The 144,179-nt window shown below is 41.4% G+C and overlaps 3 protein-coding genes and 3 long non-coding RNA genes across 7 annotated transcripts; 2 read left to right on the top strand and 4 right to left on the bottom strand.

Annotated features, from left to right (window-relative positions):
* Nucleotides 1-3,352: 3,352 nt before the first annotated feature.
* LOC120915387 (bone sialoprotein 2-like) lies at nt 3,353-58,674 on the bottom strand. 2 transcript variants are annotated; one of them, XM_040325854.1, is made up of 7 exons: nt 58,569-58,674; nt 52,627-52,687; nt 46,148-46,195; nt 32,032-32,109; nt 28,755-28,793; nt 25,160-25,300; nt 3,353-5,564 (listed from the first exon to the last, which is right to left on the bottom strand). In XM_040325854.1, exons 2-7 carry the CDS (start codon nt 52,678-52,680, stop codon nt 5,226-5,228), a joined length of 699 nt encoding a protein of 232 aa, XP_040181788.1. In that variant the 5' UTR covers nt 52,681-52,687; nt 58,569-58,674; the 3' UTR covers nt 3,353-5,225. The 2 variants fall into 2 exon arrangements, with proteins under 2 accessions (XP_040181788.1, XP_040181778.1); XM_040325844.1 differs by lacking the exon at nt 3,353-5,564 and adding an exon at nt 15,605-16,422.
* Nucleotides 32,621-34,187, bottom strand: LOC120915395. The gene is made up of 4 exons (XR_005743868.1): nt 34,005-34,187; nt 33,758-33,915; nt 33,531-33,667; nt 32,621-33,077 (listed from the first exon to the last, which is right to left on the bottom strand). It is a non-coding gene; the product is annotated as an uncharacterized LOC120915395 (long non-coding RNA).
* On the top strand, nt 35,936-37,305 carry LOC120915406. Its single transcript, XR_005743870.1, has 3 exons — nt 35,936-36,056; nt 36,147-36,283; nt 36,736-37,305. It is a non-coding gene; the product is annotated as an uncharacterized LOC120915406 (long non-coding RNA).
* On the top strand, nt 41,904-43,410 carry LOC120915399. Its single transcript, XR_005743869.1, has 4 exons — nt 41,904-42,099; nt 42,190-42,347; nt 42,438-42,574; nt 43,026-43,410. It is a non-coding gene; the product is annotated as an uncharacterized LOC120915399 (long non-coding RNA).
* A 6,836-nt stretch (nt 58,675-65,510) lies between the features above and the next one.
* Nucleotides 65,511-71,937, bottom strand: LOC120924961 (suppressor protein SRP40-like). The gene is made up of 3 exons (XM_040335896.1): nt 71,852-71,937; nt 69,293-69,361; nt 65,511-66,637 (listed from the first exon to the last, which is right to left on the bottom strand). Exons 2-3 carry the CDS (start codon nt 69,344-69,346, stop codon nt 65,768-65,770), a joined length of 924 nt encoding a protein of 307 aa, XP_040191830.1. The 5' UTR covers nt 69,347-69,361; nt 71,852-71,937; the 3' UTR covers nt 65,511-65,767.
* Nucleotides 71,938-83,493: 11,556 nt separating this feature from the next.
* LOC120915411 (dentin sialophosphoprotein) lies at nt 83,494-98,087 on the bottom strand. Its single transcript, XM_040325892.1, has 6 exons — nt 97,832-98,087; nt 91,448-91,516; nt 91,322-91,360; nt 89,543-89,590; nt 86,747-87,055; nt 83,494-85,351 (listed from the first exon to the last, which is right to left on the bottom strand). The coding sequence occupies exons 1-6, from the start codon at nt 97,838-97,840 to the stop codon at nt 83,531-83,533; spliced, it is 2,295 nt and encodes a 764-aa protein (XP_040181826.1). The 5' UTR covers nt 97,841-98,087; the 3' UTR covers nt 83,494-83,530.
* Nucleotides 98,088-144,179: the final 46,092 nt, after the last annotated feature.

The following is a 144,179-nucleotide window of genomic DNA, read 5'->3' on the forward strand; positions in this document are numbered from 1 at the left end:
GTAACTTCGCAGGCAAGTACATTGTGAATCATGTACTTGCCTCGCTAACTTACGGCGGTGTAGCCTAAATGCCTTAAGCTACGCCGACGCAAAGTTGTGGCAACGTACCTGAATCTAGGCAATTGAGCACAAACCTCCCTGTTCCCTGATCGTTCACTTTTTTGGGAGATTTCAATCCTAACTTGGACCCCTTGCTTTGCAGAATGTGTCCCGTTCTCTTCAATCCTAAGTTTGAAGATGGCACACTGTATCCACTTACTCGGTGGATGATGGGATAGGAATAATAGCACTGAAATATATGAATGTTTGTGGCATGTGCTGAAATAATGCCAATATTCATTATACACTACAGCAAATTGAAAAATAGTGCACAAATATGGGGCTAACAGTGGAAAAATAAAAATGTCCCTGCATAGGTGGTGCCACTGGAAGGAAACATATTCCTGCGTAGGTATTGTCACCAGGAGGAAAAATATCCCTGTGTCAGCGGTATTAGCAAAAGGAAAACTGTCCCTGTTGAGGTGATGTCGCCAGAAAGAAATAATGTCCCTTCATTGTTGGTGTCACTGGAAGAAAAAAATGTACCTACATCAGTGGTGTCACTTGAAGGAAAAATTTCCCTGTGTCAGTGGTGTTGGTAAGAGGAAAAATGATGCTGTATCAGTTTCAGTTGGGAAATAAATGCCCCTGCATTGGTGGTGTCAGTCTGAGTCTGCTTTGGATGAAGGCGGGTAGGAGAGCTGGGAGGTAGGCTTTGCCAGGAAAGGGGGGCAGTGAGCATTTGCCCCCCTCTTTAACCATGCCAGTCCATATATTCTCAATGTGAACTTGTCAAAGGTGTGTGATGTCTATATTTACTTTACATTTTTTTTTTTTAATACATAACCAAGGGTAATAAGTAATGGGTACCTCTTATTTATTTTCATGTGGGATGGTACATGGGAACCCCCCTTATTTTTATTTTCAGATTCTGTTAAGCCCACCACCAGTAGACTCCCGCAACCAACGGGTTGTACAGAAGAGACCTCTTCAACATGATTGAAGGAATGTGGTGGACTTCAAGTTGCAACTGATAGCTCCCAGATAAATATTAACAAAAAACCTAGAAGCTGTGTGACATCATTAACCCAATATGGCCTAACCAATGTGTTATCCACTCAGACTACACTAAAGCAAGTTGTACTCACACAGGAACCATGTGAGGTAACAATACATCGCAGCCTTGGAACCCCCCCCCCCCCCCCAAACTCCCTTGTTTTTTGTTTCTTTTTTTTCCTTATGTATCAATGTGGAAGACATTTTGGAATAACAAGAATAGGAAAGGAGACTAAAAGCATACCTTGACTGTGATATAATATGACCTCCCAATAAGTTATCAGCAGGCCTCTACACATAGAACAGACTTGGTAGGTAATAGGTAATCTGGATCTGTAGAATGCAAAAGATTGGCTCCACCATATACTAACTTTGAGAATATTCCTATGTAATAGAACAATTATCTATTCCTATAGTTAAAATGAATTCTGACTTTATCTTATAGTTTCACAGAACCTGAAAAAAGTGGGAATGGATACCCACAAAATACATCATAATCATTGTATTACTCCCCCCCCCGAGTGGAGCCAAATATCCATTTGGGAGCCTCAGGCCGCGGACCGTTTTCATCGGTTCACCGCTGAAGCAGACTGATGGTCTGATGTGCGTACACACCATCAGTTCAAAAACCGATCGGGTCAGAACGCGGTGACGTAAAACACACGACGTGCTGAAAAAAACGAGGTTCAATGCTTCCAAGCATGCGTCGACTTGATTCTGAGCATGCGCGGGTTATGAACTGATGCTTTTGTGTACTAACCATCGGTTTTGACCGATGGTCAGCCGTCCATCGGTTCGATTTTAAAGCTCTAAAACTTTGGTCTGAAGGACCAAAGTCTGATGGGCCGTGTGTACGCGGCCTCACTGTCGGATGAAGGGGAATATATTAAAAATTACTGTAAAACACTTGGAAATTGTGTTTTGTATTTATATTGTAATATACATGTAAATTGTATGGTTCTAAGTGCAAATTACATTTGTTTCAATTGTTTTATAATAAAAGCAGAATTTTAACAACTGAGCACATTTTTGTACCTTTAATGTGTTATAATTGGAAGAAACTGTGTTTGTATCTATTGCTCCAAAGCATAGTGGGATGGAGTAATGACAATAACTCTTGACTTGTGCAGTATTTAGGAATCTGAATGCTATTGTCAGTTTAAGTTGGACTAAAAAAGTGAATGAAGTAGTTTAAAGGAAAAGTATAGCTAAAGTTATTTTGGCTATACTCCTCCTGGGGATCACAGGAGTGCAGTTTGTTCTGCATTCCTGTGACCTGTTTTCAGCTGACAGTGGGCTTAGGCCTCGTACACACGACCCTTTTTTTTCCTCGACAGAATCAATCGAGAAACTTGGTGGCAGAGCTTTTTTGCCGAGGAAAACGGTCGTGTGTATGTTTTTCATCGAGAAAACTGTCGAGGAACTCGACGAGAAAAAAAGAGAACAAGTTCTCTTTTTCCTCGACAGGAGTCTCAATTTCCTTGTCGTGTTCCTCGTCGGGCTGGGTTTCGACAAGAGGAACACGTTTGTGTGTATGCTTATAAACCCGCGCATGCTCGGAATAAAGTATGAGACAGGAGCGCACCTTCGGTAAAAGTAGCGTTTGTAATAGAGATAGCACATTTGTCACGCTATAACAGACTGAAAAGTGCAAATCGTCTCTTACCAAACTTTTACATAACACGCAGTAACATGGGTTGTGCCAGTGCAATCGAACTTCCCCTGCCGTCGTACGTGTTGACTGTCACCGCGTTTGAGAATGACGAGATTTGGTCTTGACAGTGTGTACGCAAAGAAAGCTTGTCAAGATTCTCGACAAGCCTAACAAGGAACTCGTCGAGGAAAACAATGTTTCATTTACGACAAGTTCCTCGGTCATGTGTACGAGGCCTAAGGCTATGAAAAGATCTGGACCATATGGTTAAGATCCATCCAGAAGCCTGGATCAGCATCTTGCTCAGCCTTTCAGTGATCCACTAAGAGCTACCCCCTCCACAACCCAACTCTCCAGTGAACACTGGAGGGGCAGAGCAGAGAGACGGTGACTGACAGTCAGGGCTCTCTGCTCAAAGCGGAGGGGAGAACTGAGCAATCAGCAGTGATTGACCGATCAGTGCAGAGGCAATGGGGGGAAAGATGAAGTGATGGATCCATGCTGCATCCACTTAGGTAAGTAAAAACATTTTTTTTTTCCAAAGGTCATAGTTCTCTTTTAATAAATCCATAAAAGTATTGATGAAAACACCAGACACTTAAGTATACAGCAGATAGTTTATTCTATATTTGAATACCATTTTTTGAAAAGCAACAATAATTAAACATTAAAAATTCAAACTGGCTGCAAAGAATTCAAGGCTGTCAATTTAGGCTCTTTTAGTAGAAACCTGCTTACATCAATTGTAATTTTAGTTTAAAAAAATTGATTCATTGTAGGCCCAAAAGTATTGCTGGTAGAATATCTCCGCCAAATTAATTACATAAAATATGATGCAAGATAAATAGATAATATACCATTTTGTAATTGAAAATCTAACTCTGGGTAAAGATCGTTTATATGCTGTAATCTGTCACTTTCATAAACACAGCAGTTCTTGTTCTTCTGAGCATGCCCATAACAACACTGCAACTAATCGTGTAATTGTAGCAAACAAACCTTCCCATTTTTCCAATTCTCCTAAACAAACAGTATAACAGTATAACTGCTCTATACCATTTGCCCTTGTTTAGACCCTCCCATTTAGAAGATAGCCGGCATTCACAGGGCAGGAAGAGGTAAAAGTCTGCAATGATTTTGACTAAAATCCTTGCAGCAAATGTGGACTTTTCACATTCAATTTTTCACTTTCAGTGGTATGTATGCCCATTCTATAAATGCACTATATGAAGTCTGCCTATGCAATACTAACATATATCCTTTTAAAATTGTGATGGTTTTCAACATTTGCAACAAAAAAGTTAAATATGTATAAACAATTGTGAAAACTGGCACTTGCCCGAATTTACTATTTATTTGTCATTTGCTTCTGTAGGCTTTTCTACTAATATATAAATGTAGAGTAAAAGTAAAACAAGAAATTATGTAAAGAGCAGAGAAAGTGCAGCAGCAAAAAAAAAAAAAAAAGAGCATTATTTAACATATTAAAAAAAAGTCAAAAACTGCCCCAAAACATTAAAAAACACAATTATGCTATCCTGAGAAAGTTGCATCTTTGTCATCCTTCCTTTGTAAATAATACATTTTGCCCTGTGAAGCTTGACTCAGAAACACTAAACATTTCAGAAATAAAACAAATGTTTTTAAAGACAATATATTAACATAAAGCAGCAAAATGGTAAATAGAGGATGTAGCATTGGCCTTTTTTCAGGGAAAATTGAAAAAGACAACCTCAAAAAAGTAAAGTTTTTTTCCGACCTTTAAAAAATACTGTAAGTTCCTCATAAGGCAGCAAACTGTAGTAATATTTTCCTTTTGCATTGATCAATACCTGATGTGTGCGTTCATTAATCGTTATTATACCAAATGTGATTTTTATTGTAACCAGCCAAATGACCATGCTGTTTATGTGCCTCTGTATCTTGAAGTTTTAAGGTTCCAATGAACATACTGAACAAGAAAAAATTATAATGTATGCCCAGTGGGAAATGTTTTTATGTTATGTGTTACCATACATTACTTTAGCCAGTTATCTACAATAGTGAATAACGTTGTTTTTCTGTTTCTATAGTTCCCAATGAACATTTCAACATCTTCTACTGGACACAATGTACACTTCAAAAGCCTAGGTAAGAAAAAGTAAAGATAGAATTTTTAAAAGTAACTTACAAGAACTTAAGTGAAAAAAATGGGAGATTTATTTGAACTAATTACAGGTTCCTTCATTAGGTTTTGTTGTGAAGGAGTAGTAAAATACCTGAGCTGGTTCAATAAATGTATAGGGTAGTATAGGGCAGTTATGGAACCTTTTCTTATATAGATACTTAAAATGTAGTTCCTGGGAATTCAGGAATGGATTATTGTAATTCCATTGGCATTCTCAGGATTGTAATATCCAGAGTGAATGTTAAATAATCTATAAATTATGGCTTAACCTTTAACATTTCTTGTTTTTCTCTTGGTCTAGTGGTATTGTTATTGATAGTATTGATAGTGGTGAGCATAGAGTTGTTGTCTGTAGTATTCTTCATATCTTCTGTAATAGTCACCTTTATCATTTCCATAAGGGTCATGAGGGTTATAATGCTCATTGTACCTGTTATCAGGATAATATGGAGCAGCAGCATTTTCAGCACCCCCATTGCTTCCCTCCTCATTACCTAAGATTTCATTGGTTCCACCATTATTATAAGGTGCCTCAGTGGTAGAAGCAATGGTGGCAGCTTGTGTTGGCTGAATTTCAGTGCTGCTCTGGCTGACTGTGCTTGGCTGCTCAGTATCTGTCTCATTCTGACTTGCAGTGCTGTCTTCAACCTAATGATGTTGAAAAATACAAATAAGATGAACTAATTATACTTACAGAATTTCAATCACCCCATGGCTACGCATTGTACATATATTTACCATAGTAGATCTCAAATTAAAAGCATTTTTTTATATACATTATCTGTTATCAGACTGTGTAAAGAAGAACTATGTCCATAACTATTTTTTTCAATTAGTATCTTGCCAATTTCATGCACCCAAATGTAATACTTAATTTATAGGTCTCGTAGGCTCAATACCCAGCTAGCCTTGAAGATACTGGTGGTGGCAAAACCTGTCTGCCTTAGTTCCTAGCTCTGTTCCTGCTCATCATGAAGTCTTCGCCGTTCATGTCCATCTTGGGAGTCCCCACTTATCCTGCTGCATTAGCCATAATATAATTAAAACAAATCAGCAGGAAGGTGAGGACCCCCTTAAGCTGACCATGGTCCTTGTGCAGACCCAGATCCATTCACTTGAATTTCCAAAAAATATACAATACTGTTAGGTAGTGGAACTTTTCACTATCCACTAAACAGTTTTGGATGGACTAGTTTGCTAGCAAATTAGAATATCTTGCATTTCAATATTTGTTAACATAATTTACAAAGTTGTTTATAGGGAAGCAACATTGTAAAATTCATGAAATGCAATAAGCCGCTGTTATTGTCCTTATAAATGTATACAACATGGAAAAAGCATAGATCCTGGAAAAGCAAAATGCAGGGAAGGATTGGCTGCTCAATGACCAGAGCATTTTTTGTGATTCTGCACTGCGTCGCTTTAATTGACAATTGTGCGTTCGTTCAACGTTGTACCCCAAAAATGTTTTCTTGCTTAAGTTTTCGCTTTTTTTAATAGATTGTGTTTATTGAAACTTTGCAGAAAAATACAATAAGGGAGTTTGCTAGTAAAAATCATTAAAAAACATACTTTGATGTATTTCCCAGTTATCCAAGCATTACGTTTGGCGATAGCTATGAAGGGCCAGAATATTTTTTATCTTAGTAAAGCTGCTGTTTTAATAAATCTATTAATACATATTTTTTTTATATTTTCTATTTATTTTAAGTAGGATAGCATGATACCTGCTTTGAGGTACAACCTTCTGATTTATAAAAGTGGGTTCATACAAAATGACACAAACAAAATTAAAGCTAAACTTCTCCCTCTCAATCAAGATTGATCATTTTTTATCCATATGCTGCTTACAAATAAATCTATAGATCTATATCTATAAATAGATGGGAAAGTATATCATATTTACATGTTTTTAACTTTTTTTTTAATTACACTTATAGGTAGATTCAGGTACAAGGGATTATCTTTAGGGCGGCGTAGCCTAGCCTGTTTAGGCTACACCGCCGTAAATTAGCTAGGCTAGTAGTGATTCTCAATCTACTTACCTGCTAATATACGGCGGCGTAGCCTAAAGCGGGCGGGCGTAAGGGCGCCTAATTCAAATTGGTTGGAGGGGCGCGTGTTGTATGGAAATGAGGCTTGACCTCGCGTTTTTTGACGTTTTTTGCTACTGCGCATGCGCCGGGCGCCTACATTTCCCAGTTCGCATTGCGGATAAGTACGCCGTACGTGCCTATTGATTTAGACGTGGACGTAAACGACGTAAATCCCGATTCGCGGACGACTTACGCAAACGACATAAAAATTTCGAATTTCGCGGCGAGAACGGCGGCCATACTTAACATTACTATTCCACTAGAGCCTAGCACTAACTTTATGCGGCCTATCTCTTACGTAAACGGCGTAAAGGTACTGCGTCGGCCTGGTGTTCGTTCGTGAATCGGCGTATCCCCTCATTTACATAATCTACGCCGGCCGCAATGGAAGCGCCATCTAGCGGCCATCAGAAACATTGCAATCTAAGATAGGACGGCGCAAGCCGTCGTATCTTAGATATGTTTAAGTGTATCTCTGTTAGAGAATACACTTAAACATAGGTCGGTGCAGATTCAGTTAGGTCGGCTTATCTGTAGATAAGCCGGCCTAACTCTTTCTGAATCTACCTATAAGTTACTTCCTGGTTCTTTGCATAGGCAAATTATGTCATACATGCCAGTATAGTTCAGGAGGGGAGGAGGAGTTTTCTCAGCTAATCACACCCTCCTGCCAGCATGCCTGAGCTAAATGCTACATAAATCATCTGCCCTTACTCAAGATCGCCATGGCCAGAAATGCTAGGGGAGTGTTTGCTTTGAATATTAAAAATGAATTTAATAGCGTTTCTGTATTGCTCAGATGCAATGAAGTTCCACTTTATGCTGTTGCCTATACAAACACAACAGATTTTAATCTGAGTACAGAATCCACAACTTGCAATGGGAATTTTTCTTAGCTTTTAATTACTTTAACTGTTAGGTATGCAGAAAAATGTCAGACATTAGATTAATTTGAAAATATTTTGGGAATTATTTGAACTCAGATTTGGCTTGGTAGGACAATCTATCTCCGCTATTCTGTGTTGTGTCCTGGGGGGGAGTTAAAAAAAACCTGTTACTTTCCAGAATCAGTTGACAATTAGAAAGAATGTTTTCAAACCTAGGGCTTAAAGTGGTTGTTGACCCAATTTCCCCCAATTAATCAGGGAAAAATTACATGGTTTCCTAAGTAGTGCAGCTTTTTTTTTTTTTTTTGTGTAAATACATTTTTGTGCCTTTTTTTGCTCCATCATGTGTCCTACATCACCACTTGTCCTGAGCCGAGGGAGCAGAGTAGGAGAGACACAGATTCCTTCTGACGTGTGCAAGATATGTCAGAAGAGGAATTTGTGATCTTCCACCCTGTGGCCGTGCAGGGCCTATTGGGTCCACGCTGGTCACATGACTGGGACAAAAATGAATTATTAAAAACAAAACAATAAATCAAAATGTTTAAATGCACCAGAAACATTGCAGATAGTGCACAAATGATATCTGTTTTGTAAAAACAATAATTTGATTCCTGTAAAACAAATTTTGTGGGTGGAGTGGAGTTACTGGTAATTGACAGTCATCAGTGAAGTGTGTACGGAGTGGGGGGGGGAGGGGAAGAGGGGAGGAGAGGAGAGGGGCGTGTGAGGCGGGAGTGTAGGAGATCCTTTTTCTAGCTCATGACTTTGTGTTGACAGGAAGAGGGAGGGGGAGATGAATACGGGCACAGAGGAGGACAGGAGAGCTGCAGATGATGCATACGCGCTGACAACGCTCTCTCGGCTCAGAGGATATGATAATCGGAGTCTGCACTCAGGGGGGAAGTCAGGACCTGGCATTATCAAATGGGTAGTGTAGGAGATACAGAGTGATAATTTAAAAAGCAAAAGCACCATGCTGCTAATTGCACATTAAAGCGACAGGAGCAGCATTTTTTTTGGGGGGGTTATCAAACTTTTTATCGCCTAATTTCGGATTGGTACATATTATACGAATGGGAATGCTTCTAGAATTCATGGGGCCATGTACAGCTTTTCTGAGAGGGCAACCCAGAAAATATCAAAATCATATTTTCAGTAAAAATACAAGTGACTATTAGCAGAAACCAACAAAACATTACTTACTTACTCTCTGTGTAAATGAGGTCTAGAGTTCCTGTACAGTGTAAATGTTTATTATTATAATTTTTTTTATGTGACTATTGCTGTGTGCAGGCAGCCTATGTTACGCTATGGGGATGCAACAGCTGTACTAAGACAGACAGAGGCTCCTGTTTCTTCATAAACTGAAGCATTGTAACACACAGTTTGCGTTGCTTTAGTTATGAATAGACACATGAGTGATTGGTACAGATCACCTACTGTGGCCATTAAGAAAAGGAAGGGGCCGGTAAATGACATATTTACCCACCCCCTCCCTTGCTCTTCATCTCCCTGCAGCAGCCAGAAGGTGGGAAGCATGCAAAGAAGGGGACGTGACTTGCTTATGAATCCCAGCAAGTTTCAAAAACCGACCTAATTTACATACAAATTCCATAGCGATTGACATATAAATAGTGAATGATTTGCATACGAATGCTGACCCTGTTTATATATAAATGTCGGCGCGATTTGTACATGAGCTATCGTACAGACAGTATACACAGTACACACAGTACACACAGCAGTTGAAAGCCGGAGAGAGAGATGGAGAAACAATTTTTCATCTGATGCAGAGAACCGCACAGGGCATTGTTCTGTAATTACCCCCTTCCTGTCCTGGCCCTCCTGTGTCGGGCCCTCTACAAGAGGACCGGTGGTAACCCCCTGTCGGTGTACCTGTATACAAATATTGTTTTCCAGGTCCATAAAAAAAGGCCTCTCTCTGCATTTCTCTCTTTTACTGTCACCTGCAAACTTGCCTTTCTGCTATCCAGTGCTGGTTCTCTCCTGGGTTGAATGACACTCAGCTTCATTTAACTCGTTTCCTGACAGCACAGGGTGTCAAGGACCTAAACTCTGGAGCATGTCATTAAGTCACCCTGAAATCACAAGAGAATTCTGCAGAGAACAATAGCACTCTTTTCTGCAGCATTTAGGAACTCCCCACTGCTAGAGAAAGAGGACCCATGATGTCAAGTGACCAGACCATAGACTGCATGATTTGAGGTATGTAATGTATATAGTATTTTTTTTCCAGGTAACTAGGGGGTTCAGAGAGAAAGGGGAGGAGGAAAGGGACGACAAAAACTGAAATTGTGCCGTACCTATAGAAAGAAAGTGAATTTTTTGCGCTATGGCCGATGTGATCTTAAAAAAAACTGCTAGCACAATATTTAGTTATAAAGTATATCAGTGTGGAATAACAAAAGTGTGCAGCGTTGCAAATTGTATCACAGTGAAAATAAAAATTGATTCCGAAGATGGGCATGTGTAAAAATGAACCTCAGGCCTCGTACACACGACAGGTTTCCTCAGCAGAATCCATCAAGAAACTTGCTGGGAGATATTTTTTTGCCGAGGAAACCGGTCGTGTGTACATTTTCGTCGAGGAAACTGTCGAGAAACTCGACGAGCCAAAAAGAGAGCACGTTCTCTATTTCCTCGACGGGAGTCTCAAATTGTCTCATCGAGTTCCTGGTCGGGCTGGTTTCCGATGAGAAACTCGAGCGTGTGTATGCTAAGAAACCCGCGCTTGCTCAGAATAAAGTATGAGACGGGAGTAAAAGTAGCATTTGTAATGGAGATAACACATTTTTCAAGCTGTAACAGACTGAAAAGTGCAAATCGTCTCTTAACAAACTTTTACTTAACACGCAAACACATGAGATTAGCAAAACCAGCCCCAAGAGTTGTGCCAGTGGAATCGAACTTCCCCTGCCGTTGTATGTGTTGTATGTCACAGCGTTTGAGAATGAGGAGATTTTTTCTTGACAGTGTGTACGCAAAGCTAGCTTGTCGAGTTCCTTGACAAGCCTAACAAGGAACTCGACAAGGAAAACTATGTGTTTTCGCCCGACGAGTAACTCGGTCGTGTGTACGACGCTTCATACAAAAACACCAAATTATGTGCAATAAACCCAAAATATTATATACATATAAGTGGTTAAATTATACTACATAAAAACTTAAAACCAAAGTAAATGGCAAAGTTCAAGGAACAGTTTAAAATGAAGTATTAAATAGAGAATGGAAATGGTTCACAGTAAAAAAGGAGGAGTCCTTCTAAAGTTAAGTGCAGGGGGGTCAACAGAAGACCTTTTTTCCAAGAATCCAAGAAGGATCGCACCATTCGGGTGTAAAAAGCAGGAGGCTATGTGACTGCTAATGAATAGTGGTCAACACACGTTTTCCATTTATAATGCAATCCTCCAGACCCTTCCGCTATATACTCCAAACATAAGTCATACAGCCTTATGATGGAGCTCCTGGAAATATGTGAAATATGGAAATATGTGACTGCTAATGAATAGTGGTCAACACACGTTTGTGATTGATAATACAATCCTCCAGATCCATATACTCCAAACATCAGTCACACAGCCTTAAGATGCTTGACTAAACAGGGCAGCTGTTCCCAGCCAAGCTTATTCATTTGCGCAGGTGCAGGAACCTATTTAGGTTCTATATTTATTGCAATTATCAGACATGGAAATGGAACAAAAACGCGAATAATAGTGAAGTCCCATTTGTACAATAACGCTTACAAATATCCAGCAAATATGAAGCATTTTCAGTGTACTAGAGGAAAGCTCTGATCGCCAGTCTCCAAAATGGCCACAAGTATATTGCGCATGGACATTTTAACTTATTATTTAATATATATATATACTGTATGAGCCAGATTCACAGACAGCGGCGTATGTTTGAGCGGGCGTAGCGCAGCTCATATGCGCTACGCCGACGTAACATAGAGAGGCAAGACCAGTATTCACAAAGCACTTGGGGCCAAATCCTCAAAAGAGATACGACGGAGTAACTGCTGTTACTCCGTCGTATCCCTGGTCCTAACTATGGAACTGATCCACAGAATCAGTTTCCCATAGTTAGGACGAAGATCCGACATGTGTAATTGAATTACACTGTCGGATCTTAGGATGCAGTACCGCATCCGCCGCTGGGGGCATTTCGCGTCGAAATGCCACCTCGGGTATGCAAATTAGGACTTACGGAGATCCACGAAGCTTTTCAGCTTCGTTTTTTCTCCGTAAGTTTTATTTTGCAAACGCAAAATTAGGGCTGCTTTTACAAGGTGTAAACTGTTTACACCTTGTAAAAACAGACCGTTTTTTGGCGCCGTATCTTTTTTTTTACCCGACGCAACTTTATTGTCCCGTCGCGATCCACAAAGCCCGGCGTAACGTAATTTTGCGCTATGCACATCGGGAAAATGACGTCACGAGCATGCGCAGTACGGCCGGTGCGGGAGCGCGCCTCATTTAAATGGGAATCGCCCCCTGGAGAAGAGGAACGCCTTGCGCCAGACGGATTTAAGTTACACCGCTCAAAATTTCTAGGTAAGTGCTTTGTGGATCGGGCACTTAGGTAGAAATTTTGCGGCGGTGTAACTTAAATAGGAAAAATTACGTTGCGCCGCTTCTTTGTGGATTACCCCCTTGCTCCCTAAGTTACGGCGGCGTAGCGTAAATGGGCCGGCGTAAGCCCACCTAATTCAAATTAGGAAGGTAGTGGGCGTGTTGTATTAAAATTAGCCGTGAGCCCATGTAAATGAATTCCCGAACAAATGGCGCATGCGCGCGCATGCTCAGAATCACGTCGAATTTACGCCCTAAAATACGACAACTCAATGGCAACGACGTGAACGTAACCTACCCCCAGCCCCATTCACGTACGACTTACGTAAACAACGTAAAATCCGACGGCTGTTCCATCGTCCATACCTATAGAGGTGTTTTGTCTTTACGCCAGACGTACGCCTTACGTAAACGGTGTAGCTTACTGCAACGGGCGCAAGTACGTTCGTGAATTGGCGTATCTCGCTCATTTACATATTCAACGTGTAAATCAATGGAAGCGCCCCCAGCGGCCAGCGTAAATATGCACCCAAGATACGACGGCGTAGGAGACTTACGTCGGTCATAGGAAGCCAAAATTCAGGCGTATCTTATTACAAGATTAAGGCGCATAGATATGACGGCGCATCCATGGACTTACACGGCGTATATAAAGATACGTCGGCGTAAGTCTTTGTGAATCCAGCTATATATGTATATATACTGTATATGTATATGGCTGTTTGTTTTTTGGGCACTAAATGGTGCTATAATGGTGATAATGGTGATAACACATTATGGCTGCGTACAGGGTCCACCTAGTTTACATGAGTTGTCTTATGATCTTCGGATCCTCTCTGTGGGTTGCCCTATTTAAACAGTGTTGTGGAGCCGTACTTCCATAGCCCCATGATGACATCATAAATGATAAAATGCTTAGGGCGGAGCTAGGACATACGCTGCACCATGCAGGCGCGATATATTCATGGCCATTTTTAAAACTGCCCGATCAGAGCTTTCCTCCAGTGCATTGTAAATGCTTCATATCTGCTGGATATTTGTAAGTGCAATACTTTTAATAAAAGTTTTATTGTACAAATGGGAATTCACTATGGATAGCGTTTTTGTTCCATTTCCATGCCTGATGTTCGAAGAGACCAATTAGCCTGGCTGGGAACCGCTGCCCTGTTTTTATAAACAGATGTCTAGGAGATACATCCTAAGGCTGTATGACTGATGTTTGGAGTATATGGCGGAAAGGTCTGGAGGATTACATTATAAATGAAAAATGTGTGTTGACCACTATTCATTAGCGGTCACATATTTCTGGTAGGCTTGTGGCACCCAAGTGGCGTGATTCTCTCTTGGATTCTTGGACAATTTTTCTTCTGTTGACACCCCTGCACTGAACTTTAGAAGGACTCCCCCTTTGTTCATCTGTTGTTTGCTAGAAGGCTGTGGGAATTAGGGAGTCTTCCATGACCTATGAAGCCTCGTACACACGACCGAGGAACTCGACGGGCAAAACACATCGTTTTCCTCGTCGAGTTCCTTGTTAGGCTGTCGAGGAACTCGACAAGGCAAGTTTCTCCATTCCTGTCGAGGAAAAAGAAGACATGCTCTCTTTTTGGCTCGACGGGATTCTCGACAGTTTCCTCGTCGAAAAATGTACACACGACCGGTTTCCTCTGCAAAAAAAAAATCCCAGCAAGTTTCTTGCTGGTTTTTGCCGAGAAACTCGGTCGTGTGTACGAGGCCTGAGAGTTCAAAATCTAACAACAAATGTTCAAGTTTTTTTTTTATAAATCCCCTGTAACAAACACAACCCAATACATATTTATCCTGCAACAAATTAGTCTGTATAGATTGATGGACAAGACTCTTAGAATATAGCAAACATTTTGTTTTTTATTTTACATTTTAACACGTTTTGTGACAAAGAACATAAAGCAGTTTATATAGTTATTTGTAGAGAACTGAAAACTATGCAATTGCTACTTCACATGTCAGACAAAGTTATATTTCCATGTATAAAAAAGTTGATTTGCCTTATTTCAGAGCTATCTTAGAGGATATTTCTTTCATTACAGATGCTGAAAATGCCAATATTGAGCTGTAAACTGTGTGAAATGTCAGTGCCAGATTTTTTTCATAAATATTGATACATTAAAAAAGCACCTCGGATAAGTATATACTGTAATTGTAAGACAGTGTAAGAGAAATATTTAAAGCGCATACTGAGTACCCATGCTGAAAATATTCATTTTCAAAAGTATTGATATCATGGGCCATACAAGACATTGTTATGTCTGCTGCTTTGGATCATCCTGGGCAAAATGTCTAAATCTGTTGTTGTCAAATGGAGAGAAGAACATGATGACTATCATTGTTTCCTTTTCATTTTGCAAATGCTTTTGCCTCACAGTTATGCTGACCCTTTGGCTTCAATACATTGAGTCACTAACCTAAAACAATTATGTATTTAAAGCAGAACTAAACTTAATCTGAGCATCACAAACTGAAAACACTATTAATTCCGTTTTAATATGCAAAGCAAACTCACTCATCCATCCATGCCTCCATGTTTTATTTTGTTGGAAAATCACTTTGAAAAACATCCCTGGTAGCGGCAACCATCTTGAGTAAGGGCAGATGATTCATGTAGCATTTACTTACTGGAATCCATCTACCCTTAGCTCAGGCAGGAGAGGGTGCTTAGCTGAAAAAAAAACTCCTCCCTCCAGAAAGAAAAAAAAAAGACCAAGAAGACTCCTGGGATGTATGACATAATTTTGGCCAAGGCCAGAAGCCAAGAAATGTAAAAAAAAAAAATGAAAACAAGTAAATATAATATAACTTTCTCTCTTTTTACTAATGTTAGGAGCATAAGGATTAAAAATAGTTAATGTTGATTGAAATAGTTCTGCTTTAAGTACATCTGACTTTACCCTGATTTCCCCGATATGCTTACTTCAGTCAATGAGAAAGCATTTAAACCAAAAGGTCAGAATGAAGCTATAGAGATTGCAGTTTCAGGATGACATCTGCAATAAAAAGCCTCCATATTTCTCTTAAGAAATTACACAAATTTCAGCATGTTCTTTCAGTGCTATAATAACTTGCAGTATTTGTTAAAAGACCTTTCCACTTTTTAGAAATGAACTGCCTTGGTTTGCATTAAGAACGCCATCTTGTGTCTGATATCTGCTATAATCCAAACTTGGCATGGCAGACATTCTATATTATTAAAATTACACTAGTACAATGGTATGAGCAAATTTGGTCAGTCGTACCATAGAAATCATTAGCAGGAATATCATGGAGGTTGTGAACAAGTCCCTCTGTTACTTTAGGCACCATAAATCCAGGGGCAAACTCTAAAAAGTGGAAAACTCCTTTAAATTTTGTGAATACCTGAGTTAACTTAGATTAGAGGAGTGTGTAGAGGATGTGCATATTTTCACTTTTGAATCTCTGACAAAAGCTTTAATCCTATACCAATTTAAATAAAAAGTAGTACAGAGTAACATAATACATTAAAATATATGCGCAACCTTTCAGATTTTTTTCTTTATTGATAATGTTAATACTGGTGTGCATAAGGATCATACTCATCCTCGTATCTAACATAATTATCACCTCTCACTCTCCTAGGGTCAACTTCATTTTCATGGTCATAGTAACCATTTTCATATTGGTACTCATTATACTCTGGATCATATGGAGCAGTGGTGCTTGCAACACCTCCATTGCTTCCTTCTTCAGTGCCTACGTGTTCATAGTCACTGCTCCTAGGAAGCTCAGTGGGCACACCAGCATTCTCCTCAAGTTGTGTAGTGGCAGGCTCTATGGTGCCGACTTGTGTAGGCTGCACGTCTGTGCTGCTCTCGCTCGCAGAACTCGTCTGTTCAGTGCCTGTCTCATTCATGCTTGCAGTGCTTTCTTCAACCTAATCACATGGTAAGGTGTGTAAGTGAGATGAACTGAAAGCTCTTCTATATAGTACAGTTAAAATACTCTAGTAATTAGTGCACTGTACATTTTACAGTTTGGAGTGTTAGAGGGAAACTGTACTACATGTTCAATGAACTGTATTTACATTAGGGTAATTTCCTATTACTTTCACAATTGTACGTGCTTGCTCTTCTATATTCTTATCACCATTTTAACCAGATAAAGCTGAGATCTGGGCTTTAATAAATATTGTTTAAATACAAGAGGCAGGTGAATTATTTACTTAAATCTTAGTGCCCTTTTTGCATTTCTTCCAGACCCTTCCCTTCTCTATTCTGCTACTGACCACCTCTATGACAAAATCTCACCCTTGTCCTGTCCCAAGCTAGCCACTTCTGTCTACAACAGCTCATCCTCCCTAGACATATCTGCCCCCCTCACTACACACAAAACCAGGCTATGAACCCTACAAACAAATGACCCCAGAAGTCTCAAAACTAGCCACGCACTTGAGCATCTGTGGCGTAAGACTAATGCCGCGTACACACGATCAGAATTTCTGATGGAAAAAGTCAGACGGACTTTTTCCATAGGAAAGTACGACCGTATGAATGCCCCATTGGAGAAATTCCATCGGAATTCCGAGTTTAAATATAGAACATGTTCTATTTTACTCCGATGGAATTCCGTCGGAATTCTGATGTGCTTTTGGTTGGGCAAAAGCCGATCGTGTGTACGTGGCATAAGTCTCAGAAAGACTTCAACTAATATACAATCCCTGCCTCCACTTTGAAAATCAGACTTATTTTATCATTCTCATTAACACCCTCTCATCTAGTTTCTGTCAGCTCTTCTCCACCTTTGACACTCTACTTCTTCCTCCACTGCCTCCACCTACTAACTCACTCACTGCCCAGGAGATTGCCAATCACTTAGATTGATCTAAAATAGATTGATATAATTTGCGATGAGATCTCCACTGTACAGAAATCTCCCCCACTTAACACTACATGTCCACAGGTACACCCAATACTTACCTCATTCAACTCCATTACTATAGATAAGGTTGCTACACTTTTGTTTGTTAGCCTACCTGGACCCTGTTTATTCACAAATACTAAAGTCACCCTCCGGCTTCATCCTACATGCTCTAACTCACATTTTGAATCTCTCACACCCTTTTGGCATCTTTCCCAACTCTCTAAAATATGCACTAGTCACCCCCATACTTAAAAAGCCCTTACTGGATCCCACCAATCGTAACAACCTAAGTACAGCTTCCCTGTTCCTCCAAGCTGTTTGAATGCCTGGTCTACAACTGACTGAGCTACCATCTCACTGAGAATAACCATCTTGATTCCCTTCAGTCTTGATTTTTTCCTCAACACTCAACAGAATTTGTTCTCCTAAAATTCACAATGATTTACTAACCTCTAACACCAATGGTCACTATTCTGTACTCCTACTCCTGGACCTCTTTTCTGCTTTTGATAAGGCTGACTACCTTATCTCCTGAAAAAACTCCACTCATTTGGTCTTCATGACTGTACTCTTTGTTAGTTAACATTCTACCTATCCCACCAAACCTCCAGTGACACTTACAACTCTATCTCCTCCTTTCGTCTTTTTTTTCCATCACGGACCCTCAAAGTTCTGTTCTTGCATCTCTCCTATTCTCAAACTACACTTCCTCCCTTGCTCATCCCCATTTCTGCCATCAGCTACTTCACTTACCTAGTCCCAAAATACCAACCAAACCTTTTTCTTTGTTCCTTCCAAGACTCCTGCTCTCCAGCTCATTTGTTACCTCCTTCCATACTCACCCCAGGACCTCCCCCAAGCCTCTCCCATCCTCTGGAAATTCCTACCCCAGTTTGACTATCTCCTACTCAGTCCAACTGAAAATCCATATCTTCAGAGAAAACTACCCTGACTGCACCTAACAACTGTACGTTTATCTTCTCCATAAGCCCACCCCCACAGTTAATACTTTTTTTTTCACTTGACCCTCCCTTTTATAGTGTAAGCTCTAATGAACATGGGCCCTCCAATTCCCCCTGTACTGAATTGTATTGTAACTGTACTGTCTGTCTTAATGCTGTAAAGCACTGCAATAATATGAATACAAATAATAATAATGTTGTGTAAGCATGAAACAACTCTTTCACTTTGCCTCTGTTCAGGAGTTTCCTATAAAAAGACCAGTCACTATTGCTCTCTTTCTCTGTGCAGGGTGACTGGTCCTGTAGTTTTCTGCAGACAGCCTGTACTGGAAAGACCTGCTGGGTCCAACCCACAGGTGTGATCTGAGTACATTTTTAAGAATAGATATTGTTAGGCTTTTCTTCAGCTTTAAGCTTTAAAGCCATTTTAGAATTTCAGCTATGGACCTGTAACGTGAAGCATATGTAGTTCTTTCAGGAAACGTGGCAGTCTTTTGCTGGTATTGAATTTCAAGGGTTATTTAACTTTCTCTATATTTTAAAAACAAAAAGTATTAAAAAATAGAGAATTATCTTTTCCAGTTGGACACATACTCAATTTAAAACAATAAGTGTTATTATATATAAAGATGTATACTGATTTCTGCATATCGTTCCATTCCATTTTAATGGGACAACATTTTTGTTTCTGCAACAAAAGGTGGTAAAATGTTTTTCACAAATTAAGCATTTATTAAAATATTTTGTGGATGTGTTTTTTTCTTAATGCTTCTGCTACAACACTTTCTTTTCATTTAATTTAAAATTAGCTAAAAGCTAAGGAGGGCAGGAATAGAAGGAGTTCATTATGGCTTGTTAGGGTTAACAAGGGGTTATCTAGGAATTAATAAAAAAAGAAAATACGTTTTGTTATAAAGAAGCATTTTTTCTGTTCTGAAACATCTGTTAGTGCTGAGCAGTTCTGAAATTGCTGCTTATAGCAGCTCTATAAAGATTTGTAGATTGAACACTAGAGAGAGCTCTGTACTACTCTGTAAGCCAAACAGGCAGTAGATGGAAACCGTAGCTGAATGACATTTTGTTTGCTATTTCACCTTTTTTCAAAAACAACTGCTGCCTGTATGCATAAATGAGATGGCCAAGTGGACCTTAATGCCGAGCTGACACATATACTGTACGTGTCCACTAGGATTGGCTTTTCTATCCTGTGTCCCAGCAGAGTAACTAGGTTGTCACAGACCGCTCATGATCATTGTTTTTGATTGGAAGCTTCCGAATATGTAACCGCTGTGATAGTCAGATGATAAGGAAGCCCGCCTCTCAGCATTCAGATCCTCCTAAAGGGCCTGGCTGTATTTTTAGAAAAAGAAGTTAAAAATAAAATGCTGATTTGACTATCTATAATATAATATCAGCATAATATCAGCATTGCTGATTTCCTGCAGCTTCTTTGCAGCCACTTTGGGGTTGACTTACTAAAACTGGAGAGTGCAAAATTTGGTGCAGCTGTGCATGGTAGCCAATCAGCTTCTAACTTCAGCTTGTTCAATTAACACCTTCCTGCCTGGCCTATAGTGGAATGGCAGCCAGGCGGTGGCTTTACCATTCTTAGTGGACGTCAATCACAGCTAATCACAACAAATCAAACTGAATGAATCTGTTTCATCCAGTAAAATGCTTATGGCAATGTAATTCACTGCTATAAGCAAACATAATGTGCAAAAAAAAAACTCCTGATCACTTCCCTAGAGTTACTATGGTAACATCTGATCACAGTGCTTTAAAAAAAAAAAGTTGTCAAAAAAAGGAAAAAATTAAATATATATTTTTTTGAATTATTTATTTATATATATATATATATATATATATATATATATATATATATATATATATATATATATATATATATATATATATATATATATATTTGTACTGTCACCAGTCAGTGTCCCTGATCTCCGCCACACCAGTTATATGAAGACGCTGCACTGCACTGATGACAGTATGTAAAAATTCAATTGATTTAAAAAAAAATAATGTATTTCTTAATTTGGACAAAAAATTACAACTTCAAAAAATCTTCCATGCCTCTTACTAAATACCTTGGACTGTCCTCTTTCCAAAAAGGGATAATTTGGGGAGAATTTTTCCTAACCTGGCATTTTAGGGCCTCACTAAATGACATCAGGCTGTCGGTACATCAGGATTGATACATTTTCTGATGTATACCATAGTTTGTTGACTCTATAACTTTCCTACAGACTAAATAATATACACCGATTTGAGTTATTTTCACCAAAGAAATGTAGCAGAATACATTTTTGACTACATTTATGAAAAACAATTATTTATTTGCAAAACTGTATAACTTAAATTAAGAAAAACTCCCCCCCCCCCAATTTTCAGTCTTTTTTCGTTTATTTGTCAAAAAATAAAAAAACACAGTGGTGATTAAATACCACCAAAAGAAAGCTCTAGTTGTGTGAACAAAATTATAAAAATGTTGTTTCAATACAGTGTTGAATGACCACGCAGTTGTCATTCAATGTGGGACAGCAGTGAATGCTGAAAATTGTCCAGGGCAGAAAGGGGGTAAAAGTTCTTGGTATTGAAGTGGTTAAACTTTGACAATAAAACCTGGAAGCTGATTGATCTCTATGCAGAGCTGCACTAGATTTTACACTCTCCAGTTTTAGCAGTAGTGGAACTACAAGGGTTCGCAAAGGTTGCACTTGTGACTGGGCCTGGAGTTCCACCACTGTGGGGGCCCAAGGCTGCAGGAGCAGAGCGTTTGTATGAGACTTGTAAACTGAATCCCCCACTTCACCAGCCATCGCTGCTTGTGTGTGGCTCCCTCCCCACTTTATACTCCTGACTGGGCTCTCCCTCCTCATATATTGTAAATACAAAGGCCACGTTCCAGGATTGACTCATGTGACCAAGGGCAGCTTTATTGCTGCTCTTCTGCCACCTCTGTCAGCTTCCAGGATTTGCAGACAACAGTGAGGCACCTGCCACCTGTGGCTCGGCTGTAGGATTGTAGTCTGGGCTGGGAAGTCTGTGCGTGTGTGGCGGAAATTAGGCAGGGCCAGAAATGAGGGGGGGGGGGCAAAGTGGGAACCTGCCAGGGTGCGTTTTAAGGCAGGGGCATGTTGGTGACTAAGCTGCTTGTGCCTCTCCTCACTGACAGAAGTGATTTACTCCTGTCACAAGGAGAGCTGTCAGCTTCTCCTTAGAAGAGAATTTCGTCTTTTTTTCTCTCCCTCCAGCAGAGGGCACAATGCTCTTCCTATTCCCTTGTCATGTGACGTGTCATATGACTGGAGAGGGGAAGAAAAAGTTGACAGTGTGTTAACTTTGAGTACAAAAGGGAAAGGGGGAGACAAATATGTCTTAGACCTTCCCTCTTTTCCTCAACCCCCCCCACACATACTCCTCTCCTCAAGCCAGCCACACCTCCCTTCTCATCCTCAGACCACCCCACACCTCCCTTCTCCTCCTCAGTCCCCCCCCACACCTCTCATCAGACCCCCCACACTTCTCTTCTCCTTCTCAGATTACCCCATACCTCCCACTCTTCCAAAGACCCCCCCCCCCATGCACACCTTATGTCTCCTCCTAAGACCACCCCACAACTCCCCTCTCCTCCTCAGACCACCTTACACCTCTCTTTTCTCCTGAGACCACCCCACGCCTCCCCTCTCCTCCTCAGACCACCCCATACCTCCTTTTTCTCCTCAGACCACCCCACAGCTCCCCTCTCCTCCTCAGACCACCCCATACCTCCCTTTTTCTCCTCAGACCACCCCACACCTCCCCTCTCCTCTTTAGACCACCCCACACCTTCCCTTTCTCCTCAGACCACCTCACACCTCACCTCTCCTCCTCAGACCACCCCACACCTCCCCTTTACTTCTCAGACCACCCCACAGCTCCCCTCTCCTCCTCAGACCACCCCACTTTTTCCTTGTCCTCCTTTTAGTAAATAAACCCCAGTATGTCTATGCTCACTCCTGCAACTTCTGCACAGAGTTTCATTTTAGTGACTACAGTGCAATGTGTTTGAGCAAGGCCACTCTGTTTGGGAGAATGGGAGACAAAGTATGAGAACAACTAGGACTGAGGCCTCGTACACACGACCGTTTTCCTCGACAGAATCCATCAAGAAACTTGGTGGCAGAGCTTTTTTGCCGAGGAAAACGGTCGTGTGTGTGTTTTTCGTCGAGAAAACTGCCGTGGAACTCGAAGAGAAAAAAAGAGAACAAGTTCTCTTTTTCCTCGCTGGGAGTCTCAATTTCCTTGTCGTGTTTCTCGTCAGGCTGGTTTACGATGAGAAACACGTTCGTGTGTATGCTTAGAAACCCGCACATGCTCAGAATAATGTATGAGACGGGAGCGCTCCTTCGGTAAAAGTAGCGTTCGTAATGGAGATAGCACATTTGTCACGCTTTAATAGACTGAAAAGCGCAAATCGTCTCTTACCAAAGTTTTACTTAAAGCGGTTGTATACCCTGTAAATGTTTTAATTTTTTTACACCTGTAAAGGAAAGAGCCATAATGAGCTAGTATGCACTGCATACTAGCTCATTATGAAATACTTACCTTAAAACGAGGTGAAGAGAACTTACCTGGTCCACGCCGAGCGAGATGTCATCCTGTTTCGGCGTGTCTTCCAGGTATCGCCGCTCCAGCGCTGTGATTGGCTGGAGCGGCGATGACGTCACTCCCGTGCATGCGCATGGGAGACTTCAATTCGGCAAGGTCCGGCGGCTGCCGGTCCTTTAGCCGAGGATCCCCGCTGCGCATGCGCCGCTGCAATCAGCGGTGCATTGCGGGGGGAATATCTCCTAAACCGTACAGATTTAGGAGATATTCTTTATACCTACAGGTAAGCCTTATTATAGGCTTACCTGTAGGTAAAAGTCAAAAAGTGGGGTTTACAACCACTTTAACACGCAGTAACATGAGATTAGCAAAAGCAGCCCCAAGGGTTGTGCCAGTGGAATCGAACTTCCCCTTCATAGTGCCGTCGTACGTGTTGAACGTCACCCCGTTTGAGAACGACGAGATTTGGTCTTGACAGTGTGTACGCAAAGAAAGCTTGTCAAGATTCTCGACAAGCCTGACAAGGATCTCGTCGAGGAAAACGATGTTTCAGTTACGACGAGTTCCTCGGTCATGTGTACGAGGCCTCAAAAACACAATGTTGTCACCCTAAAGCAGGAAGTTTCTGAACAAGGCACCAGATATTTTTTAATAACAGCTGCCAATTAAAAAATATTAAAACTTGCCTGCCTAACCTACCTAACCCCTATCTCTTTTTCTACCTCCAATTGCAACACATATTTATCTCCCAACTTAGCTCCACCAGAATGGAAATTAGGTTCTCAAGTTTGAAGAATACCCCCTTGGTAACCAGGTGTAGGGAGCACTGAGTTGAGGAGGTTCTGGATTAAGGAGGAGAAGACTGGGATGATATGTGGGGCTTCCATTTCACTCACTTACTATCAGCAAGGGACCAATTAATTCCCTTTACATTCCTACATAGGATATATTATACTCCAACAAGTTATCTAAACTTTACCTGGGTACCTCAGCAGAGTGTTGGCACTGCTCACATTCTCTGGTCACCTTTGGTCATGTCTTTTGGCATTGCCTGGTGGTTCAGGAGTATTCATCTGCCATTGTGCACTGTATTACGGAGATTACCTCTGTGCCTATGACAGTGGCGGCCTGCTTACTTAGCCTAGTGGAGGGTCTGGTGCCTCCTAGGGCTCAGCGCACTTTGCTCAGCCTGCTACTATATAATGCTTGCAAAGTGCTGATCCTCTATTGGAAAACCCATGACTTACTGTAAAAAGTCTGTGAATAAAGTGATTCCGGTCTATAAAACTACATACTTGAGTAAGGGCTGCCCTAAGAGGTTTGACAAAGTCTGGAAGATCTGGTTAGACAGTGCTGTTTCTGTCGCCTAAAGATTACCAGAGTATTAATGCTCAGGCAGAGGCTGGTTGGGGGTGGAGAATATGAGATGAGTACACCTTGCTCTGGAATTCTTGTCTCAACAGTGGGATTTGATTCAGGCCTGATTACTAACAGATACATGAAGATGTGATTAATTTCCGTATTGCCTCAAGAACTGCAATAATTACTGTATTTCCCTGTATAATTTGATATTGTTACTTTTACGTTAAGATGGAGTTGTCTGTAGGGTGGTAAACCTGGATTGGGGGGGGGGGTTTGGATGACTTTTCTATTGGTAAATCCCACCCTGCGCTGCGAGGCATTTTGTTACTTGTTCTTTTTTGTGTTATGTATAAAACAATAAAAAGATATTTGCCAAAAAAAATATGGCGGCTTCAGCATACGTATATAAGTTGCATATGATGCATAGAAAGAAGCATTTTAAAGCATTAGTCCACATTCATAAGATTATCAAGCTGTACTCTTTTATATTTATTTTTAAGGGGCAGTTAACACCAGAACGTGGTGTGGAAAACCCAGTTTCTTTGCATGTTTCCCGCACAGTGCTCAAAAGGCATGATGTTCGATGTTGCAATCTGCAGCAAGTGGCAATATTAAAGCTAAACCAGATATATATATATATATATATATATATATATATATATATATATATATATATATATATATATAAATGAACTTTGATATTTGTCATTGAACCTTTGCATGGGTAGAACATATAAAGAGGTGGGAAACATATTGTAATCTGCTCTGCTTAGGTTAATTTTCATTGATGATTTGTTAGTTTTCATGTTAGTACATTCTCACCTCTGGAGCAGAAGTTCCTCCATTTTCTTCCTCGCCACCTTCAGAATCTGCCTCTTCCTCCTCCGCTCCTTTCCCCTCTCCTCCTGCTTCTTCTGATGCAGCATTCTTTCCATTTTTACCAGCGTCCACTGAATCCTCTTGCTGTACACATACAATCTAATTAGTCCTCATTTGTATAATGTACTAAACAGTACAATCATAAATACTAAATCACATAAATTACAAATAATATTTCAAAAACCACAACTTTAAAGTCAAATTCCAGGTGTAGATATTATTTGCTCCAGCTTGCACCAATGTAACTTTGCAGACACCATACATGCCTGATACCCCTGGAAGCTGAAAATTACTGAAGTAGACACCGCTACTCCAGTGATCTTCACTTGCTTTCAGGTTCCATTCTGAGTAGCTACCCTTCTGCCCCTAAGCAATGGCGTCATTCAGAGAAGGCTTTGTGGTTTCAGAATGAATGCAAAGTGTCCTCTGACTGGACAAGGTGGAGAGAGCGACATTACATATTTCATATTCATTATTATTAGGCATGTGCATGACAAAAAAATGTGTTTCATTTAGTTTCGAATTGTTAATCTAGTTATTTTGTTTTGTTAAATTCAGTTGATTTGTTCAATTCATATTCGGGATTCGTATTCTGAATTCATATTTAGAATTTTTCAAATTTTCTTAGAATTTGACAATTTTTTTAGATTCAAAATGTTCAAAACAAAACATTTTTATTTGGTTGAAACAAAAATGTTATATTTTTTTTCAATTCAAATGCGGCAAAGTGAACAAACAAAAGAAAAATCTTCATCAAATGATTGCAATGGCTCTTTAACTACTTACCCCCCGGACCATATTGCTGGTCAAAGACCAGAGCACTTTTTGCGATTCGGGACTGCGACGCTTTAACTGACAATTGCGCGGTCGTGCGACGTGGCTCCCAAACAAAATTGGCGTCCTTTTTTTCCCACAAATAGAGCTTTCTTTTGGTGGTATTTGATCACCTCTGCGGTTTTTATTTTTTGCGCCATAAACAAAAATAGAGCGACAATTTTGAAAAAAAATAATATTTTTTACATTTTGCTGTAATAAATATCCCCCAAAAATATATAAAATTTTTTTTTTTTCCTTAGTTAAGGCCGATACGTATTCTTCTACATATTTTTCGTAAAAAAAATCGCAATAAGCGTTTATTGATTGGTTTGCGCAAAAGTTATAGCGTTTACAAAATAGGGGGTATTTTTATGGCATTTTTATTAATATATTTTTTTTACTAGTAATGGCGGTGATCAGCGATTTTTTTTCGTTACTGCGACATTATGGCGGACACTTCGGACACTTTTGACAAATTTTTGGGGCCATTGGCATTTTTATAGCGATCAGTGCTATAAAAATGCATTAGATTACTATAAAAATGCCACTGGCAGTGAAGGGGTTAACACTAGGGGGCGGGGAAGGGGTTAAGTATGTCCCTTGTGTGTTCTTACTGTGGGGGGGGGGTGGCCTCACTAGGGGAAACACTGATCTTCTGTTCATACATTGTATGAACAGAAAATCAGCATTTCCCCCGCTGACATGACAGAGTGCTGTGTGTTTACACACACAGCTCCTGGTCCCCGCTCTGTATCGAGCGATCGCGTGTGCCCGGCGGCGATCGCGCCCGCCGGGCACACGCACGGGAGTCGGGGGCGAGCGGGGAGCGCGCGCGCGCCTCCGGCGGCGCGCACGCGCCCCCTAGTGGCGGCTATACGATAGGACGTATAGCTACGGGCTCTCGCCCAGGAGAGCCGACCTGCCGCCGTATAATGACGGTGCGCGGTCGGCTAGTGGTTAAATCACCTTTGACTCTTAACAAAAACAGCTTTATTTCGAAATGGTACACTAATAATACACACAGTCTTTGATTTCAGAAATATGTTTACAGTTCGAATCCAATTGGAATTCAACGTAAAATTCTATTTGATTTGAATTTCCAAAATTCTGACAAATTTTATTTAGTTATTTCGAGCATTCGGTAAACTTTGTTTATACTGTAAAATCTGAATCTCAGAATAACGAAAAATTTGTCTGAATATTAATTTGAAACGAACCGCACATGTCTACTTATTAAAGGGGTTGTAAAGGTAAAGAAAAAATTCCCCTAAATAGCTTCCTTTACCTTAGTGCAATCCTCCTTCACTTACCTCATCCTTCGATTTTGCTTTTAAATGTCTTTATTTCTTCTGAAAAATCCTAATTTCCTGTTCTTCTGTCTGTAACTCCACACAGTAATGCAAGGCTTTCTCCCTGGTGTGGAGAAAGCCTCTTGAGGGGGGTGGGGGCGAGCAGGCAAGTCAGGACACTCTCTACTTTGCAGATATAGAAAGGAGCTGTGTGTTAGTGGGCATCCTGACACTCCTGCTCGTCCCCTCCCCCCTCAAGAGGCTTTCTCCACACCAGGGAGAAAGCCTTGCATTACTGTGTGTAGTTACAGACAGAAGAACAGGAAGTGAGGATTTCTCCGAAGAAATAAGGACATTTAAAAGCAAAATCGAAGGATGAGGTAAGTGAAGCAGGACTGTACTAAGGTAAAGGAAGCTATTTAGGCAAAAAATAAATTACCTTTACAACCCCTTTAAGGTTGACCTCACAAATGTCTAATATCCTTGTTTTTCTGGTTAACTTTGATGACTCATATTATTGGAATGTGAACTGCCTATATTGACAAGCCCCCCCCTCTCTTTCAGGAATTTGCCATTTTCCTTAGAAGATCATTTTTCTCTGAAGGTGGGCTTGACCATTTCCTAAATACGAGACCTATATACCTTGGTTAAAACTTGTAGGGTTAGACTCGCACAAGAGCTTGCAAATATTGTAAGCGTCTGATCTGATCACTTGGCCATGCTGCATGTCCAGAGGGGCTCAATGGTGAAACAGCATTAATTAAGTATTCTTGTCATATTTTCTTTATCTTTATCTGTATCTGTCATTATCTTTAATAAATGTTATACTTGTAAATATTTGTGTGATTTCTCTTTGCTTATATCGAACACAACCCAAACAAGACAGGTTTTAACCATTACCTGTATCACCTGTCTGTAGATACACTATAAAGCCCCATACACACTATCAGTTTTCCTGCTGGTTTTCTCTTCAGGTTTACCAAAACCATGTAGTAAAAGGACCTGCCTGATTGCATTGAAATTGAAATGCTTAAGGTTTGACCTCATATTAGATGGTTTTGGTAAACCTGAAGAGAAAACCATCAGGAAAACTGATAGTGTGTATGGGGCTTAAGACTTAACTAAAATAATTGACATATTTTGCAAGGTAATGTATCAGAGGTGAATTGTAGTGGAAATGATATTTGATGTTTTATGATCTACCATTAATATTATCTGGAATCTGTATACATATGATGTTGTATTGTTGTCTGTTAAATCTGAGGTTATCCTCCATTGTGGTTTTGAAGAAGTAATCATTGGAGAATAAAGCAATATAATGAGTCAAGAAACCACATGATTTAAAATCAGGATATATGATTACACATGGTAATTTATATCTGGGAACTACATTTAAAAAATAAATAAAATGATGTTCTCAATCTTTTGAGTACCTCATCAGAGCTATCTTCTTCTTCTGAAGAACCTCCAGCCTACATAATGAAAAAAATAAACAATTAGGACATTTTAGCACAAATGTTCATTGACATCTAGCTGGCTGCAAAAAATCATCTCTAATAAATTAAATTCCCACTTTTAGTTGCTAAAATAATGCAGTCTTTTGATCTGTGGATTTTGCTCTCTGAGATTACTGTGTTTCCCCCAAAATAAGACTGGGTCTTATATTAATTTCTGCTACAAAAAACACACTAGGGCTTATTTTCGGGGGAAGTCTTATCTATATCCTCTGTCTTCTCTCCCCCTCTACCCCTGTCAGTTCAGGAATCATCATTATGACATCTTTTATTCCAAAAATATGTAATTAATTTCTTAAAAATATTATATAATGTGGAGTGAGTCTCCCTTTTTAATTTTATTGTCGAAAATACCTTATTTAAAGCGCTGCTGGGTGTTAACGTGATACGCCGGAGCTCTTCTTTCCCGCTCCGAGCACTACCAAGGGAAGGCCGAGATGTCTGCTGACGACATTTTATTCCTCCCTCTCCAAGCACTGCAGAGGAAAGGGCCGAGATGCCTGCTGATGTCAGTCCCGCTCCAAGCACTGCCGAGGGCAGGGCCGCTGACATCAGCCAGGAGGAGAAGAGAAAATCTCCAGAAGGTCACGTGAGCACCCAGCAGCGCTGTAAATAAGGTATTTTTGACAATAAAGTTCCTCCTTTTATGAACAAATATGTCAGGCTGAGTATGAGGTTATAAAGCAATTCTGTCTCCTGTGTTCAGTGCTAATAACAGTCAAACAACTGTCATATAACAAAGGCTCTATCAGGATAACAAAAAGATTTGTTAAACTGATCATAGATGGTTTGAATCTCAGGCCCCGTACACACGACTGAGTTTCTCGGCAGAATTCAGCCAGAAACTCGATCGGAGCTGAATTCTGCCGAGAAACCCGGCCGTGTGTACACTTTCGACCGAGGAAGCCGACGAGTTCCTCGTCGAGCCAAATAGAGAACATGTTCTCTATTTCCTCGTTGTTCAATGAGGAAAGTTGGCTCGCCGAGATGCTCGGCGGCTTCACACAGAACTCGACGAGCAAAACGATGAGTTTTGCCCGTCGAGTTCCTCGGACGTGTGTACGGGGCCTCAGAGTTTCGAACCATGTATGGGTCAACTGAATGTACTCAAATACATTAAAAACAGGAGTTTGAAGGACATGTTTTCTGGCCTCCCGAACCCTCCCACCCCTTTAAGCTGCAAGGCCAGCTGGACTGGGTGTATACTTGCTGTAGTGCAGCAAGAATTATACTGAAGTGAAAAGGGCGGAGTCACAGCAAGCCTTTTAGGTGTTAAAACAGTAGAAAACATCTCAGAGATCAATGTGACCCAAAGGCAGAATAATTTGGTGTTGCCCCTGAGCTTGGTTTGGGTACTGTAACAACTGTTTTTGATAATGGATATATTTGTATTTGCAACAAATTAGAATTATTAAAAAATTACAAATCTCACCCTTCCAAGTACACACAGATATAGCTGAAATTATATGGTATGTTTATGTTTTCTATGATATCAAAAAATATTAATAAATCCATTGTGGGTTACCAAGTTTAATATGCATGACACATTTGCTAGAACAGAAGTGAGAATTTACAGTAAAATTATAATTTTTCTTTAGAGTAAAAAAGGTGCATTTGGCACACTCTGTTCCGCAAACAGGAAACAGCTCCTAAAAGTAGTAAAGCAAACCTCTATATTTATCTTGAAATGTCAACAGGCCATTATAACAGGTGATTATATACTTAATTCATGCTGACTTGGTCATGCTTATCATGAATATTTGCAGTGCATGGCTTATTCTAAATTCAAAACACAAAATGCAGTTCTCCATGTGAATATGGTTATTATATTTTTCATTCTGTTTAGGAATATGCTATTTTTCCCGAAAAAGTACTATCCCATCACTAGTGTAGCCTATAAAAAGCCTAGTATATCTCTCTCACAACTTGTATGTGTCAGTTGGAATTCAACTACTTATTTTTTATACTGTTTGTATACTGATTGTCCTAGGATTTATTATATCAGTAGCATTTTAACCATACATTTAAACTTCCTCATAAAACTGTAACAAACTATAACATATGCTAAAAAAAGTTTAAATAAAACATTCTATTGGTGCAAACTATGAAAAAATTGGATAATCTAAAATGTATTTAAAAAAAGGGGGGGGGTAGGGTTGGGACTTTACATGAGGCATATGATAGAACTACCACATGCCTCCATCCCTGTAGGGGGAGGTATTTTAAAATAATATTAGCGGACATGTCAGGTGCACACAATACAATATACATGCTTTTTAGTGATACGTTTTTGGGTACAGTTTTCCTTAAAAGGCATTTGATGCAATGGAAGAAAACACTTATGCCGCGTACACACGATCGGTCAAACCGATGAGAACGGTCTGATGGACCGTTTTCATCGGACCAAACCGATCGTGTGTGGGCCCCATCGGTTATTTATCCATAGGTTAAAAAAAAGCAATCTTGTTTTAAATTTAACCGATGGATACCTAACCGATAGAAAAAAAATGATTATTTGTAGGCATGTCCATTGGTTAAAAATCCACGCATGCTCAGAATCAAGTCGACGCATGCTTGGAAGCATTGAACTTCGTTATTTTCAGCACGTCGTTGTGTTTTACGTCACCGCGTTCTGACACGATCGTTTTTTTAACCGATGGTGTGTAGGCACGACTGACCATCAGTCAGCTTCATCGGTTAACCGATGAAAACAGTCCATCAGACCGTTTTCATCGGATGGACCGATCGTGTGTACAGGGCTTTAGATGAAATTTCATATTTCAATCAACCATTTAACACTCAAATAGTTTTGAAAACTTTTAATACTATATCAACGAATCTGGGGCAGCACAGTGGCTACGTTTTTAGCACTTCTGCCCAGCAGCACTGGGGTTGTCAGTTCAAATCCCAACCCCAGCGCTACCTGCCTTAAGTTTGCATGTTCTCCCTGCACCTGCATGGGTTTCCTTCAGGTACTCTGGTTTCCTCCTACACTTCAAAGCCACACTGATTAATGGTTAATTGGCTCTACTATTTGTATGTATGAAAGGACCATAGATTGTTAGCTCCTTGACGGCAGGGACTGATATGAATGTACAATATATTTGTGTAAAGCCCTGTCTAAATTGTCAACTCTATATAAGAACCTATAATAAATATATCTGTATCTATTCAAATATACTGTACAGTTACTTACTCTGGCATAAGTTATGTATTTAGGAGGTGCCTGGACATGTACGCGTCTGAAAAAATAGCCATATCTATTCCTCGATGCCTAGAAGTGGGGAAGAAAAATAAGAGTAAAAACAAGAACACATTTGTTGATGTAAACAAAATATAATATAATGCAATACATGGACAATATAATAGAGAAGGGTTAGAACATCTGTGTTGTTGACTGTAAGTGCTGTAAAAATGTGCCATAGTCTATTCTTCCTAAAAAACAGCTTCTTCCGTTTTTTTATGATGTTTGAATAATATTTATAAGAAGAAACATTGTATAATCCTAATCCAAGAAGATATCTGTTTTTCTTTGGAGTTCAGTTTTTTCTTTTTATGTGTCTTCTTGATCAACTGAGGGTTTAGACTTCTAAGGAGCCTTTTTTTGGTTGAGCTTAATGGACATGTGTAGTACTGTCACTTGTAAGTACAGTATGTATGCTGTATTATCCAGTCATGTAATACATGTACAGCTTGTATAACAGTGTAAATTTGAAAAGAAAAGAGGTAACAATATCCTCACATGTAGTGTGCATGTGGATATTATAAAGTAAAAAGAGGGTGCCGCGTCCTAGTATAAATGATAAAGGAGGGAACTAGGGGCTAGTTTTTGGACTTTTTAGGCACGATTTGGTTGGTCAGAATATATATACAAGAAAAGAATTTTTTCTAAAAAGTAGATTTGTTTATTTAGATATAAAATATCATAATGTGTAGAAAAATACAGAAGAAAGAGTATTGCCGTTTCCAGCACAAAAAACCATCTAACAGGCTAATCTAGGCAAGCCTATCCATGAACATTGACAGGAATATATACATAAATTATAACAAAATATCAACAATAAAATTGAACACTTCCAAAAGTATTTGGAATAAGGTGCATGAATGTAATTAGTGGTCCTGTCACGTTGTGGAAATGCAGGCAGAGAAATGTCTGCGGTGGTTTGGCTTGCTGCGTAGGTGGACTCGACCGGTTTCGCGCTTTAGCAGCGCTTCCTCACGGAGTCAGCAATGTAGTTTTAACTATAGAACAACATTAAACAATAACACACAAAAAAAGAAAAAGTAAGAACAGTATATCAATTTGGATAATAGCGCTAGTGAAGCAATAAAATAAATAGATATACATATAAATATATATACGGGCAAATGAAAGTAGGAAAGAAAAAGGAGGATAAGGAAGATTGAGAGAAAGGGGGGGGGGGGGGGGGGGAAGGGGAAAAAGGGGGAGGGAAGGTAGAAAGTGAGGGGAGAATGAGGGAAAAAAGAGGGGGGGAGGGGGGAGAAGAAGGAGGACATGGGGGGGTGAAAACAGGGAAGGAAAGGGAGCATAAAGTCCTGATAGGTGAACGCAACCCCAGAGCATTTCCTCAATGATACAGTGGGAGCGAGGATAGGTATGTATATATATAGAATATAGAGTAATTATGGGAAGGAGAGGATACTAGAATAAAAATAGCTGGTATAGGTACTTACAGATAGTGTTGGTTGGTAGGGGGATCAATATATAAATTTTCTGTCAATAAAATAAGATAAGAAATAGACTGTGTCCGGGCTGCTGGACGTTGTAAAAAGTGTAGGGAAATGACCCGCATAAACTAAATAATAACAGTCTGAAAGGTAAAAAATAGAAGATAGTGCAATGAATAGAATATCGAGCTGGTATTGGATAATAACAAAAATAATAAAGGGGGACATCCTACCTTCAATGAAGGAGGACAGGGCTTGAGGAGAAGGGAGAAGGCAGAGAGCGATCACTACCCTCTAACAATCCTCAATACATGTAACATTTCCTGGTAGTAGAAATGAGAAACCAGAGCTGGATGCCGGCTGGTAGCCAAGGATTAAGGCAATGATAAGCCTAGTATGATAAAGAGAAATATGTAACCTATTAGTTACAAAAAGCAGCCTAGAGGTAAAAGAAAGGGGGGGTGATAGGAAGGGGCATACCTGGTTCAGTATGTGCGATGGCACTCTCCTCCATGAGTCTCCCGAGAGACTGCAGCAATTCTGGCTTGTGTACGGGGGTTTATATAGGGACTCGCTCAGTGCGGAGAGGACGTAGTGCACGAAGGTGCGTGTGACGTCATCCGCAGCAGCCGCGCATCTCCTCATCATGTGTGCGCGCCGCAGATACAAACAACGCGGCGCCACACATGAGAGGCATCGCTCCAGGATGGAGAGCTCCATCTAGTGGTGCGAATACAGATCTATGTATAGTGATCTGTGATGCGCGGTCAGCCACTGCATCGAAGTAAGGGGAGAAAAATATCTCAAAGGGTAGAGTGAACCGTGGCAGGACTAAAAGGGATAGATAGATAATGAAACAAATAAAAAACTGACATAGTGTGAGAAGAGCAGGGGAAAAGAACATGGATAATTGCCCGTGTATATATAATGCTAAGTACTGGTTGCGATATAAATGATTATTAAGAGGTGACGCATAGAATTCATTAATAGTTGGAAATTCCCTGAATAGATAGAATGATAAGGAAGGGGAAAGAGAAAAAAGGGGGGGAGGGGGAAGGGAAAAGACAAAAAAGGGGGAAGAAAAGAAGGAGCAGAGAAGGGGGCTCCAGAGAACAAAAAAGCAGAAATAATAAAATTTATTAGGCCACAAAAACAGTCATATCCCAATGATAGCATGCCAACGGGGTTACACAAAATTCTGCACAGTGGTCTCAATATGCATATGATTAAACGCGACACATGAGCCATACATAGATGTACATATATTAATATATTTATACATATATAAATAGATGGAGCTTGTGGAGACATTTGGTATTACATATCATCCCATAAAGATTTATATTGAAAAAATAATGATTAAGGTATATATCTCTGGGAGTTAACCCCGAAGTGTCCATAGCTAGTATATAAAATTGCAAAAACATTTAGTATTACATATAAAGATTTAAATTAACAAAATAGTAGTTAAAATATATATCTCTGGGAATTTGCCCCGAAGTGTCCATTGCTAATCTATAAGATTAGGTGGTATTTGTGATGTCAAAAAATAAAAGACTGAAATGCCAATTTTAGGATAGAAAATTAAGTAAGGAAATTTATAAAAAAGGTTTGTACGATTGTGCCTCGTTGAGGCCGGGGGCATAGAGGGCGTTGAGGCGTTCTATCCACAGGGTTTCTCTTTGCAATACCAATTTGTCCCAGTTACCTCCTCGATCATTTTTAGGGATCACAGCGAGAGCAATAAAGGAAACTACCTTATTGCTGAAGCTGTGATATAAGTCTAGGTGTCGACTCACAGACGTCACCATTTTTCCTTGGTCGGAATAATAAACGTGATCACGAATCCTGGCTTTGAATTTTCTGATGGTTTTACCCACATAGAAGGCCTGACACTGACATGTCATCAAATAGATAACTCCCTCTGTATTGCAATCAGCATGGAAGTTGGGTTTAAATGTTTCCCCATTGGGCAAGATAAAACTGGTGCCTTCAGTGATCCATGAGCAAAATGAGCAGTGTCCACACCGTGTAATGCCATTAATAGATGTTCCCCTATTCCGGTTTGATATATAGTGGCTTGATGTGAGTTCATCACGCAGTGATCTGGATCTCCTAAAGGTTACATCAGGCTTGGGGCCTATGTATTTTTTTAGGATGGGGTCACTGGTGAGTAAGGTCCAATTTTTCATTAAAATGGTACGCAATTCTTTGTGGTGACCAGAGAACTGCGTGATAAATCTCACTGGTTGGGGGGAGGGATTCTCTTTAATTTTGTATAGTAGGCTTGAACGGGTTCTACGAAAGGCCTTATTGAAGGCCTTGCGTAAAAGAGTTCTACTGTAGCCACGATCAAGCAAACGTTTTTTTAAAAGGTTTGCCTGTTCCAAATCCTTGGCTACCAGCCGGCATCCAGCTCTGGTTTCTCATTTCTACTACCAGGAAATGTTACATGTATTGAGGATTGTTAGAGGGTAGTGATCGCTCTCTGCCTTCTCCCTTCTCCTCAAGCCCTGTCCTCCTTCATTGAAGGTAGGATGTCCCCCTTTATTATTTTTGTTATTATCCAATACCAGCTCGATATTCTATTCATTGCACTATCTTCTATTTTTTACCTTTCAGACTGTTATTATTTAGTTTATGCGGGTCATTTCCCTACACTTTTTACAACGTCCAGCAGCCCGGACACAGTCTATTTCTTATCTTATTTTATTGACAGAAAATTTATATATTGATCCCCCTACCAACCAACACTATCTGTAAGTACCTATACCAGCTATTTTTATTCTAGTATCCTCTCCTTCCCATAATTACTCTATATTCTATATATATACATACCTATCCTCGCTCCCACTGTATCATTGAGGAAATGCTCTGGGGTTGCGTTCACCTATCAGGACTTTATGCTCCCTTTCCTTCCCTGTTTTCACCCCCCCATGTCCTCCTTCTTCTCCCCCCCCCCCCCCCTCTTTTTTCCCTCATTCTCCCCTCACTTTCTACCTTCCCTCCCCCTTTTTCCCCTTCCCCTCCCCCCCCCCCCTTTCTCTCAATCTTCCTTATCCTCCTTTTTCTTTCCTACTTTCATTTGCCCGTATATATATTTATATGTATATCTATTTATTTTATTGCTTCACTAGCGCTATTATCCAAATTGATATACTGTTCTTACTTTTTCTTTTTTTGTGTGTTATTGTTTAATGTTGTTCTATAGTTAAAACTACATTGCTGACTCCGTGAGGAAGCGCTGCTAAAGCGCGAAACCGGTCGAGTCCACCTACGCAGCAAGCCAAACCACCGCAGACATTTCTCTGCCTGCATTTCCACAACGTGACAGGACCACTAATTACATTCATGCACCTTATTCCAAATACTTTTGGAAGTGTTCAATTTTATTGTTGATATTTTGTTATAATTTATGTATATATTCCTGTCAATGTTCATGGATAGGCTTGCCTAGATTAGCCTGTTAGATGGTTTTTTGTGCTGGAAACGGCAATACTCTTTCTTCTGTATTTTTCTACACATTATGATATTTTATATCTAAATAAACAAATCTACTTTTTAGAAAAAATTCTTTTCTTGTATATATATTCTGACCAACCAAATCGTGCCTAAAAAGTCCAAAAACTAGCCCCTAGTTCCCTCCTTTATCATTTATACTAGGACGCGGCACCCTCTTTTTACTTTATAATATCCACATGCACACTACATGTGAGGATATTGTTACCTCTTTTCTTTTCAAATAATTATTTGGGTGGTAGCACCCGGGCAAAACTTCAGTCCACCTCTCTTGTACTAAGGGGGCTGTTAGTGTTTGTACTATTTTTTAATATTTAATCCCTTTCATTTAAATTGTTGTTTTCCTTGTTTTTTCAGTTTCTACCCTTTCTCCTTTTTTCTCTCCTTTCGCCTTTCTCACTTTCTCTACCTCCTCTTTTTTTCTTTTTTCTTCCATTTTCCATTTTAGTTTATCCCTCTGTCTTTTTTCCTGCGACCATGGACTTTGCGGGCACTGGTTGGACGGGATATATGTCTGAGATACAAACGAATTGCAACACTGACAACGAGCAGGAAATTACTATCAACCAATATATGGCCAAAATGAAAAGATTGTTAAAAAAGAAATCCAATCTTCATTGGCATATAGAATTTCTGGGAAAATATGTCAAAGACAACATTAGTCCTCTAGGCCTTCGAGTACAGGTATTTCCATCTTTCCAAAATGTCACTGTCGAATTTAAACTTATGTGGGAACAAACTCTCTCTTCCTGTAGTACACAATTGATGAAACTACTAATTGTACAATATCAAGCAGAGCTAGCCTCTCTAGATCAGGATATTCTTATTTTGCAATCAAATAGTGAAACAATCAAAATCCATGCCCAATACGATAAGCGTTGTCTAGAGATAAAAGATTTCATTACTAGAATCACTAAGGACATTATTCACAAAAAACAAATTAAATTATCTAAGGATAGAACAGCATTTGCAGAGGGCTTTGCCTATCGTTGGCAATCTCCCACTGCAAATAAGAATTCTAGATCCAATTATCGAACCTCTAAAAATCATGATAGTAATTACTACACTACTGAAGATGATACTGAGTCTGACTCCTCTTCTATGCTTTCTTTACAGCCGCCAGCACGACGGAACCATTCGGCAGCGACACCGTCCACATCCGGTTCACGTAAGAGGGACTTTGGTGGTGGGTCTTTTACACCTAAAGCTAAACAGCGCCCCCCTATCAGGGACACTCCTTTTGTACACCCCCCTCAAACAAACACTTCTTCCAGTGGTGGTGGTAATAGAACACAAACTAATTATACAGGTGCCACCGCACTTATAGCTATACAAACGTTGCAATCCCCAAATGTGTCTCACCTCCCTCCTCCAGGAACAACTGCTGGTAACACCAACATGGATATACAAACTGGGGTTCCCAGGAGAAATATTTCCCTTGATATACAACCAACAGCAGCACAATTGCAATTATGTACCCGACAAGGTACTCTGGATCCACATGTTGTCTCCCAGGTCTCAAATTTTCAGATTCCTCCAACCATGCCATCCCAAACGTAACATCAAACTCCAATCTAGATATTATCAACCTTACCCCCTATACCTTCTCTAGCGAGCAGCTTGGGGTTTTACGCCTAGGCCTTAGCTTCTGTCCGTCCATGAGTCTCAACAAATATGAGACTATAAAAGATTTATATCTATTCACAAGAAACCTAACTTTTAAATTCCTATTCGATGGTGATCGTCTCCGCAGCAATGAGGAAAGAGAAATTTCTGAAAAAGTAAAAAACTTTTCCATGGAGGATTTTAGAGCTTTACGAGACTTAATGTTACTTTTGGAGGAGAGTGAACCTAACTCCCCCGACTCCAGTCCCGTCATCATTCCCACTGCCCCGGTAATAAACAAATTTAAACCCAAATCCCAACGCTTCCCTGATCTCACTAGCAATCCCAATATATGGGCTTTTCTTACATCTACCATCAATGACTTGAAGAATCTTGAGATAAACCCTCTAAACCACAATATCTCTAAAAAACAACGATTGGCCATTAAGTTATTACAATCCCACCCTGACCTTGAGATCAAGGCCTCAGACAAGGGTGGAAATATAGTCTTACTGACTAAACAGAACTACGAAAAAATGGTTTTTAAGATACTCCAAAATAGAGATTGGTATAATTGGATACATATAAACAAGATTGCTCAATTCAAAGATGAGTTTCTAGTCATTCTGGCATCGGCCCACCATAACGGTCTAATTAATCAAGACCTCTATGATTACTTAAATACACGCCATCCCAAAACACCTACTATATACGCGCTCCCTAAAATCCACAAAAACCCCACAAACCCACCGGGAAGACCGATTGTGTCCGGTATCGGATCACTGACAGAAAATGCCAGCCGATATGTGGACTCTATCCTCATGCCACATGTACTAGCACTACCGTCATATACAAGAGACACCCTAGACCTTCTGAAACAAATTGAGGATATGGTTGTGCCTCGGGATGCCTTGCTCGTGACTCTGGATGTGGAGGCTCTCTACTCCAGTATTCCTCACGAGCAGGGCATCTCGACAGCACATACCTTCCTCAATGAACAAGACCATCATTCTTGGAAGCTCAATGACTTTGTCATTGACCTCCTACGGTTTATCCTTACTCGGAACTTTTTTGTTTTTAAAGAGTCCCACTACCTCCAGGTACAGGGCGTAGCTATGGGCACCTGCTGTGCCCCGGCTTACGCGAACCTGTACCTGGGGGGGTGGGAACGTTTCATTTTTTCTGATGAAAACCTATCCATCTATACCAAATTTGTGGCCAATTGGCTAAGATATATTGACGATATATTTATAATCTGGACAGGATCAATATCTCTATTGCATGACTTTGTTGAGGCTTTAAACACTAACAGTTACAATCTCAAATTTACATATTCCAGTGCACAGGATAAAGTAGCTTTTTTGGACCTAAAAATCTTGAAAGACTCACAGGGTCGTTTAACATCAACCCTTTATAGAAAAGAAACAGCTGGCAATACCCTACTGCACGCTGATAGTGCACACCCATCAAACCTTATTCAAAGCATACCTTATGCACAATACCTGCGCCTACGCAGAAACTGCACTTTAACCACTGATTTTTTGGAACAGGCAAACCTTTTAAAAAAACGTTTGCTTGATCGTGGCTACAGTAGAACTCTTTTACGCAAGGCCTTCAATAAGGCCTTTCGTAGAACCCGTTCAAGCCTACTATACAAAATTAAAGAGAATCCCTCCCCCCAACCAGTGAGATTTATCACGCAGTTCTCTGGTCACCACAAAGAATTGCGTACCATTTTAATGAAAAATTGGACCTTACTCACCAGTGACCCCATCCTAAAAAAATACATAGGCCCCAAGCCTGATGTAACCTTTAGGAGATCCAGATCACTGCGTGATGAACTCACATCAAGCCACTATATATCAAACCGGAATAGGGGAACATCTATTAATGGCATTACACGGTGTGGACACTGCTCATTTTGCTCATGGATCACTGAAGGCACCAGTTTTATCTTGCCCAATGGGGAAACATTTAAACCCAACTTCCATGCTGATTGCAATACAGAGGGAGTTATCTATTTGATGACATGTCAGTGTCAGGCCTTCTATGTGGGTAAAACCATCAGAAAATTCAAAGCCAGGATTCGTGATCACGTTTATTATTCCGACCAAGGAAAAATGGTGACGTCTGTGAGTCGACACCTAGACTTATATCACAGCTTCAGCAATAAGGTAGTTTCCTTTATTGCTCTCGCTGTGATCCCTAAAAATGATCGAGGAGGTAACTGGGACAAATTGGTATTGCAAAGAGAAACCCTGTGGATAGAACGCCTCAACGCCCTCTATGCCCCCGGCCTCAACGAGGCACAATCGTACAAACCTTTTTTATAAATTTCCTTACTTAATTTTCTATCCTAAAATTGGCATTTCAGTCTTTTATTTTTTGACATCACAAATACCACCTAATCTTATAGATTAGCAATGGACACTTCGGGGCAAATTCCCAGAGATATATATTTTAACTACTATTTTGTTAATTTAAATCTTTATATGTAATACTAAATGTTTTTGCAATTTTATATACTAGCTATGGACACTTCGGGGTTAACTCCCAGAGATATATACCTTAATCATTATTTTTTCAATATAAATCTTTATGGGATGATATGTAATACCAAATGTCTCCACAAGCTCCATCTATTTATATATGTATAAATATATTAATATATGTACATCTATGTATGGCTCATGTGTCGCGTTTAATCATATGCATATTGAGACCACTGTGCAGAATTTTGTGTAACCCCGTTGGCATGCTATCATTGGGATATGACTGTTTTTGTGGCCTAATAAATTTTATTATTTCTGCTTTTTTGTTCTCTGGAGCCCCCTTCTCTGCTCCTTCTTTTCTTCCCCCTTTTTTGTCTTTTCCCTTCCCCCTCCCCCCCTTTTTTCTCTTTCCCCTTCCTTATCATTCTATCTATTCAGGGAATTTCCAACTATTAATGAATTCTATGCGTCACCTCTTAATAATCATTTATATCGCAACCAGTACTTAGCATTATATATACACGGGCAATTATCCATGTTCTTTTCCCCTGCTCTTCTCACACTATGTCAGTTTTTTATTTGTTTCATTATCTATCTATCCCTTTTAGTCCTGCCACGGTTCACTCTACCCTTTGAGATATTTTTCTCCCCTTACTTCGATGCAGTGGCTGACCGCGCATCACAGATCACTATACATAGATCTGTATTCGCACCACTAGATGGAGCTCTCCATCCTGGAGCGATGCCTCTCATGTGTGGCGCCGCGTTGTTTGTATCTGCGGCGCGCACACATGATGAGGAGATGCGCGGCTGCTGCGGATGACGTCACACGCACCTTCGTGCACTACGTCCTCTCCGCACTGAGCGAGTCCCTATATAAACCCCCGTACACAAGCCAGAATTGCTGCAGTCTCTCGGGAGACTCATGGAGGAGAGTGCCATCGCACATACTGAACCAGGTATGCCCCTTCCTATCACCCCCCCCTTTCTTTTACCTCGAGGCTGCTTTTTGTAACTAATAGGTTACATATTTCTCTTTATCATACTAGGCTTATCATTGCCTTAATCCTTGGCTACCAGCCGGCATCCAGCTCTGGTTTCTCATTTCTACTACCAGGAAATGTTACATGTATTGAGGATTGTTAGAGGGTAGTGATCGCTCTCTGCCTTCTCCCTTCTCCTCAAGCCCTGTCCTCCTTCATTGAAGGTAGGATGTCCCCCTTTATTATTTTTGTTATTATCCAATACCAGCTCGATATTCTATTCATTGCACTATCTTCTATTTTTTACCTTTCAGACTGTTATTATTTAGTTTATGCGGGTCATTTCCCTACACTTTTTACAACGTCCAGCAGCCCGGACACAGTCTATTTCTTATCTTATTTTATTGACAGAAAATTTATATATTGATCCCCCTACCAACCAACACTATCTGTAAGTACCTATACCAGCTATTTTTATTCTAGTATCCTCTCCTTCCCATAATTACTCTATATTCTATATATATACATACCTATCCTCGCTCCCACTGTATCATTGAGGAAATGCTCTGGGGTTGCGTTCACCTATCAGGACTTTATGCTCCCTTTCCTTCCCTGTTTTCACCCCCCCATGTCCTCCTTCTTCTCCCCCCCTCCCCCCCTCTTTTTTCCCTCATTCTCCCCTCACTTTCTACCTTCCCTCCCCCTTTTTCCCCTTCCCCTCCCCCCCCCCCTTCCTCTCAATCTTCCTTATCCTCCTTTTTCTTTCCTACTTTCATTTGCCCGTATATATATTTATATGTATATCTATTTATTTTATTGCTTCACTAGCGCTATTATCCAAATTGATATACTGTTCTTACTTTTTCTTTTTTTGTGTGTTATTGTTTAATGTTGTTCTATAGTTAAAACTACATTGCTGACTCCGTGAGGAAGCGCTGCTAAAGCGCGAAACCGGTCGAGTCCACCTACGCAGCAAGCCAAACCACCGCAGACATTTCTCTGCCTGCATTTCCACAACGTGACAGGACCACTAATTACATTCATGCACCTTATTCCAAATACTTTTGGAAGTGTTCAATTTTATTGTTGATATTTTGTTATAATTTATGTATATATTCCTGTCAATGTTCATGGATAGGCTTGCCTAGATTAGCCTGTTAGATGGTTTTTTGTGCTGGAAACGGCAATACTCTTTCTTCTGTATTTTTCTACACATTATGATATTTTATATCTAAATAAACAAATCTACTTTTTAGAAAAAATTCTTTTCTTGTATATATATTCTGACCAACCAAACAGTGTAAATTTGCTGTCCCCTCAAAATAACTCAACGCAGAGAAAATGAAAATGTCCAAATTTCGCCTTATTAGTAATTTTCCCTCCCTGGTGTCATGTGACTCATTAGTGTAACGAGGTCTCAGGTGTGAATGGGAAGCAGGTGTGTTAAATTTGTGTCATCGCTCCCATTCTCTCATACTCATGGCAAAGAACTCTCTGAGGATCTAAAAAAAAAAGAATTGTTGCTCTACATAAAGATGGCCTAGGCTATAAGAAGATTGCCAAGACTCTGAAACTGAGCTGCAGATTTAATTTCACCTCCTGGTCTTTCTAGGGTAGCCAACGACACAGCTGACCCCTGGGAATGTTATGTCACCAGTGCCTTCCAGGCAAATTTTGTTTATACACTGAGATCTTGGAATTTTTTTTTTTCCTTAGTTGATATTTAGGGGTGGATTTATTAACTGTAACATGACGTTTTGCAAAATGCAGTTACAATCTGCAAGTGCAGTTGCTCTGGAGCTTAGTAAACGAGGTAAAGCTTCAATTTGCAAAGAATCACATGCACGAAAAATAAAAACAGCATTTTTCCTTTTCACCTGATTGGATGATAGAGCTTCTGCTTATTTACTAAGATTTGGCACAATTGCTCTTACAGTGTGCAACTACGCTTTGCAAAGTGCACAGTCTGTTTTCCTCTAGTAAATCAACCCCCTAGTGTCACATGGGCACAGAGAAAGCTATAGAGCTATGCACACATTCCCAGAAGAATTTGTTAAAGGAGAAGTACAGCTAAAGCTTGTTAGGATGTACTTCTCCTGTGGATCACAGGACCTCAGTTAATTCCGCATGCCTATGACCCTTTTTCAGAAGACAGCGAGCTGAAGCCTGCTGTCAACTGATGTCACAGAACTGGTCCAGGCTCGGGCAAGATTGCAACAATGAAATTGATATCCATACCCAAGCCTAGACTGGCTGAGCCAGATGCTCTCGCCCCCTCCACAGCCCAGCACTCCAGTGAGCATGGGGGGAGGTAGAGCAGAGCAGAGAGCTGCTAACTGACAGTCACCTGCTCTCTGTCCAGGGAGCTGTGAGAACTGAGCAATTGGCGTTGTTCGATCGCTTGGCTGTCAGTGTTAGAAGCACCGGGGGACAAATGCAGCATCGGACCGAGGTAAGTATGATTCTTATTTTTTTTTTATAAAAATACATCTCATTTAACTCTTTCATGGATGCTTCCTACTCATAATAGAAATACAACAGCGTCTGCTTCCAGGTGCAGGATCTTGCTGCGCACCATTGGAGTGGGTTTACATCTCTCGAAAATTAAAGCAGACAAAATCATCTGCCCTTTCTAGAAAATGGACACAAGGAGACAAGATGAAAAAAGAGATAAAAAATGGAAGGAAAGAAGAACCTGCAAGGTAATTATATATTTAATTTTGTAATTTCTAAACCTTTTGAAAGGTGACTTTACTTTGTTTGGGATGTTTCGGTTGATGGTCTGCTTTAAGAAGTAAATGAAGATTCCAATGAACAATGTAGTTGAGTAAAAGCTTTTAGGACCTTTAAGAACCTGGTGTTAGACTGGCTTCTTTTGGTACGTGTATACCCAGCTTTAGTTTATGCAGAGGGACAGAGACTGCAATGGCCGGTATATCTTCTACTGCGTGTGCATTTCCACTGCAAAAGCTAATACAGACTTTCAGTGATTTTCCTCTGGAGGCAGGCATATTTAAAAGACCACAGATTTTATTGTTTTAAATTAATTTAATACCTTTTATATCTATTTAAAAAAGTTTTTATTTTTATTTTAGCCTAACCATGAGATAGCTATAAAGACACCAAGGACATGTGGACAGTGGAGAAAAAGGAGCATTTATCTGACCACATTTCATCATACACAAGTTATATAATAGCCAAAGTGGTGGCCTGGCGACAGATCCATCTATAGCACAAGTTCAAGGAAAGGTCTCATTCATATCCAACAACCAAACTTTGAAAATGAATAGCACATGTCAGTAAAATAAGCACCATCACGTTTTTACTGGGCAGCATTTTCATTCTAATGACTGTTATTCATTTTTATCCTTCTTCCAAAGTACAGGAGGTGTGTATGGTGCTCCTCTATAATTATGTAATTGTAGTTGCATGCTGCCAAAACACACAAACAGTGATCCCACACATACACACATTTACAGCATATTTTCCACATGAGTTAAAATAACTCAGAATATACTTACCAGCCAAGTACTTTTTGTAGATTTTTTTTGAGATGTGTTTTTATTTATTCGGAAATTACATTTATATACAACTGGCAATATGTTTAAAGCGCCAAAAAAAAATACAGGTTATTCATCTCTTTATACTGTTAGGGGCTGAACTTCTACTTAGCAATTCATTTGAAGCTTACAATATTTAGGGCCCCTTCACAACACATGTAAGCTGCAATGCACGCATTTTCATATGTTTTTTCAAAATGAATAGGTTAAAACACCAGCAATGCAGGTGAAAACAGGACAGGGTTTTACTAAACTGGTTTATGTTAAAGGGTTAAATGATGACTGCAGTTTCTGTACAGATCCTTTTTCTCCAAATCCCTGCAGCCTGTACCGAAAAGTAAACTGGATGCTGTATCTGTGTTGTAGAGAGCCATATGTCTGACATACGGCAACCTGCAGCATGCCTACAAGTGCACACAGCCTGAAGAAACTGCTTCCAGCTACCACTAGAGTACGTTACTTACCCCTTTTTCATCTGAATCATCTCCTTTCCACTTCCGAAAATTATTTATCTTGAAAAAAAAAAGATAATCAGTGTATTTTTTATATGGTAGATATGAAAATTTTTAAGTAAAAGTAAAAACAAAGAAAATATTTGGTAAAAGATTGATCTGATTTTGTTATAATAATTTATTTTTGTTTGCCCTTTATAAAAAAAATGTTTTAAATAAAAAATATGAGGAAAGGGGAGAGTGGTATCTATAGGAAACAAGCAACTATACAATTATTTTCCATCTGTTTTTTACAATACCATTGGTCAGCAAAACCTGGCTGAATTTCGATCCATCTACGGCCATTCCTGTTCATCGCAAGTTGATCTAACGGTTGACTTTTAATGAACGGGCTTGTTGGAAAATTTTGAAAAGTGAAAATGTTAAAAAGTATTCAAGTGGCTGGGGAAGTCCTTCTGTCAGAATACAATGACACAGCAGGAAGGATTCCTGCATCCACCTCAAATGTGTGGGGAATCGGTTCATTTTTTCCTGTTCACCTGCTGACTGAATAAAAAAAAAAAAAAACAACGGAGCCATGTATGGCCAGCTTTACGGTTACCCCCACCCCCAACAGCCAACATTATATTTTTGGGTTTATTTAGTAATATGATTGATAGAACAGTAAGTGTATTAATCAATAGCAACAAGTAAGAGGTGAACCTTGTTGGACAAGTAGGTATATTCTCTCTTTTGAAATTAGATGTTTTTTGTTGAAACAATACTTAATTTTTTGCAGGAAAAACTTGTATTTCAACTCACATTTACCTGTAAGGCCTTTAGAAAAAAGAGAAGCAACATTTTCAGTCCTTTGTTCTCTATCAAGTAGTTATTGGCTATAGTTTTAACATATATTAATCTTTATTGTGACCACACATAAGACCTCATCTGGAATATGCAGTTTTGGGCACCAGTTCTCAAAAAGGATATCGGGGAACTGGAGAAAGTGCAGAGAAGGGCAACCAAACTGATAAGAGGCATGGAGGAGCTCAGCTATGAGGAAATATTAGAGGAACTGAATTTATTCACTCTTGAGAAGAGGAGAAAAAGGGGGGGATATGATCAACATGTAAAATATATAAGGGGTCCATATAGAGAACTTGGTGTTGAGTTATTCACTTTACGGTCAACACAAAAGACAAGGGGGCTCTCCTTACGTCTAGAGGAAAAAAGATTTAATCTCCAAATACGGAAAGGTTTCTTCACAGTAAGAGCTGGGAAAATGTGGAATAGACTCCCTCCAGAGGTGGTTCTGGCCAGCTCAGTAGATTGCTTTAAAAAAAAGTCTGGATACTTTCCTAAATGTACATAATATAACTGAGTACTAACATTTATAGGTAAAGTTGATCCAGGGTAAATCTGATTGCCTCTCGGGGGTCAGGAAGGCATTTTTTCCCCTGCTGTAGCAAATTGGATCATACTCTGCTGGGGTTTTTTGCCTTCCTCTAGATCAGTGGTTCTCAACCTTCTAGTGCCGTGACCCCTTGATAACATTTCCCAAGTTGTGGGGACCCCTAACAGTAAAATTATTTTCGTAGCGTAGGTTGTCAGCACCCAAGGCAAGACAAGTCCATTACACTCATACAGTATTGACCCCCCTTATGGTACATTTTAGGATCTACCACTCTCTCTTTGTTCTCCTTTCTTTCCCCTTTATCTCTCTCTATCCTAATTTCTTTCCCCCCCCCCCCTCATCCCTTTCTCTCACCGTCTTTCTTGTTCTTTCTCCCCCTTTTTCTTTGTTTCTCCCCTTTTTATTTTACCTTCCATGTATTCTCTATTTGTTTCCTTCTCTTACTCCTTTGTGTAATGAGTGGCAGTGCTGGCGGGGAGTTGGGATTAGTGGAAATGCTTGGGGGGAGTTCTGATCAGCCAACTTAGGTGCTCTTGATCAAGGTCATCTGCTGATCTGAGAACTGTAGTGGGGCCTTTTAATGGCAACTCTAATCACAGATAGTGTTACTTACTGTATCTCCAGCTTCACTGTGTCTCCGACTTTCTGGTGTCTTGTAGCAGTGACACCTATGTGGAATTCGGGAGATAGGGTCTCCTCCAGCCCCTCCCACTTCACATTCCTCACCAGTCAGCTGACCTCTAGTCTCCACCCCCCAACCATGCCGTGAACTGAATGGATGGCTGCGAAGGGGCCGAGTGGGCTGCGGGCTCCACGGACAGCCCTGCTGGGCGGCCACAAAAATGCTGGGAGAGCCAGGAACAGCCCAGGATTTGGTGACCCCTGGCAAATCATCATTTGACCCCCGAGGGGGTCCCGACCCCCAGGTTGAGAACCACTGCTCTAGATCAACTGTGGGTAAATAATTGGGTATATGGGATTTTACAATATTTTTTATTTCATTTTTTTTATTTTTTATGGTTGAACTGGATGGACTTGTGTCTTTTTTCAACCTGACTAACTATGTAACTATGCAACATATTTCAATATGATAATTTAATGGATCATTCAATGTGAATAAACTGTTAGATTTGAACAAAAATTGCAAACCAATTTCTATAAACCACTCAGAAAAAAAATCTCTTAACTTGGCTAGCATAAATCTAAATAACAGAATTTATAATGGAAAAAATACATGGTTTTATATATAGTTTAGGCTGCCCTGTTCATAAATTTTAAAATATTATTACTAGTTACTAGTTTTTCTTCACTTGACTCAACACTGCCTTTTCCGTATTTCTTTCATTGCTAGTTCTGCCCAGTTCTGTAGAATATTCAATAATTGAAGGTATGAATTGTAGCTATTTTTTAAACAAACTTATGATTAAATGCCTTTGGACAACGATCCAGGAAAAATATATATTTGTTGATTTTAGAGAGCTTCATCATCCCATCAGTTACTTTCCTACACAGAAGCTTTACAGAAGGAGCTGTTTATACTAATCAAAATTCAGCTTTCAGAAGCTCGGCATGGGTAGAAGCAAATATAAATGTAATAACTTCCCTAAAAAAAAACAGCTCTAATTAACAGTTAGACTTCCAAAGACAAATGTGAATTATTAACACTTTTGTAAATAGTGATAAAACGTGACATATGTCAGATACTATAATGTAAGCTCCATACTACTTACATGTAAAAAAAAAAAAACACTCTAAAATTTATTTCTACTGTGAATGATTGTGTTGCGTGCTCGGTCCTTCTTCTTCAAAGTGCAGTACACCTCAGTGCAAGTGCCTGAAACACAGCTCCCTCACCAGATTTACATTACTTATTGCTTAGCAGATCTAAAAATGCTTCATATAGATACAGCTCTACATGTACTGTCCTAATTCCATTATGTCAAGTTCCGTTGTACACTCAAACACCAAATACAAAACAAAAAATCCAGTAGTATAAATCTTCTTTTAATAAAGAAAATAAAAACACTCCCATTTGCATGCACTGTACCAAGTGCAATGGACTTCTTTAGGAGAAAGTCCATTGGGTGAAATGCATTGATTGGGTAGGCATGTGTTGCATCAGAAACTACCAGGCAATCCAGGCTGCTCTGCTGGGACTCCTCGGCAGCTTTTTACAAGCACAGTTTTTATCATATTTAAACACTATGGACTTTTTTTCTCATGCTTTGTATTTGATTGTAAAGTGTAACTGAACATCAGAATTGGGACAGTACATATGGAGGTTTATCTATTAAGAGCATATTTAGACTTACTTAGTAAAAGGAGGTCATTGAAATCTGTTCTCAAAGTGTACTGTACTTTGATGAAGCTTACATTGGAGTACCTCTACATGATCATTCACAGTGGAATTTCGTTGTGGGTGGAATTTTTTCTCCTATATGCTGTGTGGACTTTATGTCATTGTTTCTGATTGGTATCTGTCACATGTTTGATCACCATTTGTCTTTACCAAATTGTTAATCCACATTTGTCTTTGGATTTAACTGTTAATTAGCACTAGTTATTTTTGGATGTTATAATTTAATTATCCAAGGGAAAAGATGATCTCAGCAGCTTTAGAGAGGGTTTCGTTAAAGGTTTTTAGGGTTGGCGCAGAGTTTCTTCTTAAATAAGCGAATACGTATTGATGGCTTTAGATTAATCCAACTAGAGATTAAAGTGGTTCTAAAGACATAAGGTTTTCTACTTTAATACATTCTCTGCATTAGGGCGGGTTCACACTATTGCGAATTAAATGCGGGATCCCTGCATCCAATATGCAATAGCAGGAGAATGTGAATGGCTCTCTATGGAGCCGGTTCACATATCTCTGATGCGGCTCCAGTGCGAATTTGCACAGGAGCCCTGTGCATCTTTTGGTCCAAATTCAGGCTGACATCGGTCCTGAAACTGTGAAACAGGACGCACTGGACCCCTGCTGGGAGCCGCATCAGCATTAGGTGTGAACGGAGCCTCAAGGTAAAAAAAACTTCCAGGTTTAGCTCCCTTAAGCCCCTTTCTTAATTACTTACCTGGCTAATCCTTTGATCCAGCACTATACCCATCTGCAGTAGTGCTGCTCTCTCTTCCTGTATTCATAGGATACAGAAGCAGCCATTGGCTGCTTCTGCTGTCAATCATATCCTGTGAAGGATGGAGCTGGGGGAGTCGTTGCTGAGCCATGCTGTGTGTGTCCATTGAGAGCCTTCATAGCAAGCAGCTTACTCGGGGCATTCAGAGAATAGGAAAAGCAGACAGCACCAGCGGGAACCCCAGAAGAGGATTAGGGCTGCTCTGTGCAGTACCATTGCACAGAGCAGGTAAATATATCATGTTTATTGATGTAATAAAAACAATGCCTTTACAACCACTTTAATATGTTGGCTACCTGAAGTATATAGAAAAAAATATATATGAATTTCTATATGGTTTGTAAAAAGACCACAGCAATGATTTCATTTATATAAGTATGTCTCAATGCTGGATAATGGAGAGATAAAATATTTATATATATACAGTATACACACACAGTATAAAACAAAAATATACAGTATGAGAAATAATATAGGGATCTGAACATTGGCTATACATTTTATATACAACTTGTTATAACTAAATTGAATAAAGAAAAATCACAACATTTTAAGAGTTTCTATTTATGATCTGATAAGTATGTTATGACTAAATTAGGCACTTTAAAAATAATTTTAAACACAAAATAAAAATATAATAGTGGAACACTTTAAAAAGGAGCAATACAGATACACAATACACAACACAACATTTTGTAAAAATAATAATAATAATTTGGTCAACATAGAAATTATAATATTTATCCATAGTTGGGTTGTAAAAGTACTGTAATGTCAAGTGCCAATTATTATTATTTGATTGAGTTATATAGATTTATATCATATTTTGAGTTTTTTATGTATAAATAATGGCAAAACTTTATTGAATTGTTTTGGGTAGAATGGATAAGAATTCAAACCCATGTCAGGCTTGTTTCTTTTTTTTTTTTGTCCTGTGTAACACTTAGGCCACGTACACACGGTCGATCCATCCGATGAGAATGGTCCGACGGACCGTTTTCATCGGTTCACCGCTGAAGCAGACCGATGGTCTGATGTGCGTACACACCATCAGTTCAAAAACCGATCGGGTCAGAACGCGGTGACGTAAAACACACGACGTGCTGAACAAAACGAAGTTCAATGCTTCCAAGCATGCGTCGACTTGATTCTGAGCATGCGCGGGTTTTGAACCAATGCTTTTGTGTACTAACCATCCGTTTTGACCGATGGTCAGCCGTCCATCGGTTCGATTTTAAAGAAAGTTCTCTAATTTTTGTCCGAAGGACAACAGACCGATTCGGCCGTACACACGGTCGGTTTGGACCGATGAAACTGGCCTTCAGGCCGTTTTCATCGGTTTGGACCGACCGTGTGTACGCGGCCTAAGAAGTTTCTCATTACTTGTTGTCCTTTAGACACAACAGGAATTGCCAAGAAATCTCTCCAAAATGAGACAAATCCTCTTAGGCCCCGTACACACGACCGAGTTTCTCGGCAGAATTCAGCCAGAAACTCGATCGGAGCTGAATTCTGCCGAGAAACCCGGCGTGTGTACACTTTCGGCCGAGGAAGCCAACGAGTTCCTCGTCAAGCCAAATAGAGAACATGTTCTCTATTTCCTCGTTGTTCAATGAGGAAAGTTGGCTCGCCGAGATCCTTGGCGGCTTCACACAGAACTCGACGAGCAAAACGATGAGTTTTGCCCGTCGAGTTCCTCGGACGTGTGTATGGGGCCTTACACAGTTTTCACTGAAACAGGCGTCCAACATGGGAATTTTTCCAGTTTATTCCTGTTCTGGTAACAACTCAAAGTTTTGTATTTTTCCTCACTTTACATTCCAGTGACAATGGTTGCCAAGACACATAGATTAAAACTGCTAAAGTTTTTAGGCCGGATTATGATATTTAAAAATAATAACTGAGAAAGTACAAAAAAATAATAAATTGTGAAATGTTACAAATATAACATTTTATGTCATACTTACATAAAATGCACTGCTCAAACTCCAAAGAACAATGAATATAAGGGCTGTCTTCATTTTCCTGCTGAAAATGTATAAAATGTATATCATTAATTTTTGTTTTTCTTTAACACATTATAGGTATACAAATGTCTAGGGAATAGTAGAAATGCTAGAATGAGAGCATATAATATGGGGTTACATTTATAAGTGGATTTCCAAACACACTCCTGACACAGCAAGTAGGATGACAACTCTAGTCTATTTACAGGAAGCGTGCATCTTCCTGTGTCATCTGTATGCTTATTGGACTATACATGGGCATAATCACACAGCACACTTCTAATTAAACTTATATCATTCTTTGATTTTATATTCGTAGAATTACCTTTGTAACAGATGTATCCTTTTTGGAGACAACTTTTTTGGTATTGTTGTGATAGTAATGGTGTCATTACAGTATAGCTTTCAAATTGTGTGTCTTCGAACTATATGTATCTGCTAGAATTGTGTGACACATTCTTACCCCTATGTTGCACTGACACAGAAACTTCATTATTTTATACCTGTGGTGCCCTGTACACACAATCGGACCTTTGTCCGACCAAATTCAAATCGGAATTCCGACGGAATTCCATCGGAGGAAAAGAGAACATGTTCTCTATGTAATCTCCGATGGAATTCATCAACATTATTCAATGGAATTTCTCCGATGGGCATACACACGGTCGGAATTTCCGATGGAAAAAGTCTGTGTGTACGAGGCCTTAGATGGAAAAAGCTTTCATGCAATTTTGATATACTGTTTGAGGAGTATGTGCATATGGACAGTTCTTACTATTATGGCCATGGTTCATATTTAAAACACGGACCAACCAAGCTCAGCTAAACTCGTTCTGTTTAAAATAAACTAAATTAAGCTGTTTGAAAAAGGAAAATGTGGGTCAGTTTGTTCTGGCTGTAGAGGGCCAATGAGGTATTGGTTTTGGACCTGCATGCAAACGATGAGGATGAGGTGTTTATGCAAAATAGATGAGGAGGTAATGTTAGGCTTAGCTCCTAGTGACTAAGTGCAACAGGGAGATGTCACTTAAGGACAGAACATAGGAGCCAGTAGAAGAAACCACAGTGCAGTCCAGTGGAGGAACAGGTTATTTGACACACCCGGAGATGTCAGATACTTGCAACAGTTAAAGATCAGCAATGTGACCAACATAGACTGCCATGTATGTACTTACCCTACTCTTTAACAGCCAGCTTAGCTGAAAATGCTTAAAGTAATGACAGGGTCTTATTTTTTTTTTTACTTTAAAGGGATAAGTTTAACATGTTAAAAGATCAATCCACTCAAAACTCATGTTTCAGTTTTTGGTAAATTGTGGAGAACTAAATCCCCTGACTATTTCTTCTCTTTGGTATGCTATATGTGAGATGTATGAGCATGGGTTATGAGGCCGGGGGTTCCAACTCTTTCTGTTCTTGTGGATTTTTAAAAATGTATTTTATATGGAGAAAGCAGCTGAAGGAGCTTGAACAAAGGGTAGGCACAGACACCCAAATCTCCCAAGTTGAAAGTGCAAAAAATAGGACATATATCTCACTGATTAAGTGTCTAAAACATATACAAAGCTAGGGACTGGCTTGGCTTACCAGGTTCCACCTATAGCTGAAATATTACACAACCCTTCGCTTTAGGTACAAACAGTTAAGAGTTAACTAGTTGGAGCTTAGGCTTGATTCTGAAAGCAACAGGTGGATCAGAACCTACACTGGTGTGTTTAATTATGATATACATTGGTATATAATAATAATAATTAAAAAAACAATAAACATAAAATATAATAATTTTAACACAATGGGATTGATTTACTAAAACTGGAGAATGCGAAAATCTGATGCAATTGTGCATGGTAGCCAATTAGCTTCTAACTTCAGCTTGTTCAACTAAGCTTTGGCAAACAGCCTGGAAGCTTATTGGTTTCAATGCAGAGCTGCACCAGATTCTGCACTCTCCAGTTTAATAAATTAATTCATGTATGCCTGTTTTAGAAGTGTTTAGATATAATAATCACACAGAATGCTTGTTTTCCTTTTCTGGTTCAGTGTAAATGATTTAGAAACATATTTTCCAAGATGTCACCTCTGCTATTTGTGTTTGGGGAGAGTGTTCATAGCTGATGCAATATACAAAGTTGAATACTAAATATATTTAAAACACTTGAATTACAAACCATAATTTGTTAATTACTGTGTAAAAATTTTTCACAATAGATCATATTTGGCTATACAATGTATTTATATCCTAGGGTTAATGTGGCAGTCCAGGCAAAAATGATAGTCTCCCTTAGATTTCTATGATTTCTGACATCAACTTTTGTATTATCCACTTTTGTATTATCAACTTTTTAATTTTTATAAATAGCTTATTAGAAAATTAATTCAGGAGCCCTTCTCTCTCAACAATGAATGATTTGCACAGCTGAATTTGGCTGCTCACTGACAGTTCTATGTCCCTGTTAAACCCAGCCAATCAACTCTGCTCTTCCCCATTTAGCCCTGCCTCTCATTTCCCCTTTTTTTGTGATGCATGCATGTCACATGCTTTCTTATGAACAAGGGTTCCCTGTTCTCCCTGGCCAGCAAGCTCCACTCTTCCCCACTCAGTTCTGCCTTCCATTTCCCCTTCTTGTAATGCATGCACGTCATGAATGACAGCGCTAGAAGAGAATGCATGCACCCACTGGCCACCCTGTGTTTGCCAGTGCAGGGGGATTGCAGTCCCATGATGGGGAGAAATAATACAAAAAATGAGATAAAAACTGTGATTTTTTTAAGCTTTTGGGGCATACAAGGAAGTTGTGGGGGCCCATTCAAAAAATTAAGGGTTTACAACTATTTTTATTCTGCCAATGTCATGTCCATTGTATACCTGGTAAACCAAACTTACAGTACAGTTTTTAAGCACACAATCAAATATTTGGGATTGTTTGAAAAATATATTTTATAGATTGTCAATAAAATGATACAATTTAAGGAGTATTTTTGATAAAAATACACAAACAACAGTTGAAGATCTTTGGGATGGGCTTCAAGTGACCAATTGACAACAAAGAAAAAATAAAATAAAAATGTCATTGTTTAAAGGTAAATAGAAATTTTATAAAAGCATTGGTATGGCAAAACAGTAAATATAATTTGTTAAACATATATCAAGCTGTAATATAGTTAGGCAAAATGTGACGTGGGCACCAAATGATATAACGTTATTACTTCAGTGAAATATCTGTAGAACCTGGAATGTTAGTTTGATATGTTTTGGTTTTAAAATGTGATGGATGGAAACAAAAGTTGTAAAAATGTAATAAAATCTGATTTTATGTATCTGATCAAAATCAAAATTGTCAATATTTTAACTGAAGAATATATTCTTCAACATTGAACAACAAATATACAGTTAATTTTCATTAAAAAATACAGTAAAACCTTGGTTTAAGAGTAACTTGGTTTGAGAGCGTTTTGCAAGACAATCAATTTTTTAATACATTTTGCCTTGATATACAAGCAATGTCTTGATATAAGAGTAGAGTCATGTCACAACTCAGTATAAGAAAGAAGAGAGGAGCCCCTAAGTGTAGCAATATGGTTACATTTAATGAAGGTACAGCATTTAGCAACTTTCTGCTACACTTAGAGGTGCCTCTCTTTTATACCCTGTAAAAAAAATGCTTTGGTATACAAGTGCTTTGGATTACAAGCATGTTTTTGGAACAAATTATGCTCACAAACCAAGGTTTTACCGTAGTACTAATGATATTAATTTCAGTATTCAATAAACATTTTTATTTTGGATGGAGTATAGAATAGGTAAAACCCTCTTCTTTTTTTGTTGCTAGCTTTGTTACATTGGGGGGATTTCCTTTCACTTCCTGTCCTGTAAATACAACAGGAAGTGAGAAGAAATTTCTTCAAAGTGAATGAAAGTCCCTCTGGAACAGTTGTCGCCAGAATAAGTGTCTTAATTGGAGATTTACCTTTTATTCCTGTTCTGGTGTAAAAAAAAAAAGAACGTTTTTTTAAAACTTTCAGCCCTGCTGCCAATGTTGACCAGGACAAATTGAGAGAGTGATTCTCCATAGTGGGGACAGAGACAGCAATAAAAACCTGAGAGGTGTTGAATACTTTCCTGACTCTATCCAAAAAAAAAAAAAAATTAAAATGACCCACTGTTTTCACCTTATAATTAGTTTTAGCAAAGTATAAGTAAGCTATGCCTGCTGTATCAAACAACAATGTTGGCCTTATGGCCTAATGTCAGCAAGCTTATGGCCTTAATAATTTGGGCCTATTAAATATACCATTCTAGATCAGAACTATATCTGCATTAGTCCACATGTCAAAAATGAAGTCTTGCTTGCTTTTTTCCCTGCAAGTTTAAGTTTGTCACAGCCGTTCACCAAAGTATATAATTTGAAGTGCATACACTTCAAATGCCCAATCAGAAAAAAACATATATTTTGTTTAAATTACTCTAAACCTGATTGGATATTTAAAAAAACATAGGTGAAAGTAAAATATCTCTTTAAGTGAATTCAGTTCAAACAATATTAAACAATCTAAGTGCAATTTTTTTTAAATGTATTTTAATTTGATGAGTCCTGTTTATCAAATGTAAGCCCACTGATTTCACTGATACCCATATAACCTTTAAGCACTCTCAATGCCTTTTGTAAGAATGGTAAACCTGAACTTCATATCTGATTACATTGGACCATGCTTTTTCTAAGATTGTTGTGAGAACCATAAGCTGCATATCCTTTTCCACAAAATGCAATTGGGCTTAGAAGACTGGTGACTTGGCTGACTGTTGAAAAACTACAAGCCCATCATGCACTTCCAACTAAAGAGTTTACTGTAGTTTTAGACGCCATAGACTGTGTAAGGGTACCCCATACATGAACAACTGAGATTCATGTTAGAACTTGCTTTCCAATATGAACAGCCTTATTCAATACAACATTCTTAATCCTATGTGCTAATTATAAGTCCTTACATTAACAAGAACCCAACAGAATCTACTTTTTATTGGTCTATCTTCTTCAGTGATTCATCATTCTGATTGGTTGCACTGGGTTACAGTACTTAAGAAATAACAATAAGAACCCTTAATTAAATAAGGCCCTGTATGATAAATAGTGTGATGGTAAACCAGATTATCTTAACTTAAAGCACCAAATTGGACAGGGAGACAAATCAAATTAACTGAGTTAGCAGATTACGTGTTGTTCTACATGCTGAGTCCAAAGAAAGCAAGCGCTTACGGTTATAGTCTAGTAAAAAATAAATATTTGATGGGTTAAATCATGTGTAAACCTCCACCTAAATGAATTGTGCATAGGTACCTTTCAGAGCTGCTTTACCAAGAAAGGAGTTTTGATTTAGTTGTGTGGCCTGTATTACTTCAGTTATTCAATCTCAGGCCCCGTACACACGACCGAGTTTCTCGGCAGAATTTAGCCAGAAACTCGGTTCAGAGCTGAATTCTGCCGAGAAACCCGGCCGTGTGTACACTTTCGGCCGAGGAAGCCGACGAGGACCTCGGCGAGGAAATAGAGAACATGTTCTCTATTTCCTCGTTGTTCAATGGCAAAAGTCGGCCCGCCGATTTCCTCGGCGGCTTCCACACTGAACTCGACGAGGAACTTGATGTGTTTGGCACGTCGAGTTCCTCGGTCGTGTGTAAGGGGCCTGAGTCAGGTTGTTTGAGACAAGCACAGTTTCTCTGAGCCAAAATTAAAATCACTGCTTAAGAAACTCATCTCCACAGTCCTTGCAATATCTTTTCCAATCTGAATTTTATATTCTGAGGCCAAACATAACTTTTATTGACCAAAGCCCAATAAAACACCAAATGGAAGGAGATAGAAAAGCGAAAAAGCACAGTGTAACAGAATTAAGGCTCTTCTTACCTTTTTTCAATGAGTTCTCAAGTTTAGAGTGAAGAGCACAGATTTAGTCTGCTCAATTTGTGAAAAATGTTGCAATATAAACTCCCTCCTTGTTCTTATCCAGCCAATCAGACCACAGGGGTGACATCACTAAGCGTATTCTCACCATAAGAACCTGTAATGTCAACACTTACTATGGCCACACAGTTTACAAAAAATGTCCCTGCAATGCCAACATGTTTGTTTCGCCGACTATAATTGAAGGTCTAAGTTTACTGGAAGGGTTTGGTCACTCATGCCAACATATAATGATGTTGCAGAGTATAGCAGAGTGCACTGAAAAGCCTTTCATCTAACATTCCCCCCAGAACTATTTTAAGGAAGCACTTTTTCACAACTAACACTTATTTGTTTCTTTATTTTCTTATAATTTCTTTTAAACGTGTATAGAAAAAAGGAAGACATTGTGCTAGCCATCCAGGCTTTAATATTCATAAATAGTAGCAAAAGATGCTTTTCATTGCATTTTATGCTTTCTTTAAAGGATACCTGTCAGATAAATATGCAGGCTGCCTTTGATAAAATCATTTATCTATGATCTTACTGGCTTTAAGGGTGGCTTCAATATTCTAATAAGCCCCCTGCACCTGGCTAGGTTATGAGGAAGAGGTCCTTTTCCTCATCAACTTGGGTACAAAAAGGTACCTCCCACCCCCCCATGTTGAAGCCATGGTTCAGAAGGGGGCTGCACGCTCTTATCCATCCTGTTTTTGCCTGGTTGGATAATAGTCTAGTATACATTTTGGGGGGACCACATGCTTTAAAAAAAAAGGGGGAGTGGTGTGTATTTTTACAGGGAACCCAGCTGCCTTTTCTTTGGTGTGTGGTCCCCCATTAACATCTATATAAGGGAGTGGTATGTATTTTTACAGGGAACCCAGCTGCCTTTTCTTTGGTGTGTGGTCCCCCATTAACATCTATATCAGACCCTCATCAAGGATATGTGTCTGGTATGGATGAAGGGAATCCCCAGCCACTTTGTGTACAAAACTGTCATTAACTAGTAATTTAACTAGTAGGCTCATGTCTATTTTTGGGGGCAAAATGGCTCGCCTGAACGAGGTACAGGGTTTCCTTTAAGAGCTGGCAGAGTTGAAGAATTTTTTTTTTAAAACATTTTTGGGGATATTTATTATAGCAAAAAGTTTAAATTATTGTCTTTTCAAAATTTCCAAATTGTTGCTCTTTTTTGTTTATAGCGCAAAAAATAAAGACCACAGAGGTGAGAAAGCTCTTTTTGTGGTAAAAAAAAGGACGCAAATTTTGTTTGGGTACAGCATTGTTGACTGCGCAGTTACCAGTTAAAACAACGCAGTGCCAAATTGTAAAAAGTGCTTTGGTCAGGAAGGGGGTAAAACCTTGCAGTGGTTAAACAACATTATTTTCGTTGTTATTGTCAGTTTTGCTGTGGTAGGTTGTATACATCGTCAGATGCTACACTGCACAGGCAGGTTAGGGGCATTCCCCATGCATGTTATTAATTAGGAATTTGGCAATTTTAAAAAAAAATTGTTGCTCCTGAAGGCTTGCTGTAGAGAAGACCAGAAGACCTCTAATGCAAGGCGCTGTTGCCTCATTATCTCCACTTCTCCTGCTGCTTCCTGGTCAATTCCCCACCCCACAAGGGAACATCTCTAAGGCCGGGTACTCACAAGCAAACATGTACGGTGAAACCGGTTCGTCGGACCGTTTTCACCGTACATGCCTGCCAGAGGGCTTCTGTACGATGGTTGTACTAACCATCGTACAGAAGTCCGCGCGTAAACACTACTCGGGGCGTGTCCGCGTCGTCGCCGCGACGATGACGCGGCGACGTGGGCGGGCCTGCCTTTTAAAGGCTTCCACGCATGCGTCGAAGTCATTCGACGCATGCGAGGGACGGCGGGCGATCGGACATGTACGGTAGGTCTGTACTGACGACCGTACATGTCCGAGCGGGCAGGATTCCAGCGGACGGTTTTAAAATACGTCCAGGAATATTTGCCCACTGGGAAAAGGCCCGGCGGGCAAATGTTTGCTGGAATTCGGCCCGCTCGCGCCTACACACGACCAAACATGTATGCTGAAACAGGCCCGCGGACCAGTTTCAGCATACATGTTTGGTCGTGTGTACGGGTCCTAACAGGCAGAAGCAAAACCATGTTCCTCTACCTAAATTACAATCTCCACACAGAGATACAGTGCAGAACAATACAGCCAGTATTGGGGAAAAGATCAGCTGCAGAGGGCAATTCTGGTAACTAGCCATTTGTCCTCTGCTTCCTATGTTGGGTGCAGCTTTTACAGTTCAGGTTCTTTTTAAAATAGGCTAAAAGGGAACATTTAGAATTGGTCATTGTGCCCAAATAGTGCCCTGGAAGATTTACCTTTTGTCTTGAATTCTGAAACATTTCAAAGGACCCCCTGTTCCTACACACTCCCGTGCTATATATTTGAAGATTGCTATTATTTAATGCACTGCTTCCTCTGACTTCTAGTTTCATGAGATTTATAGGAAGATTTGTTAATGGTTCTACTGTACTTGCCTACTTACTGGAGAAAAGGCTGTACTTTATGACCTCACACAAATGCTACAATGAAATGATAGCATTAGCAGCGCTGAAAAACTTTCACATTAATGTAGCGCCCTGCTCCTAATGAATAGACGCTACAATGTAAATTTAGTGTTGTTCTGAATTGTAAATAGTTCAGAAATTATATTTCAAAGCTAAATTATCTGTTCCAGTTTAGCTGTGTTGTGTGCATTTCTCACTGTTGCCAGTAGGTGTTGTTGTCATCACAGGCCAATGTAAGAAATACAGCAAGCTAAGTGTATTGGCCATTCTTTCCCAGAAAACAGCCCAATCAGGAGCTTCTTTGTAGCTGGGCATTCCGGGAGAGGATATTTAAGTGACAGAAGCCATGTTATTCGCTCTCTCTGACCTCATGGCCCTCCTGGCCTAAAGTATGTGACAATCTTTCTCTTCTGCCTCGGGTCCTGCTGGCTCAAGGATGTGGTAATATATGTAGGCCCAGAAGTCTGACTGAGAGGCCTACTAGTCCAGAGGTGGTCCTGTGCTGTCTTGCCTGCGGGAAGAAGCCAAGCAACTAGGAACATCCAGGGGAGGACTTTTCTTGGAGAGAACCAAGCGGAAGGCTGAATTTTCAAGAAGAGCCTGATGACTCATTTGGAGGACGCGCCTAAACCAATTTACCCTCACAGTACTGCCGGATGGCTTAAAGGCTCTGGTACTGTGTAGCTGTGCTTCAATCTACCTACTACTGGTCACACAATCCGATGGCAGAGGATTATCCAGCAGTTTCGATATATTTCTAAGTCTGTGGCAGAGACTTTGTTCGTGCATCATACCTGCTGCTAGGTCAGTCAGAGAGGCCTATCCGGGTGTGCAAGAAATCCACTGATAGAAAGTGGTATCTGTCTTATGGATCCTAAAGTTCCTCAGTGATCTGCAATAAGGTATCTGAACTTCCCCTAACCCTCCACCCCTCTACTACTGCAAGTTTGCATTTATTAAAAGCATTGAAAACAAGACTAAGTGATTGGTGCATACGTCTCTTCTTCAATGTGGACGCTTAGTTCTGAAACTGTGAAAAGTAGGGTAGCGGCAGGAACCAAAATGATTCTCAGCAGCTCCTACGGGGGTACTGCTAAATTTACATTAGTTACACTTTGTCCAATCAGGGCTCTGACAGTGCTCTGGTGCCCTAATTGGCAAAGCTTTGCACCTGACCAGTGGTTAGGTGCAAGGCTTCATACAAGTAGGGTCCTAGAATGCACTGTAAAGTGCACAATGCATTGTGGGGCACTCAGCGAGCGTACATCCCGCTGAGCGCCCCACAAATTCGGGTATTCGTCGCATGGGCGAATAGGCGGTGTCTAGAACAAACTTTTGTTTTGTCCGAGCCATTCGCCCAACACTATAGGTGACTAATCCTCTGCCATCTTCTTGCCATTTTTGGCACAACTCCCACAGTTCAGTAGCTCTTTAAGAGCCAATTAGTATCTGAATATAAAGTAGTTGTAAACTCTCAAAAAAAAAACTGCAAGACAAAGGCATAATGAGCTAGTATTTATTGCATACTAGCTCATTATGAAATACTTACCTTAGATTGAAGCTGTTGCAGCGGTCCCTGTACACCACTGTGACTGGAGACATGTTTCCCAGAGTTTTTTCCGGGTTTGCGGTTTCCGGCGCTGTGATTGGCCAGAGCTGTGATGACATCACTCCCACGCATGTGCCTGGGTGCCGCCGGTCGCGGCACATCTACTAAAGATAGCACGAGTGAGCACATGTCATGGGCACTTGCGGATATAGTGAATATCTCCTAAACGGTGCAAGTTTAGGAGATATTCACAGTACCTACAGGTAAGCCTTATTATAGGCTTACCTGTAGGTAAAAGTGGTAGAAAACGGTTTCCAACCACTTTAACATCACACGACCGGGATTCCCGGCAGTATACAGTCCGCCGGGAATCCCAAGAGGAAACTCGAGAACCTGCTCGGTAAGTTTCCCCGTGTACACACTCGGCCGGGTTTCCCGTCGGGAAAACTGCGGGGAGAGCTTTGGCCGGGAAATCCCGGCTGTGTGTATGCTCCCCCGCAGTATTTCACCCATAGAAAAACTGCCGGGTTTAAAACCGCCGGGAATCCCGGTGGGAAAATAGAGAACAGGTTCTCTATTTTCCCGCCAGGATTCCCGTCAGTTTTCCTGAAGGAAGCATACACACGCCCCGTTTTCCTGGCCAAAAGATCCCCCCGCAGTTTTCCTGGCAGGAAAACCGGTCGTGTGTACAAGACGTTACATTTGGTGTAAAGTATGGTTGAATTAAAGTTTTAAACATATGACCATAGGGCCTTGGTTATGACACAGGGCACTATTGCATTTGCTTTGTTACCAAAACCAAACACAATTTTTTTTAAACGCTTCTTTCAGTTTTAAAAAAATTGACAAAAGTTGAAAAATAAGTATTTTATTAAAAAAATGGCAATTGTATGTAAAAACACGATGCTTAGCAAACAAATATATATATATATATATATATATATATATATATATATATATATATATATATAATGTATCAACTTAGAGTATTGCTGAGTGTGCGTCTTTCGAGGGACACAAAAAATAAGCACATACTGTAGGTTTTTAGCTAAAAAACACAATGCAACATTTTATTTTGTTTTATTGAAAGATGCAATAACTGCACGTTTCCGTACTTCAGCCCTTACATTATATTCAATTAAATCACAAAACTGACTGCTAATATTTATCATAACATAATTAGCATATGTTGGTTGGTAGTACTACTCTTTTAGTTATAATGTAATGTTATCAAAGCTACAGCTACTATTCCATAAAAGTGTTAGTTCATGTCTAGCAAAGTGCATATTGATAGAAATGTTTGTATTAATGTAGAACTATGGCCTCCTACTAAAAAATATTGAAGCACTTAATTATCATAGCATCTGCACTTACATTTTTCTCTTTGTCCCCCTGCAAAGTCCTACAAATACCTGTAAATCCTGACAGCTTTCTGTGATGGTATGGCAGCATTGCTTCTGAATTTAAAGTTGCCACTGTCATGTAGGCTGTGTCTGCTGGCACAACGGTGTGATTTGTAGCAATGTCACTGCTGATTTACATACTTGCAGATAGTCAATCACACCTAGTCCTGTTCACTACATTCTGGATGGACTGCACTGCCTCTGTTGCTGAAGCCCTCCCATTGGAAGCTGCAGTGTCTGGAAGGGAAGTGTGTAAGACACAAATGAAGTAGGATTTGTGAAAGTCAGCAATTGTAAAATCATTTTTTTGTTTATTGTTAAAGGTTTGTGCGTCACATAGTAACTGGATTTGGTATTTTTTTAGACTGCTATGCAGGAGCCTTTTAGTTATACTTTAGAGGCCAAATTCACAATACATAATGTGAAAAAAAAAAACTACGATACTGCCATTCTTTTAAGAGAATATAATGCTGTTAAAGTGTAAAGCTTTTCTTTTAGAGTTTTGGCTAGAGCGAGGAAGGGTTAGAACCCCTGTGAAGTTCAAGTATTTATAACTATCTAGGGCTAAATTAAAGTGGTTGTAAAGGTTAATTTTTTTTAAAATAACAAACATTATTATGCACAGAGTGGCCTCGATTCTCCTGTTCTGGGGTCCCGTGGCTCCTCCCCCCAATAGATAACCCCCTCTGGGAAGCTCTCTCCTGAGGGGGTTATCTTGCCAGCATGCTTCCGTGTCATACACTTGGCGTACATAGCCGCCGAGTGTATGAATCGGCCCCGCCCACGTGTCATTGGATTTGAATGACAGCAGCGGGAGCCACTGGCTGTGCTGCTATCAATCTATCCAACCAATGCTGAGACTCTGCGAAGAAGAGGACGCCGGGGACACGCGAAACAGGTGAACTGTCTCAGGTAAGTAAAAGGGGGGCTGGGGGGCCCGTGATTGGCAGGTGTTTTTTCACCTTAATGCATAGGATGCAAAAAACACGAACTTTTGCAACCCCTTTAACCTGTGCATACATGTAACGAAATTCGGCCAGTTCAGTAGGAAATTCTATGTGTAACCCCATCCATTCAACAGAAGCTGATTATTAGATTGACTTGTGTTGAACTGCCATGCTGGAAAACCTGCATTCAATCAGCCGCTGCAGCGCTGAACAGTATTCTAACAGGGCGTGGGTCCCTACTGTCAGAATACAACAGCACAACAGGGAATATCCCTGCATCCACATCCCTTGTGTGGTTGCAGGAATCTGTGAGATCTTTTTTTTTGTTTAACCTGCTTTAGAGAGATTTACCCAATGTTTTGGTAGAGAAACTTGCCAACAGCAACCCATGCAGAAACATACAAAAAACAAGTAGCGAATGTCTAGTCAGATTTTAATTTTTCTCTGTTGCAGATTTTTCCTCACTGTCTGGTGAAAGCATTATCAGCAAGACAGGAAGTAAAGGCAAATCTCTCTAATGAACCCCAACATATGGTAAAGAAATAACAGGAGTTCAAATCCATCCCCACTGAGCTTGACATACACTTTTGGATTTGTGGCAAAGCATGTTTTATCATGACATGATAGTTCAAACACATGTCTTTTAAACATAAACAGTTGAAAGTGACACCATATGGTAATCTTTATTATCTGTGTATTCCACTTTTTAGATAAGTTTGTCTGTAGTAGTGGCAGTCATGGGCTCTGAGGATTCACTGGAAGTGCTGGAATCACTTGAACTACTGGATTTACTCGAATCATTTTGGTCATTTGATTCACTAGACCTACTGACACTTTGAGACTCACTTGAAAGCCCAGCATCAGCTTTCTTGCTGGTATCTCCGGATTCATTAGAGTTCTCAGAAACATCATCTGGTGTTGTGAAAATACTATACTGCATATCAGGTTCACTTGAATCTGATTGGATTGGTATACCATTTAAAACAGATGATCCATTTAACTCATCTGATCCAGCATGAGTCGTTTCCTGGGAATCATAATTGTAGGTGAACTCCTCGGAACTACTGAGTATATCTGATTTCTTTGACCCAGTAGGATTGCTGGATTCTGAAGATCCCGCAGCATTACTACATTCACTTGAACCTGTATTGTTAGGGTCATTTAAACTGGCACTGTCATGATTTTCACTTGTATCCTGTGAGGAGTCACCTGGGTAAGGAAATGTGGTGGAGTCATTTGGTTCACTCGAATACTGATCACTGGAGAATTCAGCACTTCTTTTATGAAAATGCTTTAGACTTTTTAGGTTGGCACTTATAATTTCAGCTGCAACCCCTTTTGTTTTATTAAACATTGTTTCGATAGTTTTGTCTTGGTTATCAGTAATATCGTTGGTGGACGATTCTCTTCTATTGTCTATTCTTACTTTCTCTGCATGTTGTGGCTGTTTTTTTTCTTGTCCTGCTTTTACTTTGCTATGTTTTGTGTAATTATTTTCATATGTTTCCATGTATCCAGGGTCCATAGTCAAATTCATTATCTTCTGGTCTCTCTCAGGCTCCTGAGGTCTTATGGTCTTCGAAAAATCAAAAAAGATTTTGTTTACATATTCAGAAAATAATTGACATTTTAGCTTAGCAAAGCATTTCCCAACAAGTGGTGTGTGTACCCCAGGGGATATTTCTCCTTATAAATTCAGTCTACAGACAAAGGGACTCTGTTATTTTGCCAATTCAGGTCAAAGTAGATCAACCAGTGACCCCTTATACTAATTTTTTAAGTGCATCCCTGCCAATCCATTCCTCTGAGTGTCAAATCTTTTGGCATCTTTGTTCTGGTTGGTGCTGAACCTTACACAGGCTTGATGATGTTAACCCCTTCCTTTATATCACAATGTTCTGACCAGTTGATTGGCCGCCTATGTTTGGGCATCAGATGCTAGGAATAGGTATCATGGAAGAATAAAGCATTTGTGATCACTCTGAAGCCTCGTACACACGACCGAGGAACTCGATGGGCGAAACACATCGTTATGCTCATCGAGTTCCTTGTTAGGCTGTCGAGGAACTCGACAAGCCAATTTTCTCCATTCCCGTCAAGGAAATAGAGAACATGCTCTCTTTTTGGCTCGTCGAGTTTCTCGACAGTTTCCTCGACGAAAATGTACACACGACTGGTTTCCTCGGCAAAAAAATATCTCCCAGCAAGTTTCTTGCTGTTTTTTGCCGAGAAACTCGGTCGTGTGTACGAGGCCTTACAGAGCAACAGAGTAGTGTGACACTAGTAAGGCAAATATAAATGGGTCATTTAAGTGGGTAAGGGGTGGGCTGGTAAGAGACTCGGGGGTTCATGCATTGTTGTAAGATTAATGATAAATTAGTGGGATGTCAAAGCACCAAAATGTCTCCATGTCGCTTTACCTGCATAGGCATTTTCTTGGTAAAGGTGAACTTCACCTTTACCAAAAAATTGCCTATGCAGGTAAGGACTGCCTGTAAATAAAAACAAACAGTGCAACTTAATTACAACTTTTCAAATAGGTTGTATGTACATTGCCATGCAAACATCTTGTAGTATTTTAGCAGTAAGTGGAATTTATGAACATTATGGATACAACAAATTTTTAACTGAATTCATTAAAGTAGTTAAAGCATAGCTTTGCAATGTGGCAGATATGTGTAATTACAAGACATACTGAACAAAATTGCAAATCAAATGGCTGGTAAAACAGTTTACAAATAAGCAGTTCAACCTAGTATTTTCACTGGACTGGACTGATATTGCATTAGGGTGTGCACACCAAAGCTCCAAAACATATGAGTTTGACATATTTACCTGCCTCTTCCCCGCTCTCCATCCTGAAACAATGGGAGGACGGGGGGACCTGTGCAACAGAAGGAAGAGGAACAGGGAATGGAGGGGGTGGCGTGGTGGCATATATTGGTACCAATCCCCTATATTTTCCTCCTGTGGCAGCTGAATGTTGACAAAAGGGAGAGGAGAAGAAGCCTACTTTCAGCAGGAGGAAAATACAGATCGGTTCCACTAAATTCCACCCCCACCACCCCTTCTGTCCAGGTTCTGAGGGTCAGCAAGGAAGGATTGTGGTTTACCTGGCACCTGCCCACCATTGACAGGTTGCTAACACCAGTATTAGGGTGTGCCCAGGCACACCCCTTGCGCACGCATATGGATAGGACAGACTAGCCAGGGATAGTAGTCTAATCCTATGCAAGGGCAAAAAAAGAATGCTAGTGTGCAAAGGGATTGGCATTACTTTTTGTTAATAATTTTACCCTTTCCCAACTGTTTTTGAGCTCTCCTCCAGGTGGTTTCTCTGGGCTCTACTTCTGGAAATCCCCATTACATGAATGATAATGGTATTCTTTATGTGAAAGAACTGCTCCCATTCTAGGAAGACCTTGCATATCTGTCCTGCAACCTGGTAATTTTATGAATCCTTCTTGGAGCTTTACAGGATTGGTCAGCCCAGTGGCTAAGAGGTTAGCAATTCTGCCCAGCAGCACTAGGGTCGTCAATTTGAATCCCCTTCCTGTTGCTATGGAGGGTGATAAGGGAGGAGATCCTAAGAACTGAGCTTGTGGAGAGTTTGAGCGAGAAAAGACCTATATGGTCAATGCCTCTAGTGAGTTATTAGCATGCACGGTAGAGAAGTGTTTTTGCACTTTGGAGCGGGATTAGTCTTGTGAGTGAGGATTTGCTTGCATTTGTGAATTGGAAGTTTTGGACACTGTTTACATCACTGGACACTTTGAATCTATATGATATTTAAACCCTGGATGTTTTTTATGATATATTATTGAGTATTATATTTTTCAAAAGTTTTATTTGTACACATATATATATATATATATATATATATATGGCTTGTAATATGATATCATTTTTAATGTTTGCACCTATTTGATTGCACATTATATACATGCAAATTGTTTTAATTAGATTTAACTTGATGTGATTATTAGATTAGATTTAATAAATGATTGCACTTTGTAAGGTGATAGAGCTGCTACACATTTATCAGCATTTACAAAATTATTGGTGATACTTTTTAAAGCAGCAGCTGTACATTTAAGATTGGATACTACATATTGAATTACATGTGTCTAATCAGTCAACAGTTTTTTGCATGGGTGATGCTACCAACTTGGAAGTAGAAGGAACCAAAAAAGTCTGATTCCCATTGCTAATAGTCATCATTTCTACTTACTGGGGATGCAAGGGTTAAACCTAACATAAAACCAAAAAGAACAAGGTGCCCCATGATTCAGGTAGGGATCTGTAGGATACAAAAAAATAAAGAAAATTAATACATAGAAGAACAACTGCTGCTACTATAACTGCTAATCAAATTAATCTTTCTTTCTACCGTTTGTTCATTAAAACTTCTCAGTTTCTATGTGGAAGTACAATAAAAGTCTAATAAAAATGTATTGAAGTAAAAGGATATGGAGGGGATGATGATCGGAGCACCTTATGATGTGAATTTTCACTAAGCTTAGTAAATGAGGTAAAACAAAATAACCTTTACTTTGCAAGGAATACCCTATTTCATTCAGAGATGTGGGAAGCCGGTTGTGACTTCCTGGCATTTCACAGTCAGATTTCTACTGAGCGTGCGTGAGTAGCCTCCTGGGACACATCACACGGGGTGAGAAAAAGGTAGCCGTTTCAAGAAAAAACATCTAATGCCTCGTACACACGATCGTAATTTCCGATTGCGGAAATTCCGACCGTGTGTATGCCCATCTGAGTTTTTCCATCGGATATTCCGAGGAATTTCGTTGGAGTTTACATAGAGAACATGTGCTCCTTTCCTCCGATGGAATTCCTTTGGAATTCCGATGTGAGTTTGGTCGGGCTAAAGCATGATCGTGGTAAAGGGCATAAAAGTAGTAGAGGAAGGGAAAAGGAGGAGGAAAAGCAAAACTTCTACTTTAATTCCATTTAAAACATCACTATACACAAGGTGACCACAATGCTGAGTAAGTTCACACTGGGTTGAATAGTGTTGTCATCCCATTAAAGGAAGTGTGAAAAATAGGAGTTCTGCTGGCAGGATCAACAGATAAGTTTTTTTTGTTTGATTTTTGCTATTGCTGCACCCACACCTACACACAAACCAGGAGCCTCTCATTTTGCAGCATATTATTCTGCTTGCTATATTTATTTTTTAATAATATAAGCATACACAATTAAATAAATCTGATAAATGCAAAATAGAGGTGTAAACAGCTATTGGAAAATGCATCAATATGTTTAAGAGAAGAGTAGATTTATTCATCCTTATACAGTTGCCTCTATTCACCTTACAATAAGAGCTGCTACATTTTTGCTATACTTCTATCCTATGCCGCGTACACACGATCGGTTTGTCTGATGAAAATGATCTGATGGACCGTTTTCATCAGACTAACCGGTCGTGTGTGGGCCCCATCGGTTATTTATCCATCGGTTAAAAATCTAGGAACTTGTTTTAAAATTATCTGATGGTTAACTAACTAATAGAAAAAAACGATCGTCTGTGGGCACGTCCATCGTTTAAAAATCCATGCATGTTCAGAATCAAGTCGACGCATGCTTAGAAGCATTGAACTTAATTTTTCTCAGCACGTGGTTGTGTTTTACGTCACCGCGTTCTGAAACTATCGTTTTTTTAACCGATGGTGTGTAGGCACCACTGATGAAAGTCAGCTTCATCGGATATCTGATGAAAAAAGCCATCAGACAGTTTTCATCGAATGAACCGATCGTGTGTACAGGGCATTAGTGTCATGGCACAAAATAGCTGACTGACTGCAAATATGTATTATGGCACGTGGGGAAAAAATGAATCATGCTGACTATAGAAAAAAAAATGAAGATATCCTGGCAAAAAAAGCTTCCCTCAAAATTCCAGCTCTGTCGCAGTTTTTGCTCATGTTTGGCTACATTTTTTCTTAACTTCTCATTATAGCCCAGCAATGAGCCATAAAATTCGATTGAATACCTTTGTCTAAAGGGTAACTGGGGCTATAGACATAATACTAGTTTCGGGTCCATTGCATCACTACCTTAAAGGTTTCTATATGTTTTCACAAGCACGTTTGCAAACCACATCCTATTCATTTTAATAATTATCGTGATTTCTAATAAGTCTGGAATGCATATTAGACCTCATCCAATCCTGTTTAGGTGTCATTGATGTCATATATTAACTGCATGGCAGAAACACTGAAGCCTCGTACACACGGCCGAGGAACTCGACGTGCCAAACACATCGAGTTCCTCGGCCAGTTCAGCACTGAAGCCGCCGAGGAGCTCGGCGGGACGAGAGCTCCCATAGAACAACGAGGAAATAGAGAACATGTTCTCTATCTCCTCGCCGAGCTCCTCGTCGGCTTCCTCGGCCGAAAGTGTACACACGGCCGGGTTTCTCGGCAGAATTCAGCCAGAAACTCGGTCGGAAGCTGAATTCTGCCGAGGAAACTGGTCGTGTGTACGAGGCCTGAGTGTATTTCTACTCTGACAGTGGTCTTTCCACCAGATGACAGCTGTCCTACCACCAATGATTTGAATATTTGGTTAAAAAACAGTTCTAATCTTTAACTTTAATTTTTTTACAGCTGTCAATTCAGTTCACCTAAACTTACTGCCTTTCTGTGAATTATATATTACTATTATATTATATAAAAAGATGTGCAACTTGCAATGCTTAAGATGAAATGTAACGACAACAACATTTATAACACACAAATAAAATGTATTAAGTAAGAGAAAATATACATACCCAACCATATACCCAAAAAGATTTGGATGTCGTCTGTTGATACTGATAGTGGACTAAATTGTGACAGATGAGCTGAACATTTAAACTCCATAAATACAGAAATGCAGCCAATCCAATGTCACTGCTGTAATCACTGTTATAATCCAGCAAAAGAGCCATATTGTGTGTACTAATCATACCAATTGTTTTCTTCCAGGTATACCATTACTCACTAGGCAGCCTTTCAAAGACTCAATGAGTAGACTGTAGCTGCCAGTCCAATAAGACTGTTATAATCATTAATTTAATCCAGCAAGAGCGCCACATTTTATGTACTAATCATTCTAATTGTTTGCTTCTAGGTATACTATTACTCACTAGGCTGCCTTCCAGAACACTCTAGCCTATAATAAAGTGATTTTGTATATTTACCAGATTAACACCTTGTCAAGCCTCGTACACACGACCGAGGAACTCGACAGGCGAAACACATTGTTTTCCTCGTCGAGTTCCTTGTTAGGCTGTCGAGGAACTTGACAAGGCAAGTTTCTCCATTCCCGTCGAGGAAAAGAAAGACATGCTCTCCTTTTGGCTCGACGGGATCCTCGACAGTTTCCTCGTCGAAAAATGTACACACGACCGGTTTCCTCGGCAAAAAAAAAATCCCAGCAAGTTTCTTGCTGGTTTTTGCCGAGAAACTTGGTCGTGTGTACGAGGCCTCAGGCTACTTTTTGCTGGCAAAATGAATAACAATTCAAATTAAAACTTAAGATATATTTAAAAGTGCAAATTTATGCAGCGCTATTTTTATTAATACATCATTAAAAAAAAAAAAATTTTTTAATGCAAACATTAAAAGTACCTGAATTTGACCTGATATCAGCCTCTTTCAGTTCCTGTACATCAGGATTCAAGGGTAAGAAAAAGAAGCAATACAAGAGACCAATCAGTTCATGTGCTGACAAAGGTGCAGAAGGCAGAAGGAGAGAGCAAAGTGATAGAGAGATGAGCTCATTAATGGGCTGCTCTTTTTACTGACCAGTAACAGATTGTGACAAAGTCATGACAGTTGGGCTCAGAGGAGTGCTGGATGATCCTGGCCACCAGACTGAGGAGATCTATTGGCAGAAAGGGAGGAAGGGGATAACTCTGGATTGAATGGGAATGTATTATCTTTTTTATGTGGTTCATTCTTTCTGGCATGTAGGGTAGGGGGGGCAGGCGGATGGTAATTCCTCCATGATTCCTCCTCGTTGGGCGGCAAGTGTGGGTCACATAGGAGGCCTACCCTGGCTCTTCTGGTCTGTGCTAGCCACGTTGGAAAGTGTAACTGCCTATCACATGGGGTACTTTTACTTGAACAGACAGCTGAACTCTAGTTAACCCACTTGATGTTAATATAAATCACCACATTCACTGATGCATTTAGGTGGGATAGCTGGAACTGATGTCCTCTCCATGTTCAGCGTTTCTCCGCTACCTCACTCTCAGTAACAGAATGGGGTCCCGTCCTGCACCTGGCACAGCCTCCATGCATGTAATCACTTAACTCTTCCTCTTCTGTACCTGTGCATAGGCTGGGAACCTCTGCAGTGCTGATCAGCTCACAGAGAGAGTGCCAACAAGAGGCTATCCCACCTGTCACATGCACACAATTATGACAGACTGCATGTGAAACTTTCGTTACCCTTGGTAACCACTTGCTGTTTTCTGTACTCTTGTACTGCTATCTTCATAACCCAATGTGTTTAACTGAGTTGTACACCTCTTGAGTAACTTTAGACCATGCAACTTTTTAAAAGCTTTACTCAACAAATGTGGCATAACACTAGAACAAAGGCAACAACTCTTCCCTAAACAAATCCCTTACTCAGGCTTGTGGCTGCCCCAGCATACCTGCATGGGATAAAGTCCTTTGTAGCACCCTCTAGTGTGCTACTAGAATAGTGCAGACACATTTATGACCCATGGTAAAATGAGTCTGAATCTGGGTCAGGGTTTTCTGCAGGTCAGGCTAGATGACTCACAGAGGCAGGTCTCTGGTGCCTTCCCCTGGTTCTGGAAGTTGGGAGAAACTTCTAGAATTTAATGGGTGGAGGTCAGGAGATCTGCATACTTAGGAGAACTTGGCCAATTCTCAGGAAAACTGTCCTGGCCGTATGCTAGAACAGCCCTTAAATAGCCCTTAAATATGGATGAATAATGCTAACAGGGAAGTCGAATGGAAGATGGAGTGCTGAGGAGGCTGTTGGTGGCCTAGGAGGGGTCTCCTAGGTCTACAGTAGACCCCAGGCGCAGGCTAGGCTCGGGCTAGCTCAGAAGGATCCATTCAGCAGAGCAGTTTGATTTGTAATCTTGCAGTAGTGGGAGCAAGGAGGACATAGTGAGTACATCAGCATACCCAGGGATTTTCAAAAGGAGAGACTGCCAGGTGTAGAAAGCTTTCTAAAAGACAGCGTTCTGCTTAACCCTTCTGTCCTTGCCCTGTGAGATTTTCATAGCAGTCAGGAGGGTTTGTAGTGCCTGCAAGCGGTGTAGCTGGGAGCAGTTCCCTGTGTAGCTGGGAGCAGTAGGATGTACTCCTGCATGCAGTTGCCTCAATTTTTGTGTTATTTCCAAGAGGTGCTGAGAGCTCCTAGTCTGTAATGGACTTTTGTTATTAATCTACTAAAGACTGTATGAGGAAAGGAAAGAAAGCAGTTCAAGATTTTTTTTTGTACAGAGGAAGGAAGCTGTCCCCTTTTGTTTTTTCCTGATTCAAGTTGGGCATCCCATAAATTCCTTCACCCCATCCAAGCTGTAACCCTAATAATACATCAAAACAAAGACAGGGGACTGACTTCTTGTGCTTGGATGCAAGTGGAGAATGTGCGCTGCCTGGTTGTGCAGGAGTAGGGAAACCAGCTGCCAGCATCCTGGCCTGCGGGGGTAGTGCTACACCATTATGTCAGAATTCCAGCATTGATGTCTTTGGGCATTTTGTAGCTCTCAGTGGTTCCGTACTCTGTAGAGGTTCTTTATCCAGAATCGGCAGAAGGCTGTGTAGACAGGCCCTGGTAACGCCGACATGACAGCAACTTGCGCACCTACTCACTTATTCCCCCTGAGTTGGAACCATGTCCATTTTATATAGTTAAATACCAGTGGGTCGGAGTCAAGAAAGCCTGCCAAAGAAGAATGAGCAAACAAAATAACACTAACATTCTTGGCTGGGGCAGAATAAAACTCAACATGCCTGCAGGCATTCTGATTAAAAGTCCAGCAAAAAGTGAGCTGTAAACCAATAAACATTGTCCTAAAGAAAAGTGCACCTGATTCCCCATAGATCACATATTTTATAGTTCCCTAATTGCCAAATTTAGCCGTGTATTTAGATGGTCTGTATTTTCACTAATAAATAATGGACAAGTGATGAGCAAGGTCTAGAGGGCCCACTATGTTCATGAAACCACTAACTGTACTCCAAGTAATGACATACAACTACTTTATGACAAAATGGTGGAACCCACGTGCCACCTAATAATAACTGAAGACGCTCTCAGTTAAGCCCTCTCAATCTCCCCTGAGGCTCATATACACAAGTTTCAGAGTCCCTATACCCAGATCCTGGCTGGCTTGGGTCCCATCTTGCAGCTTACAACCTTCCTGGCCTCAGGCCAAGATGTGCCCCCTTTTGCAAAATGCACCGATTCACAGAAAAACTCTCACAACATAATGAATCAGACCTACAAGGCAAATAGTCCATGATTAGGGTGAATGGGTGGGATTGTATGAAAGGAAGGTCGTCCCTGCTGTCCACACTTTTATGTGAGTGATTCTATCCCCTTTTTTTCTCTGCTAACCAGCACCTGACAATCACCTGTTGGTCTTTTCCTTCCCCCAGTATGCCCTGGGGACTGCTCCTATTAGTGCTTCCTAATAGCTACCACTTAAAGTGGTTGTAAAGGCAGAAGGTTTTTCACCTTAATGCATTTCAATGCATTTAGATAAAAAAAACTTCTGTGTGCAGCAGCCTCCCTCAGCCCCCTAATACTTACCTGAGCCTAATCTTCCTTCTTCGATGTGCATTAGAGCCTTGGCTGTCTGGGGCCTCTCCCTCCTCATTGGCTGAGACAGCAGTGGGCATCATTGGCTCCTGCTGATGTCAATCAAAGTCACCAAACCAATGAGGAGAGAGAGGATGGGGCTGTGCCGCGACTCAGTGTCTGAATGGACACACAGAGCAGCGGCTGGAGAGTGAGCCTGCTCGGGTACCTCCATAGCAAGTTGCCTGGGAATGCCTGCAAGGAACATGAGGATAGGAGAATCTGGGCTGTTCTGTGCAAAACCACTGCACATTAATAGGGAAGTATAACATGTTTGTTATTTTAAAAACAAGACTTTAATATCATTTCAACTGGCAACCTAGCTGCACAATCTTGTTGGTTCCATGTAGAGCTACCAAAATGGCCTGGGGAGGGGGAAAATGGCACCAGCTGTAGGGTTATTGTTAGTGCTTAGTTTAGGGGGTTACACTAGTGTTAGATTTAGCTTTTTGGTGGAGTGGATGTTAGTGCACACTTTAGGGGTTAATCAACAATAATTTGGTCCCTTGAAACAGCCCCAAATATGTTGCGCTGGGCCCATAATTGTTTGAAAATGACCCCTGGGGCAGGATGAATTAAAAATTTGTGTACAGTTTTTATTAGACACAGAGACTGCTCAGCTCAGCCCATTCACTGGAAAAACAAATATTTTATTTGGGGGCCTCTCAGAATCAGTGTGCACTCACTGGCAAAATATCCATCCTCTGAAAAAAAAATATATTTTTAAGAGTTATTGTGAATAATATTTGTAGCTAAATATCAAGGGGTTCTGGATACTGTAAGAGTGGCATAGATTTCCCAGAAATGCTCTGTAGCTAAAGAATTTTGCATTCATACTTTAAATCTCATTCCTAATCTGCCTAACTATGACGATTCATTGAGACAGTTAGTTCATACTGTATGTAAGCCCTTTCCCCTTAAAATATGTATGGTTGGTGTGACAGAACTTCTCTGGTGCCCAAGATATCTAACAAGAATTCCATGAGGACAACAACACTCAACAGAAAGAGATAGATAAAAGAGCCAGATGGCTGTCATGTAGGAAATACATAGTAGAATGAGGAGAAAAATGTGTGCATTTCAGAATGTTTGCATTGCCTTTCCCTGCCAAGATGAGAGAGAAGTTTTGGCGCTTCAGAAAAGCGAACACAAATGAGCAGCTGTCTTACTGCATGTCACTCTTGTTGAGGCGCCTATGCGAAAAAAGACTTGCACAAAGTCAGTATTTGCATAGAATTCAGAACATAGGGCCAGATTCACATAGAATTACGTTGCTCCTGGGCAGCGTAACGTATGTGATTTACGTTACACCGCCACAGGTTTACAGCGTAAGTGCCTGATTCTCAGAACTCTTACCTGTAAACTTGCGGCGGTGTATCGTAAATGCGCTCGGCACAAGCCCGCCCAATTCAAATGGGGCTGGCACCATTTAAATTAGGCGCGTTCCCACGCCGAACGTACTGTGCATGCTCCGTCGGGTAAATTACCCAACGTGCATTGCGCTAAATGACGTTGCACCGACGTCATTTGCTTAGACGTTAACGGCGTCCAGCGCTATTCACGGACGACTTACGCAAACAGCGTTGTTTTTTAAGTTTCCACGCGGGAACGACGGCCATACTTAACATGGCTTAGGACACCTAGGAGGTAGCCCTAATTTTACGCGACGTAACTCGACGGAAACTACGTAAAGTTAGATCGACGGGCAGCTCGGATGTTCGGGGATCGCCGTAAGTATTCATTTGCATATTCTACGCCGACCGCAATGGCCTCGCCACCTTGCGGCCAGCCTAGAATTGCATCCTTAAGATCCGACAGTGTAATTCAATTACACCTGTCGGATCTTAGGGCTAGCTATGCGTAACTGATTCTATGAATCAGTCGCATAGTTAGGACGGCCCTAACACAGAGATACGACGGCGTATCAGGAGATACGCCGTCGTATCTCATTTGTGAATCTGGCCCATAGTTCATATATACTGTAGCTGCACGCTGAACTATGTTAGTTTATGCAAGCTAAGTAAATCTGTTTATTTTCATTAAAATAAACATTTTTAGTGACTCGTTCTCCAGAATAAGTTTAATATAAGTCAGCATTTGAATAATCACACACGAAAATAAAATATAATCAATTTCTTTATTATTAATATAAGAGTAAGATCACTCATGGATGATGAATTTTCCAATCCATTTTACATTATTAAATACCTGTTTTTCATTAAAAAAAATCAGAAATGTAATTGTTTTATGAGCAAATGTCCGTTCAGGATTATTTTCTACATAAATATCAGTTTATGTTGTGTTATACTGCTTCCGTGAACATACACAATGAATGAATGGCTATGACAACTTCTATACACAAACAATAACAAAGTGTAAAAAAATAAAAATAGCAACCAGAAAATTATATATAACTATGATATTTTAACAAAGTATAATTTACTAATACATTAAGTTACTTAGCTTTATTCATTTTTCTTTATTTAAATATTTTTTTTACAAAAGGACAGTGGCATCAGATATACAAAATTCAGTTAGGTCAGATACTATACAAACATCTGTAATTATTTACTTTCTAAATTAGTAACATCATTTATTAATAATCTCCTTTACTTTAAAATACTCTTTATGTTACTAAGGTAGGTGCAGGTTCCCTTAAAGCGGGCCTTCAGTCATTTTTTCATCTTTCCATATATTAAATCTTCTTCCCTTGTTGTTGTTTTAACTTTGTATAGTAAAACATTTTTTTTTTTTGCTAGTAAATACCTTATACAGCCCACTTCCTCTTTCTTGACTGGTAATTTGCCTAGGCTTATGACATCATGCACAGCTCTCAATCTCTCTCTCTCTCTCTCTCTCTCTCACTCTCATGAGATTTTGCCAGAAGGGGAGGGGGGACAGGAGAGCAGAGGAGGGATAATTTTTCAGGGGAGCTAAAGAGCTGGAGGGGGCTGGATGAGAGCAGAGATAGGGAGAGACTGCAGAGATCCATGTGTATTCATTGAGAGGGGAGAAATGTTCAGGCAAGCAGAGGTGTGTGTGTCTGTCTGTCTGTATATGTATGTGTGTGTACAAGAGTGTGTGTCAGTATATATATATATATATATACTGTATATATATATATTGTATATATATATATATATATATATATATATATATATATATGTGTGTGTTTGTGTGTCTGTATATATGTGTGTGTGTGTGTCTGTGTAAATCCAGGAAGTTAACAGGCAACAGCTTCAGCTGCCCACAGTTAAAATGGCTGCAGCCAGACTTAGTGGAGGGAGATTTCTGCAGCATATTTGGCAAGTACAGAATCACAGTATATATAAAATTGCAAAGTGGTTGGAGGAAAGCTTTAAAATGGCAGGGATGTTTTTATTACAAATTATGTGAGCAGACTGCAGTTCCTTTATGAAGTGTATCCAAACCCCAAAACAAAAATGTCATATATTTACGCTTACCTGTCTTTGAATTATTTTAGCTGTAATGGTTTTCAATTCCACAGCCATTCCCCCTTTTTTTTAACCTGGAGATCCTACAAATAACACATTTCCTGTCATTTTACAGCTTCACTGTATTTATGGAGGAAGCCATAGTTTTCACACAGACTGAACTTCATATCTGCTTTTTGTCATCGTCACTACAACGTTGTACTAGAAAGGACTGGTAGTTTACACAAGACAGATAACATTGTTTTTGTCCTTCCATCTCGCATAAACTGAACAGGCAACTGCATTTCTGGCAAGTTCAACCTGTGTTTGCAGTACTTGTTGAAAATATAAAGTTCAGCCACTACATCTAAGGATTGGTAAGGTGTAATATATTACATGTTTGTTTTTCATATTTGGATATGCTTTATCTATAAGCTAACCTTTAACAGAGATCCATAAAGGAAACTAATATTACAAAGACTGCAAAATTAAGTATGGCAACACTAAGCTCTTACCACCTACTACTGTGCGAATCATCGATAGCAAATTTAATAAAGCATGGAATTATATAGGCAGTATGGGTAAAAAAAAAGCCTATTTTAATTGTAAAAAAATAAATAAATTGATTTAGTGAACTGTGAACAGAAAACATATGTAATGCTTATGATGTCACGCTTTTTTTTTTATCAGACTCTGCATTCTGATCCATTCACCTAAGCTTGTCTTTTATTTTGATCTTATTTTGTTTGTGGCATTTCATCTGGTGGACTTCATACCCATTGTTGTCCCCAAACTTTTTATGGTACAACTGTAACTTCTAAGGCCCCGTACACACGACCAGTTTCCTCGGCAGAATTCAGCTTCCGACCGAGTTTCTGGCTGAATTCTGCCGAGAAACCCGGCCGTGTGTACACTTTCGGCCGAGGAAGCCGACGAGGAGCTCGGCGAGGAAATAGAGAACATGTTCTCTATTTCCTCGTTGTTCTATGGGAGCTCTCGTCCCGCCGAGCTCCTCGGCGACTTCAGTGCTGAACTGGCCGAGGAACTCGATGTGTTTGGCACGTCGAGTTCCTCGGCCGTGTGTACGAGGCCTAATTCTATCACTATTGTCACCAGGTAAACCAGCCTGGGAGTTGTAACTTCGAATTTTCCACACAGCCCATTATGCTACTTTTGACCACCTTAACTCTCTCTTTTTGACCACCTTAACTCAGTCTTTCCTGCACATGTTCCATGTTTCTCCTTTAGGTGTTGAATACTTGATTGCTTGCACTCCATGTTTTGTCTTGCAATGTGATAGTCATAGGCCCCGTACACACGGCCGAGGAACTCGACGTGCCAAACACATCGAGTTCCTCGGCGTGTTCAGTCCTGGAGCCGCCGAGGAGCTCGGCGGGCCGAGTTCTCCCATAGAACAACGAGGAAATAGAGAACATGTTCTCTATTTCCTCGCCGAGGTCCTCGTCGGCTTCCTCGGCCGAAAGTGTACACACGGCCTGGTTTCTCGGCAGAATTCAGCTCTGAACCGAGTTTCTGGCTGAATTCTGCCGAGAAACTCGGTCGTGTGTACGGGGCCATAGAAATATCACAGTTGTGCAGCTCAACCCCTTAAAGTTGAGATCCTATCATTTTCTAAGGCTGGAAAGCATTAAGTACATCTGAAACAGAAACTTATGTTTTTAATTTGGGATGAAGTGGGAAAGTTTTTTTTTTTTTGTCATGTGTGTCCCATTTTGGATGTTTCATTACTACATATCAGAAAGTCTCCAAAACAAGAAAGTCACCTCTGAGATAACTAATAACCCATGGGAAGACTTAGGTCCTTGGTTCATATTCTGCTCAGGACACGATCTGCATTGAGCTTGCATGGGTTTCCTGCCACACTCCAAAGGCATGCTAGCAGGTTCATTTTCTCCTTTCCAAACTGGATTTAGTTTCTATGCATGTGAGATAGGGACCCTAGATTGTAAGCTTCTTGAAGGCAGGGACTGGTGTAATTGTATAGTATGTAAAAAGGCTTTGTTAAAGTGTTGCTAAACCCAGTACCCTACATTCACTATATCTGATCTCCCACAGTACATAGAACATGGAAATACAATTATTTTAGAAAATATAAACAGCTAAATACATTTTCTCATTAGCAGTATATAGCAGTCGTGTGACTTCTATCAGTGTCTGATTATACTGCACTGGCTGCCCTATCAGGATGCAGGACCCCTGACCATCTGTCTAGAAGTGCTGATTGGCCCTGTGCTGATCACTTGCACTCACCCAAGAAAAGAAAAAACGCTCTAGCAACACACACCATACTGAGCATGTGCAGCCTAACTCCAGTTATTCTGTCTTATCCAGGCATTTGTTTGAGACAATGCAACAAAGGGAGGATCTGTGTTTATAGGCTCAAACAGCCTTTTTACACAATGCAGAGGATTAACCCCTTATGTTCCACAGTGAGTATAACAAGCATGCTTTACTGCATATACAGAATCATTTTACTGTTGTGGGTTTAGTAACACTTTAATTGTGCCCGCTATATTAATGCCTATAATGAATAAATACAACTTCCCCTGTATTTCTGTCCAAGATACAATTCAAAATTTTGGATTTCTTATCATATTATGTCCTGGTGACAGTGGTCACTAGGACAAAGGGGGTAAACCAACCCAACAAGGACAGAAACAGCAATTAAAACCTTTCAGGGTTTATAACCCTTTTCAACTATATCTAACACCTAAAAAAAGCTTTTGGATACACATTATAATTTCTTGGTTGAATTTGGGAACATGTTAAATCTCTTGAATTAAAAATATACATCATCCCCCTTTTTTAGAATGTCTAGATAAGTATTTAAGATCTGTCTGAATAACTGCACTTTTCAATATTTATTTACAATACTAGAACTTATTGAAAAGTATTATGTAATGTTTTGCCTTTATTCTGTAAATGTACAGATTCTCATGATTGAAGATTGGTGTTGTTAATTCTTGTGAGTGGTGCCCCAGATATGCCACGTCATAAGCTACATTTTCTTGAGTAGTTCCCCAAAGTACAGCAAGTTTAGCACATCTGTGTGTACTGTGCTGTGTGTACTGTACTACTAAACTTAAAAAAAAAATTGTACATAAGCATGCTTCAAAGCTTGCAAACATACCGTATATAAACACACAAATATACCTACCCATACATTTACATGTATGCACAATTACATGTCTGTTTAGGAAACTCTTTGTGGAAAAAAAGAGACCTAGAATAAGTTGCACTACACATTACAACATTTTTATAATCTTTGTATAACCGTTTTTGCACACCCTGCAAATGTGATTAAATTAGCTGGGTTCATCTTTTGTACAATAAACCTGACTGACAGCAGAGAAAAAAAAATGGATCTTATTTACCAATGTCTCTACAGAAGGAAATTTCCCTCAGCAATCAAAATATACTCAGTTGTATTCTCTCAGTGCAGTATTCTGGAATGTTAGAAGAATCTAATTGGTTACTGTGGACATTATATGTTGTCTGAGACAATTCCACATGCAAATACTTTGATAAAGGAGGTCCATTGTCAGCCAACTGGAATGGATTGACAGATACTTGTATGCATTCATAAGTTTCTAATTGCAAAATACAACCCTTTTCGTTAGCACCATGTACTTGCTGATTGCCAATTGCTCTGCCTTTAAAATGATGCCTAAAAAAGGGTCTATTATTATTATACAGGATTTATATAGCGCCAACAGTTTGCGCAGCGCTTTAAAGAGGTGTTTGTGGTAATGGGGATGAATTTATTTCTAAATACCTAAAAACAATGCAGACAGCTTTTTTGTAATATTATCATATCTCCGATCCAATCAAAAAGTTAAAACTAGGTAGCATTTGGCCAATATTTCAAAACTCTCCAGTGTGTTGTAGGTTTTAGGAAAACAATTTGAGGTATAGTTCTAAAAAAAATTGAACTGATTTATGTTGATTTTAATTCATCCTTTCATAGGGATGACTGATGGCTTTACTTAAATTGTGATGTATTTTATAACCAGTGCCTTCACCCTATTTTAATACTCGATTGTCCAATACTTGAAGACAACCGCTACATTCACATCAGTGGACAGTTTATGTCTTCTAGTGGAAGTAGACAACTGTTTAAATGAATTGTCAGTAACTGTGAGTTTTAATTCTTCTTTATGCTAATAACCATCCTGACAGTCATTATCATTACCAATGGCTTTTCTGTTGTAAAAATCAAACATTAACCTCCTGCTATCAATTTCAGAACTTATTGATGCTTTACTGATATCTTCCTCTGACTCACTAGATTCACTTCTATGTCTTACTTCAATTGACTCATCATTACTTTCTTTGGATTGACTTTCTTGGCTGTCATCACTGTCAGATGTTGTGGTGTCTTTGCTATCCTGGTCTGAAGAGTCTGACTCATGGTCCTCTTCGGTTTCCTCTTTGGAACTACTGGTATGTTCTGCTGATTTGCTGGAAGATTTACTGTCAGACAATGTATTATTTCCTAGCACCATGGACCTTAGTTCAAAAGATTTATTGGAATTGCTGGCCTCTTTTGATTCACTGCTTCCCACTTGCTCTAATGTGGTATCAGAGTCATCCAATTTACTGTCATTTTCTGACACATCGTCAGAGTCTTCTTTGCTCTTTGTATCTTCCCTTGATTCACTTTTAGCTTCTGTTGATTCGTCATGAGTATCATCTTCCTCTGATTTACTTTTGCTTCCCTTTTCTATTGCTTGTTTATTATCTGTTTTCATTAGTAGTGTTTCTTTGGACTCACTATGGCTAAGCGCACTGATCATTTCTTTTGATTTACTAAAATTATCTTCCAAATCAGTGATATCTTCTACTGACTTAGTAACATCTTCTTTTGATTCTTTGGACTGGGTGACATCCTCATTTGAGGGACTAGATTGTTCTTCTGACAAACTAGTGCCTGCCTTTGACTGTTTATCACCTACTTTTAAATGCACATCTTCCTTTGAGTGAGTGTCCTCTGGTGAGTTGGTTTTCTCTGATGAGTGAGTATTCTCTGATGAGTTAGTGTCTTCTGGTGAGTGTGTATCTGCTGCTAAGTGAGTGTCCTTTAGTGAGTTGACATCCTCTTTTGAGTGAGTGTCCTCTGGTGATTCAATGTCTTCTGGTGAGTCAGAGTCTTCTGGCGAGTCAGGGTCTTCTGGCGAGTCAGGGTCTTCTGGCGAGTCAGGGTCTTCTGGTGAGTCAGGGTCCTCTGGTGAGTCAGGGTCCTGTGGTGAGTCATGATCTTCTGGTGAGTTAAGTTCTTCTTTTAAATCAATATCTTCATTTGAGTGGCTATCATGTATGTTTGCGTGTTCGTGTTCACTATGGAACCCTGTATCCAAGCCACCTGTTTTTTTAGAATCTCTGTTGTCTAAGCCCCCATGTTTTGCTGACACCTGCTTTTCCTCACCAAATTTGCTGTTGTGCATGTCAGAATCACCCAGACTTTTAATTTTCCTGTCCTTGCCTTTCAAACCTTTGGAATTTTTAGACGTCTTCTGCTTTCCTTTCTTCACATTCCTTGTAACTTCTTTGCTTTTTTCTAAGGAGGTACTGGTAACATCCTTTTTAATATTGAGGTCACTGTTCGAGCTTAGGAATGCATTTGAATCATCACTTTGCATGTTGTCTGCTTTGGATTCATAGCTATACTCTTGGCTGATAAAGTTATTTTGAAGTTGTTCATCCTTATTGCTTTCATCATTGTCATTACCGCAGTCTTCATTGGTCTCTTTGCTATTCCCTATTTTGATGTTTACATTATCTTCATAATCATCATCCTCGGCATCTTTACCATCATCAGTATCTATTTCAGGATCTTCATCATCATCGCTGTCATTGACTTCATCTTCATCATCCTTATATTTATTTTCAAAATCAGTGTTGTCCCCAGGTTCACCTGCTTTACTGAGGTCATGTTCTAACTGACTCCCCTCACTTGAAGGTTTGTTGTCCTCTGAAACATCCTGTACAATAAAAGAACAATGTCATATTCCATCACAAAACAAATTTACAAAACTTTTATAAGTAGTTTAGTAAACTTTGAGGAAGAATCAGTATTACCCGCATTTGAACATTGTAGAAAAGCACATTGGGCCAGATTCACAAAGGGGATACGACGGCGTATCTGCTGATACGCCGTCGTATCTCTGTTTCTATCTATGCGACTGATTCATAGAATCAGTTACGCATAGATATCCATAAGATCCGACAGGTGTAATTGTTTTACACGGTCGGATCTTAGGATGTAGTACCGCGGCCGCCGCTGGGGGGAGTTTGCGTCGTAAACCAGCATCGGGTATGCAAATTAGGAGTTACGGCGATCCACAACGGATTTTTGCGTTCGCTACGTCGCCGCTAGTCTAGTTTCCCGTCGCAAATTTAGTCGTCGTTTTGGGTGCCCTAACTTTAGTGAGCAATTATATTGCTGTCTAAAGTATGGGCGTCGTTCCCGTGTCGAAATTAAAAATGTATCGTCGTTTGCGTAACACGTCCGGGAATACGGAAGTACGCTACGCGCGTCGCCGTTCGAAAGAATGATGTCACGGCACGCAAAGCACGACGGGAATTGCGAAACGGAGCATGCGCAGTAGGCCTGGCGCGGGAGCGCGCCTAATTTAAATGGCACACGCCCATTTGAATTGGCCCACCTTGTGCCGGAGGCCGCGGGCGTAGTTTTCATCGCAAGTGCTTTGTGAATCTACGATACGTTACGCCGCCGCGATTCTACGTGAATCTGGCCCATTATTCTTACACTGTGAACAGGTTGCATTGTTTTTTTTTCTACAGAAGATTTGGAAACAAAGTATATGATGAGGAACACTCTTTCAGTACAATTTGTTGTTTGAATTCTTTAGTAAGCTCTTCAGATAATTCTTAGAGCAGACCTTAACACCCCAAAGAGAGTTAGTTTTGCTTTTACCCCCCTCTTTTTTCTATTCAATTTTTTCCCTTTTTTAAATGTCTATTTTAGTTGCCTTTTCACCACTATATGCCAGAATGAAGTGTTACCTGGTCCTGCAGTCTTCTGTGATATTTATATGACATCTCCCAGGAGGTTGCATGATCAGCACACAGAGCAGACAGGGGGGCGGTCTGGAGGGCAGGTCTGGTGCATCACCAGAGCTGGCTGCCTGCACCCAAAGAAGCAACCAGATGAAGAGGACCAAGGTGGGGGCGTGGGTCCTGCTGTGTCATGCCAGAACAGCAGATTGTAGTAGGACAATGCTGGATTGATTGTGTGGGTGAGTTTGTGCTTTGCAGTGAACTACAGCACTACAGGTAAGTGGGAAAAAAATAGGGGGGGGGTGGGGCATTTGAGTACTTGCTTTAAAATATGGCTCACAAAAGCATAGACTTACAGTTGTGATAGTGTCTAGTGTGTCTTCAAGGCTGCTAGATTCATCATCCTCATCATCAGCATCTCCTCCATCAACATAGTCAGTGGATTCTTTCTCCTTATCGTCTTCCTGGCTGCTCTGTAATTCACCAGAATGAGTAGGTTTAACGTCTTCTTGGTTACCTCCGTCACTGATGCCTGTCAGCTGCTCCTCAATGTCAATGCTGTCAATAGGAGCTGAAATATAATCTTGGTCTACAGTGCCTTCATGTAGTCCACCACTAATTTCATCTGTTTGTTGATCAACAGCTGTTTCCTCACTTGAGTCATACTAAATGATTTATTAAAATATAAAAAAAGAATAGCTGTAAGCAAAATATTCATCAGCTTGAAATACATACATGACATCAATACAAAGTGCATCTTTCTCCCATATGCAAAAGCATGATTATTTTAACCCAGATTTCCGTGTATAACATTTTGAAAAACAATATGACAACAAACTTAATTCCTGGTGATCTCACATCTGTGATAACAGGTACCTACTATAGAGAAGGAAATGATATGGTGGCACTGGCAAGGCAAGATTTATTTGTATTAATTTTAAAATATTCCTAACTAAGCCTCTGCTTATTTTCACTGCTCAAAAGAAAAGAAATGACCCAATCATCCAAAATAATGTGCTGAATTATAGCACCGCCCATGTAAAAATATCTTGGGATATTCATTCATAGCACTGAAGCTTGCCACATGTTACAATCAGATTTTACAATTTCCTTCAGATTCACCAACAGCTATGTAGTGTGACAGCCTACTTGATTAGATATAAATATAATTTGTTGTATAACTGAAGTCCCATATCACATACTGTAGTTGTTGGTAAATAGCAGAGATATAAATACATATTTTAAATTCATATTGCAATGTGCAATATGTATGTTCAGTTTAGATACAAAAATGAAAGACTAGGTAGTATTTTTCTAATTATAATTTTTTTTACCCTACATACACAATTTTACTAGTGCACAGGGGAGGACGTGGCAACTAACCCAATCAAATGTGCTTTGGGAGGGGGTGTTCTTTTCTGGGCACCCCTCTTGAAACTCACTACTCTAAAATTGAAGGACACAACGGCTAGAATCTACATGGATGAGGTCCACAATGACATATTTTTTTCCTTGCCACACCTACGCAGTAGACTCCTAGAGACTTCTATAGAGTCATCTCTTGTTACAGGAACTGCTTGGGAGACCTTTCCCAGAGATGTCTTTATGGTTCCACTGCTCAGGCAAGGCAAGGCAAATTGAGATTTTTAAACATATACTTTAAAGTTATATATAGTAGTCACATTTTGTACAGAAAAAAAAAAAAAGTTCAGCATGGGTTTCTTAATATCTCTATGGGCAGTAGTTGTCTAATCTAGTGAAATATGCCTCTAGGGCAGGGCAGGGCATGGCAGGGGGATTAATTTAAATCAGGGGGCAGGGAGAAAAGGATAACCTGACTTTCTATGAAAGTACATTAATCCTTTAACTAGGCAAGATCATTTCTGTGTAACCACTCAAAATTTGCTTTTGTTTTTAAGAAGTTTTATGAATATGCAGATAGCCAATTGTATATAAACAATTCCTGCATACAGAGTGGCCTCATAAGAGGGGTGCCACCAGCAATTAACTACCTTAGGCTAGGCTCACACTTATACGGTCGCAGGAATGCGTGCAAACCGCTAGTGTTCCCTCACCCAGATTAGCAAAGTAATGTGTTTCCTAGTCCCTAACAAGCTCATACTTCGGTTAAAGGGTAACTCCACTTTCGTGGGGGAAAAAAATTGCAAATAAATGTAGCGGCCTGCTTCTGTTGTGCTGGCACTATTTTAAATTTAGGGGAAAGTCTGAAGCCTCGTACACACGGCCGAGGAACTCGACGTGCCAAACACATCGAGTTCCTCGGCCAGTTCAGCCCTGAAGCCGCCGAGGAGCTCGGCGGGACGAGAGCTCCCATTGAACAACGAGGAAATAGAGAACATGTTCTCTATTTCCTCGCCGAGCTCCTCGTCGGCTTCCTCGGCCGAAAGTGTACACACGGCCGGGTTTCTCGGCAGAATTCAGCCAGAAACTCGGTCGGAAGCTGAATTCTGCCAAGGAAACTGGTCGTGTGTACGGGGCCTGAGAGTTAGTTGACTCAGACGTGTATGATTTTGGGCAAATTTGGCTTCTGTTCCAGCCATGGCTGTGCTGTGACTGACCACTATTGTTTGCCTGGGGTGTAGTTGTTACTCCAGGCCTAGGGTGGCAGCAGCTAGGTCAAGGTGATTTGAGTATTTTTCCTCGGCAGCCAATTAGTGGGGGTTGATCGTCCCGCTGTGCATGTTGGGGAGGGGTACTTAAGGGACAGACGTCACAGGTCTGGGGTCGTCGCCGATCCTGGGTCTGTCGTCCCACCACCCCGTGTGTGCCCTCCACTCCTATTAGACCCATTTTTACAGAGGCACAGAAGAACAAACAGTGATTTCTTCATAATAACAAAAGGTAGGACTCTGCAACAAAGGTTGTTATAACCCTTGCAATGTATATAGATCACAGTTTTTTTTCTCAACAAAAGTGGAGTTACAATTTAAGTGTTCATGAATGTGTAGCAGAATGAAGATGTCTTGATTCTTAAAACTGTATGTCAATAAATTATAAATGTCCACTTTATTATGATGATGTACATAATACCACCTCCTTAAACATTATTGGTTCCGGTCATGTGAAAATTAAATATTCTTTATTGTGTACTGTTATATGTAAGTATTTAAAAATCTTAAATTGTTACCTACCTGCTGTTCTGAGCTCCTTAAGCTGGATTCTGAAGATCTACTGTTATCCTGTATAAATTAGAAAATAGTATGTGATAATTGAATATTAACCCTACATGCTTTTAAATAAGATGTACAATTAATACTTCCCCAGATGTCTTCTTTGCCAATGACTCCAGTGCTGGGAGACCCAGACAAAAGAGAATAATCATCTTAATAGCCTAATGGATAGGGGCAAATTTAGTACTCTGCGCCCCAGGCCCACCCTTTTTTTAAGCCTATTACAGCCTCATACTCTAATCATGTGCTTCCAAAAACAAAAACATTGAAATCCATGCGTCCGGTGCCCTGCATGTAGATTAGGGGCCAGACGCATGGATTAGGGGGTTGTTCCCCCTGCGTATTCACAGCATCTCCCCGCAGGGATGTAGTCCCAAGGGAGGGGGGGAGCACGCTGACTAACCCCCAGCCAGAACGGCTCGGATGACGGGGGCAAGCTTACTGAGGAGGAACAGAAAGTGAGAAATTCAGACAAAGAAAAAAAAACATTTAGAAGGGAAATCGAAGGAAAAGGTAAGTGAACCAACAATGCACTAGCTTAAAGGAACCTATTTAGAAAATAAAAAATGATCCTTTACAACCCCTTTAAGTTATGGCTAAGTTTGTTAAAGTACAACAAATGTAAAGATTGTACTATTTGTATATTTGTCCCATAATACTAATTTTCTAGCTATCGCACACCATTTTCTTCTGTACACTACACAAAAAAAGGGTGAAGCTTGTAGTGTGTGCAAAGGTTAGGCACTACCCTCTGCGTAGAGGGTTCTTTATGGTAAGAGCAGTAAGAATGTGGAATTCTCTTTCACAAGCAGTGGTTTCAGCAGGGAGCATAGATAATTTAAAAAAACTATTAGATAGGCATCTAAACGACCATAACATACAGCTATATGTAACCACTTGACACAAAAGGGTTACCAAAACTGGAGTGAAAAGTCTTGTGCAGCTGTGCTTGATAGCCAATCACCTTCTAACTTCAGCTTATTCAATTAAAGTGATATTAAGGTTTGGCTTTTTTATTTAAAAAACAAACATTTCATACTTACTTGCTCGGATCCGCGTCTTCTCAGGTCCCACGTCAACACTCATGACCCCTCCCTCCTGCTGAGTTCCCCCACAGCAAACAGCTTGCTATGGGGGCGCCTGACCTAAGTCTCGGTGTGTCCATTCGGTCTCCAGATTGACTCACTGGCTGTGATTGACAGCAGCAGGAGCCGATGGCTCCCACTGCTGCCAAAAGCCAGTCAGGAGTGCGAATCCCCAGAGAGGCAAGGCTCTCCTGGACATTGCTGGGTCGGGAGGGGGCTCAGGTAAGTATGGGGGGGGGGGGCATGAGGAATGCATGAAGGTAAAAGCCTTGTGCCTTTACAACCACTTTAGACTTTGACAAAAACAACTGGAAGCTGATAGGTGCTATGCAGAGATGCACCATATTTTGCACTCTTCAGCTTTAGTAAACAAACCCCAAAGGGTGGCACTCATACAAAAAGCTTCATCATTTAGGCGTGCCAAGGGCAGGGCAGTGTCTGAATACTGTCCAGCACATAATCCCACACATAATCGTTATTGTCAATTAAGGCTAGCATGTTAAGGAAATCAGCAGTCAAAAGTGATAGGTAAATTCAAACTGCCACTGGCACCAGCAAGGGATAAGAGCTTGGAAATAAAGAAAAAGCTAATTTATTTCATAACCATAAATAGATCCCTATAGAGAATTCTGTAGTCCTGTAAATGGCAACTTACCGCAACATGTTGTGAGCTGTCAGAATGAGAGTCAGGAACCTGTACAGAAATATTTGGGTTAAATATAATTTGTGCAGAAAGATTACAGATATAATTATATACATTGTATTTATAAATTCAACTTACTGGGTAGCCCAGGACCAGGCTAATGAAGCAAATACATACAATGGTTTTCTTCATTGATATGTGACGTGCCTGAAAGGAAATGAAATACAACTTTTCAGCTTATGTTGTGATAGCATGTGTATTTTTTTTTTTGCATTATTTTAGAATTTAAATATGTTTTATTTTAATTACTAGTACAAATGAGAAGATCCAGCCTGTGGACCCAGCCATTGACTTTGATGTTTTACATAGGTGGCTATGCATACTCATGGCTTTAATTCCAATTTGCAATGCTTTTGGTTTTGAAAACAACATTGCTTACAAAAAGTGAGAAGCAGTTGCACAATAACCACACACTGCCAAATTTGGACAACTAGAGTAATTTTCTTTACTATTTGACCAAAGGAGGAGATGGTAGGGGTTATTTACTAAAGCTGGAGAGTGCAAAATCTAGTGCAGCTCTGCAGAGAAACAAATCAACTTCCAGGTTTTATTGACAAAACTTTTTTGAACAAGCTGAAGTTAGAAGCTGATTAGCTACCATACCAGATTCTGAGTGCTCCAGATTTAGTAAATCTACCCCATATGACTAATGTGAGGTGCACAGGCTTGGGGTACAAAACTGCCCAACCTGTTCTCCAACAAGCAAGAACGCACCAGTTTTTTGTAACACCCTACTCAGAATGCTGTTTTGCTATCATCTGCTAAACTGGTGTAAATAGGAACAGCCGGCTGTGTAATTCTTTAACCACTTGCTTACTGGGCACATAAACCCCCTTCGTTCCCAGGCGAAATCTCAGCGTCCGGCACTGCGTCGCTTTAACTGACAATTGCGCGGTCGTGCGACGTGGCTCCCAAACAAAATTGGCGTCCTTTTTTCCCCACAAATAGAGCTTTCTTTTGGTGGTATTTGATCACCTCTGCGGTTTTTATTTTTTGCGCTATAAACAAAAAAAGAGCAACAATTTAAAAAAAATATATTTTTTTTTAACTTGTTGCTATAATAAATATCCCAATTTTTTTTAAAAAAACTATTTTTTTTCTCAGTTAAGGCCGATACGTATTTTTCGATGTATTTTTGTAAAAAAAAAAAAAAAATCACAATAAGCGACTGGTTTGCGCAAAAGTTATAGCGCCTACAAAATGGGGAACAGAATTATGATTTTTTTTATTATTTTTTTTTTTTACTAGTAATGGCGGCGATCTGCGATTTTTATTGGGACTGGGATATTGCGGCGGACGTATCGGACACTTTTGACACAAATTTGGCGCCATTCACATTTATACGGCGATCAGTGCTATAAAAATGCACTAATTACTGTATAAATGTGACTGGCAGTGAAGGGGTTAACACTAGGGGGTGAGGAAGGGGTTAACTGTGTAGCCTGGGTGTGTTATAACTGTGTGGGGGGAGGGGGGTGACTGGGGGAGGGGACCGATGCTGTGTCTCTATGTACAAGAGACACAGATCGGTCTCCTCTCCTCTGACAGCACGTGGAGCTCTGTGTTTACACACAGAGCTCCACGTTCCTGCTGTCACCTACCGTGTCACCGACGATCGCGTGTACCCGGCAGACATCGCGGCCGCCAGGTACACGCATCGGGTCTTCGGCGATGCGTCGGGACAGTTTTTACCCGCCGCGCGCCACCCAGTGGCGCGCGCGGGTAATGCACATTAAGGCCGTTTTTAAACGGCCACTTGGCACTTGAGAGCCGCGCTGCGGACGTATTTCGTCTATAGCGCGGATCTCAAGTGGTTAATTGCATGCATTGCTGTGGCTAGCAATCAAACATAGAGAACATTCAATCTGAGATAAACGTGTAACTCTAGGCTAAAAGTTTGTTTTAATTTTTTTTGGTGGAGCTGATAGAGCTGGGAAGGGTTTGTCCAACCTTTTTTAGCCATTTCTCTAGAGTTTGCAAGGAGTTTCTTGAGCAATTTTTGCCCTTAGGCCTCGTACACACGACTTTTTTCCGCCGAGGAAACCGGTCGTGTGTACACTTTTCGACGAGGAAACTGTCGAGGATCTCGTCGAGCCAAAAAGAGAGCATGTCTTCTTTTTCCTCGACGGGAATGGGGAAATTTGGCTCGCCGAGATCCTCAACATCCTAACAAGGAACTCGACGAGCAAAACGATGTGTTTCGCCCGTCGAGTTTCTCGTCTTGTGTACGAGGCTTCAGATAAGGAAACACTGAGACTAATGATAATTTTAGCCATCTGTAAGAGAGACATTTTTACCACTGAGCATCAATGTACAGAGCATTATTTTCACTGGCCACTAATGTAAGGGATTTTTATTGTCAGTGACCACCATCGTAAGATGTATTCTTCCCCCTGACCACCATTGTAATAGGGATTTTCTTCTCTTGACAACCAGTGTAAGGGGGCCCTTCTGCAATGACCATCAATTTAAAATGGTCCATCTAAAGATGAACACCAATAGGGATAAGCTTTAAATTATGGCCAAATCCATGTTTGGTCTGAATTGTGCCTGTTTAGAATTAGTTGAATGGTTGAACTAAATGGGGCATTCGGCCATTAACTGAACCCCAAACATCCAGCTGCATGGAAAAATCATATTTTGTATCCGTTGTACTACTACCTCTATTAAATATGGCAGCTTCCTCAGACCCCTTGGTTGTTAGGGTGTCAGCATCTGCCAGCATCCTAACAACCATGACTCATACCCCCTCCCACTGAATGTAAACAAAGGGCAGGGATGGATGGCTAACATTTGGTCAATGACCTCGGCCATATAAGGTGGATGGATACAAAGGTCACTAGACCAGAGGTTGAATCTCCCCAGTGAACATAGACATCAGGAAAAACCTGACAGTTATAGCTCTTCCTAAAGTCTATACAAAACTTAAAAAATGTTTTGTCTAGCGGTATACTTTATTATATTTTATAAAACAAGACAATATCACCAGCATGACCTACAAGAGTTTTGGACGGGCATTTTTATAATAAAATAAAATATATTTTTGAAGGGAGTGCATACAAATTTATTAAATTTTCCCTCTATAAGAAAAGGAAAACCTTTACATCATGAATTTCATATATCATGATAAATTTAAATGATATGAATGAGGAAACTTTGGCTTTATCTGTAATGCATGTGGGTAAGTATAATGCGGTATGCCACCATAGTGCAACAAAGTAGAAGTTTACCAGCGGTATACTGTATTTGGATTCATCACACAATGTTCTTAATACCAGTACTATTTTAACTGCGTGTGACTTTAAAAATTACACGTTTTCTTTGAAAGCATGGAGGTTTCCATCACCACTTAGCATGTAACGTGCTTTTAAAATAAGAACCTAGTTGTTAAGTGTTCTGAGAAATTGGCTTTTATTTTTTTCTCTCTCTTTGTTGCAGCCAGCTAATTGTTTGCGTGCTGTAATTTGTGGTTTAGGCTGCATTCTTTTCTTAGTGCTGTTTATGTTTACTATATTTAATCGAGACAACGGCAGCAACCACTGTCACGAGTCGTTTTGTTACTGAAAACATAATAATCATCTAAGAAGAAAGGCAAAGATTTAAACAGCAGTTTAACACTAAGAAAAGTCATATAGGAGCTGCGGTGGCTCAACGCGATTGGCACTGCGCTGACAAGCCATTCACCTCTGCAGCTAGGGGTTCGGATCCCGGTCTCGGCTACATGTGAATTGAGTTTGGTGGTCTCAGCCCGGCTCCTGGTGGGTGTGCTATGCGAGGTAAGCCTGCGCTTAGTACGCCCACCCCCTCCCACAAAAAAACACCACACTTACACGCACTCGAAATTGTGTTAACATGCATGCACTTTGACCACGCGGTCTCTAAAAAGAGAGGCAAAGGACTAACGGGGCTGGTTGAGCCGGCTAAATCCTCTCACTCCCTTATAGGGAGTCCCTCTGCCCCGTTGGGCTTCAAAGCGTGTGGGAGGACCCCCTCACACACCTGCCATTGCCACCCGGGGCATGGAGAAAGGTGGCAGATTGCCTCTGGGGGAGGCCTGCCTACTCCCAACTCCTGCAGTCCGGCTCCTCTCTCGAGTACACGCACAAAATACACTTTAAAAAAAAGAAAAAAAAGAAAAGTCATATAGATGCATTAGACAGATATTTTCCTTTTGAAATGAATGCAGTAGAGAGAGGAGTCAGTCATGAGGCTTTGAAAGGCCTTATGTGCATTCTCTTCTCCTGGTCTTTTCTTACACTCTCCAATTATTTAATGGCACTCCATTGACTTCAGAGTTCCAAAACTGAGTGCTAAGCACATCTATAAAGTATATTGCTGTGCTTTGTAAATGTGCGATCATTTTTTTTAAGTAGTGGTATGGCCGATGCAAAATACGAATGAAAGGCTTCTAAGTTTGTTAAAGCAGTGTGTTTCATAGTCTTTTTTTTTCATATGCTATACCCTTTTTTCATTCCATTTTACATCTCATTGCTGCTGATCTCCTGCAGCCTCTTTCAGACAGTTCCTGTCTATATATAAAAAAAAAAATGGGGCCCACACATTCGTCCATCGGACAGCTTTCTTCAGACGAACCGGTCATGTGTACAGGGCATAAGTGTTTTTAACTTAACGGATTCTCTGCATTAAGGTTAAAAGCTCCCCACTACTTGTTCTCCCCCCAATTCAATGCTGTTGGTGGAGTCCAGAAGAGAAGTTAAGGGAACGCTTTCGAAAATGCATAGAGAAGTTAAGCATAATGTCTTTGTTTATTTTAGTCCCTAAAAATAGCCTTTACAATCACTTTAATGTGATTAAGGTCTTTTTCACATATGGTTTTCCAATTGGGTCCATCTGTCAGTTTTTCAGTAGGACTTGATCAGAAGCTTCATGCAGGTTTATGAGCAGGCGGAAGTAAACTGAATTGTGTTCACTTACATCTGCCTACCTCCAAGTCCATCCAGGCCCTTGTTTGGTTTTCCAGACCTAAACATGACAGATCAGAGGTAGCCTGATGTAAAAGGACACAAAACTGTGTATATTCGGTTGCCCATAGAGCCGCCATGTGACAAGCATTCAATCAAACAGTGACATGATCAGCTTTGGAACTATTGTATATAACCTTTTTTCTTGCATATAATATTGTAAGTTACCTCAAATGAAAAGTATTTAAATAGTGCTCCAATGCAACACAATCACTAAAGAGTATTAGATCTTTGTATATTGAGAGCATTCTGTAGCTGTATCCACAGTTTCACTTAAGTGCATTCAGTACACGCAGCTGCATCTACAGTTTCACTTGAGTGCATTCTGCATACATATCTGTACCTATAGGTCCCCATCAGGACATTCTGTAAACACAGCTGTAGCCACAGGTTCCAATGAGCACATTATGTACACACAAATGTATTGATGTATCTACAGGTCACCATGAATGCCTTCTGTATACACAGTTCTGCCTACAAGTCCCCATATGTGCATTATGCATACATAGCTGTATTGGTAAGTCCCAGTGAGTGTATTCTGTACACACAACTATATCTACAGGTCCCCATGAGCACATTATGTACAAACAGCTGTATCTACAGGTCCTGATGACTGCATTCTGTACATACAGCTGTATTCCATAGGTCCCCATGAGCACATTCTGTATACACAACTGTATCTACAGGTCCTGATGAGCGCATTCTGTACACACAGCTGTATCTACAGGTCCCCATGAGCACATTCTGTACACACAGCTGTATCCTACAGGTCATCATGAGCACATTCTGCACACACAGCTGTATCTACAGGTCTCCGTGAGCACATTCTGTACACACAGCCTTTATCTACAGGTTCTGATGAGTGCATTCTGTACACACAGCTGTATCCTACAGGTCCCGTGAGCACATTCTGTACACAGAGCTGTATCTACAGGTTCCCATGAGTACATTCTGCACACAGAGCTGTATCTACAGGTTCCCATGAGTACATTCTGTACACAGAGCTGTATCTACAGGTTCCCATGAACACATTCTGTACATACAGCTGTATCCACAGGTTCCGATGTGTGTATTCTGTACACAGCTGTATTACGACAGGTCCCCATGAGCACATTCTGTAAACACAGCTGTATCTACAGGTTCCCATGAGCACATTCTGTACACACAATTGTATCTACAGGTCCCCATGAGTGCATTCTGTAAACTCAGCTGTAAATGTAATGCTATGTGACAAAGAGCATCATTTTAACATCTTCAGTGGACAAAAACATATAACTCCAAAAAGCTATAAAAGCAAAAGGAAGCAACATTTGTAATAAGTAATAGCCACAGTTATGATTAATTAAGTGTATTGTCATAAAATATAAAATGCATTGTTAAATCTCTATTTCTATTAAGATTTGTATAAAAGTTTTCTATAACATGTATCTATTGAGAAAAACCTGATTGTTAGGCAAATATATTTAACATAAATGATTACCTGGGCCATTTATCCCAATACTTGTTGCTCCACAGTCTGCTGTGTGATCTGGATATTTTTTCTTGCTATTGTGAATACATCCTATTCTGAAAGTAGTGAATTTAAACAGTATACAGCAAACATTTCATCCAATCATCTATAAGGAAGCCTTGTGTGACGCCACAAGGTGTCTCCACTATTACACCCACACTTCCACCAGTTTAAGAGGTGAACATCCGCTTTCAAACTTGTGGTTTTCAAATAACTGTTCTAGCTTCCACTTAATTAGATGACCAGTCTGAGCTTTATTTGGAGGATTGCTTCTGTCTGACTGTCCACATTCCGTATGTTAGAGAAAACACTGCAGACCCACGCATAAGTTCTGTCACACACAAAACACACGTCACAGCTATTTCCTGCTCAATGCATAGCACAGGTCAACTCAGGATAATAAATCACTATCCTGTTTTACATAAAATATAGATGTGTATAAAGAAGCATGGTTAATACAAAACCATACATAAACAAAATTTATAGAAAACTTGTCTATGAAAAACATGCAGGGCGCCATTGCTGATGTTTTCTTTTGAGAAAGTATGGTTTTCTTGTCTATGTTGCTCTGTTTCTGGTTGCTGGATTCATTACTTTCAGTCACTAACCTGCAGCAAATACACAGATTAGGAGTTCTATATTTACTTACTGCATGCTTGGTTCACGTCATTGACTCTGCTGAAGCCGTAGGCTGGCAGGCAATTGAGAATTTTCAGAGGGGTCAGTAGCGAAAACTATGAAATTTCTCTTGGTAAATTTTCCTTTCACATTTTTAAAATTATATATTACTATAACTATATAAATATAAATACTATAACAACCACTTTTACTATAATAATAAAAATAAAAACTACAGCAATAGCACAAGGAAAATTTTCATTCTGGTCCCATCAGATAATTTGGCTCTCAAAAGCTGTATACTAACCATCAGATCATTGTACAATCACTCCGAAAGTGTTATTTTTCGTACTTTTTTGAATGTGTGTACAGGCCTTTAGTGGTGTTACCCATGGGTAGTCAATTCATGCCCAGTCTAACACGCACAGCATGCTCTCCCTATTTGTACACACTTTCCATTTGGTGAATTATCACAGCAGTGTTGCATTGTGGGCAGCGTAGTCTTAGATGGACATTAGGTAATATACAAATACCTTTAAGTTAATTTACAGCTTATACTTTTGAAGCAATACAGCAACATGTATTTTTTCCTAAACGGTTCGAGCTGAGCAAAAGTTCAGCCCGAACATCGCCTGTTCACCCTATCAGGCCAAGTGCCCCACAGTGCACTGCGTGCTTCACAGTGCATTCTAGGGCCCTAATTGAATGAAGCCTTGCATCTGATCCCTGATCAGGTACAAGGCTTTGCCAATTAGGGCACAGAGCACTGTCAGAGCCCTGATTGGACATAGTGATGATGACTTTCTCCAATCACGGCTCAGTGCTCATATTCCCACCCCACACTATAAAAGGTAACTTCCCATAGGAAGCTTTTACATTGTCTTGGAGTGGAGATAGATCAAGTAGGGCTCAGTTTGCAACTAGCGAGTTAGTGTGTGCACTTTTTGTGACTCAGAGTAGAGTGTTAGTGTAATGTTGGTATAACTGCAGCCTTGTCCCTAAATGCAGCCATGTCCCTAAATGCAGCCTTGTGTCCCCAAATGCAGCCTTGTGTCCCCAAATGCAGCCTTGTCCCTAAATGCAGCCACGTCCCTAAATGCAGCCACGTCCCTAAATGCAGCCTTGTCCCTAAATGCAGCCATGTCCCCAAATGCAGCCTTGTGTCCCCAAATGCAGCCTTGTCCCTAAATGCAGCCATGTCCTTAAATGCAGCCTTGTCCCTAAATGCACCTATGTCCCTAAATTCAGCCATGTCCATAAATGCAGCCTTGTGTCCCCAAATGCAGCCTTGTCCCTAAATGCAGCCATGTCCCTAAATGCAGCCCTGTCCCTAAATGCAGCCATGTCCCTAAATGCAGCCTTTTGCCTAAATGCAGCCTTGTGTCCCCAAAGAGAAAGCCAAGCCCCCCCCCCCCAATCCTGGGACGGGTGATCTGTCTATCAAAGTGCCCGGACAAGGGGGAGGGGCTATATATGACGAGGCGCGGCAGGGAACACACAGCTATTCAAATGAAATCTGTTATGTTCCCCAAGCGCTAATCAACTAAAAGGCAGCGGCGGGGGGGATTGGCTTGGCTTTCTCTTTGGGATCTAGGCGGCAGCGGCAGCAGCTCTCCTCTCCTCCATACCCGAGGACTGCTCTGTTCCGCTCTCAGCCCCCTCTCCACCCGCTCTCCGCCCCCTCTCCACCCGCTCTCAGGGGGAAAAAAAGTATCGGGGGAATCATCGGGAGCATTTCCGCGAGTACAAGTACTCGCACAATTGCTCAGTATTGGTCCCGATACCGATACTAGTATCAGTCCCGATACCGATACTAGTATCGGTATCGGACAACCCTAGTAATTACCACAGCCATTTCATCCTAAAAACATGACCTATTGGTGCGCCTTGAGAACTAGATTTGATTAACACTGCGGTATAGTGTAGAGTCAGCGTAGTGTTAGTGTAGTGTAGTGTTTAACACAGCATTACATAACATATACCCTTTTTTTGGTTGCTGCATGTTTTTTTTTTTTATTCATTTTTTTGGCCCCTGTTTGCCCCCTTCTTTTCAACTGTCAGCCGCAATTTTTCTAACTGTGATGCTGGTGTCGTCCCCCCCCCCCCCCCGCTTTTTTTATTTATAGTTTTTACATTTCTGTCAGCGTCAGTCCTCAAATTAAAGTGCACCAAACACCACTTTTCATTCAAAAAAGTGCATCCAATCACACATTTCCCAGTTTCTATTTAATTTGTGCAATACCCCCCCCCCCATAATGTCTGAGAGGCCAGCAAGGAGAGGCAGACGTTCCCATGCCACTATGAGGGGCCAGCATCGTCTGTGTCCACAGGCAAAGGTGAACATGGTCTGTTCTCAGGCAGGGCACATTTGTCTCTGTTTAGTAGACATGTGCATTCGTTTTCATCCAAATGTATTTTTGTCAGAATTTCAGGTATTTTCGTTATCGTTTTAACAAGCGAAAGCGCAGAATCCGAAAACCGAAAGATCCGACATAAACAAATGCTTTATTTTCGTTTTTGTTGCGACAACAGTTCGATATAGATAGGAGATTCGACATGACGCTGACAATAACACAATAACAGATATAAAGAAACCTGCGCTAGGATATCAAAGGTCTGAGGCTGCTGCCTTCCTAAAATGACTGTCCCCTCGGGGACAGGATAAATAGGTATGAATGAGTAGGAATGGTGGCGCTGCCTAAGTATATGCCTGTATCTGTGTGGGCCTATTGTTGGTCCACCCAGAGCAGAGTCAACTGTGGAGTAGCCCAATATTCTCCGTTGGACTAAATGGATAATGCGCTGATAATAGTTCCAAGACTACACAGTAACTAAAGAGCAACCACTCTGAGGCTGTCAGTTACACTTAGAGTGCTCTATGGGTAAGTCCTGACGTTAGACGCCTATAGAGATGTTAAGGTGGTAAGTTACTAGACAGTAAGATGCCTTAAGTGCCAGGGAACACCTGAGTTTGAACAAGAGGTGCTGTCTCTATGTAATAACAATACCAGGTATGGAGTTCCTAAATGTAAGCGTGTGCTTGCATGGGGAACATAAATATGGGACGGATATCATGTATATATATCGCTGGAAGATGTGTCAGGTTGTAAGTGGATATATGCCAAAAACCAACAATAATATGTACATCACATTAAGTATCAGCAAGATGTGTGAAAATTGTACAAATCCCAGTGTCATCAATCCAACCTGTGATCAGGTCGGGCAATTATACTCAATATTGTCCGTGACCCTAGAATGTAGGGGAAAAAATTGATGGTGTATAGCAGCCTATAGGTGTCACATATATAGTCCATACATGTCCATAAATCATTAAGCATAGAAATACAGAAATCCTGGTAGTGCAATTGGAGTCCGATAGCAGAGTATAGATGTGGTAAAGGGGTGCTCCTACGACACACTGCGCCGTGATCCCGGTGCTCCCCTCAGGATTCCCCACTCACCAGATAGAAGTCCCCTCTTGGGGTGGCGTGCATATAATGTGGGGTCCTGTGTCCGTAACTCCGCTCCTGTCCTTCCTCCAAAAAGAGATGTTAGGCTCCCGATATTCCCAAGGTTCTGCTTCCTTGTTTCCTCAAAACAAAAATCCAAGAGCTCCAATGGTGTGATAAAGTATGAGACCACGTGGTATAACAAAAATAGTGGTATTTATTGGTTGATAAAAATAAATGAATTATGTATTTATAACCTGCTGTAAAGCTGACTGATGCAGCAATGTAGTAGTACCGATACCCACGCTACTCCAATAATGGAGTGTGCGGATGAGGGTAAGAAAATCAAATTTAAAAGTCCATAGTGAATGGCAAATATAAAAACCAAAAAATAAATAAAATCAAAAAACAAGTAGTCAAAAAATCCGTGGTCTACAGCGGGCAGCAGTACAGGCTTCAAGTAAGCGGTGTATGTCGGTACTAGCCTGTCTGCAAGCCCAACATGTGCTGCCTGGGTGTTTGGCGTGCGCTCCAACCAAACCACCAGCCGTAACCCGGAAGTTCCGTGACCCGGAAGTGACGTAACGTAACACGTGACGTAGCGTAGCCTGACGTACGTTTCGAAATCTGGTTCGTCTTCTGAGGCTTGTCGTTGTAACGTCAGTTCTTGGTATTTATGGGAGTGGCCGGGCCGCATCATACCACCCACCCACTTTGGGCTTAACCAATGATCATACCCCATTAGCTCACAACAGCCAACAGTCGGGCAGGAATGATCGGGGACAGGTAAACCCTGGGGGTTAATATATATATATCCGCGGCTCGGCATATCCCATTTAAATACTCACAAAGGAAACTGTACAGAGTATGATAAATCTATGCCATATAAATTAACAAGGTGCAACTAGTGACATCTAGTATATGGAGAGAAGTTACTATCGAGATGTTTGTAAGGCTATTGGGACAATTCCAGCCTATGGGGGTGTTGTTGTATGCATACAGCATATACAAAAGACGTCTATAAAAGGGTAAGTGAAGCAATGCCTAAGGGCCAGGATAAATATACTCCAATCCCTAGTCTGGAGATAGATAATATCCATGAATGTGTGACGGAGATCCCGTGCAATAACAATAGTGGAAAGTAGAAATATACTAGGGGCGCACAACAGTGCACTCGTAGTGTAAATTTACAGTGGATAAGTGAATAAATGGACATATAGAAGCGTCCTATATAATGATATCCTGGACTCGATACATTATATGTCCTAGTGATAATAGTACACGTGATTATGAGTCATAAAGGTAGTGCTAGGTGCAGTAGTGTGCTGTTTCTAAGTCCTCAGCTATAAGGGGGATTTATCCTATGTTAATAGGACCAACATATCACACATACGGACACGAAGCACATAGTGTTCAAATATTGGGTGTTGGTAACACGCCTAAATAACAGAAGTAGCAAGTGAATAACTCTATGTGAGAGCTAGTGATAATAGGATAAACCCTACTATGTGTAAATAAAAGTGAAGCCTATTAAGGCGTGAACCTAGATATTAGACTGGGGGTCCCAGCAATAATATCTATAAAAGGTCTGCAGATAGTGAATAAAAATCATAATAGGTGGATGATCATTAAACTGAATAAGCAATGTAAAGGATTACTATATACGTAGTAAATGTGAGTGTCCCCACGGACCAGCAAGGAGAAAGGGGGGGGGGGGGGGAAATTAGGGGTTAGCTAAAAAGCAATTAAGATCTATGTCGACATTGAGGCCATGTGGCACCAATGTCCCCAGTCGATAGATCCAGCTCGTTTCGTTTTGCGAAACGGCTATTTCTTTGTTCCCTCCCCTCCAATTGTCTTTGATACTGTCTATGCCATAGAATATGAGGCCTGATGGGTCCTTCTGATGGAACTCCTCAAAGTGCCGGTACAGGTGGTGTTTAGAGGATCCTTTCCTAATGAGGTTAATGTGCTCTCTTATCCTAATTCGTAATTCCCTGGTGGTTCTGCCTATGTACTGCATATGGCAAGGGCACTCGATAGCATACGTAACATGGGTGGTGTTACATGTGATAAGATTTCGTATCTTGTACACTTTCTGGTCGTTCCTTGATCTAAATTCAATTTTTCTCCGGGGTTGGGGTTTGCTAACTTTACATGCCAGGCACCTCTGACATTTGAAAAACCCTTTAAGATCTGGGCATATTTCAACTTGTTTTGGAGGGTTGATAACATTGTGTACCAAATGGTGTCTCAGGGTAGGGGCCTTCCTGTAGATAAATGAGGGCTTGTTGGGAAGGATTTTGGTTAGTATACAGTCTTCCTTCAGGATAGGCCAGTATTTTTTAAGGATGTTTTCAAACTCCTTGTACTGGGAATTGAAGCCTGTAATGAAAGGGCAGTTGTTCCGGCTTTGGTCTGTTATTGTTTTCTGCTTAAGAAGGTCTTTACGGTCTTTCTGTGAGACTTCAGTTTGCAATTTTTCCAGGCTTTCAGAGTTATACCCCTTCTCTTTAAATCTACCCACAACGTTTTGGGCTTGCCTTGCATAGTCCTCGTTTGAGTCACAGTTCCTTCTGAGCCTAAGCAGTTGTCCTTTAGGAATATTGGCCTTCCATTTTGGATGGTGGCAGCTGTTAATAGGAATGTATCCATTCCTGTCGGTCTCTTTGAAAAATGTTCTGGTATGTAATACTGTGCCACTCTTATAGATTTCTAGGTCTAGGTATTCGATTTTCTCGGTACTAAACTTCCCAGTAAACTTAAGATGAAACCTATTGTTGTTAAGATTGCCTAGAAATTCTTGTAAGGCCTCAACTGTTCCGTCCCAGAGGATGAGGAGGTCATCGATATAACGACGGTACATCATGATTTCTTGATGGTTCCCGTTATAGATGTATTCATCCTCCCATACGTTCATCATGAGGTTCGCAACGCTGGGGGCATATCGTGCCCCCATTGCCACCCCCTTAGTTTGGACGTAATACTCGTTAGCATACCAAAAGTGGTTACACTCCATCGCAAGTTTCAGCCCTTCCAGTATATACTGTATCTGTTCTTGTCTGTATGTGGTCTTTTCATACAGAGCTGTGGCCACCCCCATAATGCCATCTTCCTGCTCAATACTAGTGTACAGGGAGCTAACATCTATGGTGACTAGCACCAGATTGTCCACTCCCTCTACCTCTCTCAGTTCTTGTATCAGTTGGAGGCTATCTCTAAGGTACGATTTTCCTTGTTTGACCAACGGTTGCAGGAAGGTGTCTAGGTACTCTCCTAGTCGTGAAAAGATAGAGTTAATACCACTGATAATCGGCCTCCCAGGTGGTTTTGTCATGTTTTTGTGGACTTTTGGGGTATAATATATAACCGGCGTCTTTGTAGAGTTGGAGATGAGATATTCTGCCTCTTTTCCGCTGAGTATTCCTATATCTTTTCCCTTTCCAACATATTTTTCAAGCTTCCTTTGGTATTTGTGTTTGGGGTTACCATTTAGTTTTAGGTACGTATTGGGTACTGAGAGAAGGTTCTGCATTTCTTCCTCGTAATCACTAAGGCTTAGAATGACTAGGCCCCCCCCCTTGTCCGCCGGGCGGATGACCACTTCGTGCTTGTTCCCGATATCTTTAATTGTTTTCCAAGTGCTTTTGCTCTTCCTGTTAATCTTTCTCTCCAGTTTTCTGAGATCATTTTCCACCATTTTTTTAAAAGCGATCACACATTGATTCCCTGGATTAGTAGGGTTAAAAATGGAATTATTTTTTAGACCCGTATGTTTGTACCGTGAGTCATTTATCACGTTTTCCTCTTTGTTGTTGGCAAAGAATTTCTTTAAATTGATTTTCCTTAGAAATTTCTGAAATCCCAAAGAGAGGACGACCATCGAGAACCACGAATGGACCAACGGGATCCAACATGGGACAACAGACAGATGACACAACCAGGAGGATTACCACAGAGACATCCACAAAGAGAAAGCGGTCCAGAGGGTGTAGGGGAGGGAAGAAACAAAAGGCCAAGACATCATTAGGTAGGGGAATCTTCAACCTAAGCGGGGTTACCCTTACCACAGAGGAAATTAAAATCTTAGACCTTGGGCTAAAATATGCCCCTGACAAGCCCCTGGACCAATTTGAGGTCTATATTGATTTTCAGAAATTTCTAAGGAAAATCAATTTAAAGAAATTCTTTGCCAACAACAAAGAGGAAAACGTGATAAATGACTCACGGTACAAACATACGGGTCTAAAAAATAATTCCATTTTTAACCCTACTAATCCAGGGAATCAATGTGTGATCGCTTTTAAAAAAATGGTGGAAAATGATCTCAGAAAACTGGAGAGAAAGATTAACAGGAAGAGCAAAAGCACTTGGAAAACAATTAAAGATATCGGGAACAAGCACGAAGTGGTCATCCGCCCGGCGGACAAGGGGGGGGGCCTAGTCATTCTAAGCCTTAGTGATTACGAGGAAGAAATGCAGAACCTTCTCTCAGTACCCAATACGTACCTAAAACTAAATGGTAACCCCAAACACAAATACCAAAGGAAGCTTGAAAAATATGTTGGAAAGGGAAAAGATATAGGAATACTCAGCGGAAAAGAGGCAGAATATCTCATCTCCAACTCTACAAAGACGCCGGTTATATATTATACCCCAAAAGTCCACAAAAACATGACAAAACCACCTGGGAGGCCGATTATCAGTGGTATTAACTCTATCTTTTCACGACTAGGAGAGTACCTAGACACCTTCCTGCAACCGTTGGTCAAACAAGGAAAATCGTACCTTAGAGATAGCCTCCAACTGATACAAGAACTGAGAGAGGTAGAGGGAGTGGACAATCTGGTGCTAGTCACCATAGATGTTAGCTCCCTGTACACTAGTATTGAGCAGGAAGATGGCATTATGGGGGTGGCCACAGCTCTGTATGAAAAGACCACATACAGACAAGAACAGATACAGTATATACTGGAAGGGCTGAAACTTGCGATGGAGTGTAACCACTTTTGGTATGCTAACGAGTATTACGTCCAAACTAAGGGGGTGGCAATGGGGGCACGATATGCCCCCAGCGTTGCGAACCTCATGATGAACGTATGGGAGGATGAATACATCTATAACGGGAACCATCAAGAAATCATGATGTACCGTCGTTATATCGATGACCTCCTCATCCTCTGGGACGGAACAGTTGAGGCCTTACAAGAATTTCTAGGCAATCTTAACAACAATAGGTTTCATCTTAAGTTTACTGGGAAGTTTAGTACCGAGAAAATCGAATACCTAGACCTAGAAATCTATAAGAGTGGCACAGTATTACATACCAGAACATTTTTCAAAGAGACCGACAGGAATGGATACATTCCTATTAACAGCTGCCACCATCCAAAATGGAAGGCCAATATTCCTAAAGGACAACTGCTTAGGCTCAGAAGGAACTGTGACTCAAACGAGGACTATGCAAGGCAAGCCCAAAACGTTGTGGGTAGATTTAAAGAGAAGGGGTATAACTCTGAAAGCCTGGAAAAATTGCAAACTGAAGTCTCACAGAAAGACCGTAAAGACCTTCTTAAGCAGAAAACAATAACAGACCAAAGCCGGAACAACTGCCCTTTCATTACAGGCTTCAATTCCCAGTACAAGGAGTTTGAAAACATCCTTAAAAAATACTGGCCTATCCTGAAGGAAGACTGTATACTAACCAAAATCCTTCCCAACAAGCCCTCATTTATCTACAGGAAGGCCCCTACCCTGAGACACCATTTGGTACACAATGTTATCAACCCTCCAAAACAAGTTGAAATATGCCCAGATCTTAAAGGGTTTTTCAAATGTCAGAGGTGCCTGGCATGTAAAGTTAGCAAACCCCAACCCCGGAGAAAAATTGAATTTAGATCAAGGAACGACCAGAAAGTGTACAAGATACGAAATCTTATCACATGTAACACCACCCATGTTACGTATGCTATCGAGTGCCCTTGCCATATGCAGTACATAGGCAGAACCACCAGGGAATTACGAATTAGGATAAGAGAGCACATTAACCTCATTAGGAAAGGATCCTCTAAACACCACCTGTACCGGCACTTTGAGGAGTTCCATCAGAAGGACCCATCAGACCTCATATTCTATGGCATAGACAGTATCAAAGACAATTGGAGGGGAGGGAACAAAGAAATAGCCGTTTCGCAAAACGAAACGAGCTGGATCTATCGACTGGGGACATTGGTGCCACATGGCCTCAATGTCGACATAGATCTTAATTGCTTTTTAGCTAACCCCTAATTTCCCCCCCCCCCCCCCCTTTCTCCTTGCTGGTCCGTGGGGACACTCACATTTACTACGTATATAGTAATCCTTTACATTGCTTATTCAGTTTAATGATCATCCACCTATTATGATTTTTATTCACTATCTGCAGACCTTTTATAGATATTATTGCTGGGACCCCCAGTCTAATATCTAGGTTCACGCCTTAATAGGCTTCACTTTTATTTACACATAGTAGGGTTTATCCTATTATCACTAGCTCTCACATAGAGTTATTCACTTGCTACTTCTGTTATTTAGGCGTGTTACCAACACCCAATATTTGAACACTATGTGCTTCGTGTCCGTATGTGTGATATGTTGGTCCTATTAACATAGGATAAATCCCCCTTATAGCTGAGGACTTAGAAACAGCACACTACTGCACCTAGCACTACCTTTATGACTCATAATCACGTGTACTATTATCACTAGGACATATAATGTATCGAGTCCAGGATATCATTATATAGGACGCTTCTATATGTCCATTTATTCACTTATCCACTGTAAATTTACACTACGAGTGCACTGTTGTGCGCCCCTAGTATATTTCTACTTTCCACTATTGTTATTGCACGGGATCTCCGTCACACATTCATGGATATTATCTATCTCCAGACTAGGGATTGGAGTATATTTATCCTGGCCCTTAGGCATTGCTTCACTTACCCTTTTATAGACGTCTTTTGTATATGCTGTATGCATACAACAACACCCCCATAGGCTGGAATTGTCCCAATAGCCTTACAAACATCTCGATAGTAACTTCTCTCCATATACTAGATGTCACTAGTTGCACCTTGTTAATTTATATGGCATAGATTTATCATACTCTGTACAGTTTCCTTTGTGAGTATTTAAATGGGATATGCCGAGCCGCGGATATATATATATTAACCCCCAGGGTTTACCTGTCCCCGATCATTCCTGCCCGACTGTTGGCTGTTGTGAGCTAATGGGGTATGATCATTGGTTAAGCCCAAAGTGGGTGGGTGGTATGATGCGGCCCGGCCACTCCCATAAATACCAAGAACTGACGTTACAACGACAAGCCTCAGAAGACGAACCAGATTTCGAAACGTACGTCAGGCTACGCTACGTCACGTGTTACGTTACGTCACTTCCGGGTCACGGAACTTCCGGGTTACGGCTGGTGGTTTGGTTGGAGCGCACGCCAAACACCCAGGCAGCACATGTTGGGCTTGCAGACAGGCTAGTACCGACATACACCGCTTACTTGAAGCCTGTACTGCTGCCCGCTGTAGACCACGGATTTTTTGACTACTTGTTTTTTGATTTTATTTATTTTTTGGTTTTTATATTTGCCATTCACTATGGACTTTTAAATTTGATTTTCTTACCCTCATCCGCACACTCCATTATTGGAGTAGCGTGGGTATCGGTACTACTACATTGCTGCATCAGTCAGCTTTACAGCAGGTTATAAATACATAATTCATTTATTTTTATCAACCAATAAATACCACTATTTTTGTTATACCACGTGGTCTCATACTTTATCACACCATTGGAGCTCTTGGATTTTTGTTTTGAGGAAACAAGGAAGCAGAACCTTGGGAATATCGGGAGCCTAACATCTCTTTTTGGAGGAAGGACAGGAGCGGAGTTACGGACACAGGACCCCACATTATATGCACGCCACCCCAAGAGGGGACTTCTATCTGGTGAGTGGGGAATCCTGAGGGGAGCACCGGGATCACGGCGCAGTGTGTCGTAGGAGCACCCCTTTACCACATCTATACTCTGCTATCGGACTCCAATTGCACTACCAGGATTTCTGTATTTCTATGCTTAATGATTTATGGACATGTATGGACTATATATGTGACACCTATAGGCTGCTATACACCATCAATTTTTTCCCCTACATTCTAGGGTCACGGACAATATTGAGTATAATTGCCCGACCTGATCACAGGTTGGATTGATGACACTGGGATTTGTACAATTTTCACACATCTTGCTGATACTTAATGTGATGTACATATTATTGTTGGTTTTTGGCATATATCTACTTACAACCTGACACATCTTCCAGCGATATATATACATGATATCCGTCCCATATTTATGTTCCCCATGCAAGCACACGCTTACATTTAGGAACTCCATACCTGGTATTGTTATTACATAGAGACAGCACCTCTTGTTCAAACTCAGGTGTTCCCTGGCACTTAAGGCATCTTACTGTCTAGTAACTTACCACCTTAACATCTCTATAGGCGTCTAACGTCAGGACTTACCCATAGAGCACTCTAAGTGTAACTGACAGCCTCAGAGTGGTTGCTCTTTAGTTACTGTGTAGTCTTGGAACTATTATCAGCGCATTATCCATTTAGTCCAACGGAGAATATTGGGCTACTCCACAGTTGACTCTGCTCTGGGTGGACCAACAATAGGCCCACACAGATACAGGCATATACTTAGGCAGCGCCACCATTCCTACTCATTCATACCTAATAACACAATAACAATCTGTGTCTATCGAACCTGTGGTCGAATGTGCCTAACCTTAACTCTATTAGTCCAAGATTATTCTACATAGAAAGAAAAGATTCAACATAGAGCGAAAAGATTTGACATAGAGAGAAAAGATTTGACATTATAGAGAGAAAAGATTTGACATTATAGAGAGAAAAGATTTGACATTATAGAGAGAAAAGATTTGACATTATAGAGAGAAAAGATCGCTGCTGGAATTGGGTGGGGGAAGTAAAATAAAAATAATGATGATGATGAATGTTATTGGCTGATTGTAACCAAAGAGGAGGAGCAGTAAAATAGCTAGAACTAACTTGACAATTCAACATGAACGACGAAGATTCGACAAAGCATTGAAAAACATACAAACGTTGAATCTGTCATTGAAGGCTTATGGTGTCTGTCGAAAGTTCTAAGAAGATTCGACGGAGCAGCTAAACTGTATGACGCTGCAATCGTACATTTCCGGTCAAATGCACCCATAGGCTATAGAAAAATTCTAATGTTGGTTGACTAGTAATAATAATCAATAAATATAACTATTACTAGTCATACAACATTAGAATTCTACTATAGCTAGCTTGTAGGCAGAACATTCGACCAGAAATGTACGATTGCAGCGTCGTACAGTTTTGCTGCTCCGTCGAATCTTCCTTGAACATTCGACAGACACCATAAGCCTTCAATGACAGATTCAACCTTAATTTATTCGGATTTTCGGACTAATGCAATTTCTAACAAAAAACAAAATAAATAAGAACGAATTTCGGATGTAACTAAATAAATGTATTTTTCGGACGAAAACGAAATTCCGAAATGAAATATTTCAGTGTGCACATGTCTACTGTTTAGTGATGTTGCCCATGCTATCCAGTCACAGCATGCAGGGGAGGTTGTGGACTGGCTTACTAAACTATCCTCATACTCCTCATCCTCTATGACCCAAGATGACACTAGTGCGCAGTCCACCAGAGCTGCCAGAGCAGGTTTTTCTGCCTCCTTGTACACAGATACTCCTGCCATAGCATCAGGCATGGAGGAGTCAGGTGAATTATTTGAACACAGCATCAGCCACATGCTTCTAGAGGGTTCACTGATGTTACTTGATTCTGATGTTGGTTCTGAGGTAGAGGGAGGGAGTAACATGAGCCAACAAAGAGGGCAGAACACTGATAAACAACAATTTGGCAGTCATCTTCCCCCAGCCACAGTGTATTGCCAAGTTGGCTCCAGTGATGATGAGGATGGAGTGGATGATGATGATGAGGTCACTAACGCGACTTGTGCGTCAGATAAAACAGAGGAGGTGAAACAACCCAAACAAGGCAAGATGTACACCAGAGGCAGCTATCATGGAGGAGTAGAGAGCAGCCACCCTATTCCATCAGATTGTGGAGCTTTTATCTCCCGGCCCACTTCCCACAGCTCAGCTGTGTGGGCCTTTTTTAGCACATGTGCAGCCGATCTCACTATTGCAGTTTACAATCTCTGCCGCAAGCAAATCAATAGTGACAAAAATGCCAGCCATTTGGAGTACCACATGCTTGACTAGGAATTTAACCTGCCACCAATCAGCCCATTGGCAAGAGCACCTGAAAGCCACACACAAGGGACACAATTCTTCTCCTCCCAACTCTTCATCTTTCATGTCTACCCCTGCTATATCTCATGACCTCTCAGCAGCCTGCTTTTATAGGGATGATGATACAGCAAAGGGTGTCACAGGTCCTTGCAGCATGTCTGCCAGCAGCACACCATCAGCTGTAGAGTATATCAGGCAAATTTCTCTGCCCCAGCTGCTGCAGCAAAAAAAATACACTCCCTGCCACCCACATACCCAACGTCTAAATTCCAGCTTGTCCCAATTGCTAGCTTTACAACTCCTGCCTTTCTGTCTGGTTGATTCTACCCCCTTCTATGTATTTGCAGAATGTGCTGTACCACAAAGGCAGGTTCCCAGATGCTATTTCTTTGCATGTAAGGCCATTCCAGCTCTGTACCATCACGTGGAAACCAATGTTTTGTCATTATTGGACAAGGCAGTCAGCCGCAAGATCCCCAATACTGCTGACATGTAGTCCAGCAAGCATGATCGTGGATGATATATTTCATTCACAGCACACTGGGTAACTCTGCTTCCAACTAGGAAAGATGTAGGACAGGGATCAGTGCTGGAGCTTGTTTTGCTGCCATGTCTTCATACAGCTGGTGGTGATGATGCAAGATCTGTCAGCTCCACCTGCTCCTCCTCTGTGCCCTCCTCTGCTGGATTGTTTTATGACCCACCAGTACCCACTAAGTGTTCAAGGGGCCATTCAAAGAGTCAGACTAAAAGATGCCATGCAGTTCTTCAGCTGGTCTGTCTAGGGGACAGGAGTCCCACCGGAGCAGAGGTTCTTTCAGCTCTGGAGGGGTAGGCCCCCAGGGGGTTCATGCCATGCAAGCTTGTTCCAGGAATGGTGGTGTGCGATAATGGCACTAACCTTCTGCCCGCCATTTGGCAGGGAAAGTTGACACATATGCCATTCCTGGCACATATGCCATGTCTGGCACATGTCCTCAATTTGGTGGTGCAGCGTTTATTTGCAAGGGTACCTAGGTTTGCAAGATCTTCTAAAGCAGGCCAGAAGAGTCCGTTGCCATTTCAGGCGATCATACACAGCCAGTTTTGGGTTGGCAGAAATTCAGCAGGAATTCCACCTGCCAGTAAACCACCTAATTGGTGACATGTCCACCAGGTGTAACTCAACTTTGGAAATGCTGCAGTGGCTGCACATGCAGCAGAGTACACGTGTAAGTATGGCACACGGACATGCTCAGGGTAGCTTTTTTTTTTTCCCCCAAGCCAATGGCTGCTGATAAAGGATGCATTCACTGTACTGTCACGATTTGAAGAGGCGACAAGGATAGTGAGCTGTGACAATGCATGCATCAGTAACACAATCCATCTTGTATTCCTGCTGGAGTCTACACTGTGTGTCATTATGGACAAGGCACTTATGGCAGAGAAGCAGGAGGAAGAGGAGGACTTTTTTTCTCTTAGGGCACACTTTACGCAGACACCATTCTTGGGACACGACAGAACACACAAGAGGAGAGGGAGGAGGAGGAGGATTCTGGCAGTTTTGGAGGCATAGAAGCAAAGAAATACATACACTATATTGGCAAAAGTATTGGGATGCCTGCCTTTTCACGCACATGAACTTTAATGGCATCCCAGTCTTAGTCCGTAGGGTTCGATATTGAGTTGGCCCCCAATTTGTAGCTATAACAGCTCCAACTTTTCTGGGAAAGCTGTCCAAAAGGTTTATGAGTGTGTCTATGGGAATGTTTGACCATTCCTCCAGAAGCGTATTTGTGAGGTCAGGCACTAATGCTGGCCGGGAAGGCCTGGCTCGCAGCCCACAATTTGTCCAGTATGAAATTGATCTGATGGGTTGCCCTGCATCCAACGTGCTTTCCAAATGGGCATTCAGTGCTGCTGAAGGTTTTGTGACAGATAAAATAGCATGTCTGTCCACAAACTCCATTGACCTGCTGACATTTGTCAAAATGAATGAGCCCTGGATTAGCAGCAGCTGTCAAGCCCCTGATGCCGATGTCGCTGAATAAGTGTTATTGGGAGCCGTAATCTCAGCAAGACTGTCTAGGCCAGTGATGGCTAACCTTGGCACCCCAGATGTTTTTGAACTACATTTCCCATGATGCTCAGCTACACTGCAGAGTGCATGAGCATCATGGGAAATGTAGTTCCAAAACATCTGGAGTGCCAAGGTTCGCCATCACTGGTCTAGGCTGCCTAGCTTTGTGGGCGTTGATTTTACCTTTCAGTAATTTTTTGGCATAGGTTTCATGGGCACAATTAACACCCAAGGACCAAGTTTTCCACACCTGTTTGACAGGTGCATCACATTTACATTTTTTACAGCCAGGCCAATTCTTGCTTTCATCAAGAGTATCTCTAGAAGGTTACGGGGTAAAGGCACCACCAACACCCAAAGACCATTTTTTTCGCAACTGCTTGACAGGGGCATCATATATATTTTTTTTACGGCAAGGCCAATTTTTGCTTTTATCAAGAGTACCTCTGTAGGATTATGGTGTGAAGGCAGCACGACCAATACCCAAAGTCCATTTTTTCACAACTGTTTGACAGGGGCATCAAATTTTCATTTTTTACAACCAAGGCCAATTTTTGCATTTCATCAAGAGTACCTCTAAAAGGTTACGGGGTGAAAGCACCACCAACACCTAAAGACCAATTTTTCCCGCAACTGTTTGAGCGGTGCATTAAATAATTTTTTTTTTACAGCAAGGTAAATTCTTGCTTTAATCCAGAGTACCTCTATAGGGTTACAGTGTGAAGGTACCACCAATACCCAAAGCCCAATTTCCTGCAATAGTTTGACAGGAGCATCAAATATTTTTTTTTTTTAAAGCAAGACCAATTCTTGCTTTTATCAAGAATGCCTGTTCTGTGTTCTGCACCTCGACCTAAATAACTCTCTCAGTCCCTCTGACACACCTAGTGCAATATAAGACAACACAATTAACCACTTCAGCCCAGGACCATTTTGCTGGTCAATGACTGGGCCACTTTTTGCACTGCGTCGCTTTAACTGACAATTGACGGTCGTGCGACGTGGCTCCCAAACAAAATTGGTGTCCTTTTTTTTCCCACAAATAGAGCTTTCTTTTGGTGGTATTTGATCACCTCTGCGGTTTTAATTTTTTGCGCTAAAAACAAAAATAGAGCGAAATTTTGAAAAAAAAAAAATATTTTTTACTTTTTGCTGTAATAAGTATCCCCCAAAAATATATATAAAAAACACATTTTTTTTCCTCAGTTTAGGCCGATACGTATTCTTCTACATATTCTTCGTAAAAAAAATCACAATAAGCGTTAATTGATTGGTTTGCGCAAAGGTTATAGCGTCTACAAAATAGGGGATAGTTTTATGGCATTTTTTATAAAAAAAATGTTTTTACTAGTAATGGAGGCGATCTGTGATTTTTATCGGTACTGCGACCTTATGGCGGACACTTCGGACACTTTTGAAAAATTTTTGGGACCATTGGCATTTTTATAGCGATCAGTGCTATAAAAATGCATTGATTACTGTAACATTTTCACTGGCAGGGAAGGGGTTAACACTAGGGGGCGAGGAAGGGGTTAATTATGTACCCTAGGTGTGTTCTAACTGAAGGGGGGGTGGGACTGACTAGGGGAAATGACAGATCACTGTTCATGCATTGTATGAACATGCGATCAGTCATTTCTCCCCCTGACAGACCAGGAGGCGCGCGCCCTTAGTGGCTGAAATGCAAAATCACGTAATATTACGGGATTTTGCGCAGCCGAGCCGACCTGCCACCGTAAAACTGCAGGGGCTAGTCGGCAACTGGTTAAATAATTGTTGCAAGGATATGCTTGACTTCATAGCAAATGAATGGCAGGAAATAGACACAAGAATGTCTAGTGGTAAAGGAACTTAAAGCGGGAGTTCACATTAGATTGATGCTCATTTTGTCAAGGGGAATCGGGTAGTTTTTTTAAAATCGAAGCAGTACTTACCGTTTTAGAGAGCGATCTTCTCCGCCGCTTCCGGGTATGGTCTTCGGGACTGGGCGTTCCTATTTGATTGACAAGCTTCCGACGGTCGCATACATCGCGTCACGAGTAGCCGAAAGAAGCCGAACGTCGGTGCGGCTCTATACGGCGCCTGCGCACCGACGTTCCACTACTTTCGGAAAATCGTGACGCGATGTATGCGACCGTCGGAAGCCTGTCAATCAAATAGGAATGCCCAGTCCCGCAGCCCATACCCGGAAGCGGCGGAGAAGATCGCTCTCTAAAACGGTAAGTACTGCTTCGATTTAAAAAAAACGACCCGATTCCCCTTGACAAAATGAGCATCAATCTAATGTTAAAAATTAACTTTTCGGGTGAACCTCCACTTTAATGTATTAGGCTGAATTGTAGAGGGTTGAGCATCAATGAACATACATAAGGTGGGATTTAAGCACAGTCTGCTATACAATAGAATCATTATGTCAGAGCTGCTTGAAATATAATTATGTACCACTAGACTGGTATTAGCATATGAATAAGCAAAATCATTAATAAGCAGAGAACATGTACTGTGTGAAAAATCTGAATATTTCAGCTGCTTGGGGTGCACACAAAGGTATGGCACAAATCCCTCTGTAGTACCCCCTGTGTTTTAGTGAATCTGTCATTTTTCTATGCAGGGCAGGGGACCAAAAAAAAAAAATGGAAGGAAGTCCTTATTTGGTGTATGTGTGAATTGAATCACTCCTCCACGTAGGAGCTTTCATCGGAAAAGTTATTTCTGCATATATTCCTGCTTGTTTTGTAAGATTGTAACCACAGAGCGCAACTACCAATTATCCAGGGAGTCAATGTAGACAGTTATGTGTGTATAGATATTATACATATAATGGCAGATCATAATTCTGAGAAAACTGAAAATAACATAACCGTATAGTTGCTGTAGATTAATGTTTTTATGTTAAGTAATAGGCAACAAGCTTTTATTTGTGGTTTTCAGTTGATGATTTGCATGTATGTGCAGGTTGATAATTGCAGCCTTTTCCATGGGATTGTGTAATTGAGAATACCAAAAACAGTAATAGGTGTTTAATGTTGGCAAGAGTAATGGTTGAGTTATGGAACAAAGGAAGTAGAGCTTTAAAGATACAAAATGTGATGTTATTTTGTATATATACATGTTTAATTGGAGGCTTACAAAGTAAACAATACTTATTTTTCTCTCTCTTGAGTAAAATGTACAACCTCATTAAAATGTTCTCCAAATGTGTCTTTAAACACCCTGGGGTTTCCTTAAAGTGACATTTAAGCAGTGTTCCGCTTTGGGGGAAAAAAATAAAACGTCAACAGCTACAATTACTGCAGCAGCTGACTTTTATTATATGGACACTTACCTGTCCAGGGAGTCCGCGATGTCGCACCCCAGACGATCTTTAGATCGACTGTCGGGTGCAGTCACTGCCATTCCAGGTAAGGGAACCCAGAAGTGCAGGAGCTCTAGGGACCAGTCTTGAGCAGGGAGAATCAGGTAAGTATATTTCCCCTCATCTCCCCCCTAGACAAAAATGTGCAAATAACCCTGGCAGTGTGGGCACAGCCCCACTGCCAGGGAAACCCTTTTTTTGCCTGGAGTTTATCTTTAAGTTGTTCAAAATTTGAGTGTGTGGCCTTCCCTTCACCAACAAGCTGTATATTTAATCGGCTTCTGTTGAATACAGAATAAAGGAAGATTTCTCCATGTTCCTCATTTTTGTCGATTGGGGAATCTGTTCATTTTTTTTTTTCATTCAACCCACTGTGTATGGCCAGCCTTAGATTAGAAGTTTGTAGAAGCAATAGTTATGCACAGAGCAGCCCCAATTCTCCTCTCCTGGGGTCCCCTGCTGGTGCTCCTAGCTCTTCATAGTTTAGGAAGCTGCTTCCTATGGGGGCACTCATGTGTGCTTAATCCTGAGCCAAGCTATTTGCATCTATGCAGGCACACTGCTAGGCTCGATGTGAGGCTGCGATGATGGGCACTGGTAAGGCTGCATTGATGGGTACTGGTGAGGCTGCGTTGATCGGCACTGGTGAGGCTGCGTTGATCGGCACTGGTGAGGCTGCGTTGATGGGCACTGGTGAGACTGCATTGATGGTCACTGGTGAGGCTGCATTGATGAGCACCAGTGAGGCTGCTATAATGAGCACCGGTGAGGCTGTACTAATGGGCACCGGTGAGGCTGCGTTGATTGGCACCAGTGAGGTTGCATTGATGGGCACCAGTGAGGCTGTGCTGATGGGCACCGGTGAGGCTGCGCTGATGGGCACCGTTGAGGCTGCACTGAAGGGCACCGGTGAGGCTGCATTGATGGGTACTGATGAGGCTGCATTAAAAGGACAGTGATGAGTCTACACTTGGTACCCACTTTTAATGTAGAGAGAGGAAGAGGTGGAGCTCTAAGACGAAACGGTGGATCCTAAAAAGGAAGGGGTGTGGTTTACAGATGACAGGACAGGTCTTAAACTTAAAAGGCCGTGACCTTGACAAGAAGGGGTGGGTCATATTTAAATTAGGGGTGCATGAGTTTAGTCAGGCCTAGGGCAGCACAAAACCTAAATACACCACTGACTCCTGTGCAATTTGCACCGGAGCCGCTCTGGAGATGTGTGAACCAGCTTCATAGAGAGCCAGACACAATCTCCTGCTATGCAAATTGGATACGGGGAAACATTGGCATACTGTAGAACCTGCAAAGTCATTACTTGTGGCTGTAAAATGGGACAGAAGACAATCCATGACTCTATATTCAGAAGGGAAGACTGAAACATGCACCAGTCCTTCTTATCTGCCTTTGGATCAAGTTGTTGGTTTAGAACAGCCGTCACTAAATGGCGGCCCGCGGTCAAAGTCCGGACCGAGTGGCGCTGCTGCCAGACCGCCAGTATTATCAGCAAGCGTTGGTTTGCTGGGACTGCGGGTTTCCCCAGCAACCAGTGACACTGCAAACATGCGCTCGCCCCCTGCTCCTCACAGCAGGTCTCGCACTCACGGGCCGCGAGTAGGGACGTGACGTCACGTGCGCGCATGGGTGTAGGAACCCTTACAAATCTGGGGGGGACAGCAATTTGGCTGCGTTTGATGGGCACAGTGGCTGCGTTTTATGGGCACAGTGGCGACAATTGATGGCACAGTGGCTGTGTTTGATGGCACAGTGGCTGTGTTTGATGGCACAGTGGCTGCATGTGATGGCACAGTGGCTGCGTGTGATGGGCACAGTGGCTGCGTGTGATGGGCACAGTGGCTGCGTGTGATGGGCACAGTGGCTGCGTGTGATGGGCACAGTGGCGACAATTGATGGCACAGTGGCTGCGTGTGTTGGCACAGTGGCTGCATGTGATGGCACAGTGGCTGCGTTTGGTGGCATAGTGGCTGCATGTGATGGGCACAGTGGCTGCGTGTAATGGGAACAGTGGCTGCGTGTGATGGGCACAGTGGCTGCGTGTAATGGGAACAGTGGCTGCGTGTGATGGGCACAGTGGCTGCGTGTAATGGGAACAGTGGCTGCGTGTGATGGCCAGAGTGGCTGTGTGTGATGGGCACAGTCCCTGCGTGTGATGGGCACAGTGGCGACAATTGATGGCACAGTGGCTGCGTGTGTTGGCATAGTGGCTGCATGTGATGGCACAGTGGCTGCGTTTGGTGGCATAGTGAGGCTGCAATTGATGTTTTTTTTTTCTCGCTAATCAGAGAAGGCAACTAGGCAAGCATGGCTCAAAAACATTTTTTTGTGCTGGTCACCTCAGTCAGCCACAATTTCCCCCCACCCCCCCCAATACAGCCATAATTATTTTCTCTCACATGTTCTGTTCTGCTTACTTTTTAGTACAGACTCAGTAGTCTTCTTCTTTGCAGTAGCACACTGCTGGTTCCTAGGCACTGTGACTGTAGGCAGGCAGGCTCCTTCTGGCTCCTCGTGTCTAGTCCTTGCAGTTACAAGCTCAGCAGCGCCGACACAGCTCCCTGCGCCCCCGGCCGTGACGTCACACGGCTCACGCTGATGGAATGGACCAACTTACTTACTCCATAGGGGGAGTAAACAAACAGAAAAGCCAGGAGGGGACGGTCCCAGTTGCAGGAGGCACACAATTTGTACAGTGCACTGCCACCACTGCCGCTGCCGCCGCCCGCGCTGACTAGTCTATGACACACAGACACAAGTGTACCTTGGCTGCCTGTGTGTCAGAACTGCGCCCCCTCCTATACAAAATGGTAGCGCCCAGGTCACTCTCCTTCTCCGCCCCTGCCTTCAATGTACCGGCCCTGGCTCCAAGTCCTCCTAACCCGGGGGGGATTTTACCATACCTGTCCCCCCCGCATTATTTCCTGGGGGGGATGCGTCCCCCCCGTCCCCTCCGGTTCCTACGCCCATGCGTGCGCGCCCCGCCCCCCTGCTGCTCGTGGTTCCCGGGTCCTGGATCTCCTTATCGCAGCTTCTGCTCCTTCGGTATTTCCGTTGTGCCCTCCTTTCACTCAAGGTATGTGGGCCACATGTTAATTAGTGATCACTAATCACTGGGGGTTATCTGTCTTCACCCTATAGACAGAACTGGGCTCTGCATTATCTTTTTTGTCTGTTTATGTGTTGTCAGTGTTCTCAACATAATAATTGTTTGCCTCCCACTTTGTGGTGTCCCCTCTTGTTCAGTCCTTTGATCTCTTGGATGCGTTCCAATGTGTAGTGTAGCCTTTATTACGAAAAAGAAAAATTCTCTATTCATATATATATATACTTTTTTGTCAATAAAACCAATTTATATTTTTTGAATACTTTGTGACTTGTCTCATCACTGAATCAACCTAGTCCTCCCAATTTAAAGTCCCACTGAGGAAACACACTCCTCGAAGTGTATACAGTTAGTCTTAATAAAATAAACAAAAAAAACGCGATAGAAGACACCCCACCCCTAACCCTGGGCAGCAGCTGGCGTGTGAATCACAAAAGGAAATATAACAAAGAAAAAGCCGCGCCCCGCTAACAGTCCATAAATATACACAGTCTATGAGGGTGTATTGCGTTCGTATTGAAAGGATTTTCACAAGTACATCCGGATCTTTCCTAACTATGATGGCTCCTCCAATCCGCAACCCAAAAATATCACACTCGAAATGACCCGGAGTATATGACAAAGAGAGCCGCTTACCGGAAGGCAAGCGGTTAGGGCAGATGGCTGTAACCCAGCCTAGGCCTTTTGTCCCTGAGGTTTGTACCAGGAAGTCATCCGTCCTCTGAAAATGTTGTCCTCAGCTCCACCGTGTTTATATGAAAATAAAACAGAGAGCGCATATAGCGTAATACTGGGACAAATCCTAATAATAGTGTCTAAGGTCCACACCACCTAGTGACAGCTATCCATAAGTGTGCATACGTGTCCCATCACCAATAACAGTGGCCGCTTACCAGAAGGTGAATAGGTTAAGGCGTTTGGCTATGACCCAGCCCAGGCCTTTCTCCTCGTAGTAGGGGGTCCTTCCTCCCCTCTGCGTGATTCCCTGGAATTGGTTAATTGCATGCAGTCCACACCACCCCGTGAGTCTTAACCATAGGTGACCCTCCACCAGCCTGAGTGGCTGCTTACCAGAAGAGAGCAAATGACAGGCAGTTGGCTTTAACCCAGCCTAGGTCCTTGGCTCCTTGCAGTGTTAAGTCCTCCGTCCCCTAAGTACTAGGTTTCCAACTCCCCCGTTTAGAATGAATAAATGAAGAGAAAAACGCACATAGCGTAACTCTGAGATAGTAACTTTAATTTAAAAAGATAAAAGGTACTCACAATCGAGCGATAAAATATTCTGACAAAGTTGCCGGCCGGCATAACATGGAGCCCTACTCCTTGCGTGGTGACGTCACTGAGTGATCCTCCCAGACGCGTTTCGTCACTATAGGACGTTGTCAAATGGGGGTAGGGTCACGCAGTAATCACCTTCTATAAATAGGCCAGCCGCCTATTGTGAACGGCTGGTAATGAGTGCAGGTCCGCCATCTTTATTGTGGTAAACCCTGCCCTCACAGAAAAACACGCAAAATCAGTGAGGTCCCTCAAAGATGGCATTGATCTTGAATCTCAATTGTAACCTATGTGCTCCCGCCTTCATAGCGGGACAGCACTATATAACGAATGGACCAATGACTAAGAGGGGGATTTTGCGGCGAGAAACCACAGGGAGAGAGATATGTCTGGCACCTGACATTCTCTACCAATAGTCCGCGCGCGCTCATCATCCCCATCTAGTGTCCATTTTGGACATAAAAGGAAAGAAAAAAATGAAAGAAAGACATTTTCTTTCCTCCTTAGACCTAAACAGAAGTTTGACAGCCCCAGATGTTTAAACGGACCCCATTTACCCCCTTACGGTGTTATTGGAGGCCCGTGTTTTGTAGGTCTAGTTATCTGGAAAAATAAAAAATAAAAATAAAATAAAATATATTACAAAAATACTATAATACAAAAAGCACCCTAATATAGATCTATTCAATTAAGTTAGAAGAAATATATTACACTCACTCCTGTGACTTATTACCATCATATTAAAAAAGATTTATGGGAAAATTCTTAGTGAAAAAAACTTCTCATTATGAAGGTATATAATAATTAAATCCCTCACTCCTGTGACTTATTAGTGTAATTATAAAATCATAATAAGAAAATCTGTGAAAAAAATTTATTTTTTGAAAAAACTTTTTTTGTGAAAAAAACCTCTCATTATGAGGCCATACAAAAAAAATTTTGTTAATCCCTCAATATCAATTAATATGTAAACATTAATTTACGTGAAAAGAAGGGGGAGAACCCTTTCTTGAAATTTTTTTTTTTATTTTAGTGACTAGACGTATATATGTCCAATAATTATTTATCCCCAACAAAAATTAAAACAACCTAAAGTGTAAATCCCTCTATAAAAGGATGCAAATCCAGATATAGTTGCAGGGCTTTTTCTAAGGCCCTAGAAAGTGCCAAAACACACTAGAAACATTTTTTAACACCTACCCTCATACAGCCGATCACATTAGGCTTACATCAGGCATTGTTGATAAAGGCATTAACATCTGTTTCTATGTTCAGGCCAAAAGGTGTATAGGTTTTGAGCCGAAATATCCATCCCATTTCCATCTGTGAGATTTCACGTACCAGGTTTCCTCCTCTCCAATGGGATTGGTATTTATCGATCCCTAAAAACAGGGTGTTGGAGGGATCTTTACTATGTTTGAGTCTATAGTGATTTGAAACGGAATGGTGCCTAAACCCCGACAATATTTTCGTAATATGCTCATTGACACGTATTTGAAATGCCCGCTTAGTGCGGCCCACGTATTGGAGACCGCAGGGGCATTGAACCAGATAGACCACACCTACAGATGCACATGTCACACACGGTTTGATCTTAAACTCCTTCCCCGTTGCCGTGGAGGTAAAGGATCTAACACATCTCTCCCTATTGGAATTTAACATACAGACACGGCACCGGCCACATCTATAGTACCCCTTTAGTTGTTCAAACATGAACCCTGAACCCCTCGAAGGGGGGTCAATAACATTAGTAGAGATTTTATTCCTTAGGGACGGGACCCCCCGAAAAATCACCCTAGGTTTAGGGGGTAAGATTTCTTTAAGTTGAGGGTCATTCATGGCAATATGCCAATGCTTATTGACGAGGTGCTTAATAGCCCTATGCTGAATAGAATAGGAGGTGATAAAAGGGACCCCCTCAGGGAAGGTGTCCCCCCTTTCCACCTCCCTATCACACAGCAGATCCTTTCTATCTAGTGAGGCAACCTGATGGAGAACTGTCTGTAGAGATTTAGGACAGTACCCCTTCTCCAAAAATCTCTCAGTCAGGATCTTGGCCTGGACATGGAACTCACCCAGGTCAGAGCAATTTCGCCTCACCCTAAGATATTGGCTTTTGGGAACTCCCTTCAGCCACGGTTCATGATGACAGCTGTCTATAGGTATGAAGGCATTCCTGTCAGTACTCTTAAAGTAAGTTGAAGTAACCAGTTTGCCTTCCTTCACTTGAATGTTTAGATCAAGGTAGTGAACCATGGTCTGGCTGGCTTCAAACTTCAAACGTATGCCCCTGTCATTGGCATTAAGCTTCCCGATAAATTCAATCAGGTCACCCTGTTCATCGGCCCATAGGAGGAGGATGTCATCAATATACCTCGCCCAGATAACAATCTGGGGGACCTCCTCGAGGTGGATGACATCCTCCTCCCATTTGGCCATAAACAGGTTTGCCAAACTCGGAGCATATTTGGCTCCCATCGCCACCCCTGTGTTCTGTTTAAAGAAACGGTCCTCAAACCAAAAATAGTTTGAATCCGCCGCGAACTTCAGCAGGGACATAATGAAGTCTACCTGCTTAGATTGTAGGCCAGAATCCCTATCCAGGTACATTTTGACTGCCTCAAAGCCCAGGGCGTGAGGTATAATCGTATACAATGATGTTACGTCTATGGTTGCCATCCAGAGATTGGGGGTAACAGGTAGGTCAGATATAATATTCATAATGTGCTTAGAATCCTTCACATATGAGGGAATTTTCTTGACCAAGGGTTGTAAATAAAAATCCACATATCTGCCCACCCGGGACGTGATGGAATCAATCCCACTTACTATGGGGCATCCCGGGGGGCAGACAGGGTCCTTGTGCAGCTTGGGGAGATAGTACATAGTCGGAGTACGAGGGGCCCGGGGTATAAGGAAGAGTTTCTCTTTAGCTGATAATATACCCTCAAAAACACCCCTCTCTACTAATTTCTCCAACTCTCTTTTATAGCGGTTTTTGGGGTCACTGGGTAGAATGGAGTAGGTATTAACGTCATCCACTATGTTGTGCATCTCTCGTAGGTAATCTACCCTATCGAGGACCACAATCCCCCCCCTTTATCAGCGGGCCTAATAACCAGGTCCTTGTTCGTACAGAGGGAATCTAATCCCTCTTGTAGACTTTTGTTTAATCTCGCCTTTTTGGTCTCAATGAGCTCCAAATCTCTAATCATAACATCCCTGAAAATCTTCAGGGATGGTGCCAATCCTCCAGGAGGGTTGAAAAGAGAAGCGTTCCTCAGGCCAGAATGTACATAGTTATTAATGGGTGGTTGATTGGAAACTGAAATCCCTTTCATATACCGTTTGATGTTGATTTTTCTAATGAACCTATGGATGTCCATATACGTGCTGAATTTGTTTAAACCTTGAGGGGGAGCGTACTTTAACCCTTTGTCCAATATTAACTTCTCAGAGTCACTCAAGACCTTGGAACTCAGGTTAAAGATACCCTGCCCGGTTACATTTTGGGACGCTTTGTTTGCTCTGTGGCGCCTCCCCCCTCTATTCCCTCTCCTCTTTCTCCCAACCTTTTGGTACCCTGCCCTGGTCTGCGAAAACCCCAATTGGGGCGATCATTGGGTCCAAGGGGAGGGGCCCCCAAAGGGGGTGGAGGGGTGGTGCAAACCAATCCCCTCTAATGGGGGCAAAAAGTTGGGATGGTTCAGAGGCAAAATATCCATCTGGACCAGCTTTGTCCCTAAGGGGAAAAAAAGAATTCGATGTAGGGACATTAAAATCCCAACCCGAACCAGAGTCAGGATACATATATGATGGTGATGGATAATCATCTTCTCCTACTGGTCTGTGGCCACCAGTAGCCCCAGGGGTGGTATTACCACCATTTGGAACACCCGAGCCCCATCCCCTCCCTCGAGGTCCTTGGGGGTATATATTATAACCTTGATTGTAATATTGGTTTCCCAAATTAGGAGGGGGCCCATAACCTTGAGATTGATTTGTCTGGCCAATAGTAGGTCTGGGTGGTCCCATAGGGCGTGCCTGGTCCCTAGAGAGGGGTGGTGGGGGGTCCTCTATGGGCACCCCGACCCCTTCTAGGGGAAGGTCTAGATTGCTGCCCCCCTATTTTATAGGTGGGATTGCGATTCTGGGTCATTGGCACCTGAGAGTTGCCTACATTACCCCCTCCTTGTCCAGACACTTCCATCTCGGTGCTACTTAATTTATTAAGTTCCTCCAACATTTTTTTCTGCCAATTAAAGACTAAATTACTTTGGTAATCCTCTAAGTCCCTATTATATTTCTTTTTCTTCTTATTCCTTTGATCGCGATCTTCTTTCTCAAGAAGATTCAGAAGATTAAGCGATTTCTCTTTATATTCTTGTCCCTCTTTAAAAGGGTCAAGTTTAGTCCTTATGGTTTTGATCTCATCATCAAGTCTGACCAATTTAGCCGTCTTCCTATCAGTGAGAAACTCCAGGAATGAAATACCTGCCTGATTAAAATACTTGAACCAAGCGTCAAGGTCGGTGTCCCCTTTTTGAGGGGGAACCTCCCATCGTAGGCTCCTTGGAACCATCCCCAATTTAATGTAGGATTCCAGGTAGGCAATATCCCACTTAGTGTGATTCTCTGAGATAAAAAGGTTTTTGAGCCGAGTGAATAAACCCCCCAGATCACCTTCATCCTCCTTATAGGATTCAAAAACACCTTCGGTGTTTAGCAATTGTTTAGCTCTAAACTCAAAGATGTCCATATTGATCCCCCTTATAGATTAAACTATAAATAAATGAACAGCAGCGGTGATACTATCAGAAAGAACAAAATAAACAAAAAAAACGCGCTAGAAGACACCCCACCCCTAACCCTGGGCAGCAGCTGGCGTGTGAATCACAAAAGGAAATATAACAAAGAAAAAGCCGCGCCCCGCTAACAGTCCATAAATATACACAGTCTATGAGGGTGTATTGCGTTCGTATTGAAAGGATTTTCACAAGTACATCCGGATCTTTCCTAACTATGATGGCTCCTCCAATCCGCAACCCAAAAATATCACACTCGAAATGACCCGGAGTATATGACAAAGAGAGCCGCTTACCGGAAGGCAAGCGGTTAGGGCAGATGGCTGTAACCCAGCCTAGGCCTTTTGTCCCTGAGGTTTGTACCAGGAAGTCATCCGTCCTCTGAAAATGTTGTCCTCAGCTCCACCGTGTTTATATGAAAATAAAACAGAGAGCGCATATAGCGTAATACTGGGACAAATCCTAATAATAGTGTCTAAGGTCCACACCACCTAGTGACAGCTATCCATAAGTGTGCATACGTGTCCCATCACCAATAACAGTGGCCGCTTACCAGAAGGTGAATAGGTTAAGGCGTTTGGCTATGACCCAGCCCAGGCCTTTCTCCTCGTAGTAGGGGGTCCTTCCTCCCCTCTGCGTGATTCCCTGGAATTGGTTAATTGCATGCAGTCCACACCACCCCGTGAGTCTTAACCATAGGTGACCCTCCACCAGCCTGAGTGGCTGCTTACCAGAAGAGAGCAAATGACAGGCAGTTGGCTTTAACCCAGCCTAGGTCCTTGGCTCCTTGCAGTGTGAAGTCCTCCGTCCCCTAAGTACTAGGTTTCCAACTCCCCCGTTTAGAATGAATAAATGAAGAGAAAAACGCACATAGCGTAACTCTGAGATAGTAACTTTAATTTAAAAAGATAAAAGGTACTCACAATCGAGCGATAAAATATTCTGACAAAGTTGCCGGCCGGCATAACATGGAGCCCTACTCCTTGCGTGGTGACGTCACTGAGTGATCCTCCCAGACGCGTTTCGTCACTATAGGACGTTGTCAAATGGGGGTAGGGTCACGCAGTAATCACCTTCTATAAATAGGCCAGCCGCCTATTGTGAACGGCTGGTAATGAGTGCAGGTCCGCCATCTTTATTGTGGTAAACCCTGCCCTCACAGAAAAACACGCAAAATCAGTGAGGTCCCTCAAAGATGGCATTGATCTTGAATCTCAATTGTAACCTATGTGCTCCCGCCTTCATAGCGGGACAGCACTATATAACGAATGGACCAATGACTAAGAGGGGGATTTTGCGGCGAGAAACCACAGGGAGAGAGATATGTCTGGCACCTGACATTCTCTACCAATAGTCCGCGCGCGCTCATCATCCCCATCTAGTGTCCATTTTGGACATAAAAGGAAAGAAAAAAATGAAAGAAAGACATTTTCTTTCCTCCTTAGACCTAAACAGAAGTTTGACAGCCCCAGATGTTTAAACGGACCCCATTTACCCCCTTACGGTGTTATTGGAGGCCCGTGTTTTGTAGGTCTAGTTATCTGGATAAAAAATAAAAATAAAATAAAATATATTACAAAAATACTATAATACAAAAAGCACCCTAATATAGATCTATTCAATTCAATTATAGATCTATTCTATTCAATTAAGTTAGAAGAAATATATTACACTCACTCCTGTGACTTATTACCATCATATTAAAAAAGATTTATGGGAAAATTCTTAGTGGACACTAGATGGGGATGATGAGCGCGCGCGGACTATTGGTAGAGAATGTCAGGTGCCAGACATATCTCTCTCCCTGTGGTTTCTCGCCGAAAAATCCCCCTCTTAGTCATTGGTCCATTCGTTATATAGTGCTGTCCCGCTATGAAGGCGGGAGCACATAGGTTACAATTGAGATTCAAGATCAATGCCATCTTTGAGGGACCTCACTGATTTTGCGTGTTTTTCTGTGAGGGCAGGGTTTACCACAATAAAGATGGCGGACCTGCACTCATTACCAGCCGTTCACAATAGGCGGCTGGCCTATTTATAGAAGGTGATTACTGCGTGACCCTACCCTCATTTGACAACGTCCTATAGTGACGAAACGCGTCTGGGAGGATCACTCAGTGACGTCACCACGCAAGGAGTAGGGCTCCATGTTATGCCGGCCGGCAACTTTGTCAGAATATTTTATCGCTCGATTGTGAGTACCTTTTATCTTTTTAAATTAAAGTTACTATCTCAGAGTTACGCTATGTGCGTTTTTCTCTTCATTTATTCATTCTAAACGGGGGAGTTGGAAACCTAGTACTTAGGGGACGGAGGACTTCACACTGCAAGGAGCCAAGGACCTAGGCTGGGTTAAAGCCAACTGCCTGTCATTTGCTCTCTTCTGGTAAGCAGCCACTCAGGCTGGTGGAGGGTCACCTATGGTTAAGACTCACGGGGTGGTGTGGACTGCATGCAATTAACCAATTCCAGGGAATCACGCAGAGGGGAGGAAGGACCCCCTACTATGAGGAGAAAGGCCTGGGCTGGGTCATAGCCAAACGCCTTAACCTATTCACCTTCTGGTAAGCGGCCACTGTTATTGGTGATGGGACACGTATGCACACTTATGGATAGCTGTCACTAGGTGGTGTGGACCTTAGACACTATTATTAGGATTTGTCCCAGTATTACGCTATATGCGCTCTCTGTTTTATTTTCATATAAACACGGTGGAGCTGAGGACAACATTTTCAGAGGACGGATGACTTCCTGGTACAAACCTCAGGGACAAAAGGCCTAGGCTGGGTTACAGCCATCTGCCCTAACCGCTTGCCTTCCGGTAAGCGGCTCTCTTTGTCATATACTCCGGGTCATTTCGAGTGTGATATTTTTGGGTTGCGGATTGGAGGAGCCATCATAGTTAGGAAAGATCCGGATGTACTTGTGAAAATCCTTTCAATACGAACGCAATACACCCTCATAGACTGTGTATATTTATGGACTGTTAGCAGGGCGCGGCTTTTTCTTTGTTATATTTCCTTTTGTGATTCACACGCCAGCTGCTGCCCAGGGTTAGGGGTGGGGTGTCTTCTAGCGCGTTTTTTTTGTTTATTTTGTTCTTTCTGATAGTATCACCGCTGCTGTTCATTTATTTATAGTTTAATCTATAAGGGGGATCAATATGGACATCTTTGAGTTTAGAGCTAAACAATTGCTAAACACCGAAGGTGTTTTTGAATCCTATAAGGAGGATGAAGGTGATCTGGGGGGTTTATTCACTCGGCTCAAAAACCTTTTTATCTCAGAGAATCACACTAAGTGGGATATTGCCTACCTGGAATCCTACATTAAATTGGGGATGGTTCCAAGGAGCCTACGATGGGAGGTTCCCCCTCAAAAAGGGGACACCGACCTTGACGCTTGGTTCAAGTATTTTAATCAGGCAGGTATTTCATTCCTGGAGTTTCTCACTGATAGGAAGACGGCTAAATTGGTCAGACTTGATGATGAGATCAAAACCATAAGGACTAAACTTGACCCTTTTAAAGAGGGACAAGAATATAAAGAGAAATCGCTTAATCTTCTGAATCTTCTTGAGAAAGAAGATCGCGATCAAAGGAATAAGAAGAAAAAGAAATATAATAGGGACTTAGAGGATTACCAAAGTAATTTAGTCTTTAATTGGCAGAAAAAAATGTTGGAGGAACTTAATAAATTAAGTAGCACCGAGATGGAAGTGTCTGGACAAGGAGGGGGTAATGTAGGCAACTCTCAGGTGCCAATGACCCAGAATCGCAATCCCACCTATAAAATAGGGGGGCAGCAATCTAGACCTTCCCCTAGAAGGGGTCGGGGTGCCCATAGAGGACCCCCACCACCCCTCTCTAGGGACCAGGCACGCCCTATGGGACCACCCAGACCTACTATTGGCCAGACAAATCAATCTCGAGGTTATGGGCCCCCTCCTAATTTGGGAAACCAATATTACAATCAAGGTTATAATATATACCCCCAAGGACCTCGAGGGAGGGGATGGGGCTCGGGTGTTCCAAATGGTGGTAATACCACCCCTGGGGCTACTGGTGGCCACAGACCAGTAGGAGAAGATGATTATCCATCACCATCATATATGTATCCTGACTCTGGTTCGGGTTGGGATTTTAATGTCCCTACATCGAATTCTTTTTTTCCCCTTAGGGACAAAGCTGGTCCAGATGGATATTTTGCCTCTGAACCATCCCAACTTTTTGCCCCCATTAGAGGGGATTGGTTTGCACCACCCCCTCCACCCCCTTTGGGGGCCCCTCCCCTTGGACCCAATGATCGCCCCAATTGGGGTTTTCGCAGACCAGGGCAGGGTACCAAAAGGTTGGGAGAAAGAGGAGAGGGAATAGAGGGGGGAGGCGCCACAGAGCAAACAAAGCGTCCCAAAATGTAACCGGGCAGGGTATCTTTAACCTGAGTTCCAAGGTCTTGAGTGACTCTGAGAAGTTAATATTGGACAAAGGGTTAAAGTACGCTCCCCCTCAAGGTTTAAACAAATTCAGCACGTATATGGACATCCATAGGTTCATTAGAAAAATCAACATCAAACGGTGTATGAAAGGGATTTCAGTTTCCAATCAACCACCCATTAATAACTATGTACATTCTGGCCTGAGGAACGCTTCTCTTTTCAACCCTCCTGGAGGATTGGCACCATCCCTGAAGATTTTCAGGGATGTTATGATTAGAGATTTGGAGCTCATTGAGACCAAAAAGGCGAGATTAAACAAAAGTCTACAAGAGGGATTAGATTCCCTCTGTACGAACAAGGACCTGGTTATTAGGCCCGCTGATAAAGGGGGGGGGATTGTGGTCCTCGATAGGGTAGATTACCTACGAGAGATGCACAACATAGTGGATGACGTTAATACCTACTCCATTCTACCCAGTGACCCCAAAAACCGCTATAAAAGAGAGTTGGAGAAATTAGTAGAGAGGGGTGTTTTTGAGGGTATATTATCAGCTAAAGAGAAACTCTTCCTTATACCCCGGGCCCCTCGTACTCCGACTATGTACTATCTCCCCAAGCTGCACAAGGACCCTGTCTGCCCCCCGGGACGCCCCATAGTAAGTGGGATTGATTCCATCACGTCCCGGGTGGGCAGATATGTGGATTTTTATTTACAACCCTTGGTCAAGAAAATTCCCTCATATGTGAAGGATTCTAAGCACATTATGAATATTATATCTGACCTACCTGTTACCCCCAATCTCTGGATGGCAACCATAGACGTAACATCATTGTATACGATTATACCTCACGCCCTGGGCTTTGAGGCAGTCAAAATGTACCTGGATAGGGATTCTGGCCTACAATCTAAGCAGGTAGACTTCATTATTTCCCTGCTGAAGTTCGCGGCGGATTCAAACTATTTTTGGTTTGAGGACCGTTTCTTTAAACAGAACACAGGGGTGGCGATGGGAGCCAAATATGCTCCGAGTTTGGCAAACCTGTTTATGGCCAAATGGGAGGAGGATGTCATCCACCTCGAGGAGGTCCCCCAGATTGTTATCTGGGCGAGGTATATTGATGACATCCTCCTCCTATGGGCCGGTGAACAGGGTGACCTGATTGAATTTATCGGGAAGCTTAATGCCAATGACAGGGGCATACGTTTGAAGTTTGAAGCCAGCCAGACCATGGTTCACTACCTTGATCTAAACATTCAAGTGAAGGAAGGCAAACTGGTTACTTCAACTTACTTTAAGAGTACTGACAGGAATGCCTTCATACCTATAGACAGCTGTCATCATGAACCGTGGCTGAAGGGAGTTCCCAAAAGCCAATATCTTAGGGTGAGGCGAAATTGCTCTGACCTGGGTGAGTTCCATGTCCAGGCCAAGATCCTGACTGAGAGATTTTTGGAGAAGGGGTACTGTCCTAAATCTCTACAGACAGTTCTCCATCAGGTTGCCTCACTAGATAGAAAGGATCTGCTGTGTGATAGGGAGGTGGAAAGGGGGGACACCTTCCCTGAGGGGGTCCCTTTTATCACCTCCTATTCTATTCAGCATAGGGCTATTAAGCACCTCGTCAATAAGCATTGGCATATTGCCATGAATGACCCTCAACTTAAAGAAATCTTACCCCCTAAACCTAGGGTGATTTTTCGGGGGGTCCCGTCCCTAAGGAATAAAATCTCTACTAATGTTATTGACCCCCCTTCGAGGGGTTCAGGGTTCATGTTTGAACAACTAAAGGGGTACTATAGATGTGGCCGGTGCCGTGTCTGTATGTTAAATTCCAATAGGGAGAGATGTGTTAGATCCTTTACCTCCACGGCAACGGGGAAGGAGTTTAAGATCAAACCGTGTGTGACATGTGCATCTGTAGGTGTGGTCTATCTGGTTCAATGCCCCTGCGGTCTCCAATACGTGGGCCGCACTAAGCGGGCATTTCAAATACGTGTCAATGAGCATATTACAAAAATATTGTCGGGGTTTAGGCACCATTCCGTTTCAAATCACTATAGACTCAAACATAGTAAAGATCCCTCCAACACCCTGTTTTTAGGGATCGATAAATACCAATCCCATTGGAGAGGAGGAAACCTGGTACGTGAAATCTCACAGATGGAAATGGGATGGATATTTCGGCTCAAAACCTATACACCTTTTGGCCTGAACATAGAAACAGATGTTAATGCCTTTATCAACAATGCCTGATGTAAGCCTAATGTGATCGGCTGTATGAGGGTAGGTGTTAAAACATTTTTCTAGTGTGTTTTGGCACTTTCTAGGGCCTTAGAAAAAGCCCTGCAACTATATCTGGATTTGCATCCTTTTATAGAGGGATTTACACTTTAGGTTGTTTTAATTTTTGTTGGGGATAAATAATTATTGGACATATATACGTCTAGTCACTAAAATAAAAAAAAAATTTTCAAGAAAGGGTTCTCCCCCTTCTTTTCACGTAAATTAAAGGGTCACTAAAGGAATTTTTTTTTTTAGCTAAATAGCTTCCTTTACCTTGCTGCAGTCCTGGTTTCATGTCCTCATTGTTCGTTTTTGCATTCATGTTGCTGTAAATCCTCTCTGTTCTGGACACTTCCTGGTTGCCTGTTTCCTGATGACCACAGTACTGGGAGATTTCTCACGGTGGTCACTAATCAAGGAGGTGTGAGTAAAACTAAACTGGATTGGTGCTGAGGAGTTTTAGACAAAGTATCACTGCTCTCTATTGGCTGACTGCCCTCTAGTGGCTCTCTGTACATCAGAGAACCAGGAAACAACAGCAAAAACGAAACTACACTGCAGGCACATTATATGATTGTTTTTTTTATCTATTTTTAATCATTTTTAAAAGGAATCAGTTAACTATTATGTCTCTATGCCCTGTAAACAGTCATTTTAGCAAAAAAAAAAATTTCCTTTAGTGACCCTTTAATGTTTACATATTAATTGATATTGAGGGATTAACAAAAAAATTTTTGTATGGCCTTATAATGAGAGTTTTTTTTCACAAAAAAAGTTTTTTCAAAAAATAATTTTTTTTCACAGATTTTCTTATTATGATTTTATAATTACACTAATAAGTCACAGGAGTGAGGGATTTAATTATTATATACCTTCATAATGAGAAGTTTTTTTCACTAAGAATTTTCCCATAAATCTTTTTTAATATGATGGTAATAAGTCACAGGAGTGAGTGTAATATATTTCTTCTAACTTAATTGAATAGATCTATATTAGGGTGCTTTTTGTATTATAGTATTTTTGTAATATATTTTATTTTATTTTTATTTTTTATTTTTCCAGATAACTAGACCTACAAAACACGGGCCTCCAATAACACCGTAAGGGGGTAAATGGGGTCCGTTTAAACATCTGGGGCTGTCAAACTTCTGTTTAGGTCTAAGGAGGAAAGACAATTTCTTTCTTTCATTTTTTTCTTTCCTTTTATGTCCAAAATGGACACTAGATGGGGATGATGAGCGCGCGCGGACTATTGGTAGAGAATGTCAGTGCCAGACATATCTCTCTCCCTGTGGTTTCTCGCCGCAAAATCCCCCTCTTAGTCATTGGTCCATTCGTTATATAGTGCTGTCCCGCTATGAAGGCGGGAGCACATAGGTTACAATTGAGATTCAAGATCAATGCCATCTTTGAGGGACCTCACTGATTTTGCGTGTTTTTCTGTGAGGGCAGGGTTTACCACAATAAAGATGGCGGACCTGCACTCATTACCAGCCGTTCACAATAGGCGGCTGGCCTATTTATAGAAGGTGATTACTGCGTGACCCTACCCCCATTTGACAACGTCCTATAGTGACGAAACGCGTCTGGGAGGATCACTCAGTGACGTCACCACGCAAGGAGTAGGGCTCCATGTTATGCCGGCCGGCAACTTTGTCAGAATATTTTATCGCTCGATTGTGAGTACCTTTTATCTTTTTAAATTAAAGTTACTATCTCAGAGTTACGCTATGTGCGTTTTTCTCTTCATTTATTCATTCTAAACGGGGGAGTTGGAAACCTAGTACTTAGGGGACGGAGGACTTCACACTGCAAGGAGCCAAGGACCTAGGCTGGGTTAAAGCCAACTGCCTGTCATTTGCTCTCTTCTGGTAAGCAGCCACTCAGGCTGGTGGAGGGTCACCTATGGTTAAGACTCACGGGGTGGTGTGGACTGCATGCAATTAACCAATTCCAGGGAATCACGCAGAGGGGAGGAAGGACCCCCTACTATGAGGAGAAAGGCCTGGGCTGGGTCATAGCCAAACGCCTTAACCTATTCACCTTCTGGTAAGCGGCCACTGTTATTGGTGATGGGACACGTATGCACACTTATGGATAGCTGTCACTAGGTGGTGTGGACCTTAGACACTATTATTAGGATTTGTCCCAGTATTACGCTATATGCGCTCTCTGTTTTATTTTCATATAAACACGGTGGAGCTGAGGACAACATTTTCAGAGGACGGATGACTTCCTGGTACAAACCTCAGGGACAAAAGGCCTAGGCTGGGTTACAGCCATCTGCCCTAACCGCTTGCCTTCCGGTAAGCGGCTCTCTTTGTCATATACTCCGGGTCATTTCGAGTGTGATATTTTTGGGTTGCGGATTGGAGGAGCCATCATAGTTAGGAAAGATCCGGATGTACTTGTGAAAATCCTTTCAATACGAACGCAATACACCCTCATAGACTGTGTATATTTATGGACTGTTAGCGGGGCGCGGCTTTTTCTTTGTTATACAGTTAGTCTATTTTTTAGGGATGTGGTAGGACTTAGGTGTAAATACTTGCAATATTGGACACCTTCACCATTCTTAACATAAAATATGCCCATCAGTTTCCCTTAACATAAAATGTGCCCATCAGCGTGACCCTTATTTTATGTTAAGAGCCACGCTGATAGGCACATTTTATGTTAAGGGGCACGCTGTTGGACATATTTTATGTTAAGGGGCACTCTGATGGGCAAATTTTATGTTAAGGGCCACATTTTGTTGTGCCCATGAGAGTGCCCCTTAATATAAAATGTATCTATCAGGGTGCCCCTTAACATAAAATGTGCCCATCAGCGTGACCCTTATTTTATGTTAAGGGGAACCCTGATGGGCACATTTTATGTTAAGGGGGACTCTGATGGGGACATCTGATGTAAGGAGGCACTCTGACAAGAATGCCTGATGTAAATGGGCACTGTGATGGAGACACCTGATGTAAAAGAGCACTGTGATGGGGACACCTGATGTAAATGAGCGCTGTGATGGGGACCCCTGATGTACAGGGGCACTGTGATGGGAACACCTGATGTAAATTAGCACTGTGATGGGGACCCCTGATTTAAAGGAGCGCTGTGATGGGGACACCTGATGTAAAGGGGCACTGTGATCGGGAAACCTGATGTAAAGGGGCACTGTGATGGGGACACCTGATGTAAATGAGCGCTGTGATGGGGACCCGTGATGTAAAGGAGCACTGTGATGGGGACACCTGATGTAAAGGGGCTCTGTGATGGGGACACCTGATGTAATGTGATGGGGACACCTGATGTAAATGAGCGCTGTGATGGGGACCCGTGATGTAAAGGAGCACTGTGATGGGGACACCTGATGTAAATTAGCGCTGTGATGGGGACCCCTGATTTAAAGGGGCACTGTGATGGGGACACCTGATGTAAAGGGGCTCTGTGATGGGGACACCTGATGTAAAGGGGCACTGTGATGGGGACACCTGATGTAAAGGGGCTCTGTGATGGGGACACCTGATGTAAAGGGGCACTGTGATGGGGACACCTGATTTAAAGGAGTGCTGTGATGGGGACACCTGAGTTAAAGGAGTGCTGTGATGGGGATACCTGATGTAAAGGGGCGCTGTGATGGGGAGACCTGATGTAAAGGAGCGCTGTGATGGGGACACCTGATGTAAAGGAGTGCTGTGATTTGAAAACCTGATGTAAAGGGGCACTGTGATGGGGACACCTGATTTAAAGGAGCTCTGTGATGGCGACACCTGATGTAAAGGAGCGCTGTGATGGGGGACACCTGATGTATGGGAGCGCTGTGATAGGGACACCAGATGTAAAGGAGCACTGTGATTTGGACACCTGATGTAAAGGGGCACTGTGATGGGGACACCTGATTTAAAGGAGCACTGTGATAGGGACACCTGATGTAAGAGGGCACTGTGATGGGGACACCTGATTTAAAGGAGTGCTGTGATAGGGACACCTGATGTAAGAGGGCACTGTGAGGGGGACACCTGATTTAAAGGAGCACTGTGATGGGGACACCTGATTTAAAGAAATGCTGTGATGGGGACACCTGATGTAAAGAAGAGCTGTGATGGGGACACCTGATGTAAAGGAGCTCTGTGATTTGAACGCCTGATGTAAAGGGGCAATGTGATGGGGACATCTGCTTTAAAGGAGTGCTGTGATGGGGACACCTGATGTAAAGAAGCACTGTCATGGGGACACCTGATTTAAAGGAGCACTCTGATGAACAAACCTAATTTAAAATGCTCTCTGATGGGCACACCTGATGTGGTGGGGACACCTGATGTCACTTATGGTGACACCTAATGTAAGGGGCACTTTGACGAGGACACGCTATGTAAGGGGGCACTGATGGGGGAACCTTATATAATGGGTCAAATGATATAAGGGGGCACACTGTAACCAGCTGTAAGGGGGCCTTCCATTGCAGAAACCTGATGTAAGTGGGCAACTGATGTAATGGGGAACACTAATGGGGACATTTACAGAGTATTACCAAAGTGTGGGGAGGAAACCGTAGCAAAAGCACCAGAGAGCATGGCTTGTGGCAAGAAAAGGAAGGTAGATGCTGAAAACCGAATCTTCAAAGATCAATGGACAGTCCAATATGTGTTCATTCTTTCCATGGGAAGTTTAAAACCAGTTTGTCTCATTTGTTGCGAAACCGTGGCATTAATAAAAAGTAGCAATGTGAAGTGTCACTATGAAACAAAACACAGTTTGTTTGCGCAAACATATCCACAGCATTCCGAGGTGAGGGCACGTAAAATAACGGAACTCAAAGCCCAGTATGACAGATTCACCAAAGTCCTCTCACATTCATTTACAGCCCAGCAACATGCAAATTAATGTTCACTTAAAGTAGCATGGATTTTGGGGCAACACAAAAGACCATTTACTGTGTACATTTGTAAAGGAGTGTTTGAATGCTGTTGCTGAATGGAAAAACCAACCAGGTCCCCTTGTCAGCGTCAACAGCAACAAAAAAGACTGAAATATTAACAGAGGATGTATTGGGGCAACTTGATGCAGCTATTCAGAGTGCAGCATGTATTTTTTTAGCCATTGATGAATCAACAGATATAACTGATATTGCCCAGCTTTTGGTGTATGTAAGATTTTTTCACAAAGAAACAAAAGAACTCTGTGAGGACCTGTTAAGTGTAACACCACTAGAGACGCACACAAGAGGACAAGACATATATGAGGCCATTAAGGAGATTTTGAAAAAGAGGAAGATAGATCTGAAAAAAGTGATCTCAGTTATCACAGATGGTGCCCCTGCCATGGTAGGAAAGGAGAGAGGATCCGTGGCACGACTGAAAGAGGACAAACCTGACCTTATTTCTTACCACTGCATCATTCACCAGACTGTCCTGTGTGCCATTCTATCAGACCGGTTTGCAGAAATCATGGACACAATGATGAAACTCATCAACTTCCTCAGGGTAACCTCGTCAAATCAACATCGTAGAAGTTGAGGCAAATGCAAATGACCTTTTACTTCACAACAATGTTAGATGGCTGAGTAAAGGCAATGTATTGGAATGCTTTTGGTCCATTCGATCAGAACTATCGGCTTTCTTAGTGCAACTCAAAAGTCAGAAAGCAAGACCGTTTTCACTGTTTTTACAAGATGAGGGCACAATGGATAATATCGCTTTCCTAGTGGACATAACATCACACCTTAACCACTTAAGCCCCGGACCATTATGCAGCTTAAAGACCAGGCCACTTTTTGCGATTTGGCACTGCGTCGCCTTAAACTGACAATTGCGCGGTCGTGCGATGTGGCTCGCAAACAAAATTGGTGTCCTTTTTTCCCCATAAATAGAGCTTTCTTTTGGTGGTATTTGATCACCTCTGCGGTTTTTTTTTGCGCTATAAACAAAAATAGAGTGTCAATTTTGAAAAAAATTCTATATTTTTTACTTTTTGCTATAATAAATATCCCCCAAAAAAATATAAAAAAACATATTTTTTTCCTCATTTTAGACCGATACGAATTCATCCCCATATTTTTGGTAAAAAAAATAAGCGATTACTGATTGGTTTGTGCAAAATGTATAGGTATTTAGCCCAAAACTAGTACGTTTGCTATGAACTTATGGTTAACAAATAGGTGGTAGGGGAGAGGAAAGGAAGTTTGAGGCCCTCTTCTGCTGTGGAGATGCTGTGTTTGACTCATTTTTAGTGACCATAATTTTGGTGGGGAAACCCCATTGGTAGGGAATCTTGTGATTGTTGAGCGGCTTAGTAATGGTGTTCAATTGTTTCCTTAGCTGGTGGGTATGTTGTGAGATATCCGCATACAGTTGGAGATTGGTGTATGGGGCCGGGAGGCATCCCAGGTGTCTTGCTTTGAATAGTAGTTGGTCTTTGGCTTGAAAAAAGTGCACTTTCATTAAAACATCACAGGGAGGTACAAGGGTTTAGGCAGGCGGTGGATACGGTCCACAATGGTTTAAATGGGAGAGAGATTTGGTAATAGAGTGGAGATTAATTTTCTGGCGTATCCATTCAGATCTTGTGACATGACCATTTCGGGTACCCCCCTGATCTTTACATTATTGCGGCGTGACCTGTCCTTGAGGTCCACTATTTTGGCCCTCATCCACTGTTCTTCATGTGTGTGATCATGTGCATCCACAAGATCGTTTAGTTTCAGTCATGTCACTTGTTTGGGATTCAATATTGCATACTCTCTGCCCCATGTAATGCACTTAGTAAACATGGAGGATATGTCACTATGGAGGGAGCTCTGAAGTGAGATGAGCATCTCCTTCATAGTAGCGTCCAGCACAGGCTGATTTGATGTGGGGAAGGCTGCTATAGGGGATGGATGGCTTGAACTTAGTTCAGATATAGGGCTCACCTCAGGGTCTGTGTAGGCTGCATCCAGTCTCATCCGCGCTTTAGCTGGGCTGCTGCTGGCAGATGATGACAGGGAGGAAGGAGAGGCATCCAGGGATGCATTCTGCAATCATATTTCTGTGCCATCTGCATCAGGGAGATCCATGTAGGCTGCAGCAATGCCAAGCTCAGGGTCGCAGTTACCATCTTAGATTTTCAGCAGTATAAATAATTCTGTCAGTTTCTTGCGCTGACGGAATTCTTTCCTCTTGCGTGTCGAGTTAAACATTCTGAGGGGGTAATCCTTTGTGCTGGTGATCCGGATGGTCGGTCAGAGGGGTCAGGATAGCTGCGGTTCGTGAATATAGGCTGATTGGGGCTGGAACTGTGGAGTCAGATGTCCATCTTACTCGGTGGTTAGCAATGCCCCCGATACACTATGATTTTTGACCTATGTCATGTTCATCTGTTATGACCTTGACAAGTTTTTGGGTTAAAGCTTTCTGTGACCCGGATTATGTCATTTGGATCGAGTCACTGCCTTCCAAGCTACTAGACTGTAAGTTAAGCTTTCTCACCACAACTGGATCAGTTATAGAGATCACATGTTCGGTGCTTAGTTTGCTGAAGCAGAACAGGAAGCATTAACTACTTGCCGACCAGCCGCCGCAGTTATACAGCGGCAGGTCGGCTCCCCTGCGCGAGAGCACGTAGCTCTACGCCACCTCGTGAAGCGCCCACTAGGGGCGCTCGTCCCTGATCCCGATGCGCGTGCCCGGCAGGTGCGATCACCGCCGGGCACCCGTGATCGCTCGTTACAGAGCGAGGGAGAAATGCCTGACCGTCTGTTCATACAATGTATGAACAGCGATCAGTCATTTCCCCATGTCAGTCCACCCCCCCTACAGTTAGAACACACCCAGGGAACATACTTAACCCCTTCCCCGCCCCCTAGTGTTAACCCCTTCCCTGCCAGTGGCATTTTTATAGTAATCCAATGCATTTTTATAGCACTGATCGCTATAAAAATGCCAATGGTCCCAAAAATGTGTCCGAAGTGTCCGCCATAATGTCGCAGTACCGATAAAAATCGCTGATCGCCGCCATTACTAGTAAAAAAAAATATTAATAAAAATGCCATAAAACTACCCCCTATTTTGTAAACGCTATAACTTTTGCGCAAACTAATCAATAAAATAATATTGTGATTTTTTTAATGAAAAATATGTAGAAGAATACGTTTCGGCCTAAACTGAGGAAAAAAAAGTTTTTATATATATTTTTGGGGGGATAGTTATTATAGGAAAAAGTAAGAAATATTTCAAAATTGTCGCTCTATTTTTGTTTATAGCGCAAAAACTAAAAACCGCAGAGGTGATCAAATACCACCAAAAGAAAGCTCTATTTGTGGGGAAAAAAGGACGCCAATTCTGTTTGGGAGCTACGTCGCACGACAGCGCAATTGTCAGTTAAAGTGATGCAGTGCCGAGTCGCAAAAAGTGCTCTGGTCTTTGACCAGCAATATGGTCCGGGGGTTAAGTGGTTAAAGCCATTAAAGGTAATGCAATCAGGTAAAAAAAAAGACAAAGATTTTAGAGCAACATTAAGTTCAGTCCTCCAGTTCCAGTTTTTCATTTGGCACTTTAGGAGAGTAAACTGCCCACCCCTGTGTTGAAGGGTGGCTACACTTGTTTTCCATGGTCCCACTATAGGTAGGGATGCAGCAACCCATCTCTTGCTTGCTCCTGAGATGTAATACTTACTATTGATTATAAACTATGGGATTTGTAGTTTGCATAGGGCAGTGCATATGGCCACAACTAATGTGCACTGCTCGTTCCAAACCAACAGAATTGAGAGGGAAAGAAAGAGGTTGGCCATATTGCTGCTTGCCTGCCATTGGCCAGGTTAGTAAGCTCTTCGTGGCAACGCATATTATCGCCCATGTCTACCTGCTAATAGCTAGAATTGCTTGACTTTAGAGAGGATCTTCATTTAGGAAACCACAGTATCGCCGTGCACACCGCCAGGCCTGGATTGCGGAAAACTTCATAAAAGGTAAGGCCCCATACACACGTCCGAGGAACTCGACGGGCAAAACTCATCGTTTTGCTCGTCGAGTTCTGTGTGAAGCCGCCGAGGATCTCGGCGAGCCAACTTTCCTCATTGAACAATGAGGAAATAGAGAACATGTTCTCTATTTGGCTCGACGAGGAACTCGTCGGCTTCCTCGGCCGAAAGTGTACACACGGCCGGATTTCTCGGCAGAATATAGCTCCGATCGAGTTTCTGGCTGAATTCTGCCGAGAAGCTCGGTCGTGTGCACGGGGCCTAAGACTTCATCTTGGTCCTAGGAGGAGGACAAAAAAGTAAGACGGCCTCTTGCCCGGAACAAAGATTTATGGGAAAAGGGTCCTATGAGGTGTGAGGGGTCAGGATTAACCCACACGTAGGCTGCCATGGAGTCTGTCAGGAAAAATGTTTTCTGGAAATGGTTATAAAGTGTGAGCTGGGGTTTGCCTTCATTTGTTAGTGTATCTAAATCTGATAATACATTAAACACTACCCTTCTGTACCTCCTGTTTTCATTCCTCCACAATTCTGTCTCAATAATGCACAGTTTATTACTGGCCAGATCACCAGGTGGAAACAGAGGGAAATAAAAGAAAAGAAAACAAGACTGATGCAGCCACCACATCTAATGATTGGTAAGCTGCAATTGAATAAATGTTTGGTTTCGGGTTTAATACTGCTTTAAGGCAGTATTGTCTGCAATCTAAAGTGATAAACATTACAATGTAAATATCAGCTACATATTTTACTCAATGGGTTGATTTATTAAAAATAAAATAGACTGTTCACTTTGCAAGGGAACTTTCCCCAGAGCTTAATGAATGAGGTCAAGCTCTGCTGACTTCCATCATCCATTCATGTGCAAGTAAAAATTCTGTTTATTTTATTTTTTTCCTTGCACGTGATTTGCTATTCTTTGCAAAGGAAAACATTAACACATTCACTTAGCTCTGGGAAATCGACCACTTAAATCTTGGCTGTACTTTGTGTTATATTTTTTTTTTTTTACAGATAATCAGAGATCTAAATTTTTGCCCATCTAATAAATAAAAATAATGTAGAGCAAAGGAGTTGCAGAATGATTATTGTATCCAAGAATAGACCAAATCCTAATCCAAAAATATACCCAGCAAGTCTGTCTAGTACAAGTATAAACATAGGCCAGTAGGCCACCCTCAGTCTGAAAGTAAAAATAACCTTTTATGCAGCTAGCTGCTGAATGGTTATTTTTCTTACGGCTGTGAGATGCAGGATATGCCAATGTGACCTCAAAAGCAAACATCCACATCTGACTTTATATAATTGGAAAACGTTTTTACATATAGCCTTCTGATTGAATTGCAATACGTTAAATCTCATCACAAATAATGAGGAAAATTATTTTTGAGACAGTGGATTAAGCAATAAAAAAACAACTATTTGCTGTTTTTCTAAATATTTATTCTATGCATTTTACTGAAAAAAGATGCATGTGTTTAATGTAAATTCATATTCAAGGCTAAACATATCCAGATGTCAAAAGTAAAGAATTACCATGTGATCCGGTGGCAGTGCGT

This window comes from Rana temporaria, chromosome 1 (genome assembly GCF_905171775.1).
Source record: "Rana temporaria chromosome 1, aRanTem1.1, whole genome shotgun sequence".
NCBI classification, from domain to species: domain Eukaryota; kingdom Metazoa; phylum Chordata; class Amphibia; order Anura; family Ranidae; genus Rana; species Rana temporaria.

Bases quoted from the DNA above. Each gene is read 5' to 3' on its own strand.
- LOC120915387 (XM_040325844.1), bottom strand. From the start codon at position 52,680: ATGAAGACAGCCCTTATATTCATTGTTCTTTGGAGTTTGAGCAGTGCA. The intron at 28,794-32,031 runs GTAAGTAACTGT...TTCATTATGTAG, and splicing joins AATACATAACTTATGCCAGA to GCTGGAGGTTCTTCAGAAGA. The intron at 25,301-28,754 runs GTACTCAAAAGA...GTATGTGTACAG, and splicing joins AAGAAGATAGCTCTGATGAG to CAAGAGGATTCAGTGGACGC.
- LOC120924961 (XM_040335896.1), bottom strand. From the start codon at position 69,346: ATGGGGCACCTTGTTCTTTTTGGTTTTATGTTAGGTTTAACCCTTGCA. The intron at 66,638-69,292 runs GTAAGTAGAAAT...GATTTTTCGAAG, and splicing joins GTTTAACCCTTGCATCCCCA to ACCATAAGACCTCAGGAGCC.
- LOC120915411 (XM_040325892.1), bottom strand. The intron at 91,361-91,447 runs GTAAGTTGAATT...ATTTCTGTACAG, and splicing joins GCCTGGTCCTGGGCTACCCA to GTTCCTGACTCTCATTCTGA. The intron at 85,352-86,746 runs GTAAGTCTATGC...TTTATTGTACAG, and splicing joins CACTAGACACTATCACAACT to GATGTTTCAGAGGACAACAA.